The 122,375-nt window shown below is 44.3% G+C and overlaps 30 protein-coding genes across 30 annotated transcripts; 19 read left to right on the forward strand and 11 right to left on the reverse strand.

Moving 5' to 3' along the window:
• Positions 1-3,148: 3,148 nt before the first annotated feature.
• HO173_012084 (uncharacterized protein) lies at positions 3,149-3,875 on the reverse strand (the record flags this gene model as incomplete). The annotated part of the gene is made up of 2 exons (XM_037313957.1): positions 3,149-3,408; positions 3,473-3,875. The coding sequence occupies 2 exons, from the start codon at positions 3,873-3,875 to the stop codon at positions 3,149-3,151; spliced, it is 663 nt and encodes a 220-aa protein (XP_037159135.1).
• Positions 3,876-4,369: 494 nt separating this feature from the next.
• Positions 4,370-5,268, forward strand: HO173_012085 (uncharacterized protein; the record flags this gene model as incomplete). Its single annotated transcript, XM_037313958.1, has 3 exons — positions 4,370-4,589; positions 4,641-4,870; positions 4,927-5,268. 3 exons carry the CDS (start codon positions 4,370-4,372, stop codon positions 5,266-5,268), a joined length of 792 nt encoding a protein of 263 aa, XP_037159136.1.
• Positions 5,269-8,899: 3,631 nt separating this feature from the next.
• Positions 8,900-9,506, forward strand: HO173_012086 (uncharacterized protein; the record flags this gene model as incomplete). The annotated part of the gene is made up of 3 exons (XM_037313959.1): positions 8,900-8,927; positions 8,986-9,015; positions 9,085-9,506. The coding sequence occupies 3 exons, from the start codon at positions 8,900-8,902 to the stop codon at positions 9,504-9,506; spliced, it is 480 nt and encodes a 159-aa protein (XP_037159137.1).
• Positions 9,507-10,688: 1,182 nt separating this feature from the next.
• Positions 10,689-13,262, forward strand: HO173_012087 (uncharacterized protein; the record flags this gene model as incomplete). The annotated part of the gene is made up of 9 exons (XM_037313960.1): positions 10,689-10,773; positions 10,823-11,383; positions 11,439-11,474; positions 11,530-11,549; positions 11,610-11,777; positions 11,838-11,990; positions 12,044-12,275; positions 12,339-12,509; positions 12,571-13,262. 9 exons carry the CDS (start codon positions 10,689-10,691, stop codon positions 13,260-13,262), a joined length of 2,118 nt encoding a protein of 705 aa, XP_037159138.1.
• Positions 13,263-17,640: 4,378 nt separating this feature from the next.
• HO173_012088 (uncharacterized protein) lies at positions 17,641-19,366 on the reverse strand (the record flags this gene model as incomplete). The annotated part of the gene is made up of 2 exons (XM_037313961.1): positions 17,641-18,402; positions 18,464-19,366. The coding sequence occupies 2 exons, from the start codon at positions 19,364-19,366 to the stop codon at positions 17,641-17,643; spliced, it is 1,665 nt and encodes a 554-aa protein (XP_037159139.1).
• An 808-nt stretch (positions 19,367-20,174) lies between these two features.
• On the forward strand, positions 20,175-21,456 carry HO173_012089 (uncharacterized protein; the record flags this gene model as incomplete). The annotated part of the gene is made up of 2 exons (XM_037313962.1): positions 20,175-20,616; positions 20,666-21,456. The coding sequence occupies 2 exons, from the start codon at positions 20,175-20,177 to the stop codon at positions 21,454-21,456; spliced, it is 1,233 nt and encodes a 410-aa protein (XP_037159140.1).
• A 1,281-nt stretch (positions 21,457-22,737) lies between these two features.
• Positions 22,738-23,551, forward strand: HO173_012090 (uncharacterized protein; the record flags this gene model as incomplete). Its single annotated transcript, XM_037313963.1, has 2 exons — positions 22,738-23,271; positions 23,345-23,551. 2 exons carry the CDS (start codon positions 22,738-22,740, stop codon positions 23,549-23,551), a joined length of 741 nt encoding a protein of 246 aa, XP_037159141.1.
• A 1,539-nt stretch (positions 23,552-25,090) lies between these two features.
• On the reverse strand, positions 25,091-28,289 carry HO173_012091 (uncharacterized protein; the record flags this gene model as incomplete). The annotated part of the gene is made up of 15 exons (XM_037313964.1): positions 25,091-25,212; positions 25,289-25,554; positions 25,614-25,754; positions 25,818-25,980; positions 26,034-26,043; positions 26,096-26,369; positions 26,433-26,521; positions 26,575-26,658; positions 26,713-26,766; positions 26,831-26,916; positions 26,974-27,229; positions 27,309-27,481; positions 27,531-27,675; positions 27,729-27,993; positions 28,048-28,289. The coding sequence occupies 15 exons, from the start codon at positions 28,287-28,289 to the stop codon at positions 25,091-25,093; spliced, it is 2,370 nt and encodes a 789-aa protein (XP_037159142.1).
• Positions 28,290-47,674: 19,385 nt separating this feature from the next.
• On the forward strand, positions 47,675-48,217 carry HO173_012092 (uncharacterized protein; the record flags this gene model as incomplete). The annotated part of the gene is made up of 1 exon (XM_037313965.1): positions 47,675-48,217. One exon carries the CDS (start codon positions 47,675-47,677, stop codon positions 48,215-48,217), a length of 543 nt encoding a protein of 180 aa, XP_037159143.1.
• Positions 48,218-49,090: 873 nt separating this feature from the next.
• Positions 49,091-50,056, forward strand: HO173_012093 (uncharacterized protein; the record flags this gene model as incomplete). The annotated part of the gene is made up of 3 exons (XM_037313966.1): positions 49,091-49,301; positions 49,377-49,586; positions 49,662-50,056. 3 exons carry the CDS (start codon positions 49,091-49,093, stop codon positions 50,054-50,056), a joined length of 816 nt encoding a protein of 271 aa, XP_037159144.1.
• A 308-nt stretch (positions 50,057-50,364) lies between these two features.
• HO173_012094 (uncharacterized protein) lies at positions 50,365-52,418 on the reverse strand (the record flags this gene model as incomplete). Its single annotated transcript, XM_037313967.1, has 3 exons — positions 50,365-51,332; positions 51,383-51,543; positions 51,598-52,418. The coding sequence occupies 3 exons, from the start codon at positions 52,416-52,418 to the stop codon at positions 50,365-50,367; spliced, it is 1,950 nt and encodes a 649-aa protein (XP_037159145.1).
• Positions 52,419-52,931: 513 nt separating this feature from the next.
• On the forward strand, positions 52,932-56,286 carry HO173_012095 (uncharacterized protein; the record flags this gene model as incomplete). Its single annotated transcript, XM_037313968.1, has 12 exons — positions 52,932-53,111; positions 53,168-53,238; positions 53,297-53,410; positions 53,529-53,611; positions 53,674-54,051; positions 54,105-54,128; positions 54,182-54,498; positions 54,556-54,996; positions 55,050-55,080; positions 55,632-55,853; positions 56,119-56,198; positions 56,257-56,286. The coding sequence occupies 12 exons, from the start codon at positions 52,932-52,934 to the stop codon at positions 56,284-56,286; spliced, it is 1,971 nt and encodes a 656-aa protein (XP_037159146.1).
• Positions 56,287-60,039: 3,753 nt separating this feature from the next.
• On the forward strand, positions 60,040-61,310 carry HO173_012096 (uncharacterized protein; the record flags this gene model as incomplete). Its single annotated transcript, XM_037313969.1, has 6 exons — positions 60,040-60,337; positions 60,405-60,480; positions 60,534-60,579; positions 60,637-60,978; positions 61,080-61,222; positions 61,286-61,310. The coding sequence occupies 6 exons, from the start codon at positions 60,040-60,042 to the stop codon at positions 61,308-61,310; spliced, it is 930 nt and encodes a 309-aa protein (XP_037159147.1).
• Positions 61,311-64,494: 3,184 nt separating this feature from the next.
• Positions 64,495-65,514, reverse strand: HO173_012097 (uncharacterized protein; the record flags this gene model as incomplete). Its single annotated transcript, XM_037313970.1, has 3 exons — positions 64,495-64,973; positions 65,034-65,297; positions 65,469-65,514. The coding sequence occupies 3 exons, from the start codon at positions 65,512-65,514 to the stop codon at positions 64,495-64,497; spliced, it is 789 nt and encodes a 262-aa protein (XP_037159148.1).
• A 1,724-nt stretch (positions 65,515-67,238) lies between these two features.
• On the reverse strand, positions 67,239-68,383 carry HO173_012098 (uncharacterized protein; the record flags this gene model as incomplete). The annotated part of the gene is made up of 2 exons (XM_037313971.1): positions 67,239-68,216; positions 68,312-68,383. 2 exons carry the CDS (start codon positions 68,381-68,383, stop codon positions 67,239-67,241), a joined length of 1,050 nt encoding a protein of 349 aa, XP_037159149.1.
• Positions 68,384-74,646: 6,263 nt separating this feature from the next.
• On the forward strand, positions 74,647-75,922 carry HO173_012099 (uncharacterized protein; the record flags this gene model as incomplete). The annotated part of the gene is made up of 3 exons (XM_037313972.1): positions 74,647-74,855; positions 74,919-75,144; positions 75,221-75,922. The coding sequence occupies 3 exons, from the start codon at positions 74,647-74,649 to the stop codon at positions 75,920-75,922; spliced, it is 1,137 nt and encodes a 378-aa protein (XP_037159150.1).
• A 1,472-nt stretch (positions 75,923-77,394) lies between these two features.
• On the forward strand, positions 77,395-77,802 carry HO173_012100 (uncharacterized protein; the record flags this gene model as incomplete). The annotated part of the gene is made up of 1 exon (XM_037313973.1): positions 77,395-77,802. The coding sequence occupies one exon, from the start codon at positions 77,395-77,397 to the stop codon at positions 77,800-77,802; it is 408 nt and encodes a 135-aa protein (XP_037159151.1).
• Positions 77,803-78,714: 912 nt separating this feature from the next.
• Positions 78,715-78,963, forward strand: HO173_012101 (uncharacterized protein; the record flags this gene model as incomplete). The annotated part of the gene is made up of 1 exon (XM_037313974.1): positions 78,715-78,963. One exon carries the CDS (start codon positions 78,715-78,717, stop codon positions 78,961-78,963), a length of 249 nt encoding a protein of 82 aa, XP_037159152.1.
• Positions 78,964-79,205: 242 nt separating this feature from the next.
• Positions 79,206-79,654, reverse strand: HO173_012102 (uncharacterized protein; the record flags this gene model as incomplete). The annotated part of the gene is made up of 2 exons (XM_037313975.1): positions 79,206-79,430; positions 79,634-79,654. 2 exons carry the CDS (start codon positions 79,652-79,654, stop codon positions 79,206-79,208), a joined length of 246 nt encoding a protein of 81 aa, XP_037159153.1.
• A 6,213-nt stretch (positions 79,655-85,867) lies between these two features.
• Positions 85,868-86,505, forward strand: HO173_012103 (uncharacterized protein; the record flags this gene model as incomplete). The annotated part of the gene is made up of 3 exons (XM_037313976.1): positions 85,868-86,051; positions 86,114-86,245; positions 86,309-86,505. 3 exons carry the CDS (start codon positions 85,868-85,870, stop codon positions 86,503-86,505), a joined length of 513 nt encoding a protein of 170 aa, XP_037159154.1.
• A 47-nt stretch (positions 86,506-86,552) lies between these two features.
• Positions 86,553-91,573, reverse strand: HO173_012104 (uncharacterized protein; the record flags this gene model as incomplete). The annotated part of the gene is made up of 3 exons (XM_037313977.1): positions 86,553-86,732; positions 87,556-89,735; positions 91,435-91,573. The coding sequence occupies 3 exons, from the start codon at positions 91,571-91,573 to the stop codon at positions 86,553-86,555; spliced, it is 2,499 nt and encodes an 832-aa protein (XP_037159155.1).
• Positions 91,574-91,662: 89 nt separating this feature from the next.
• On the forward strand, positions 91,663-92,751 carry HO173_012105 (uncharacterized protein; the record flags this gene model as incomplete). The annotated part of the gene is made up of 1 exon (XM_037313978.1): positions 91,663-92,751. One exon carries the CDS (start codon positions 91,663-91,665, stop codon positions 92,749-92,751), a length of 1,089 nt encoding a protein of 362 aa, XP_037159156.1.
• Positions 92,752-97,549: 4,798 nt separating this feature from the next.
• On the forward strand, positions 97,550-99,165 carry HO173_012106 (uncharacterized protein; the record flags this gene model as incomplete). Its single annotated transcript, XM_037313979.1, has 8 exons — positions 97,550-97,702; positions 97,760-97,789; positions 97,845-97,881; positions 97,936-98,062; positions 98,151-98,406; positions 98,474-98,553; positions 98,621-98,688; positions 98,744-99,165. The coding sequence occupies 8 exons, from the start codon at positions 97,550-97,552 to the stop codon at positions 99,163-99,165; spliced, it is 1,173 nt and encodes a 390-aa protein (XP_037159157.1).
• A 4,980-nt stretch (positions 99,166-104,145) lies between these two features.
• Positions 104,146-105,824, reverse strand: HO173_012107 (uncharacterized protein; the record flags this gene model as incomplete). Its single annotated transcript, XM_037313980.1, has 6 exons — positions 104,146-104,527; positions 104,598-104,693; positions 104,800-105,060; positions 105,224-105,345; positions 105,439-105,563; positions 105,623-105,824. The coding sequence occupies 6 exons, from the start codon at positions 105,822-105,824 to the stop codon at positions 104,146-104,148; spliced, it is 1,188 nt and encodes a 395-aa protein (XP_037159158.1).
• Positions 105,825-107,251: 1,427 nt separating this feature from the next.
• HO173_012108 (uncharacterized protein) lies at positions 107,252-107,912 on the reverse strand (the record flags this gene model as incomplete). The annotated part of the gene is made up of 2 exons (XM_037313981.1): positions 107,252-107,504; positions 107,626-107,912. 2 exons carry the CDS (start codon positions 107,910-107,912, stop codon positions 107,252-107,254), a joined length of 540 nt encoding a protein of 179 aa, XP_037159159.1.
• A 1,384-nt stretch (positions 107,913-109,296) lies between these two features.
• HO173_012109 (uncharacterized protein) lies at positions 109,297-110,248 on the forward strand (the record flags this gene model as incomplete). The annotated part of the gene is made up of 5 exons (XM_037313982.1): positions 109,297-109,407; positions 109,458-109,687; positions 109,741-109,856; positions 109,923-110,113; positions 110,171-110,248. The coding sequence occupies 5 exons, from the start codon at positions 109,297-109,299 to the stop codon at positions 110,246-110,248; spliced, it is 726 nt and encodes a 241-aa protein (XP_037159160.1).
• A 608-nt stretch (positions 110,249-110,856) lies between these two features.
• Positions 110,857-113,220, reverse strand: HO173_012110 (uncharacterized protein; the record flags this gene model as incomplete). Its single annotated transcript, XM_037313983.1, has 2 exons — positions 110,857-111,126; positions 111,871-113,220. The coding sequence occupies 2 exons, from the start codon at positions 113,218-113,220 to the stop codon at positions 110,857-110,859; spliced, it is 1,620 nt and encodes a 539-aa protein (XP_037159161.1).
• Positions 113,221-116,357: 3,137 nt separating this feature from the next.
• Positions 116,358-117,209, forward strand: HO173_012111 (uncharacterized protein; the record flags this gene model as incomplete). Its single annotated transcript, XM_037313984.1, has 1 exon — positions 116,358-117,209. One exon carries the CDS (start codon positions 116,358-116,360, stop codon positions 117,207-117,209), a length of 852 nt encoding a protein of 283 aa, XP_037159162.1.
• A 1,968-nt stretch (positions 117,210-119,177) lies between these two features.
• On the forward strand, positions 119,178-120,856 carry HO173_012112 (uncharacterized protein; the record flags this gene model as incomplete). Its single annotated transcript, XM_037313985.1, has 4 exons — positions 119,178-119,318; positions 119,390-119,892; positions 120,002-120,252; positions 120,639-120,856. 4 exons carry the CDS (start codon positions 119,178-119,180, stop codon positions 120,854-120,856), a joined length of 1,113 nt encoding a protein of 370 aa, XP_037159163.1.
• Positions 120,857-121,308: 452 nt separating this feature from the next.
• HO173_012113 (uncharacterized protein) lies at positions 121,309-122,217 on the forward strand (the record flags this gene model as incomplete). Its single annotated transcript, XM_037313986.1, has 1 exon — positions 121,309-122,217. One exon carries the CDS (start codon positions 121,309-121,311, stop codon positions 122,215-122,217), a length of 909 nt encoding a protein of 302 aa, XP_037159164.1.
• Positions 122,218-122,375: the final 158 nt, after the last annotated feature.

The following is a 122,375-nucleotide window of genomic DNA, read 5'->3' on the forward strand; positions in this document are numbered from 1 at the left end:
AATAGCATACGCTCTCTTCGTTTAGAGATATTATCTTTAAACGAAGAAAGCGTAAAAGAAGACAATATTTATATATTCTAAGGGTTCTATACTTAACTCGATAGATATTATATATATATAGAATAAGAGTTAGATATCTATTAACTATTTAAATAAATTAGTTAAGTTCTAGAGTACTCGAAATTTTCGAAATATAACTTACGAGATATATACTTAATAGTTAATTCATATTCTTTACGCTATTTTATTTTATATTCTATTTATCTTAGTAGTAGTAGATTATATACTCTTTAGCGACTCTAGATTACTAACGAGGTTCTCTTTCGCTAGTTTAATTACCTAAGAATTCGATTTATTATTAAAACGATATTATATAATAAAATTATATAATACTATTAAGGCGTATTAATTAATTACTTAAAAGAGTATATTAAGCTTCGAAGAGGTCTTAAGAGACTTAAATCTTCGCTTTAAAATATTAAATATTCTTTTAATAACGTTACGTAACTGTAAGTATCGTAGATTAAATAATTCTCTATAATTTTTAGACTTTATCCTAGCCTACTTCTATTCTTTTAAATAATATCGAATATTTATATAAGAAGTTAATAGTTAATTATAATTAATATATCTAGTATTAATAAGATAGTATTTTTCTACTAGTACTAAAAACTTATAATTATTAAAAGTATCTTTTAATATAGATATATTATAGGAAGATTTCTTTTACTTAGATAATACGTAGTAAAATAATATATTAAATCTATATATAGCTAAGACGTTCTAACTTAGAGTACTCTTTCTATTTCGTTAAGATATATACTTAGTAACTAATATGTAAATAGCGATATAAGTATTATTTAATACTTCTAAATAGTTATTAAAATAAGACGTAAATTTTAGACTAAAGAAGATCTTTTCTAAAATAGAGTATAAAGTCGTTAATAGTTAAATAAATTTCTAATATAATATATATATAGTCTTTATAACTTCGTAATAGTATCGACTAATAATCTCGTCTAAGTGCTAAAAGCGATTATATAGATACTTATTACTAAGATTATAGTCTACTATTCTAATAAAAATAATTAATTTCTTCGTAATTCTAATAAGACGAGTAGAAGCTAGATTAGTATAATTAAATAGTTAACTTTAAAGCTTTTCTAGAATATACGATAATATATGAAAAACGTTTTAAATATTTAATATATAATTATAATAAAGAAGCTCTTAAATATATATATAACTACTTAAGATAGAAGTACGACGTGTTATTTTATTATAGTAATAGAAATAGTATTAAGTAATAGTAAAAATAGTAGCAATAATAACTTTCTCGACTTACTGGCTATTATTCTTTATTATAGTAATATATATAACTCTATTATAGCCCTAGATTTAGCGATATAGATCTCGCTTAACGTATATTTATTAGCTAATTAGCTCTAAATCTTATTTATTAGTAAATATAATAAATTCTATATATTTAACTCTTGGTAATAGAAAATTATTAATTTATAAGTATAGAATATGAGAATATAGTAACTAAACGATAGTACGTGTTTTCATAACCTAGAATGTTAGAAATGTGGGGTGAAAATATAATTGAATTTGGTTGTCAAAGGGGCCCTAAGGGCTCCTTTAGCAATTAAAATCTATATTTTAATTTTCGTTAGTTAAATACTAGCTTTACGATCTAAATATATATATTAAAATATTATATAACCTTAACGTTAAGATTAAAATCTATTTCAGCCTTAAGGGCAAAAAAGCACATTTGTTTATAAATCGACTTCGATCTTAGTTTTTAGTTTTTAAAAATGTACGCTAAATTAAAGCGATATCTACGTGAATTATTAAAGAAAATAACTAATATTGAAATTAAAAGCGATTTAAATTTTACGTAATTAATATAGAAGTATAAATACGTTATTCTCTTTAATATGCACTTTTAGATTTATATTAAAAATTATTATAATGTTATTCGGAAATAGTACGAGCTGTCCGGGGCTTAAGGGGGGCATTTTCGTTACGAACCTTGAATTCTTGGCACGTATAATACCTGTGCTCGAAAAGAAAGTTGGTATTTTGACCTGAAATTCTTGAAAATGTGGGCTTGAATTTGGTTGCCAAAGGGGCCCTAAGCGCATTGTCCAGGCCACTCCTCCGGCCGGGCGTTAATTTATCCGACGTCTTGGCGCAAAGGTCTACTGTAGGCGTCCAGGAATGCTGATGCCCCCCTCCGTATACAATGTGTTGGACCACCCTCTTGGGTACCAGATGGGCTGGTGGTTTGGCGATTCCTCAATCCTAAACAAATCCTCGCGAGTGCACTGTTCGAGTCTTTAAGAGTTGCAACGACTCTAGTATTGAAGGCTGCCATGATGCAATATGAGTGACCATCCAGTCCTTCGAATACAAAGGTGGCCTCTTGGATTTCAGCCTCTTGCTACAGATCCTCGAACGCCAGGACATATTAGTTGTATTCCCGACCATAAATTCGTACCACGAATCGCACTCTTTACAAATAATCCCGACCCAAATATAGGCATTTCGAGTACGATCACCGGAGCGTCGACGGCGCCGCTGAGTCCTCTTGCTCTACCTTCACCCTCTCTCTCAAACGCGAAGCGTGGGTTGCTTGCATCCCGCTCTGCCTACAATCGCCTCTAGTCTTCTCCCACCCACGTTCGTCGACTTCACGAGACGCTATGGAGGATGCTAAGGACACATAGTGCCTGGTGGATACAATACTACAACGGCAGGCTGCTTGGGAGAGGCGAGGAAAGCGTGGGAAGAAGGAAAGACAATACATGGTGCAGTGGACTCAAATGTGGCTATTCGTCCTAGAAGCTGGACGGGCTGAGAACATGTGGAGGATCGTCAACCTATTACAGAGAAAGCCAGGTGTATTTGGACCTTAAGACGAAGTCCAAGTACACTGGCCTGCTTTATTGGTCTCAGAGGCAGCTCTAAGATAAGCTGGAAGTTGGAAGACCCGGTGTTTCCACCCTCAAAGGAACGAATACAGAAGACTGCGAAAAATAGTCAAATGTTTCACTAGAGGGCCGGCGATAGGGTTTGCAATGGCTATTCCAGCAAATACCGATCACGGGCTAGGCTTCACTGCCATAGTCTTACTAGATTTCTATCGGTCTTGGGCATCTCTGACCATGGTGACAACATACATTCCCTCAAACCCTGGGAACTTCTGTTCATCGATGTAGTCATACGTGTCCACTATCCGAAAACCTTGCTTCGAATACAGCCCATACTGTGTAGCATCTTTGCTAGCTTCGACCATGGCCCTGGATCCCTTTTCATCAATGATTCGCGCGGCCCACTTCACTAAGAGCGTTGCTGCACCCTGTCTCTGGCGAGCAGGATCGGTTCCTAAAGCCTGCAGATCTGTTCATAGTGAGAACCGTTCTCTTTCTTTTAGATGTCACTATTGAGTTGGTCTGTCACTCACAGCAGTAAGAGCCCGGAACTTGCAAAGCTTCAAAACATCTCCGACGATCATTCTTCGTATTCAAAGTCCACTCCACCGCTGATCTCATCCCTTCGTCGACTTGTGGACAATGGATATCGCTATCCTTCGCGCCAGCAAACGGATTCCCGTCGCAAACCCGCATTGTGGCGAACGCGCAAATTTCTCCCGTTTCGTCGTCAACCACTTTGGCTGCCACAACATTAGACTCTTTCCATCCAAGAACGTCTATGAATCGTGCGACATTCTCAGAGCGACCAGGATTATCGAGGCCCCCTGGGGAACAGGCTTTTAGAGCTGGTTGGTTGGAAAAAGCCTTGTACTGAATTGCGAAAAGCGAATCAAAGTCCTCATCTGCAATATCTTCGCTGACAATGAACGGCATGTTCGGACGTCTTTTGCACTAGGTTTTTGAGGAATTAATGAGAACAAAGGAACTCGTGATGGGTCGAAGTTCGGACAATTAGTGAGGGACGAGATAAGCTAATGTTCATAAGTATCTCTACTTACCTGGGCTGGATAAAGACTCTGATTGGCTCAAAAGAGACTTTACGTAATTGCGCAAGTGACCCATTCGTATCCCGTCTGTTCAATTTGCCTGCAGCTCGGACGTCAGACTCTCCACTATCCTGCCTTATATGCAAAGTCAGGGATCACAGCTTCACCCACGCAATCTGTGGTCATAGGCCTGCATACGTTGAACTCAAAAAGGTGGTGGCACTCAGCTTCTCAGAGGTAAAAGCTGCCTCTTCCGATGCAAATTCATCATGATATTATGTTGCAGGCACTCGTTTTTCTATGACACCGTGATATCGTTTTATGGCTTAGTTGCACTCTTCTGTTCCTTTTCTCGATTGGGAGCATCCTCACTGTCACGGCATGTCGTCGAAAGGATACAGACTCATACAAGAGAAAAACGCCATTGACGAGGTCTTTACGCATCATCATGATAAAGATCTTGGCTTTAGCAAGAGACGTCAACTTGTCAGCGGCATCGTGTCTATTACTCTCGCCATGTCACTAGCTGCGAACGCTTTTTTCATCATCTCGCACTTCTTACATAGGCCTCATGAGATTTCTTCGAACAGGACTGCTTTCGGTAGAGTTACTCTTGAGCTAAGCATTGTACAGGTCATTAACTGTTAAGCAGCCAGCCTTGAGCGCAATAAGCAAATTGCATGGACTGATGATAGCGGTTTTGCCAGCCATAACAGAACCATATGGGACCAAGCTTGGGGGACTTTGAATCCTGACACAGGCTTCGTGGCCATCAGTGATGATTTCGCCCTGCGTACTGGACTCCATGAGTCGCAGCGTTGGCCCTGGGATTCATCGAAGGGGCTGTATCTCCTGCAAGGCTATCACAATCTACACTGCCTCGTAAGCTACCTCACTCTGCTACGTGGTAACAACAGCCTTCGTTAAGCTCAGTGCAGACCATACTGCGGACGTCGCTCACGGAGATGCATGATGAAAAGCCGCAAAGCCTACACTTCACGCATATAAATCACTGTCTCGATGGTCTCCGGCAAGAGATCATATGTAATGCAGATGACACGCCAAGATACTCGGGCTTAGATCAGAAGATGGGCACTGGCAACGGACAATACCGAATGTGCAAAGACTGGAAGAAATTGGAGGAGTGGGCAAACAGTCATTCTGCTTGCTACAAATATAAGCATGGGGTGGAGACCATTGAAGGAGGGATCCCACTTGACAGATTCAAGCACTGCCCCGATGGGAGCAAGCCATGGATAGAGTCATCGAACAAGGATTGAATGGGCGAAAAGCGAGGTCTTCTACATGTATCTACATATGTTCAGGGCATGTTCTATATCGTCGCAATGCACTCTTGCTGTCAATAAGTGCAAAAATGCATTTGCGAGAGGCCTCTGAGAAATACCGCGCGAAACACGATGGATTTGTCATGATAGATTTGAGCAAATTCATTCTTCGTCCACCGGCATACCCAACCACTGATTATCCACAACCCTCCACCCACACCTTCCGTCCCTCCCCCAACAACAACGTCTATACCGGTCCGCCGAGCTTGTCATTTCTTTTCCACATGAGAAGATCGTTTGCGTTATAGGTCAGATTACATACTTAACGAAGCACATCGATGTCCTCTGGATAGGCACTGTCCCCGTTCATTACTACGGGGAAACTCGGACCGACATCTGTTTCTGACTCGCATGAGAAATCGGTAACAAGGGTTTCGTGCAAAAGGAGGCACCTACCTGGCATCGGTAGTGCCAAAGCCCATCCGGAAAGCATAAATGACACGAACAAAGCTGCCCACTTCATATTGAGTGGGATTGGACGGCCGTTGTGGTGGGAAGTTTTTTGAACTATGTTGAACAATATTCGCCGTTGGTTAAAACGAGATCGACTTGACACTAGGCTGGCTGACAGGACTTTTCTCAGAAAAAGTTCTCAGGAAAAGAATAGGAAAACGAATATCTTTAACCGTCCTTTGAGACGAGGATCCTCGACTCAAACGCATTGATACGTCAGCCTGCTTGATGCAAGTGAACCCTTGTTCGCCCTTCAAATCCGTCATAAGACAAAGGGTCGTCGGTACGAGGTACTCCTGTGGCCATCAAATGATGCGTTGTGATGATGTCCGGGAACATCCCATACGAGGAAATAGCTAATCGTATGGGAACACGCTACACTTAGTATGGGCCACCCCAACGCTAAGGCCACCCCAATACCAATTTTCTTAATTATTCTATCTACCCACCTATATATATATTTATTTAAGGCTACTATAGTCTATTTTTAACCTTTTTAATTACTTTAATCTTGATTAACTTTCTAACCCTTTATACAGTAGCCTTAAATCACTTAATATTCTTATTTCTAAATATATTATATACTCGAGACTCTTTAGTATTTACCTACTTTAAAGCCCTTAAAGTCCTTTTTAATTTTTATTTCCTTACGTATAATAATCTAAGACCGGGCCTAATAAGAATAATAATACCTCTCTTCTAAACCATCGTATTGATTTTACTTTTTAAGTTATTCGGGCTATTATAGCTTATTAAATAATATCTAATTCTCGCTTAACGAGTAGATCTAAAAAAAATTGCAACTTTTATAAATATCGGACGATAATAAGATATTCTCGATCTATCGAGCCGTTATATATATTAATAAAGAATTTATTTTTTAGGATTTATGGGCGCGTAAGAGTAGCTATCTTTAAGGGGAATCTTATTATAGCGATATAGAAGCTGATCGTAGGCACGTTAAATTAAGTAATTAATCGAGTGACTTTAGGCTTTATTCCGGGGGTAATAGAGACTAAGGCCTATTAAATACGTTCTTGAATAACGATATATAAGTTAGGCATCGTTGTGGTTGTGGTAGATAGGTGGGGGATGGATGGGTCAAGAAATTGAGAAAATTGGTGTTGGGGTGGCCTTAGCGTTGGGGTGGCCCATACTAAGTGTAGCGTGTTCCCATACGATTACGGGGATGAACACCCGGTCCCGACAAAGCGGCTGAAGTTGCGGGATCTAATTACCATGCGCAGATACGGCACGGTACGTTATTAGTGATGTTACAACATACAGTGCTAAAGTATGTTGTAGCTGGACATGAATGAGTAAAGTGCACTTTGCGTTACCTCCATTGGTCATATCACACCTGCTTATCTTTTCAGGCACTTTCGTGGTGCATGTTGAAGCTGCTGTGTTTTGAACTAATGCTGCACAAAGCGGATCCGACTACTTCGATAGTTAATGATATGCAAGGGTCATTTCTTATTGTGCTTCAAGGCATTTCTGCAGCAACGGATCCGACCGCTTCTATTGTTAGGCTTGTGAAAGACTCTCTTCGACGCAGGTTAAATTCGGTATCGATTTGGGGGCGGTGGATCATCTATTGAGTTCCTTGTCGAACCACTGCAAGACATGGGACTACATTCTCGAGGCAAGATCTACATGACAATTGCGCTCTTCGAAAATGTGTGTCGCGGGCTTCCAGGCTTACGGCCCTCTTGGATCTATCACCAATCACCCACCCCGGACTGCATCATCCTGCATTCAGCCCCTCTCCACCCACCATTTCTGAAGAGGTTCGGACCCACTTCCGTGACCCCCACCTAAAGCAGCCAGGTTAGCGATGCAACCTCCAAGTCTGCATTCGCAATCATCGTTGACTGGCGCTACAGATTTTGAAAGATTTCGCCAATGTTCTGCACCCCCCACTACCGATGGCCAACCAATCTCATCTCCGTCTAAGGTCCAAAGACTTATTTTACCCCCGGGTGTCAATATTGTTTCTATTCGCATTTCACATTTTATTCAGATCGTGCTGCTTCGATTACTAGAACACACTAAACACACTTGGAATCAAGACTGCCCTCACTATGTCGAGAAACCCGTCAACCTCTCCCTCTGGTCTCGTCACAATGAGTTGTATCCTCCCCGCTCTTTCAATCGCTGCAGTCGGCTTGCGCTTTTGGTTGCGTGGCAGACAGGACTCACAGACGAAATTCGACGACTGGTTGATGCTGCCAGCCCTGGTGAGCCCACATTCATCTAGACTCCAGTACCAAGATCAAGCTAGTGACCTTCAGCAGGAAGCTGACCTTCTCGCTTGCTGCAGATTTTGTTCATTGGCATGTGCATATGCACTATTCTAGGTATGAGTGGCCAATCAAGATCCTCCAGCATACGCTCACCTTGGCGCGTGTTGGTGTCCACAAACGGGCCTGGGGGTATCCAAACCTAGATCCAAAAAATGGTGTTGAGGCCTACAACATCTGCCAGATATATGAGGGTCAGGTAAATTACAGCAAAACACTCTATTTTAGTTAACACCAAGTCTAATGCGCTCAACTTCAGCTATTGGAAGCGTTCCAATTCATACAGATTCTTGCCCTAGGATGCATTAAGCTCGGGGCACTATTCTTCTATCGCCGCATTTTCTCCACTGGGGTTGCCTCAGCTACCTTTAACATTACGCTTTACCTATGCACCGCGATCACAATCTTGTGGACGATCGCGATGATTGTGATGAACGCGGTCCAATGCGGGTCCCACATTTCTGCACTTTGGACCACTAATGTAGAAGATTACTTGGAGTATTGCATCTACGTCTTTCCTTTTCTGAACGGCTTTGCAATATCAAACTTTTTGCTGGATCTGTTGATCCTCATGTTGCCAATACCCAAGGTTCCAGTGGACTTAGTTTGGGCGGAGATCGATCTCGCTTACACGATGTAGATTTGGTCGTTGCACGCAAAAAAAGCCAGGAAGATAGGCGTGACTGGAGTTTTTGGATTAGCAATAATGTCAGTAGCATGCCCAATATGCCTTTAGCTTATGTCGCATAGCAGGTCAAAGAGGTCAAAGACTTACTTTCACCAGTGGCCTAGCAGCTAGCGCAGTCCGAATGGCCACGTACATCCATCTTACAGAAGGTAAACCTATTCTGCACATTAATTACTCATCGAAGTCATGAGCTGACCCGAATATCAGACGGACCAAGTGCCACCGCGGATGCACACCGTAAGTTTTCAGAGCCCAAAAGCTCAAATCCATAAGTCAATCGTGGCTCGCCCTGATTGCTTGAAACAGTCGAAGACACAGAAACCGTCTTCTGGTCTAATCTAGAAGGTGGCTTGAGTCTCCTCGCTGTCAACCTCCCATCCCTGTGGGCCATCATCGGCAAAATGTCGTCCCCGGCGTCGCAACTGGTAGCCAGCATCCGCAGTGCTCTTTCATTACGCTCGTTCGGCAGCGGTTCACATCACTCCTCGAACTCGAGAACCCGCAAAGCTACTCGTGGAGCTATTGGTGGCGGAGGTGTTGTTGATGGCGCCAATAAACATTCGGATGAATCGCAGGTCCGGATTCATGAGACGATTGAGGGACAAAGTACTGAATGGCATCGTCTGAGGCAAATTGACAGTCAAGAGACTGATGTGAATGCCCCTCGAGTCAGCAATGGCACGGACTACGATGCGGAAAGGGCCGATAACCACAGCAGTATGGTATGAACAACTTTGTCGTTGGAAGACGTTGGGCTTTCCACTGTTCGAATAAAGGCGAGAATGTACTTTATTGATTGTTAGAAACTACACGACCATAGAAAAAGCGTTCGGAGGATCTGGGGAGAGGAAGCTAGGGAGGAAGCGTAACAGAGGAGAAAGGCTGTTAAACTTACGATGACATGTAGGGGAGCTAATCCGCGATGACTATCGAACAAGGCACTGACGGCAGGTTCCAGACGTGGTCCAACCTCTGGCCCGTACCATGGGAAAGCCTCAGAAGGAGATCCTGGTGCCATTTATTTGACTGAGATCTAATGATTGAACGATGCTGTTGAAAGGTGGGGGCCTCTTGAGATGGCGTCTGGCATGGTTGCGTATGTGGAAAGACGATCAATACCCAGGGAGGTATTGCGCTGTTTTACGTTCATAAAAGTCTGGGATTTGCCTCTGTCGTCTCAGAGAGGATACTAGGTAGTTTTATACATCATGGAAATCATACTTTGAAGTGGCAGCCCAACATATGAACCTAGAGAAATCTACCGACAATTTGTGATACGCAATGCTATGCAGACGTTATTGACCAGACGCGTGAGGAAGCAAAGGTAGAAGGTCCATGATACCAGATCGAGTTGCGGTACATTCCTGAGCGCATTATCTACACCTTTTAGGCGAGGTGTTATCCGACATCTTAGCGCAGTTAGGGTTAGGGTCTGACATCGACTTTACCAGGAGCCCTAGCCCTAGCCCTACCTTTCCTCTAACTAGCTCACTGCATTTTCGCTGCCAAGGCCCGTTGCTTGCAGCACAGCAGTGAGCATTTGACGTGTCACCATCCTCAGTGGGGAAAGGCCACATGCGCTACATCAATCAATACGAAGGCATCTTCAATGTTATGAGATCCTGATAACGCAAACCTGCTTTTGAGATCGACAACGAGTCGCCTCGAGCGACCATGGGTGACGACGCTACAATGGCCGCCAATCTCACCCGTTCCTTGATGAACAGTGACCTCGAAAGCATGTCAGCTAGAATGTGATGGAGAGAAGGCTGGGCAAATAATTGCCGCCGGTGGGCGATCGTGGATCACATCGCGTTGCCTACGAGCTGGTACGAAAATCTGTGCGAGTGTATCCACGCTGCATCCTGACGGGCATCCTATACTGACGCGCACCTCATCTTACCTAGGGTATGGCTCAATCGGACCGAGACCCTGCTGAAGACACCATGTTGGAAGAGGAAGCTACAACTTTCGTGGGAGGTCTTTTGGATGCAGGTCTGATCTCCTTCGGATCAATATTCGACTCACGCTCATCCAGCCTCAGACTGTACCAGTTACAGCGACGATGCCGGAACCCCAACAGCTCCTCCAATCCCTCGTGACAGGCCTTGGCAAGCAAACATATTCTACACGGCGGCGAAGTCCATCTCGAGACGACTAGTCTCTGGGAGGGAAAGAACATTCGACCGTCTCTTCCCATCGTCGTTCGGGTACACGCCCATCGAGATGGACGACCGCAGCTTAGGACCAGCAGGGGGTCATTCCAATACGTTCCAAATAAATGAAAGGTCCACGTACGACATGGCTGGTAGTAGTAGAGCTCCAGGCGCCGAGATTGAGACTACGAACGCAAAGTCGGCCACCATCATAGAGGCAGACGAGCCTGGTCAACTATCTGCGAGCGACATCGTATCTGTCGACGGCGACGAACCTACTGAGGAAGAGCTAGCGACCCTGAGAAAAGTCGCAGATCGTTTGCCGTGGTCCGCTTTCATCGTGGCTCTAGTCGAGTTATGTGAACGATTCACCTACTACGGTCTCTCCGGCCCATTCCAAAACTACATTCAGTATAACCCTCACGATACACCTGTTCGTGGAGCTATTGGTACAGCTCTCTAGTCGTTCACCGTACAAGGGGATTCAGCAGCTAAATCTGACAGGCTTGGGCCAAACCGGGGCGACAGGGTTGACAAATTGTAAGAGCTGCATGGCCGATGCTGTAGGGGACGTGGCTAAAGGAGCGTTTCTCAGTCTTTCAGTTTTGGTGCTATGTACGGTCTCAACCGAACCCTCTCAGACTGCAAGTACGGTTGATACTGACCGTCTTACAGGGGACACCAATTCTTGGTGCCATCGTTTCCGATCAGTACCTCGGCAAATACAAGACAATTCTGTACTCTGCCTTCATCTATCTGGCTGGCATCTTCATACTGTTCTGCACCTCCCTACCCTCGGCAATCGAGCATGGCGCAGCTTTGGGTGGCTTAATTGCAGCAATGGTAAAAGTCCTCGCACGGTGGCTCTCCGTGACGAACGCTGATGTTAGATGCCACTGGTAGGCAGTTATTGGGTTAGGTACTGGCGGCATTAAGTCGAACGTTAGTCCTTTGGTCGCAGAACAGTACCGCCAAACCAAGATGACTATTCGGGTCTTGAAGAGTGGTGAGAGGGTAATCGTCGATCCTGCAATCACCATTCAGCGTATTTACATGGTGGGTCCTCTACGCGATTTCCAACCTTACCATATGCTAAAGCCAAAGTCAAGATCTTCTATCTGTGCGTCAACCTGGGCTGTCTGTCTCCTCTTGCCACCACAGAAATGGAACAATCGACAGGATTTTGGACGGCGTATCTTCTCTGTCTATGCTTCTTTGTTCTTGGAATTGCCATTTTGATCGCAGGGGAGAGATACTACGTAGTCCATCCTCCCAAGGGTTCAATAATTATAGATGCGTTCAGGGCGATGTGGATTGGCTTGAGAAACGGGGGCAACATGGGTAAGTCGTCCGCTGCTGCCGCGTCAGCATCCCTATTCTTGTTCGATGCTAATAATGTTGCAGACGCCGCGAAGCCCTCCTACCAAGATGAGCGCGGACGCAAGTACAAAACGTCATGGGACGATGTATACATAGTTGAGCTCCAACGTGGGCTCGCTGCATGTCGCGTCTTCCTTTTTTACCCAATATACTGGGTCGCCTACTCGCAAATGTTGAACAATTTTATCTCACAAGGTGAGTACTGCCAGCATCAGTCCATCGATGAAGCAAAGGCCCTCGTTAACATTGATTACAGCTGGTACCATGCAACTCCATGGCATTCCCAATGACTTCATGCAGAATATCGACCCTCTTACTATCATCTTTCTTATTCCCATCTTCGATCGCCTTCTCTACCCCGGCCTTCGCAAGATTGGTATACCGTTCCGACCGATCACTCGCATTACATGGGGCTTCGTCTTCGGTGCACTCGCCATGGCATACGCAGCCATTGTGCAGCATTTGATCTACTCATCCCCACCATGCTACAACGCCCCTCTTGCGTGCGACACTTCCCACTTGCCCAATGAGGTCCATATAGCGGTGCAAACGCCAGCGTACTTCTTCATGGCCGTATCGGAAATCTTGGCGAGCGTCACTGGACTAGAGTACGCTTTCACGAAAGCGCCGCCATCCATGAAGTCGTTCGTCATGTCCATCTTCCTCCTGCAGTCCGCGTTCGGATCTGCACTTGGAATGGCACTGGCACCGATCGCGAAGGATCCAAGGTTGGTGTGGATGTATACTGGCCTTTGCATCGCTACTCTCATCGCCGCTCGGCTCTTCTGGGTGTGTTTCAAGCATCTGAACGCCACCGAGGAATCGATGAACATGCTGGAGAACAAGGGTGAAAAGGCCGTTGGTGTCGGCCACGTTGACGCTACAGGAGCTCTGGATCGCAGTGTCAAGGGCAGGAATAGGGCTGCTATCAGTGAGGGCGAAGTTTGAGATCCCGTATTAACGTAGTAATCTTATAGTGAAGGATTTCTACAGGAGAGAAAGACGGGAACCTTGAGGAAAAGGTTCATTTGATAATCTATAGTGGCGTCTGCCTCTGCGGCGAACTAGCACACTTCCCCAATCAGTGGGTAGTAGTCACAGAAGTAGGGAATGAGGCTTGAGGGATGAACGGCGTTTAGAATACGCTTGCTGCGAGAGGACAATTTACCGGCCAGGTTCATCAGAGCTCAATCAAATATCCACAGAGACCGGAAGTCAGCCACTTCCATCTATGTAATTTAAGAAGAAGACTTGAGAATCAAACCTGATCAATCGCGCATCCGGACTTTTGCCTGCCTCTCCGGCAACATACACAGTACTTAGGTTTAGCGCGGGACGTTGCCTGCAACTTAGGAAGACGGACTCTGGGATAGCTTGATACAGTTTGTAACAGCGTAGATTGGATGCTAAGTAAAGCGGATAGCACAAGCTTTGACGAGCAAGCACGCCTCGTGTCTCTAGGGGCCCCACAACCATCGCGTTATCGCTGTCGTAATTACTCACAGCCGGCTACGAGGCCCTGGAACGCAGGTAGCCGTCTGGCAGTCCGTCGCGGAGAGTATGTTGGTCGATGTATTTGAGCTTCTAATGATATCGAGTGACGATTATAGGACTCGTCCGCGCGCTGCTGCTGTGGAAGATTATCGCGTCCGGGAATAGAGATGCGGAGGTCGTCGTATTCGCGAGGGAACTTATGTCAGCGTGTCTATTATGAATTGCAAATTAAATAAGAATGCTTGGCAAAGCTGATTCAGCTCCGCCTCCGACTTTTGTTAGCGTATTCATAGAAAATTATTGGAAAGCTTGCTTTCTTAATACTCGAGACTTAAAATCCTAAATGGCTTCTACGCTAAGATGCTAGTAACTAATTAGATCCTCGAATTTCACGATTTCTAGTCTAAAACACACCTTATTTCTTCATCTTCGCTCTAAACACGGGTACGTCCAAAGAGGAAGCACCATAAGGCTGAACCTCGAACATCAACTTTATCAATTTATTCTATTTAATTCCTTCAACGTTACGTAATAAATGATAATAAAGTAAGTTTATAGAGTTATAGAGTTAACTATACGCTTTCAAATAATATAGCGAAGACGAAATTTGATAAAGTATTCGTAAAGATATACTAAAAACTAAGATTTTTATTCAAATTATCGAGCTTGCGAGAAGAGCCCCTCCGGCAGGAGCCCTCGGAGAGCCCTCGGAGAGCCCCCGGAGGGTTAGGGGGTTTCAGGGGTCTCCCCTGAGTATATCAACTATCTCTCTCGATTCTCAGGGCTAGACCCCTTAAAATCCCTTAAACCCTTCGGAGCTCTTTAAGGGCTCTCCGAGGGCTTCTATCGGAGGGGCTGTCAAAGCAAGCTCGAAATCAATCAAATATGACTAAAATAATCAAATTTCGAGCTTGCTTTGACAGCCCCTCCGATAGAAGCCCTCGGAGAGCCTTAAAGAGCCCCCGAAGGGTCCGAGGGGTTTTAGGGGGTCTCCTGAGAATTAAACAGTCAAAACCAGTACTCGGCAAGCTTTTCACTACTGGGAAGCCCGCGCCCCAGCACATATTAGAGAACGTACTTGCCACTCTTGCAATAGCCACTGTCGTCTACTACCTCAGTTGGACATTCGTGATACCGAAGCTAGTGGGTATACACGCTTTTCCTGGTGTTTTACCTCTAACTTAGGCGTGTAATAGCTATATCGCCAGCCCTTACTTCGGACGCGATGCCACCATTTAGAAAGGATCCGTAATGCTCCTATCGGTGACCCTGCTCGATATCATAGTGATATAAGACGAGGTAATACTGTCAGTATTCTACCTGCATACACCACTACTGGCTATTTGCCCTATACCGGAATCAAGTAAGGCTATTATAGCAAGGGAGACATCCTTAACTGACTGATCAATCGATTACTACCCCTTTACAACGAGTATCCTAGAGAGCGCAGTATCATTGTTCTGGACAACGTTAATATTCACGTCGATCCTCGTATTATTAAGGCTATACAGGCCAAAGACTGTCTTATCAAGCACCTCCTCCGTATTCGCCTGACTACAATCCCATCGAATTGATATTCAGCGTCCTTAAGGCGTGGATGCGGCGTATTTTAAGGCCTTTCGACACGTCTTTCAGAACGATTTTGAAGGATTTCTGAAGCATGCAATCGATGTTAGTGGCTGTGATAGATTTGCGATAGAGCATTTCAAGTAGAGCACTGCAGGCTACATATTGGACGGCGAAATTAAGGCATTTGAACGAGATTTAAAGCATTTGACTATGGAGATAACAGAGTAGTTACAATGAAATACTACGTAATATTAATCAAAATCCTTCACCTTCTCTATGATCTTCTCCCTAACCTAATCGTTCCAGAGCATAAGTATGCTGGTAAGTTGGAGTGGGCTGGTACAAGAGTAGCAAGTACGTTCTCTACAATTTTCTATGAATGGCGCTAACAAAAAGTCGGAGGCGGAGCTGAATCAGCTTTGCAAGCATTCTTATTTAATTTGCAATTCATAATAGTTCCTTCTATGCATGCGTCCTTCCTACATCCTTCCATGCAATTCCATCATTATTCTTTCATATAGTTAGCATAGATAGCAGTGCTTTATTCTCCATCAGCTACATAATAGCTGATGGCCCCATCACTGAATCACATACATTCTACATCATCACCGTTATGCCTCGCTAAGAGGTTATAAGCCTAGGTTAATATCGATGATAGACTGATATCGCATCAAATCTTACTATCATCCCCTTTATTAGGCCTAACGAACCATAAACTTATAAGAACATTCCATTCATTTCGAATAGAAGGAAGGATTAAGACAATAGATTTAAGTCATTCGTTGGGAGGATTTTTTAACAGAATATTAGCCATGTTAGAGCCAGTCGAAGCCGTGCCTATGCCCTGCCTTATCCGTGCCCGTCCGACGCCATACATCCCAATGAAGTTAATCGCTCGATATACCCAAGGCCGTTGGGGATTTTTCAATAGATGTTGAGCCGTGTCGAGCCAGTACCGAAGCCAGTGCCGGATATCCGTCTATATTCGTGCCCGTACCGACGCCAGTATATCCCAACGAGTCAATCGCTCATATCCCTCGCACCGCCATCAGCCCTACATAATAGCCCCATACTTCAAATAACTACTACCTATCCCAAAGAACGATTCTACAAAAATAAGTCGAGGATACCTGGACGGTCTACGTTCGAAGATTCTAAACGGATATTATTGGACTGGGGGGTTGGGGAGTGTGACATCGGCATCTCGGGTACTCAGAATATTAGGCGATTCAGGACCCTATGCACTAGAATAATATATGATTTTGGCTTGGAATGTTTTAGATATCCTACGGGAATATCGCTTCTATTCCTCTTGTTCTCCTTCCTCATCCTTCCTCATTCATCATTTTCTTTCTATGTTGATGATAGCGTGCTTTATTCTCCTCTACTATAGCTGATAACCCCCTAATCCACATGTTCTCTCTCCTTGTGAGAACTTATCGGTTAGGAACTTCGAAGACTGGATTGACGTCTTGGAGCTTCGAATTGGGAAAGAAGGGTTGTGGTCGCGGCCAGTGGTGGGAAGGGAAGAGGGGGGAGATTGTGGACTCTCGGTGGACTCGAGACTAAAGGTTGGCTGCGGGGCTTATGCAGCAGACGGAGCGAGGGGGGCGGTCCATAGCTCTGGGTTTAGTCGTGGTCTGTGATTAAGATATCAATCATGGCTCTTTGCAGAAACGTCGTGAACAGGGAAGCGTGAGGTAGTAGCGAAAGGCGGTATCCTCAGCTGATAAATCAAGACAGCTCCGCCCCCAATAGGTAGGATGCCCGAAGAGTACAGTAATCATGAAAGTGGATATAGGCGCTCATAATGATTCGGAGCTCGGAGTCCAAAGCACGAGAGGAAGCGTGTCTTGAATGATCTATACACATGCCCACTTCGGTTCAACTCTCGGAGCTGACCGAGGAAGCTTAGCGAGATCCCAGGGCCACTCGAACTGATTCTGACGACGAGCCAATGTGGAGTGGTCCGTTGGGTAGAATCTTCAACACATTTACGTCTATGGTCTCGGTGCATGCCCACCCGCGTGCAATACTCCCGTGCATTCTAATCAGCTACTGTCTCTCGGCCTCCCATAAAAATGTCCGCCAATACTAAGAACTGAGGCAATGTTCGTGAAAGAGAGGCGATTGAGGGAGTCAAGCAACATTTCAGAAGCAAGACAGAGGGTAAAAAGGCTAGTTCTGTCTCGTAAGTGACGCTGTGTTTGACCAGATGACTGGCCCCTTTCTCCTCCTCTCAGCCCAAGCTCCCAGATCGCCGTCAACTCTCGCCGATTTTACGCTTGGTACCCTGAGTACTCTGCCTTGGAACTATGGTCGCTTCTCCCAGTCTTGCTGCAATGTTTCCGGCGTCCCTCAGTGCCAAAGACACGGAAAGCCGGTCAGTAGGATCCCACATAGTCATCCCTTGGAGAAGCGTGAAATATTTCAAATGCTCCCCGAGCGTGATGACCCTTTGCTCAAAACGGTCATGGAACCTTTTTAGCCTGGCCTCCAAGACAAAGTCGGTAATCTCTGTCCCCGGCAACTTTCGACCTCTTGTCCACATATCATCATAATCATTCCAATTGACATGTTGCCCTCTCAAGGCGCGGAAGGCGCTCATACCCAAGGCCCATACGTCTACTGAGCTTCCATATCTTTTCTGCTCGACCGTAGACCCCATCTTCAGATTTATGATCTCGGGCGCGAGATAGGCGTATGTTCCTTGATTGTGGTCATCTGATGTTCTCTCTGTCGTGGCTGCGTCCAAGTCCAAGATGATTCCCCTGGGAGGGCTGAAGGAAAGAACACCGAGGTTACTAGGTTTGATATCCCGATGCATTATCCCTTTGGTTTCGTGTAGATATACCAGACCTCGCAAGTAGTCGCAGAGTAATGCAATTTGAGCAGAGAGGTTGATTTTATTGGAAATGACCACATCTTCAAGGCTAGCCAGAGCCAAAGGGCTGTACACGCAATATATAGCTGGGAATGCTGGCTCGAGGTTGCTGGTTGAATGAATGAGTTCCAGGATATTTGTCTTTCTTAATGTTAGAGCATCGTCGCTTCAGCCGCTTCTCTCCCTACCCGGGAAGACTTACATGTTTACCAGTAAGGTTCATAATCTTCTGATGTTGACTGAGCTGCTTTCCATTCGGCCGTTTGAATCTTTTTATTGCAACAGCCGAGCCATCTTGTGCCCAACCCGCGGTCACTTCACCAAATGTTCCTCCGGCAAAGGCTCCAGGTAAGAAGGTATACCCGTCAAAGGTCAGATGAGAACCCGTCGATGGTGCTGAGAGTATTGGGTGAGCCTTCCACTGATCACCGTGATGATATTTCATGAATCCAGAGAGGCTTTCCTCAAATTTGCCATTTGCAATGGCGTCTCCACGATGAAAGAGGTACATGCATCGCCCGAATTCAACCAGATGCCCGTCTTCGAGAACCTTGGAAGAAGCACTCATCCTTTGATCAATGTGCTTGAATCCTGTTGACCCACTGACCTCCATACTGTGAAGAGCTTCCACCGTGGTCTGACATGACTCCTTGTGAATGTAAAGTCGTGCATGATTTCCCAGGATCTTATTGCTGTACCATTTCGAATCGGGTGGCCCAATCACAACATCTACCTCTGGTTTTCCACGCCCGGTGCCGATGAACCATCCCTTGGCTAGGTTTTTCGGATGTACCGAAGTGCTGAACTTGAAAGCTCCAACAAATTGTACTTGATCTGGCTCTTCTTGATCGGCTTGATCGTCTGAACCAGAAACGCTTACAGATCTGAGAGTCTCTTTGCCGTCCAAATGGATGAACTGGCGCTCATGTAGGTGGGTGTCTGGATTGTGAATCATGTTGTCCACAACAAGGTGAAACGCATTACGCGCAAATTCATTCATAGGCCTCAGCCAACCAAAGACATTGTCCGTGTTAGAATTTTGCGTCCATGAGGCCGGTATAACGGGCACTGTGTCCACTTCAAATGAACTGGCCGGGTCGGCCATGGTACAGCTACTCGGTGACTGGTGTCACCAAAGTCATACAAACGATAATGTATCACTCGAGGCGCGAAGAGGATTTTATCGTAGAGTGGACTAGATGAATATCTGGAGTGAAAAGGGAGTGAAATGGGATCAAAATGGGATTGAATGAGGTGTGTTCAGCAGGAACAGAACACAAGCTATGGAGGGATGATGGTGCTACAGACAGGTAATTTATGTAGGGATGCCAAGCCACGCTAGGCGTGATATCATGCGGCCGAATGTGTTAAGCCCAGCAAATGAAGCTCAAGTGCCCGTGTAGCCAAATATATATGTACAGAAGGCAGAGCATCATGTAGTCTGAACTTCGGAGCACTACTGCTGCAAATCATATGTGATATGGGTGATGAGAGGAGGCGTAGACGGTACTCCGTAGATTGATAAGAATTGATTAGGCGACAAGCAGAAGGCTGGGAAGAAGCCTATTGTTGTTGAGAAGTGAAGCATAGTATGAGGTTTGAAATGATGATGCGGGTCCCACGATAGTGGAAGGCATACTACTGTCTTTGGCTACAAGTATGAGTTCTTAGAGTTGAAGAGGAAAACAATAGTAGAAGGAATATTGTAGATAGAGAAGACTCTGACGCGAAGCCTCCCGCGGGGTAGAAGTATTCTGAATCACGCCAAGTCACGTGAAGATCTCCGCTACCCGCCCTTGGCATCAATCTACTCTCTTCGCTCTTTCAACTCTTGGAACCCTGCACTCCTTCTCCTTTCTTCTCGGCGCAATCCACAGAGTCACATTAATCGACTGAATAGCCTTTCTTGCAAAATGCCACCTCCGAACGACCACGATGCCTCAAGGAGCGAAGATGCAAAGCCGTCACAGACGGACGAGCCAATGTTTCCCGAAGACCTATTTGCTGACTGGCCAGAAGGCTTCCATCCCCCCACACCTTCAACACCATTGCCACAACGGAGCTTCGAGGAGAAGCTTGAGCAATACCCCGATGATGACTTCTATCGCGGTCTCCGAGAAAGCATGGTCCAAGTGCGCGCCGAGAGCCAGAGAAAGGTGGAAGCTCTAGGTTTTTCCTCTTGGAAGGAGAAGGAGAGCCATGATCTGGAGGAGAGACGCAAATGGTTGAAAGAATATGTCATGGAACATGGGCATTCCCCTCCGCCTCCCGTCATAACAGAGGATCAAAGGATTGCGGCGGAGCTGCAGTACCAGAGGAGCGTGAAGCCCAAGCCCGTACCCTGTGACTGCGAGGGTTGGTGACATTTTACTCACCACTCCTTCACTGGCTGACAACTGCATAGAGCACCTCCACCCCTGCTTTTGCCCACAGAAGCTTCTCAACTACAAATCCCAGGGCGATGATCCCTCTGACTTCCACTTCCTTCAATCCCTACATCCTCCTGAATTGAACGTCCGCATCCAAGAGAGTGACACTTCAAATCGTATCCCTGATAGGTGGCTGGAACATGTTTGGGGTATTCCATCTCAGGATAGGATTCTGCGCTTGCCGCAATGGGTCAAAAGAGACGAAACCGTTCAACGCATGATCGATAAAGAAGAGGTGGACGAGACAATATATCCTTGCGACTACGACCAAAATAAGAACCATCCACCCCCCCTCAGGACCGTATCGTTGACTCCAGACTTTAGTGCGGAGGAGAATGCTGAAGCTTCGCGGGATTTCAAGCGTCATGGCGAGCCGAACCGTCACAAAAACCGGGAGGAAAGCGCTGCGGGGCGCAACCCAAAGCTGGAACCACCAAGAATTACTACAAAAGTCGACAATGTCCATGCTAGTCTCCTGATAGAACCGACCACCGACCTTCCTGAAACCCGAAGCCAATTAGCTGCTGAACCTACCACCCAACGATCGAGACGTGGCCGCAGCAGAAATGCCTCGGCCCTGGGAGTGAACAAGACCAAACGTGCCTCACGGGCACAAGCATGTGGTATCAAGAAGCGACCTGCAAGCATGAAAGAAGCGGCTGGGAAAGCTACCTTATCTGGCAGAATGCGAACCCGCGCCCAGGGTGTCCTGAGTTTTCTGGCACTGGATTCCAGTGGTCGTGCAACCACCATTTCTGGAGATTGAGATAGAGGTAATCGGGTTAAGAAGCTGCACTCTCCGGATCTTGGGAGACCACAGCGACCGGCGCAGCCTTCCCGGCTGGCGCAATGCAAGACCTCCATATCCCAGTGAGACATTACCTTCTGAAATCCGCCTAGTTGTCAGTTGGCAGCCTTGCACTGCGGAGGAGTATGGACATAGGCGAAGGCCACTGCCAGTTCTCTTGATCTTGTGCTCGGTACGACTGCAACCTTGTATTGCGTTGCCCTGAAGAAGCCATGTCACTACATAACTGCGAGAGAATGTTGGGCTTCTGGCCCAAAGATCAAGCATTGTAGCCATGCCACAGGGTGAAATCCGAATTGTCCTTATCATGCCATCACCAACGTGAGCTCAACCATTATGAAATTGTTGTTGAGAGTGCGCCCCTCTCCAACACCTTTGCTTCGGTTCAACAGTAGGCTTGTCGACAACTTAGTTGAGATTTGATTGCTGCTCCTTACTTTGAGAGGAGCTACTAAGGCTCGATGTATTCCAGGCTAGGCTATACCTTCGTATCGCGGTACCGAGGAGATTTGCCAAACAAAATCCGGTCCCAAGCGAGTCAGCAACTCGTGTTGACCTGTTTCGAAGCTCTTCGAAGGCAACAACTCTGGGGTCGCTAACATCATGAATGAGAGGTCTCGACGTTTGGACATGGCAAATCATCATCTTTTAGAGGTAGGCCACGTTGCCGTTGCTGATACTTTGACTATTTCGGGTCTATATAGGACATTGTTCAAGATTCATGAGGCCATGAGGGGTTTGTTACTGATCGTTTCCCGTCAAGCATTGCAGCAATAACACTTCTTTGTCACTCGCCAATTCCTCCTCATAACACTTGTGCACTTGTCTTTTCGGTCTGTGCGTCTTCATTCTAGGAAGGTTCACTGGAGTCCTATCAGCAGAGTGACTTGTGATTTCAAATTGTGCTGTCCGCTAACGACGAGACCGAAGCAATGTGAAGTGTAAATTAATCTTCCAGAGATTGTGTTACCATCAGTGTTCACAAGCGATCAGTCCAGTCGACGGAATGACTTGCCACTCTCGCGACCCAGGCCTTTAGCGCCACCGAAACGATGTGATGCCTGAATTGTGGGGAAGAGTTGTAGAGAGCGTCAAATCCTGATTGCTCCTTTCTTTTATAAAGAAATCCCCATCCTTACTCGGGGTTTATCCCCAAAGTTCACCGCTTTCAAATTCCATGCATCCTCTTCAAGCTCAAAATATTTCTACCTCTCAGTCACGCCAAAGACGTAACTTAAGATGTCTTCCAGTGCTCGAGAGCGGCTATATCACGCGTCTTTACTAAGCACTAATGCACAACGAGGGACACCATATCCATGCAGCCAGAGAGATATCAATGCCACCGAGCAATTTTCTCATCACAATGAACGTCCATTCGTGAGTGCTAGCCGGGCAAGCCGAGAGATCATCGAGCACAACGATCAAAGAAGATCGCCTTCAGCCTGCGAGCAAGACGCCATCAGATGCCTCGCACGTGCTTTGGACGAGGCTGAGTCAGGCCCTTGGGGTCCGGATCTGATCATCAAATGCTTCTGTGATCTCGACACCGTCTTCTTCGGGGGCGTACTCCGAGGGAACGTTCGCGTTGGTTGGGGAAGTGCCCACGAATTGGCAATGTTAGAGGAAGCCCTTCGCGACAACTACGGCATCACAATCCACACGCAGCCTGGGCGCGCAGATATCTTTCTCAATGCCAGAGGTATCTTCTCAAATCCAAATGCTGCTGTCAGTCTCTTCAGGGCTATATTCTCTACAATGCTACATGAGATGTGTGTACGTACCATAATTCTGTATTTCGGAAATATGTCTATCTGTTATAACGAGTGTGTGGTCTGACAAGTAATAGCACGCCTTTGAATTCGTACGAGTCAGACCCGATGAACATGAACGTGACGGGCACGGTCCACAATTTGGAAGCAGAATCCATGCTGTAGACAGAAGAGCGAACGAACTACTTGGCCTCGAAGCAGTTGAAGCGTGGGAATTCTATCGCCGCTGCCATACTGGGGGTCGTGCTGTGGATAGGGAAGGTCGTCGTGGATTCCGCGTATAGAGCGGTGCTAGGAGAGGTAGATCTCCTGATCTAAATGTGGGAGGGATGACGAGCATGCGTTGTATTTCAACTTTGGACAATTCATTCATGCGAAAGAATGGTTAGCCAGCTAGCAGGATAGTGAACGTCAATCTCTAATATTAAGAACAGATGCCTACACTTTGTTTTTCAGACCAACACTCCGCATGACTACAAATGGTCTTACGCCTCAACCATCCCGATATCTGTCATCTGCTTTTTCTCTGCATCTAGACCCTCGCATCTTAGTTAGCAACCTGCACACGATTAAGCGGAAAGACGAAATTCCACTTTAGTGAGAGCCGTGGCGTCATCGATTCTCCTACCGTTCGTGCAAGGTCGAGAAGTTGGCGGTTGTCACTTTGAGGAACCGCCAAAAGACCCCAATGGATACATCGAACGGAAAATGCCCGGGGATTGCGGGACGATGATGCATAGAAAAAGGTCTTTTGTAAAACCATTAATTACTCTCGTACGCCTATCAGGTTAGGCATTACCATCGGCCGTTATGATAACGCAACAACCGGCGATCGAATCACTATGTGTAATAGGTAGTACCACTGCATCTCTCGACATCCCTGGCGTCAACGCGCTGCGCTATCGATGCCACGGCCAGCACAACGGTAGCCCCAACCTTCTCGGCTGTCACCTTGTGTCGGTATCGATAGCCCGAGCCCACGACGATATGGGAAAGCGGTGAATGATGCGATATGTTTCCAGGCTCGCGCCACAACATTTAGCAATTTCTTTCAAATGGCTTAGCTGTCAGAGGAAACCCTATCTCCCGAGTTCCCTGTATGCCTACTATCTAACCCTTACCTTGGAAAGCAGGCATCACAGCATCCAACAATCCCTCGGCACACCCGCCACCACTGCTCACATAAGCCTGGAAGAGATCTAGGATATGGCCGGCAACATTGCCGCCGAATGTCTTGAGACTGGGCCGCCGTCCAACAATGGTATTGCATGGGACATGGCTATTTACCAGAAATGGTTCATGTTTGAGAAAGAACGAGGCCTTGACGATATGAATACTCGCCATTCGCACCCCTGCGCAAAAGATCGATTCCCCTGCTCTGTGTCTCATATTATACAGCACACCCATTTCAGGGTTCGCAAGATATAGCGCAAACATCTGGATACGATGCAACAGCGAAAAAAGCTTGACCAAGTTAATGACACAGTTCTGTAGCGCAGCATCAATCTGTTTGACCTTGAACCGTTGAATGCTCAAGATCACAATGGGTCTGGATTGCAGAAATGGCCCAACGGGTACCATTGAATTGCTGGTAACGACAAGCTTTCGCGTCTATGCTGACTAGCTACTTATCCCTGTGTTGAGAAGCTTATAAACGAAACTGTTCTTTAAAGGAGAATCTTGATGAAAGGTGAAAAATGATCTCAGCAACACCAGCGTCCTTGAAATTACCAAAACATAGTCGAAATCATAATTCAATCGGGTATCCATCTCACCAATGCCTTTTAGGGATCTCAGATCTCCAGTAGCCATGCCGTCGGTGGTTACGTCGGTAGACCATATATTTCACCTTGGTTCAGGTTGTCTGCCAGCCTATCGGAAATATAGTCTCGGAAATGTTGAAAGCCGTACGTTGTGTTTTTGGATGGCAGAATACCGGATTGGTCTATTGCGTGTGGTCAATTCAATTCTGAGGAGTCCCCACTCTCGAGAGAGATCAACGTTGCAAAGAATGCACTTACCACCTAAACAATTGATCGGATGGATATAGCAATAGTCTAACTCATCCCACGTAAGCGGAGTCTTGTCGCCATCGTTACCATTTTCCGGCAAGGCGTTGAAACACTCTGGCATGGAATCGAGCTCATTGAGCACGCAGACCGGTAGGTTGTAAACGCCTTCCGAGTTTGATCTAATGTTAGCAACAGCGAAGAGTTGATCTCTGAAGTTTTCGACGGAGTCAAGAGCGTCAGGGGAGAAGCCATAATTTTGATTGACCAGGGTGTAGCTGGCAGGTAGGGTGTAAGTAAGCTTGTCAAATGTGGGTCTGCCTGGGCACGATCTTACTTGTACCCATAGTCCAACCAGCCAGCAACGCTAGACTGGATGACATCTTCAGGGTTGTATGTGAAGTTGCCGTCGGTGAATGTCTGCGTGAAGGCGGTTTTGAAGTTGTAAGTCGTGAAATCTAAGATAGCGTCCTGCACCCTATAGTCGTCGCTAAGCGTCAGAATCCGAGTCAGGGGAAGATACAATGAGTTAGGCACTGACCCCTCCATGACTGTCATTCCAGGACCGATGCCGTCTACGGTATTGCAAGTAGCATAGACACTGTTGTTGAACTTCGAATTCCCAACCCATTGTTCGCAATCCGACTTCTCGAAGGAGAAATTGCCTCTGGATCCATAGCCAGGGACGTCATTGACCATGGAGCCTAGCCTTATCAGTCATCGGGTGTCTCCGTTTCAAGGCCATGTTCTAGCTCACCGTACGGAATCTACAGGGGTCAGTTCCTGAGTATTCATTTCGGTGTAGTATATTGCACTTACGTAGACAATGTAGTAATCGTTCTGGTCAAATAGCTGATTGATCAAACGAGCACAAGCATACGACTCTAACCACGCGGTTACGTTATCGCTAGGTATAACCGATGTTTGGTCCACGGTAGGCGTTTCCGGCAGGTAGAAGCCTCCTTGCAAGACTGTCGAGATATTGACAGGCGCTGTATCGTTCGCATTGAGAAAGTAGGAGTCATGAAGATTGCTTAGCCCGCTCTTCATTGCACTCATATAATTTCGCCAGTCGATCTGGGTGTTGGTGGCTCTAGATTTCGCGAGTAGTGCTTAGCTTTACGATAAACTTATCCAGATGGAGGACTCTGCCTACCCTTCCCACTCTAACACAGCTGTGTTTGGGATGCCAAGGTTCTTAACATTGGCAATCCCATTTAGTGAGGCGCCAATGGCATAGATAGCCTACCGTTCGTTTAGTTAAGCTGCGCACCCAGAAGGCCACATAATCCGCATACATTTGCAGCTGTGGCTATAGCGACACCTCCCCAGAACGGTTGTATGAAGAGCAAAACAACACACATTAGAGTAAAGACCGTCCCCTGGCAGTATGAGAACCAGTTGAAGAGTACGGGAGCTCATGGTAGAACACTTACAATCACAGGCAGTAGGGTCTGCCAGCTCGCCAAAGCAGGGTCTGTATAAAATTTCTGGAAAATGGTCAAAATCTCCACGGTTGCTTCGACCGGAAGCGGCACGCATGAGAGAACTCACAAGGTAGATGTCCGTAATGACGTCGTCAAACCCGTTCTGGGCTTGATCCAAAACACCCCAGCCGTAATTCAAGAAGTGACTTAACCCTGTGGATACGACGTAAGCCTGAAGGCGCTCTGCTCCACAGACCTAGAGATAGCTACCTTCCCAGTCGGCCAGTACCATATATCCTTGCCTGAAACCATCTTTTGAGGAGAGTGTTGTATTGACGCCGACACATGTTGGATAGGTGCATGAGCCCACGTCCAAAGAACCGTCTCCATTCAGTTGCGTATCTCCAATCGTGCAGTGATATTCATCAATAGGGCCAACGTAGTCGTAGACTAGTTCTTCGAACAGCGTCATTTCGCTGCCCTCCAAAGTGTAATTTGAGACGTAAGATTCCCACCATTCGTCTGTCTAACAACATACAGATGAGCTTGGAAACAAGGCAGCGGTGAGGAACGACGAATGTGCGAAAGAACAAAATCAGACTTACTCTGAATGCGCCCCACTGGGAGCCGTCCAATTCGTTATTATTCGACTGACAAGGTAGTGGCAATGGTACGTCACAAGTTAATATTGTCGAAAGAGTAAGCGCAAATTCGTGGGCGTAGGCTTCCGCCGCGTTTGCGGGCGTACCACTGGCGAGCCCTGTGACAGACTGACCACCTGAACACATTAGTTATAGGAGTAACGGGTGAGCCGTGGGAATATATACCTCCGTCCGACGGGACGCTCAAGGTATAGCTTCCATTTGCATTGCGCGTGAACGGCGACTGCGAAAATTCACCGTATCCAAGAGACGATAGATTCATGCCTACGTCTGCAGAAAATAGCCAGGTGTTGCTACCCTCCCAGTCGGCCTTGATAAAGGGTCAGCGGTCTCCTTTTTACTTGAGATTATAGTACAACTTACCTCTACTACAAACTCGCCTGTAGGCATAAGGTTCGTTGTGGACACTGGAAATACAGTAGCAGTGCATGTAGAAGGTTCCAGGTCCGCCGTGGCGAAAGTCCAAGGAAAAGCATCTGGTGGCGAAAGGATGAATGGGTTACTTGTAGTGTAGGCACAGAGAGATCCAGTATTTGAAAGTGTCGAGTAATATTGGCCGTTGTCGCAGCTGCATACGGTAGGGTCTGGTTTGGCATGTGCTGAGGGAACAAGCGAAGCAGTGTTTGCACTGGAAAGTCAGCATAAAGAACGATCTATTCAACCCGGGAGCATGGATACTTACTCTGCTGTGCAGATCAAAGTGGAGACCGAGAGTGTCATTGTTGAGACAGAGCTGGTAAAAGACTGTGAAGTCTGCTCAGGGCTTGCAGCACAATCTGAAGGGCTCCAATTAATTTGGCCATCTGGTCTTGGTGGACCCCAATAGTATTGGCCTTGCGGATCTTCGCAAAGGACATTTTGAGGTACTGCTGCACTAAAACTCACAAAGATGGTGAAGAGAATAGCGGCGATCGAAGCTACCATGCTTGCTTCGGTGAATTGGCGGTCAGGCAAACGACGAGGAGAGAGAGAAGGATGCTACTAGAAACAGAGAGAACTGGGCGTTGGGCGCATATAATAATCAACTCGAAATCTGCAATACTTCTCGGGAAAGACACTGCAGGATCTGAGGGTCCTATTGTTGTTTCTTTTCCAGGGACGCAAGACCTCTAATCACATTTGACTGCATTCGAGGCCATGAACACCAAACAAGCTAACTTGTTGAGTGGAGCAAATATAGAGCACAAGCAGAATACGAGCCGGACCTGCGATAGCAATTAAGCATAATCGTACCGAAGCAATGCCCTGCTGGCAAGCCGATTACCCTCAAATCCGACAACCCGCGCAATGTCAGGGTGAGCTTGAACACTGAGAACGTGCCAGAGAAGTTGGTACACCAACACACAACAAAATTACCCCACGCTTGCAAGCCATGGAGCATGAATGACGCCAGAACCGGCGTCTATGGGTTGGGTTGGATTGAGTCGCGTTCGGCCCGTGAAAGGAAGATCATAATCAATGATACTTTTATTCCTATCAAGAGCTTGGATAGCTGCCACTTTTTATGATTGACGAGGCAATGTTCGAGGAGGACTGTCGAGGGATACTTCAACCCGTCCAGTGGTGACTATGGTCTCGACCGATTTCATTTCAGGATCCGTTCTGGGAGCGGCAGTTGGCAGTCTTCACGGCTTGTGGTGAAGGACTGGGCGGACCGGCAAAAAGTCATCCGTAACTGAAATCATGTCCAGTGCCAACGGCGGTCAAAGAGTCGATGTATGGAAGGTCGGTGAAAGACTCGTTTTCGCCATAGCACTAGATGAGCCTTGGTCCTGGGCCTGGTTAGTACAAAACTCAAGCATGGCGGCGATAACCAACAGTTTAAGCCTTGTGACATCGTGGCACGAGATTGCGTCATTCTGTCGCATTTGAAAAGAGCGGTAACGAGAGGGATGAGGCAGACCCAGTGGCAGAATTCGAAGATACAACGAAGCCTCCTCGGAATGGATGAAATGTTGGTCTTCGCCGCACACGGGAAACGGCGCTACCTGGGTACGATTAGCATAATCTTACCTCGGCCAGATCCTTCAGATTTGATCGAAACAATTGTCCAATTCAACGTCACCGGCACCCTTCAAGTCGTTATCTTTGTCCCTCTTATCAATAAGGACCTAGTTGTCTCACAGCTCCACCATAAGCAGTCATTCAACTGGCATGTCGCTTTTGGTTTGCAGACCAGTGCACGGCGCAGCAAGGATGCCAACAATGAGGGAGAAACCCGAGGGTGAGCGAGGTGAGGAGACTGAAAGCACGGTCATGGTCAACCAGCGCGTATGCCGTCATGCCCTCCGGCACATCGCAGGAAAGCTACAAGGGCCAGGACTTCTGACGGTGCCATATCCATCCTATAGACTTGATTACAAAGTCTCAGTAGAGGTGATGTTCTTATGACACCGATAAAGATGGTGTTTTGATCGCGTTTGGATTGCAGATTCCATTTACTGCACCCCTCGACCGCTTCGTGCGCTTTTCTCGCGGCGAAGTATTTCTACGGCAACCTATTTGGACCAGGGGGCCTGGTGATTTTGTGAGAATATCAGGTGTGTGTTGTGTAGAACAGTTGGATTCATTTCTCCAGACTTCTCCGAGGCCAGGTCTTACATACAGTACAAAATTAGATGGCTGAGAAACACGGTGGCCCCTTCCCAGGAAGCGTGGGGACCAAATTTCGACATATTTGTTTAATCCAGAGCCTCACCACAGTTTATCTATTACTCTATCATATCCTTCGAGACTATGTCTAGCCAAAAGGCTACGTAAAGCTTAACGCTATCTCAATATAAGATTACAAGTTTAGGCCCATAAATTAAATTCATAAAAAGTAATTAATTTTTAAATCTAATTTCGAGACTGAATTCGACTCTCGAAGAGTAAAAATATTTTAATTTAAGATTTACTTAGAACTATAAGATCGAATTTTATAAATTTTAAATTATTAAAAAGTATAAAATAAGTTCTATAATTAATTAAAATTATAATAGAAAAAAGAGAAGTTATATTAATAATAAGTTTATAAGAATTTAATTAACTTTAAATTAATTTAGATTTAATTAATAAGAAGTTAATTATAATATCTATTATAGTTTTTTTATATTAATTATTATTATTTTTATTTTCATAGTTTATAGAATTTTTAGAATTTTTATTATTGTTACGATTTTACGATTATTAGAATTTTAAGATTTTTTATCGAGACTCGAGAGAGAATAATAGATTCGAATCGAGAATAATATAGAATAGTTTCGAATTTTATTAAAATTATTATTAATCGACTATTTAAGTTTATATTAAAAAGTATTCTAAATAGCGTAAATAAGTTTTTAATAAACGATATTTAAATATCTTATCTTTAAATACTTATAAGACTAAATTTAATAATTCTTTTTTTCTTTTAAAAGTATAAGATAATAAGATATTAGAAACTTAATAATATATGTAATAACTCTATATTATAGTATAAAGAGAATACTATCTATATAGAATTATTATAAGTATAGACTTTATAGTAAGATAGAAAGATTAAAAGGCCTTAGTACGCTAAGTCTAATTAAGCTATAATATAAATAAGTAAGATTATAAGATTATTAGAATCGTAATATTACCTCTCTCTTTAATTTAAAGCTTCGGCGACGACTACTATATAGTAAACGTTAATCTTATAAAAAATATATCTAGGCGTATACGAAGTAATATTCTTAAATATATTAACTTAGTATTTTATTACGATATTAGAGTCTTTTTATAAGTCGATATAGCTACTATAGATTAGTAGCGCTAATAGAGAAAATTATTCTAAAGGTCTTTTAAATAATAAATAAGAGTTAATAGCCTCGGGGTAATAATAATGAAAATCTATTATTAAATTCAAATATTTTATTATATCCGTAAATAATTACTAGAATAAGTTTTCTTCGATCTCGAAGTCTTTATATCTAATTTTATATATAAGATATTCTCTCTTATTAGTTAAGAAATTATTCTTTTATTTATCTAGCTTAAATTAAACTATTTCTTTAATATTATAGATTTCTTCTTCTTCGTTAATATCGATAGATAGTGGTAAAGACTTAATCTATTCTAATAGTAAGTTATTATTATCGAGATATAATAGCTATAAATAGAAGATAAAATAAATATTATTTATAGAAGTCGGGAGTTCTAACTCGTAAGCGAAATTATTTAAAGCTTTAATAATTTTAAACGATTCGAAATTCTTATAATCTAGTAATTTACTAAGATATATGATTTTAATATTTCTTCTATTAAGTATAACTATATCTTCGACTCTAAATTTTAATATTAAGAGTCGATAATAATTAGTTTACTTCTTTTATAAAGCTCGTAATTATTTAAGTTAACTTCTTAGATAATTCTTTATAATATCGATCTTCTCGATAAACTTATTAGCTAGTTTAATATCTCTCTTCGCTCTTTAATTAGTAAATTAATCTTAAAAAATTAGAGGTTTTATTTTTAAGTAAGAAATATATTCTTTAGTAAGAAGAAATAGTAATATATTCGATAAGATATTCTTATCGAAGTTAGCTTTAAACTCTACTATTAATAATAGATTTATCTAATTATCTTAATTATAATTAATATAAGCTTTAAAATATTATTTTAGAATAACGTTAACGTTCTTTATTTATTTATTAATTTTTAAATAAAACGTAATAAAGAGTTTAAATTTAATCTTAATTCTTTCATATAGTCTTCTTTAGAAATATATTATAAATTGAATATCTCGGTCGAAGATAATAGTAAATAAGTATTCTTTCTCTCGCCATATAAATTCGATGAAGGCTTAAACTATTACCTTCACTTTCAGAGAGTTTAAGAGAATAAATTTTTTCTTCTTATTAAGTCTATTTATAACTACTATAATATATTAATAAAGATATCTATATCTAAGATAAATAGATAGTAATATAATAAAGTTAATAGAAATATCTTATTAGTATTATTCGAGAATAGAAAGGGATTTAAATAGATCTTACTTATTCTCTCTATAAGTCTTAGATCTTTTATAAATATAATAGCTCTTAATATAGCGGGTAATGAAATTCATTATTCTTAACTAGTAGTAAAGTCTACTTACTCTATTATAAATTAATAATCTATTAGCGTAATCTTTAAATAAAGAGTTATAAATATCTCTAATAATTTTAATTCGTAATTCGAGAACGTTCGATATATATAGTCTATTATTAATATATAATAATCTATTATAAAGATAATAATTATCTAATTTTAGCTTAAAGTTATTCTTAATTATTTTAAGTAATAGCTTTCTCTATCTAGATATCTTTAATTAAATAATTTCTTAAGTAATATCGTCGTAATTATAAGTATTTCTTATTTAATATAATAACTTAGAAGTATTAATAGCAGAGACTTCTCTCGATTCTTCTAAGAACTCCTCTTAAGAAGTCTCTATCGAGGCCCTTAATAATAATTCTTTATTAGACTCCTTACTATTAATATTATCTTATTTACTAAGTTTATATAGCATTATAACTAGAGAGATAATACTTTCTCTTATATTATCTAATAATATAATAGCTAGATATATAATATTCTTAACACCTTCGTTAAGATTATTATCTTTAAGAATTATACGATATCGATAATAAATATAATCGTCATTCTTATTTTTAAATAGATCTTCTACTCGTTAAGTAAGACTATTAGATTTAATACTTTGTTTTCCTAAGCGATAGATAATGTGAAAGTTAAATTCGAAGAGAAACTTCGCTTATCTTATTTAGCGGGAGTTAAGTTATTTAGATAATATAAAATATTATAAGTTTTTATAATCTAAAATAACTTTAATAGAGTTCTCGATAAAAATATTAATTAGTTTAAAATATTATTCCTCGAAGGCCTATACTATAATTATAAATTTCTTATTATAAATATCGTAATTATACTCTATAGAAGATATCTTCTTAAAGAGAAATATTATAAATCTAAGTACTTCGTCTTTATCTTCTTATAATAAAATAATAATAATTATAAAATTAGACGCGTTCGTTTCTAGCTAAGTCTTTTTATTTAAATTAAAATAAGTAAATATAGAAGTAATAGTAAAAGCTTTCTTAAGTATTTTGAAAGTAAGTTATTTAGAATATTCTTAAGCCTATAAGTAAATAAAGTCTTTCTTCTATTAAATACGAGTAATGTTCGTTAAAGATATAGCGATTTTAGAGTATCTCGTAATAAACTTTCGATAGAAATTAGCGAATTCTAGAAATACTTATATATCTTTAATATATCTAGATTTTTTTCATTAAGTAATAGCCTTAATTTTCTTTATATTTATTTCTACTTCTTTCGTTATAATAATTAATTCTAAATATTTAACTCTAATAATATAAAAATCGTATTTATTAATATTAAGATAGAGATTAGCTTATCGAAATTTCTTTAATATCTTTTTTATATACTAAATATACTTATCTTTAATATTATTATAGATAAGAATATCGTCTAGATAGATAATATAGAATATATCTAGATATTCGCGTAAGGTATTATTAATAAATATCTAAAAAGTAATAGAGGTATTATATAACTCGAAAGATATTATTATATATTCGAATAGACTATATCAAGTAAGAAATATAATTTTTTTCTTATAACTCTTTTTTACTCTAATCTCGTTAAAAGCGGCTATAATATCGAATTTACTATATATCTTCGCCGCGTATAGTTTAGCGAGAGTCTTCTTAATTAATAGAAGAGCATTTTAATTAGAAATAATAAGTGCGTTTAAAGCTCTATAGTTTACGTATAATTTAAATCTCTTATTAAGTTTCTTTATAATTAGAATAAGTATTATATAGAGAGAAGTACTTAGTTTAATATAGTCTTTCTCTAATATCTTATTAATATATTTCTTTATAACTAATATCTAATCTCTAAAAAGCCTATAAGCTCTCTTTAATAGTAAAATAGCTTCTTTTTTAAGATATATTTCGTAATTAATAAAGCGATAAGAGAGAAGTTTATTAACTTTAATAAGATTTTAAATATCTAGCTATTCGTGATATATTATAAAAATTTATTTTTATAACTATTCTATAGTCGAAGGTTTCTTTCTTAACTTATAAAAGAATTTTTCGTAATCTTCTATTATAATAGCGGCGATATTAGTAGTAAACTTCGCTTTCTTATTAATAAAATTAGAAAGTTATTTAAAGTCTTAAAGCTATATAATAATAACTTAATTCTCTAATTTTTTAGCTATCTTAGTAAAGATATAAGCGAAAATCTCTATTATATTCTTTTTCTTAAATATAGTCTTTACTATATAATTTAAATTCTTTTTTAAAAATTTATTATTACTCTAGATAGTAATAGATTTACTATATAATAAATAGTTAAATATATAATAATCTAAATTAAGTATAATAATTCTAAATCTAAAGAATATATAAAGGTTATATTATTCTAGCTATAATATTTCTAGAATAATATTAAATTATTTTAGTAAGATAATTAAGTATTAAAGTTCTTCTATATAATCTTTTAAGGCGAGTTTCACTAAGGCTATATATATAATATTAAAAATAGAAGTTAATTTATTATCGATTAGTCGTAATCTATAGAATTATATTAGTATTACTTTAAATAACTTATTTACTTTAATAAAAGATATATTTATAAAGCTTAATATTAAAGCTTCGATATTTAAGAGATAATTAATCTTAATCTATTTTATTAATATAATAATTTTTTTATAAAAATCTAATTAGCGTTTATTTTATAAAGAGACTTTAATAATAATAATATACGCGGATAGAAAGACGAAAGTAAGTATTCTTTCTATTTCTAACTCTTTAATTCTTATATATAAGACTTCTAAATCTTTAGCGATAACTTAACTAGAGACGTTTAATTTTTCGATTCTTATAATAATTTAACGAGGATATTCTCTTTAACGTCGACGGCTTTTAGAATTATATTAACTTATTCTTTTATTAATAAGTCTATATTCTTATATAAGGTACTATTATCGCTAAAATAATATTTAATCTTTAAATACTTAAAATATCTATCTTCTTTTTAGATTCTATTTATTAATAATTTAGAATACTTATATTTTTATATATTGAAATTTTCGATAGTAATATTATTATTTCTTTTAGTAAAGAAAGTATTACGTTAATTATTCGAGAGGGAAGAGTTCTTATTAGTTTTATTGGTCTCTTTCTTATTTTTTAGATCTAATATATTATTAATAGCCCGAAGATCTATATCTAATACTCGTAGAAAAATAATTAATTCTCGAAAAGTGCTAAAAGGCTATCTTGAAATTCGATATCTTACTCGTATATTCGAGAAGTAAGCTATCTCGCTTAGTAGTGGCGGGAGAACCCTCTAAGAGCTTTAACTGAGTGCCAAGACCCTAAATATTAGCGTCGTAGCTCACTTCTCGAATATACGAGTAGATATATAAAGATTAATCGTTTTAAATTAGATATTTTATAAATATTAGTAAATCTTAAGAAAGTAATAGCTATAGAGAATTATACGTAGAAGTTCTTAAACGATTTCTTTTTATCTATTACTTCTATATTAAATTTAAAATTAAATATCTTAATATTCGATTTAGTAATCTTATTATATATTCTAAATATATTATCTAATTTATTAATTATTTCTTAGACGATTTAATATAAGTCTAAGGTATCTTCGTTTACTCTTATTTTAATAACGTTATACGTAGTAAACTTATAATAGTCTTATATATAATCGATTTTCTTAAGTTTAGTAAGAAAGATTATAATACTTTATCTAAACTTCGCTTTAAGATATTAATATTAGTTATTTCACTTAATTCGATTATTAATATCGTAGAAATTCGAAACGTTAGAGTATTATTTATTTAATTCTATATCCTCTATACGATCCGTAATAGAGGTATAATATAAATTTCGATAAATACTATTAATAAGAATATTCGGCTAATGAGATATAGATATAATCTTTATATCTTTCTTATCGAAGTTTTTTAAATTAGCTAATATATGAGATTGTTATTTCTTTAGCTATTACTCTTTACGCTTTAAATCTTACTTAAATTTCTTATTTTCTTTAATAAGTTCTATAATATTAATACGATACTTATTACGTAAATCTTAAAGTTTATTATTAATTTCTCGCTTATAGAATAATTAATTATTATTATTACTTAACTAGATAGTAATTATTAATATCTTCATCTTAATATAAGCGATATTCTAGTCGAGTTCTTTATTTTATTATTAAAGTATCTTAATATTACGACTAGTAATTCGAAAGCTCTTTATTAAAATCTTTAATCTATTATATTAAATATTAGAAATATTAATAGCGCTTTTTATAAAATTCTACGAATTAATAATAAATATAAAGATTATAATAGACTCTTCTTTAATAATATTCGTAAGTTATATTTCGATATAACTTAAATTAGATTTAATAATATATCTTCTAGAGATAGAACGCTTTCTCTTACGTCGTATAAATAATATAGAAGTATTTAAGACCTTTTTATCGAAGTTCTTAAGTTTTTTTAGACGATAACGTATCTATAACTTATCTATAATAATTTAACTTTATATATTATCTAGATTTAAGATTAATAAATTTATAGTTAATATTAAGCTAGTAAGAATATAAAGAGAGTTTATTTCTTTTAGTATATTAAAGATATTTTTTTTTTTTAGATTTTTATTTAATCTAGTTAAATTAGCCTTTATATAAGTAAAAGACTTTCTTTTAAATAATTTTTTAAGTAATAAACTTCTTTAGTTATAGTTACTAACTTCTTAATAATATATTCTCTTTTTAACTATATCTTTAATATAACTAATAAATAGATCGCTATCGCTCTAGAAGAAAGATAGATAGTATTATATTAGAAACTTAATAATATATATAGTAACTCTATATTATAGTATAAAGAGAATACTATCTATATAGAATTATTATAAGTATAAACTTTATAGTAAGATAGAAAGATCGAAAGGTCTTAATACGCTAAGTCTAATTAGATTATAATATAAGTAAGTAAGATTATAAGATTATTAAAATCGTAATATAAGATCTCTTTTAATAAAACTACGTAGTAGCTATATAATTACGAGGTCTAGAAGCGTAGTTATAAGAATAGATAGATTAGTTACTAGATAAACTAATAACTAAAGAAAGAAGAAGGAAAAGAGAATTTATAAGTTTTTAAGACTTTATTAAGTATATTAAATACTCGCTTTAATTACGTAATTTATAATCTAGTAAGCGACGTAAGCGAGATCTATTAATAGACGCTAAGTACTTTTATTCTTATAAAAAGCTTAAATTATACTTTATAATTAAAAATTTAATTAAAAAAATTTAATAGAAAAAAGAAAAGTTATATTAATAAGAAGTTTATAAAAAAATAATTAGCTTTAAATTAATTTAGATTTAATTAATAAGAAGCTAATTATAATATCTACTATAGTTTATTTATATTACTTATTATTATTATTATTTTTATAATTTATAGAATTTTTATTAGTTTTATAATTTTTACGATTTTACGATTTTACGATTTTTTAAAGAGAGAGATTTATAAATTCGAATCGAGAACGAAGCGAAATAGTTTCGAAATTTATTAAAATTATTATTACTCGACTATCTAAGCTTATATTAAAGAGTATTCTTAAAAGAGTATATAAGTTTTTAATAAGCGATATTAAAACTCTTTATCTTAAAATATTTATAAGACTAAATTTAATAAATCTTTTCTTTATCTAAAAGCCTATATTACATTCTATCATTTAAAAAAAAATCTAAAATTTTAATAGAAAATAAAAAAGTTATTTTAAAATTAAATAATATATATCTATTTTTTAATTAGAGCTATCGAGCGAACTTTAATAAGCGAACTTTAATAAGCGAACTTTAATAAGCGAACTTTAATAAGCGAACTTTAATAAGCGAACTTTAATAAGCGATATTTAAGGTCCTTATCCTTTAATAATTATAAGATTAAATTTTAGAATTTTTACGTTATTAAAAAGCGTAATCTTCGCTCTATAATTAAAGAAAAAAATCTCGAAATTTTAATAGAAAATAGTAAAGTTATTAAAGGATTAAAAGTAGAGTAAGAGATTTTAATAATTACGAACGCTAATTTATTTACCCGCGATAACTTAGTCGATTTAATTAAAAAGCGTAGATCTAATAAAATTTTAATTAGCTATATATATATAGATTTAAGATTTTATAGCTTAGCTCTATCTTATTCTTTTATATATATACGAGAATATTAAATCTCGTCGTATTCGATAATCGTCTAGATCGAGGTAATAAATTAGTTAAGAATTCTCCGTATATTAATAACGCGTTTTTTTTCTATTCTTCTTAATAACTCTACTACACCACGTTTACTATAGTTGAAATTATTATTCTATCTACTTCTAATAAGATTAAAATAGCTTAAGTCTTAAAGCGTTAGAAAAGAGAAATTTAAGATAAGATAAGAAAGAAAAAGCTTAAGAAATATAATAAGCTTTTCGAAGATATATCTAAACTATTAGAGTATTAATTAATAAAAATTCTATTATAAGATCGTTAACTATCTTTCAAAAGATCTAAAAATTACTTTATATTTAATATTTTCTCTTATATAAACTATTACTATATAAGAAATACTTTATAATAATATTAATTTATATATTTCTTAATAAAGTACTCTTAGTTTTATTTAAAAACCTCTTAAGGTCTTAAAGCTAAAAATCTTTATTACTATTACTATCTATATAAGAATCTATTACTTTTCTACTATTTATAATTATTAGAGAAATAATAATATTACTTTAATAGCTTTAATTATTATTAAATAAATAACTTAAAATCGCTATATTCTTCTTCGTAGATATATATATTATTTAAATTCTAATATAGAAAATAGATTTATTATTAGAAAGAGTAGATATAAGAAGTTTATATAGTATATAAAGCTTCTTTTATTCGCCGATAAGATATAAAGTAATTAAAAGAAATTATATATCTTAATTTTTTATTATATAATCGATAAATATATAGTTAAGAAGATAAGATATATTTATTATTCTACTATAACTTTAGATAAGTTAATTAAAAAGAAATATAAGCTTTTCGTAATTAGTAATAAAGATTATTTCTATAATTATATATAATATTTATTAATATAAGATCTTAAAAGTAAATTAAAAGTTAAAGATCTCGAAGAAATATTAATTATAATATTTAAATTAGCTATTAATATATTATTCTCTAACTCTATTCTCTTTATATATAACTATTTTATTAAATTAAAGCTTATTAAAAAGTTAAAGATATTAAAAATTATTATATATAAGACTATAAAGTTAAATTAAATAAATCTTTCGAAATTACTTATAGAGATAAAATAGATTTTTATTAAGAATATTTCGTATAAAGTTCTTATTATAGTAATTTAGAATAATATTCTTATAATAGCTTAATATAATTAATAATCTTATTTTAGCTCTTATTACTATCTACTATATTAAAGAGATTAATAATATTATTATTAAAAAGAGAAAGTATTTTAATAGAATAAATATTAATAATTTTATTATTTTTAATTTTATCTATTTTTAAAAAGAATAGAAATGATATCTAGTAAAAGAATTTCGATATTTCGAGAATATTCTTCTATTATAACTTGTATATAAGAGAGATTAATCGATTTAATATATTAATAGCTATATATACTTCTTAGCGAGCTTATAATTAAATTTAGATACCTCTATTTACTTAGTATCTTAATAAAAATCTCTTTAATACTTTTAAACTTTATAAATCTATAAAAAAGAAGTATTAAGAGTATTAGAGTTTTTTAAAATAAGTAATAATAGATTTAATAAATAATAGAGTATCTAGTCGAAAGATTTTATCTTTATTTATAATTATTATTATTTTTAAATTATTACGAGATAATTATAACTAATAAGATATAAAAGATAGTAGAATATATATATAGTATCGTGTAGATATTAAGAATAGAGGTTTTAATAGAGAAATAAGTAAGAATAAAAGAAGTTCTTCTAGGATTAGAGGTAGCTATACTATATATAACGTCTTTCTATATTATAAAGGGAATTAGATAGAATAATTTTATAATAGAGAAATTATTATTACGAGCGTATTCTTAATATATTACTTAGCCCTTAGCTCTATAACTAGCGAGCCTTAGCGAAGATATCTTCTACTATATTATATCTTCTTTTTATTTATATAGTTCGATAGTCTTATTATTCTCGTTCTATCTTATCTATATTAATATCGTATTTATATTAATTCTAATAATTATAATAAAGTCTAAAGAGTAGATATAATACTTTTTTAATATATTATAATAGAGTAGTAAAGTATTATAGTATACGAGTAAAGATATATAAATTAAATTTATAATTTTTTTTTTAGTTAGGGCTATCGAGTAAATAGGTAAGCGATCTTTAATAAGCGAACTTTGATGAGCGAGCTGTCCGACGAACTTTGGTGAGCGATATTTAGACTCCTTGCTTATTAATAACTATAGGACCAAATTTCAAAATTCTTAAAAATTTGGAAAGCGCAAACGACGCTCTATAATTTGAAAAAAAATCTCAAAATTTCAATAGAAAATAAAAAGGTTATTCTATTCGTGAATAACGTACATCTATTTTTAATAAGGGAGATACGGGAGAGGGAGATTTTAATAGTTACGAATACTAATTTATTTATTCACGATAACTTAATTAATCTAATTAAAGAGCGTAGTAATTCTAAATTTATAATTAAGTATATATATATATTTAAGATTTTTAAGCTTAGCTCTATCTTATTCTATTATATATATTAATTATAATAGAAAAAATTAGATTTATTATAGTTAGACGATTATCGAATACTCTAGTATTTAATTTAAATAAGAGTATATAACGAGATCTAATACTCTCGTAATATATTAATTTCGCGAGAGTAAGACTAGAGCTAGAGCTATATTAATACTTATACTACTATTTTAAATAGTCTATATTCTTAATGTATATTATTAAATATATTTATTATAATTATTAATAGCTATAGCTACTTTATCTACTATTAATTATAATATAAAATATTTATTATAGAGATATAAAAAAATAATCGTTAATTAACTCTCTAATTTAATTTAATTATTATAATTTTCTTATCTTTTAATCTCTAATATTAAATATTAATTTATTAATAAAGTTAATATCGCTATTTTAAATTATAAATCGAGTATTATAATATATATTATAAAGATTTTTTTCTATATAACTCTCTTTTTATTTAGATTATTATATAAGATATATATTATATACTTTCTTATATTAGTTCTTATTAATATATTTTCTACTAGAGTATCTTCTTTCTAATCTTTTAATAAAGAGACTTTAAAAATTACTTTATATTATACTTTATAATACTCGCTATTCGATAATATTCGATTTAAAATCTTATATATTTAAGACTTTAATAATTTATTCTTTTATAATAGTAAAATTAAAATATTAAAAATAAATTTATAGAATAAAGAATAAGATTTCTAAAGCTTTAAGAATCTTTTAAATCGAAGTTATATTATTAACGTTATATTAATATATATAAAAGAATAAAATAAAATTAAGCTAAAAAATCTTAAATTTATATATATAATAAGTAAAGATTTATAAATTAAATTTATAAATTATTATTATTATTTTAATTAGAACTATCGAGTAAATTTAATAAGCGATCTTTAATAAGCGATCTTTGATAAGCGATCTTTAATAAGCGATCTTTAATAAGCGATCTTTAATAAGCGATCTTTAATAAGCGATATTTGAGTACCTCGTCCTTTAATAATAATTAGATTAAATTTTAAAATTCTTTTATTAAAAAGCGTAAGTTACGGGCTATAATTTAAAAAAAAAATCTAAAAATTTTAATAGAAGAAAGTAAAGTTATTAAAGAGTTAAAAGTAAGATAAGAGATTTTATTATTTTAATAATTACGAACGCTAATTTATTTACTCGCGATAACTTAGTCGATTTAATTAAAAAGCGTAGCGAATCTAAATTAATAATTATAATTAACTATATATATAAATTTAAGATTTTATAGCTTAGCTCTATCTTATTCTTTTATATATATTAATTAATTATAAATTTAAAATTACTATACTCTTTAATTAGATTAATTAAATTATCGTAAATAAATAAATAACTATATTATTATAAAGTAAAAGTTAACGAAAGAAGAAAGTCGAAGAGTATTTATATAGTTATTTTAAGGTATTAAATATCTCGTATATTTCTCTTCTCTCTATCTAAGTAATTAGCGTTCGTAACTATTAAAAAAATAGATATATATTATTAATATATAAAATAACTTTTTTATTTTCTATTAAAATCTAAAGATTTTTTTTAAATTATAAAATGAAATATAGGCTTTTAGATAGAAAAAGAATTCTTAAATTTAATCTTATAATTATTAAAGCGTAAGGAATTCAAATATCGCTTACTAAAGTTCGCTTATTAAAGATCGCTTATCTATTTACTCGATAGCTCTAATTAAAAAAAAAATTATAAATTTAATTTATAAATCTTTACTCGTTATAGTATAATAAAATCTATTTAAATTCTATAAGTTCTATATCGCGTAATAAGATAAGAATAAATTTAAGATAAATTTACGGAGGATATCTTTTAAAACTTACTCTCGATCTTATAAGATCTAAGAGCTTCTTCGATAATTATATATTTTTAAAATATGCTAATATTTTTTTAACTTAGCGTATTATATATATACGATTATATTCGATAATTATATTTTTACTTATTAGATTATATTATATATTAAAAATATATAAATTATAAATTAACTTATAATTTAATATTTAATATATATTAGATATATAGAAATAATAAATATTTATAACTATAATAGCGATATTTTTTATTTTTATAATTAATAGTTATATTTTATAACTATAATAGCTATATTTTAATTATAAATAACTCTCTATTTAAAGAGATAGCTATAAGTATTATTCTTACTATTATTTAATATTATTCTTCTTATTATAATAAGTAAATATAAAGAACGTCTATTCTATCTAGCTATATCTATATTAAAGAAATTCTTAATAGCTATTCTATAGTTATATAAAGCGCTTTTCGTATATCTTTCTATATACTTAATAAGCTTTAGAACTAGCTATTCGATTATATTAAGTTAATTTTATCTTATACTATTAATATTATAGAGAAACTCGCTATATTTATATACTCTATTAATTATAATCTTAGTAATAAGAGAATATATAATCGCTTTTAATACTTAGAGAATACGATATCTCGCTATTTTTATAAGATTTCTAATATTTTTAGAGTTCTCTATAAATAGATAATATAATTATTTAAAATATTATATCTTACTTTATTAAAAATCCTCTTAAGCCCTAAATTTATATTCTATTTCGATAATTATCTAGATGTACTTAATAATATATATATCGATATATATATATTAATAGAAGAGTATATACTATAGTAAAATAGAAAGAGAAAACTTAGTTAGAATATACTTACTATATATAAATTTAATATATTATTTTACTATATACTATCGAGATAAAAAGGCTCTATTTATAATATTAGAGTACTTTAAAACGCTATATTTTATAAAGAATTTACGATATCTAACGATAAATACTATCTCGCCGACGCTAGATATTTAAATTACGATTTTCTATTAATTAATATATATAATAGAATAAGATAGAGCTAAGTTTAAAAATCTTAAATTTATATATATAGCTAATTATTAATTTAAGTTCTTTACGCTTTTTAATTAAATCGACTAAGTTATCGCGAATAAATAAATTAGTATTTATAACTATTAAAATCTCGCTCTTTCGCGTCTCTCTTATTAAAAAAATAGATATATATTATTAATATATAGAATAATTTTTTAATTTTCTATTAAATTTTTTTTTTTTTTTAAATTATAGAATAAAATATAAGCTTTTAGATAAAAAAGAAATTTTAAAATTTAGTCTTATAATTATTAAAGCGTAAGGAATTTAAATATCGCTTATTAAAGTTCGCTCGACAGCTCTAATTAAAAAATAGATATATATTATTTAATTTTAGAATAACTTTTTTATTTTCTATTAAAATTTTAAAATTTTTCTTTTAAATTATAGAACGTAATATAGGCTTTCAAATAAAAAAGAATTATTAAATTTAGTCTTATAGATATTTAAAAGTAAGAAATTCAAATATCGCTCATTAAAGATCGCTTACTAAAGATCGCTTATTAAATTTACTCGATAGCTCTAATTAAAAAAAACGATTATGAATTTAATTTATAGACCTTTACTCGTATTATATATAAGAATACGATATTATTTAAAGAAGTAGCTAAAGGCTAGTTTAAAGCTCGAGATTATAAAGAAACTATTTAATTTACGTTATTTATAGCTTCGGAATGTTATTGAAAGAATATTCGATATACTTAAGAGACGATTTCTATTTATTAATTTCTTAGTAAAATTTAATATTCTAACTTAGATATAGATATAATTCGATCTTATAGCGCTATATAACTTTATTATTCTATATCGTCTTATAAATAATAAAAATATATATATTATTAAGATTCTTAATAGTAATAATATAAGAGATTAAGAGTCTTTAAAGAATAGCTTCTTATTAGATACGAAAATAAATAAAAAGTAAAATAAAATTACGACGATAATATAGAGAAATTATTAAGATATCTTGCTTAATAAGTAAAATACTTCGATAAGTAAGAGTTATTTATATAGATAGTTTACCTACGAAGCGTTATAGCTATCTAAGCTTCTTCGCTATTTTTAATATATTCTTATATTTATCTATTTATCTATTTTATTTACTTATCTTTATAATTAGTTACTTCGAATATTCTTACTTAATATAATATATATATATACTTTCTTTTTATTTAAAAAGATATCTATAGTCTAATAAATAAAGTTATTATTCTTTATATCTATTATAATAAGTAGTAATATTATAGTATTTTCGACTATAGTCTATAATATCTCTTTTATTCGCTATATCTCCTTATTTTCACGCTATATAATCTTCTTTTTACGCTATAAAGTAGATCTATTTATTTATTTATTTATTTATTTATTTATTTATTTATTTATTTATTTATTTATTTATTTATTTATTTATTTATTTATTTATTTATTTATTTATTTATTTATTTATTTATTTATTTATTTATTTATTTATTTATTTATTTATTTATTTATTTATTTATTTATTTATTTATTTATTTATTTATTTATTTATTGATTTATTTATTTATTTACTAACTTCTTTAATAGCGTTATCTATATACTATCTATTAGTCTTCTTTTATCTCTTATTAAAAGTTTTAATCGCAATTTCGAAGCGTATATATCTCTTCTTCTCTATAATTACTATCTTATTATTCGATATATATTCTTTTTAATCGCTAACTTATAAAGTTTTAAAAGATAGAATAGTATTTAAAGATAGAATATCTAGAAGATTAAAATCGAGGATAATTATAGTAATAGAGAAATAAATAATCTAAGCGTAACTATTTATAACTATTCTATCGAGAAATAATTCGTTAAATTCGATAGTAAATAAAAGAGATATATCTTATAACTAACTTATAAGTTTATTTTTCTAAAAAGAGTTATTTAAATTATAATAGTCTATTATATTCATATATATCTATTTACTCTTATTATTAATTATTATCTACTATTAATAATTACGTTATCTTATTAAACTCTTATCTACTTAATTAATAGCGTAGAAATCGCTATAGATTTTATTTTTTCTTATAGAATTATATCTTCTAATATTAAGACTTAATTATTTAATACTTAATTAAAATTATAGCTTAAATAATAGCTAAAATAGTCGTCTATACTTCCAATTTAAAGCTTATATTCTATCTCTTAAAGAGATAATATTATTATACTATTTTAAAGTATATTACTAACTTTATAGTATAGAATTATTTAAACTCTTTTAAAGATATAATAAGAGTAAACTCTATTAAAGAAGATAAAGTAATAATAAGAATAATAGAAGTATTAATAATAGTTAAAGCATATATAGTAATAGTAGATATATTAGTTATAAGACTATTAAATAATAGATAAAAAGATAATTATCTAACTAAAAAGACTTTTTTCGATTATTCTATATTTAATTCTTACTTAGCGAGATTATAGAGTTATCGAATAAAATCGTACTTATATTTTATATATTTTAAGTTTATATTTTATTTACCAAGAGGTGGGGTAATATATGTTGGCATATTTTGAAAATATGTGGTTACCGAAGGGGCCCTAAGACTGTGCATTACTTTGTTGCGGGCATTACCAAATATATACGAGTATGTCCACACAAAGCCTTACGTCTATTTAACCAATCATCAAGCCATCTGGCCACTGGCTCTGTGGAAGCAGTTACGTCAATCAGTTCTATGGCAGATCTATTCACATTTGACATATGTGGACAGTATCGACGAAAGCGCCTCTCATCCTTGCCAATGGTAGACTTTAAGGGATCTAAGGTTCAAGGCGTTGAGCTCGCACCGAGAATCATGGCCTACTCTTACCCGGAGGCTCCGGAACAAACCTATACTTTACCTGTCGCTACTGACGGTCCTGCGTATTCCGCCATCATCTTCGCTTGGCATATTCATGCTGTGAGTTTTGACCTTAAAGGGCTTCTTTGGCCCAAGTGGCGGTTCTTAGCGGCTGATCCGAACCATGGTTTCAGCATGCAGCATAAACACCTCGAACGCCAAGTCACTCTTTCATGTCCTCGAGCACCGCTGGCACCTGTAGGTTCCCACAATCGAAGTCAAGACGAAGAACATCTACCACTTGTTAAGTTCTCAGAAGCCAAGGCTTCAAGGTGTCAAAGTGTCCGTCGCCAGTAATGGTGATGGGCTGCCAGAATCGTGGTTTTGACAGCGCTTCCTGTTCTCTATAGTAGACTCCGGAGATTGTTTATCCCGAAGGCTCAAGGTCTCCATCAAACTCAATATACGCAAATGTCATGACGCTGTTCCAGTCCTTCCTTCCTAAAAGGTCTCTGATCCCGCCAAACACTTGTCAAAGGTCTCGGCTCTTGAATCCAGCAGTCCGGCAGTTCATTCGCTTTCAGAGGTTCAGTCATAGCACATTTTCTCGGTAGGTAACCTGCAGCTCTATCCCAGCATAACCCCTCAAGATGCAGCTCACCTCCATCGCTCTCTTCCTTTCTGCCGCCGTCTCAGTATCAGCACTTCCAGCCACTCTCCAAGCACGCCAAGCAGCAGCAGGAGCCCACAGTCCCACCGGTCCCATAAGCGCCAAGGTTGCTTGCGACCGCTCCAACAAAAGCATCAGCCACCAAATCGCCGAGATGTCCAAGCTCAAGGCGAGCAACATCAGCGTTCCCGCATACCTAGCCGGCTATTTCGCAGCCATCGACGACGAACGACAAGAGCTCGGGTGCCCAGGCACCATCTCGCTTGGCAAACGTGAATTCACGCCCAACAAAGAGCCGTGCGATGTGAACAATGGACTAAACGAGCGGATGACGGCGGTGGTCAACAGGTCTGAGGCAGACCAGATTGCCGTGGCGCCGTTTGTCGCTGGATTCTTGTCCGCGGTGCTAGATGTGCATAAGGGGTTGGGGTGTCCTCCATTCAGTGGACCGGCATCAGAGGCGGCTGCGGCTAGGATTGCTGGTGCTTCTAACTCCACGGTTTCAGATTCGAAATTGTCTTAGTCGGCTGCTGTTGGGAAGAGCTCGGGGTGGTGGAGGTAATTGCGTAGATATGATTCGAACTTGATCGGAGGGGCAGATTTAACGGAAACGTTGTTTCATACAAGTCTTCTAATTCATGGACAAGAAAAGCAGCACGTCCGCAGTGCTTTGAGAACTTCGGTTCCATGGCTTTTATAGATAAACATAATCGGACAATCTAAGAATGAATGAGCAAGTTCTTCCAATCTTGGCTTTTGTGGAATTGAACCCATCGTGGACAGCATTGTACGACAAAGATGAGTGACATTGTGCGATATCATGCATTCGTCACGGTCAAGGAACGTCAGCTCATTCATAGGGCTATTGCGTTGTCTTGTACAGTATCACGAGTGGAATCAAAAACCTGTGCGCATAGTCAAGGAGACGATTGTCGTCCCATCTGGGTTATTCACTGTATCAGCACATTAAACCTCTCAATACGACTGACAGAAGAAGATTCCAACCCTCTTATGCAAGACTTCCTGCACACAGAGGGTGGTACTCGACCACAAAAGAAGAGGCTTCGAGCTGCCGTCGTCAATGAGCACGACGTTCTTCCAGACCTTGCTTATGGCGCGCGAATCGATTGTCGTCACGTGGCGGCAAGGCACACGACCATCGGAACCCTTTTCGTCGCGAAGATTCACCCTCTACAAGCGCCCAATGACAACGACCATTCATTCTTAATTAGCACCTCATCTACCCCGAGTTGTACAGCCGTGCCGCGTCTCGCCTAAGTCCAATGTTCGATTTGCCGGCAAACATGCAAACAAAGGAAGGCAGACTCAATAATCATCACATCTCGAGACACGACTGCCACGCAAACTTCTTCCAAGCCAGCGAAGCAGCCACGCGATGAATCTTTCCGCAGCACCCTCGCCTCTGCTAACGCCGACGCCGCCAGACTTCTATCATTGTTCCCAATTCTATGCTCAGAAGGATGTACCTGACTACGATGACTGCGAGGTCGCCGTCGGCCTGCTGCCGTCCGGAAACGCGCAGATTCCCTGGTATCTCGACCCTCAAAGAGGGGACCCCGAAATGCTATCGTACACCGCAACGCACGGTCAGTGAAGCCTGTCCGAGTAGTGAAGCCAACACGTAACGCGACCATCGCCCTAATCTTGGGATAAAATCACAGGAACGTGCGAACTACAGATGCAGGTCGCGGGCCAGGGCGCCGACGGCAGCCGGCAAAATTGGCTTTCGGGGAACTTCATGCGACAGATGGCACGCCTGGCCATGGACAAATGCATCCTAGCGCACATCACGGGAGGATATGTGACAAGGGGCTTCGCGAAGCAGCTCAACTATGTCACCTCGCCCGAGACCAAGTATGAGGACGTATTTCGTGAGTAGGGGTTAGAAGCTCCTCCGCCATTTTCTTGATGGATGTGGATCGAATCGCTCATGGTCACCGAAATAGCTCCAAGTACGGCCTTCCTCACGATGATGATACGTGACTCCGGTTCCGACGACGATCGATACAGTCCCGGGGATCGGGACCCGTATACAGGACAACGCCTTGTGGACGCGCTCGAAGCGGCGGTTTACATGGCGGCGGCGGGGAGCCCGGCGAGGGAGAATTTGCAACGGAATCTCGACCACTGGTATGAGACGGTGCGGAGGATGGACGGCACCAGAGACTGGTGGCAAGATGTTCCCCGAAGTAGTGGTAACCCCACTGGGGTTGGTTTGACGATTTCGAATGTGAACTCGACGTTCGCATGTGGGAACGGGGCCGAAGGGATCACACTGCCACCCAAGGCATGCTTACAGATTGCAAATACAGGAGTATCAATCGAAGGAAGCGAGACTTGAAGCGAAGTAGCCAAGCACAAAGGATTGTAAAATTAGGGAAGCTTCTTGTACAAAAATGAAATCGTGTCTGTCACTGGTGAAGCCTCACTACCTACTTTAAGACTTTGCGAAAGTAATTCATGTGGCGAGGTAACCTCTTAAGACTCTAACAAGTCCTGAGGTTTCATCTATGACAGACATCAAAGGCCTCCTGCAAAATTCGCACGGCATTTGTCACTAGATCTTGTAGACTTTCGAACGCTTCGACTTCCTTATCGTCCGCTTGATGTCAATGTTCCATACTTTCCAAGGCCTCGCCTTTTAGCCGCCTACTTCTCGATGACACCCCTCAACACATCCTGAAATCCTGGAACAAGTAGCCGCACCGTGTTGCTCGCATCCGGCGGCGCAGCGTCTGAATCACTCACTTTCTCAAGATTAGCTGCGTCGCCCTTACTCTTTCCGTCGATATCGACCGTCGTAGCATCTCTCACACTCTCGCTTTTGCCGGACCTTACGGGCCCACTGGGATTTGCGGGCGTGATTGGCGTTTCGTCCATTAGCGTCTGCCACCTTGAAAGATACATGCCAGGGCCGCGTTGGATATCGGACTCTCCTTCCGCGAGGTGGTGAATGACTGTTTTCATACTCTGAGTAGAGCTGTGGGTGAGGGTGAAGAGGTACTCTGCATGGCTGTTGATCTCTTCGAGAACTTGGGCTCTCTCTGCTTCGGAGAGATTGGAAAAAAGTGACTCGAGATGTGGTGTGAAGTCACCAGCTGCTGCGGTGCGTGTTCCCTCATCATCGATGGCACGCTCCGTCTCCTGCCTGTACTGTCTTGCGGCGTGCATCGCGTAGTCGTAGTACCGTTGAGCCAGGTCCTTGTTGTTCTTGAGGACCTGGTGAATGAATCTATGAGAGCTGCCTTGGTGCTTTTGTAGCAAGCGGCAGAAATCCTCCACTGACGGAGGCTGAGCCACTCCGCCCTTGCTTTTCACGGTGGACACGCTGATAAGATCATTCAAGAAGTTTTCGAGGTCAGAGATACCGCCGCTTAGATCGTAGGCTTGATGAAGGCCGCGTATGATGGGATCGTATGCCGGGATTACAGTCCGAATTGAAGATGTCAATAGATCTGGCGAATGATGACAGAGGCCATCAACGAGTTCCTCCCTATCTCGGATGGCTAATTGAATGGCAAGGTACTCTAAGGCGAGTTTGTGCTGGTACTCGGATGGATTTGCAGCATTCGACGAGCTAGTAAATATGGCATTTACAATTGACTCCGGCTGACTCTCTGGACGTAGTGTAAGCATCAGAGTCTAGAAAGGACTAGGGACTGTGTACCGCTTTCCGATCTGTCCTTGCGCTGTTCCTCGTTCGACTTTGAGCCATAGGCTTTGAGCAGTGCTAGATGCTCCTTTTTGGGCGCATCTTTGTCCTTCTCAATGGCACTTGCTCGCTTCTTCAATTCGCTACTGTCCGAGCTCAAGACTGTCGAGATAATCCTAAAGGCTTTTTAAACAAAAGAGGTGTGCCATGGTTGAGAAGCTTCAACGTACTGTTGCATCAAGTTCATGCCAGAATCAGAAGGCTGGCCCCCAAACCATGAAGTGACAGTGCTCAAGTTCATTTTTGCAAGGATCAACTTTACCATGCCGTTCAGCATAGATGCCGCGTTACCAAGCTTCAAGGTTTGTCGAATCATGAAGTATGGTGCAAGGTTGTGAGCCTTGGTCAGCAGCGGAAGTATGGATTGGCCTCGTGGTGAGATGACGATGATGTAGTGGAGGAAGGAGCCCAGAATGGTGAAAGCGTACTCATGAGCAGCCTGCACCAGAGGCTCATGGTCTGACAGTTTATCTGTCTCGGCAGCCTTGGCAAACAATCTGTCCAACATGTCCCCATAGATAATCTGCTGCAGAAACTCATCCCAGGCGGCGACTACGTCATCCGGATCTGAGGTGTCATATTTGCGCTCCTTGTTTCCAGCATGTCTTGGATATCCACCCAAGCAGCCTCTAGAGACGTATTCTACAATCGACGCGGTTGCCGTCGACAAAGTCTTTCGGATGCCGATGGAGCCCTTGTCGTAGCTTTCGCTGAGATTACCTTGGGCCAAGGCAACAACGAGGTCCTTGACATTGGTCCAAAAATCGGGCGCAACATCTCGAAGGCCGGGAAGCACGTAGACGAATTTATGGAGAAGGATCTGAAGTAGTGGTGACGCGCTGCTATCTGGCTTCTTGGGCTCTCCTGGAACCTCGAAATCTGACACGGTCTTGGGATCCTTCAAGGCTTGAATCTCTGCGTAAGTCTCGTGATGGGTGAGAATATCGAACAAAGCATGTGCTTGTCTGGGAGAAAGCTGTTGGGTTCCCATGGTCTTGTCACGAAAAATCCATGCCAACTGTATCGAGTCAGAGGTGGTAGATTTCCTTGTATGTGGCGTTAGCGTTCGGACATGACACCCTAGCGCATCTTAGATTTAGGAAATCTTACTGAGCATCTCACATACCGTAAAGTAGGGTTAGGGCTATAGTCCGTGCGTGCATGGAGGCGTCGCCAAAAATGCTGCTTCTTCTTTCATCCTTCGTTCAATCCACCGCCATCGCAAGTACAGTAACAATGCTTTGCCCAGACACTTGTTGAAGGCGGCTCGTATTTCTCTGGCAGTTCTCAGCCATAGTATGCATGGGGCGGCCACCCCACCAATAGCTGGAGGGTCACCCCGCCATGCACCAGCATGCACCTAGTGAGTCTAGGGAATAGATCAATGCACGAGTCTCGTATCTTTTCTTTTTCATCTTGCCTCTTGCAGGTGCTACCTTGGGTGGTCGAGTCTTGACAGTTTTACTGTTTTTTTCTCTCTAGATTTCCTGCGTTCGATAGCGTGATGGCCTTTGAAAAGGATGCGCCCTCCCACGGGAAGAATAACTTTGAAGCGCCAACGCAAGAAACGAGCCCGGAGACTGGACCATCGTCGCGCCTGGTCGAGGCCTTCGAGTATGGTGTCGGCGATACTACCAACGATATGTCAGACATGAGACGCTTGGGCAAGAAGCAGGAATTCAGAGTACGACAACACTCATCCCATCCCTACTTACGTCTGACTGGGCTGCGTTGAACCAGAGAAACTTCAGCTTTCTTGCAACCTTGGGCTTCATATCTATATATATGGCTACTTGGGAGTTTGTCTTGGTGTATGTGATCAAAGACTGCGCCTTTCGATTCGGTATCTGCATGGCTCACGTTGAACAGATCATTGAGCGTAGGACTTCTTAATGGTGGTTTCGGTGGCCTCTTCTGGGTCTTCATTGGCACTGTCGTCTGTTATTCATCTGTTGTTGCATCTCTGGCCGAAATGGAGTCCATGTAAGTACTCATCAAGACAGTCATATCACTAGCCACATACTTTGTGACGTAGCGTAGAATCCTGCCATGCTTTTCTGATGCTTCAGCCGTGATCTGGTCATGCTGACGGGACAATAAGGGCTCCTACGAGTGGCGGTCAATACCACTGGGTCAGTGAATTCGCGCCTCCCGAGTACCAGAAAGTTGCCAGTTACGCAGCAGGTCCGTTTCCCTCGATTTATTGCTTGCGCGTCACAACTACACGGGAGCTAAGCACTGGGTAGGCTGGATGTCGACATTGGGCTGGCTCGCAAGTGTTGCCAGTAGCGTCTTCGTCGTCGCTACTCTTATCGAAGTCCTGATTGATGTGACTAATCCCAGCTTCGCCTTCCCTAACTGGCAGTACACTCTCATCATGCTAGCCATCCTAGTCCTAACAATCTTCCTTAATACTTGGGGCGCAAGAGTGCTGCCGATGCTTGAGACTATATCCCTGTTCGGTCATATTGGAGGCTTCATCATAACTTTGATACCACTTTGGGTGCTTGCGCCGAAGAATTCGGCGCATGCAGTGTTCGCAGAAGTCGTCAACAATGGAGGCTGGAGCAATACCGGGACTTCATGCTTGGTCGCACAGGTGACAGTTCTCTACTGCAATCTAGGTGGGCTCTAGCTCGTGTGAGAGACAGGTCCAGAGTACTAATGCTACACTCAGGTTCCGACTGTGCCGTGCATATCTGTAAGTGATGCTCCTACATTTTGCCACATTAGAGACGCCGATATAAACCATAGCTGAGGAAGTCGAAGATGCATCCCTCGTCGTACCGCGATGTATGTGGTGGAGCTACATCCTCAACGTACTCATGGGCATCGTTATCCTCATCACAATGCTTTTCTGCATTGGTGATCTCAATGACGCGATTAACTCCCCTGCGCCATACCTAAGCCTCTTCAACAACACAGGCTCGATTGGAGTATCCATGACCCTCACAGTCATACTGTTTTTGCTCGTATTCTCCGGTAATGTCACTGCGCTAGCTACCACCTCGAGGGAGGCTTGGGCTTTCTCGCGCGATCAGGGGTTTCCTTTTTCCAAATGGATCTCCCGCGTGAGTTCGCTGCGGGGAGTCCAGCGGATGGAGTGTTGGACTGACAATAGTCTATAGATGAACTACAAGCGTAACGTCCCGGACAACGCCGTCTACCTCACCTCCGTTGGCTCTGGCGTCATCTGCCTCATAAACCTCGGATCCACTACCGCCTTCAATATCGTCGTATCCCTAACCCTCCTCGCCTTGCTCTCAACCTACATGATCTCCATCGGCTGCGTCCTGCTCAAGCGTATCCGGAAACAAGAACTGCCTCCAGCAAGGTGGAGCCTTGGCAAATGGGGCCTGCCCATCAACGCTTTTGCATTCGCTTATTCTGGATTCGTGATCATATTTAGCTGCTTCCCGAATTCGGTGCCTGTGACGACGAGCACGGCTAACTGGGCGCCATTGGTGTGGGTTGGGGTGATTGGGGTTGCGGCAGTGGTCTACTTAGCTCACGGCAAGAAGCTGTATACGCCTCCTGTTGCTTTTGTGGAAGGGAGAAAGCAGGCTGGGGTTGGTTTGCAAACAATTTGAACGTCATTGATACTGGAGTCTGGATTGACAAGGAACAACATATCGCATCACGCCAGAGCGCTGGTAAGTTATATGCTATTGCATAAAGACAACCCCTTCCCAAAATTCTTGTGCTTTAGAGTGATCGTTTAATCTCGTTTCCTATATCTGATGTTACGAGGAAGAACCATACCCCACACAATGAGCGCGATTGGGAGTCCGCTGACCCGAAAGGACTCAAATCAACGGAAGATCTCAGACTCCAAGCCTGTTTGCGCCTTACCGGTCTACTCTCTCTTGTACCAATCCGGATAAACCTCTCATCCCAGCAACCCAACCTACCATCTACCCCATAGCAACCAACAACCCCTCGCCCCTCACAAAGAACCCAGTCGCCTCCCCCCCGCGATCATCCCCTCTTCCACCCCCAAACCCTCGACGCGTACAGAAGTAATCCCATCTATCCCCCCACAAACCATCCGTCCTCCGCACCCAACTCCGCCGTCGTCCAAGCCTCTCTTCACTACATCTCAGAGTCCTGCCAATGTCTTCGCTTGTGGAAGTCCCGGAGCGAAAGCGCTACCCTACCAGCCACCCAAACCTGCGATAGTCACGGGAATGCTGAAGGTCTTCAGCTCTGAGCTTCCACGGCGGTCTTACTTACGACGATCATCTTGGCGGTCAGGCGGAGAGTTACAAGAGCGACACTTCTCCCTGCTATGGACCTTGTCGAGAGACCTATGCATTTGCAGGGATGGATATCGGTACCGGAATCGTACGTCAGTGGCTGGTAAGATACGTGGCGAGCGGGTGGCAGATAGCTGAAAGGGGGCAAAGACAACGGGGAGCGGGCTCCAGTAGACCATGAATCAAAATTGCTCCACAAACGCCGAATGACGAAGACCTAGTGACGTTGTATCGGGCTGGGCCGCCGAAGACGAAGAGAGCAAATGCCCCCCCCCAATAGCGCATAACTCTTCGCAAAATATTCCCAGCGTTGCCGCCACTTCGTCCAACGCGCAGCTCAGAAAACACCGCCAACATCGAACGAGATATTCATGCCCGCCCGCGTAGCTGATCACAACGAATCGCTGGTCAAGATGCTGCTAATGCAAATATTAGCATCAGGGATCTCGAGCCACAACTATCGTCCTATCTTCGGAGTGTATGTCGATCCCGTCCCGTCGCCCGGAGAGGATGCCGTGGGTCAAGTCGTTGCTATTACGTTTTGGCACAGCATCTGCGCTGACGATGATGTAGGTTGTGGTGAGTAAGAGGCCCGATAGTTAGTGGAATAGATCGATCTCTCTTTCGATGATATACACACTATGTACTACTTATCAACCAAACAATAATTGAACCGAAAATCGATGTCGGAAAAGCGCTATACTCATCAGGGTCCATTCGGTTCCCACCTTTAGCCCTAGCGGTTCACAACTTCGTATCTGGAGTAAACCCGTCCCACAGGCAGGTAACAATCCTGCGTGAAACTCCCCTGCGGCTAGGGTCCAACGACAGTCCCCAGCCGGAAACAAAAACAAGACCCCTCGGGGACGCTGAGTGGGTTGGCAACAATTTGCTTGCTGGCTAAGCCCGAAGGACCTTGCGTTGTTGAAAGCCCGCGCCGAGGGTGTCCTCAATTGCGTGGAGGGCTCCGCCAGGAGGTTGATCAATTTCAAGAAGAGGGAGAACGAAACAAAACGAGCGCCATTGAATGAAAATGGGAGCGCAAAGAAATATAGTACATGAAGACGAGGGGCCGGTGAGGACACGACCATATATGGAACGCACACAGATCTGTTCCGAAAACATCGAACTTTTCATTGAAAACCGATTCGTGGGTTGCGGCATGACATGCATGTCGTCCAGCCTTGGTTCTCCGCAAATCGATCAAGAGCAACGCGGCCTCATGTTAGCAGCATGCGCGAAGCGAGCTTGAACCTGAAACCGAGGAGGCCAAGTTAGACATATGTACATCGGAAGGCTGCAGTAATTGCAGCATGACCGGTGCCTTTTTGCATCCTTGACCTACGGCAGACCCCACGAGAGGAGGCACACACACTAGGCTGCGGACTATCCTTTACTAGAGGCGGCCAATCGAGGAGCTGCGATGATTCCAGGCAGCTCGCTCCAGGTCTGTTCCCTTTGTGCCTGACTGAAGGTGGGACATACAGTGGGGTGGGACGCCTTGCATCAGAGACGGCGAGGCGCATATCAAGCGCACTTGGATTTGCGTTCGAGTGGGATCCGATTGGACACACATCTTGCGGTGCAACCATTATCTCCGCTCTTGATGGAACGGTATGGGACCGACACGCTGGCTTCCTGCATTGCAGCTTGTAAGCCGGGGAAGGATGTGGCATCGGGACTGCGCCCCCTTTTTCTTTCACTTGGAGTCTCGGCAACCAATGGAACGGATCGAGGGTTGTCGACCGAGGGCTGTGTCTTCTCATCCTATGCATTGTGAATTATCGTCGTTGCGGCATATGAGACCGCAGCAGGGGTGCCGTCAATAACGGGGCTGATATCTCTGCGATAGTCCCTAGTCAGCACTCAAAATCAATTCCCAGAGTAAGTCTAGTGCCCTTTCGCATGGCTGCGGTATCTCCTGGGAGGGCTTTAAGAGGCGTGAAATATTGCAAAAACGTTTCATCCCACGCGGACGAGGATTGATGAGCTCGCCAGATGGCGCAGGCGGCCTCCAGGCAGGGTCTCCTCGGTGCCGTTGCGCTTTCTCGAAGCATGACGCTTTTCGAACCTGGTCCACAGACTACACCGACGAGATCAGAGACGAAAATTCTCAGAATGGCTACACCCAGTGATACTACACCCAGTGACATTCAGTGATAGCTTGATCATATCCATGATAATGGATCAAGCGCTATCGTGATCTCGCACGAAGGTTGTTCTGCCAGTAGTTTTCATAGCAGTCATATTGCGATTCGTATCAAGACGCATTTGCAAGGCTTCGATCAAAGCCGATGACTATATGATCATTCTGGCGGTGGTAAACCGTTTTCTTCGAACTGAATACGGTTATCTATTTTCGAGCACGGAGTGTCGACTGATTTATACTTCTATTTGTCGGCGATCTTGGAAACGGCCGGCGGTCTGCACTGTAAGCTCATCTGGTATCGGCAGGGAACACCGCGCGGACTACTGACGAGACTCTCCAAATCTAGACGTCGTTGCTAGGGCTGCAAAGCACGTCATCATTCTCGAAGAAAGTCGCTATTTTTTCTCGCACCTGCCATACCATAGCTAAGAGGTTGCTCTTTATCAATCGTCTGTATCGTCAGCATATATCGCGTCCCAAAAGTGTGGGATCCTGCGCTTTCTGATCCAGGATGTACGTCTCTCCTGAGTCGAAGCATCCCATTTCCCGTACTGATACCCATATAGGGACTGATACAAACACATGTGTCTTGTCCGACATAGAGGTCTGTGTCGCAACATTATGCGGGTGTTTACCGACTTTGAGGGCTCTGCGCACTTCACAAACGGCGCGATTGTGCAGGATCTGATCGTGTGAATCTGGCGTACTGGTCATCTGTAAATGTAGAAGAGACCAATCGGGTCAAGTTTCAAGTAGTGGATGATAAGGGCCTTTACCCTTCAAAGTGTTCCTCGAGTAGCTTCGCGGAAGTCACACGGTTAAGCAAGCCACAGACGAATAGATTGGACCCAATTCGGCTGAACTCCTACATAACTTGTAGCCTACGTAGACCGTCACACCCATAGAATCTGGGACACATTCTTTGACCCAGCTCCTGCGAAGTACGCTAAGAAATGGAAATTGAATTGCGCAAGTTGCTTTGGGAATACTGTTGGGACATGGGACCATCAATGGTACCACGCACTCACCTCGCCATTCCGCAAGCAACGAACTGAATGCATGACACGATGATCTTCGAGCCGGCGTCGATCTTCATATCATCGGTCATTCTTTGAAGCTTGCCACTCGTGGCATTTTTGGAGGTAGCAAATTCGTTTGGTATGACACTCTGTAGATATCCACTGTTTGGAAGCGATTGATGCGTCCATGTTTCTCGCAAAAACTAACAATTCTGACGATCTGTCTGCTATCAAAGAGGTGCAGTTGGCGTGACGGTGCGGAGACCTTAGGCGCAAGAAGGAGAAAGACAAGCGCGACGCGTTGGCGGCAGACTGGTTTTTTTTGGGCACGCAAGTGAGATGAAATTCCTGTGGTAAGCTCCTCTACTCGTAGACCTCCAAGCTTTCGAATCTCGACAGTCAAAAAGACATTTGGTGTGTACATTTTTCGGGGCCCAACAGGTACCGCTTGGAAAGTTGTGCTGTACCGCCTCAATATACGTACCGCCTCAGTATAGTTCCAACACTTGGTGAAGGATCATACATGCGCCCGCCTCATGGAGCTCTTGTTTGAGGCGCATTTGTTTCAAAATCGGTCCATCTCCAGCCTGGATGCTTTCCAGATGAATGAGGCTGTTGACAATCTTGGTGATTCTCATATTCTCGGTGGGGTAGAGAAGTGACGCGTACAAGGATTTGTGTGGCCGAGAGTCTGAGCGGTGGCCTTGAAGTACCTGCAGCGGCTTAATACATTTCGGGAGAATCGCATGACCGAAAGTCTTAAGAAAGCGGTGGACAGTGGACTCAATTGGTGGCCGGTGAGTCGGTAGATCGCTAAGCGAAATTGCGATGATGTACCCGGCGGCCTAAAACAGCGGCCTAAAACAAAAATGGTTTCCTGTCTCCAGGGGTTATTGGATGCCGGAAAACATGTTCGGGAACTCCAGGTCCAATGAATTTTGGCGCCCAGACTCTAACCCCCGGTCACACAACGGCTGTGCCTGCATCAACCTGTCACTGTCTGTCAGCATGTCGCGTCGTGTAGTACAAAGCCTTCCCATTCCCCGGTCTGCATCATGCTGTCTTCTTTTCCCTAGCAAACTGTTGATCCAGTTCGCATTTGGTTGATCCAAACGCCTCCGTACGCCTTCGGTTAAAATACAAACATTCTCTACCGGATATAAATATATCCACAGTCATTCATTAAATATGTTGTTTACATCACAGTCAATCTTTTTTGCCATTTCCGCGCTGTTTTCCACCCTCCAGGCGCAACCACATGGCCATATCCACCACCATGGCACCTCCAAACGCGCAACTGGCGTCGTGAGCGGTCGTGGAGTTGTCTACGCGGATGGGAACTCTGGCATGGCTGCGTTGGGTGGCAAGGTCTCTTGGTCCACCGACTGGACTCCCTGGGAAGACAACCCGACCAATGCCGATTTGGGCAATTTTGCGCCTCAGGCCTGGGGTCTCAACAACGCCGATGGAGACCCACAGAAGCAGTGTAAATTTCCATGTCATTCTGCGATTGAATAAGTGGTGCCGGTGTTAACGAACCTCTCCCTGGACAGTTCTCACAGCTTTTCTGGACGCAAGCTCTACATTCCCTGAAGGCGCGACTGTCCTCGGATTCAACGAGCCAGAACAGTAAGACGGGGATTCTCCTTCAATCACGCACATATCCCCTGACATCACAATAGGGTCACACAGTCCTGGATGACACCTCAAACGGCCGTCGACAACTGGGTACATATCTCCCACCTCATCCCCCACAATCCCACAGAATTGACACGCTCATCCTAGGGCGGCATCAATGACCTGAAGGCCCAAGGCCACAAAATCTGCACCCCCTGCCCCAGCAACGGCAACAATAACGGCACAAGCGGCACCGGCACGGTCACCTTGCAGTACCAATCGGGCATCGACCAAGGCACCGCCTGGATGTCCGAGTTCCTCGCTGCGGCCAAGGGTCAATACACCTTCGACTGCATCTGCGGGCACTGGTATGGTGGCCAAGACAATGATTTGGCGGCTGATCAGAGCATGATCGCAAGTCAAATGGGAGAGATGGCTGCGCTGGCCAGCGAATACGGTATCGAGGAGATTGTCATCGCAGAGATGCAGCGCGTGAACGGGGACCAGGAGGTTCGTTTCTCCTTCATCCTAGCTACCTTCCCTTCCGTGACCGGTCAACTATTGCCACTGTCCACGTGCGACATGGGTGCTGATGACCGGGATGGTTTTAGTGCGAGTTCGTAGCCTGGTTCCAGGACACATTCTTGACCGACCCTCAGTACGCCGAGAGCGGAAACAAAATCTCCGCCTACTCCTACAACTACGACAAGTTCACCCTGACCAGCGGGGACAGCTTGACGACCGTGGGCTCCGCGTAAGTCTTTCTCCATCCGAGGTCGCTGGCATGAAAGTACATTTGCTGATTCCACCACTCTAGATATATCGGAGAGGGCTCCTGTTGAAGGTACTACGGGCCACGCGCAGTAAAGACACGTCGTACTTTCTTTAAACATGACGTGAAGTATCATCATTGCATCAAGGCGCATGTGTAGAGGTCAACCAGTAAACATTCATTTTCAGGCGTCAAGCACTGTTCACGGCGTAGACCCTGACATCCTAGCGTTAGCAATTAGACAAACAACATTAACGGCCGTGGAAAAATGAAATGAACAACTTTGTACATCTAAAAGTCCTCTCGGCATCGCAATCATCGATCGACACCTCAGTCTTCTCCCAGCATCACTCCAGTGAAGCACATGCCGAAGTGAGCCGATAGAAATATTCTACCCCATATCGGATAGGCTAATCTAATTCCATCTCTCCCCTTTCGCGACACTTCAAACAACCGTCCAGCATCCTCTCACCACCCAGAAAGCAGAGTCACCATAGCAGCGCAATCAAATCTCTAGGCCACTAAGCGTCGTAGACAAAGATACCGATAGTTCACCTACGCTCCTGCTCTGCAATCCGTAAACGAAGGCTAGGAGGGATTCAAGGCTCACGTCTCCTTTCCGACATAGTCCGGACAACCGACCATCCATACCTGAAATAACCTTGACACCATTCCTAAATCCTTGCAAGATGGTTCATGATCCGTTTCGGCTCGGCTCGGCATAGTCTTGAAACTTACTGATGGTTGGGGGGGGCGAGAACAAGAAGGATTCGCCGCGCCCTATCTTTAATTTCTCCGTCCGCACAAAGCGGAATCGAAGAGGATCCACCCGCTGGTGCAAAAGCGGTATTTACACAGCTCGTACTCGTGCAGAGGTATCTCCTGCTATGGACATATGTGAATGAAACAAGCGGCTAGATACCATGAGACGCGTTACCTAACCCCCAGTCTCACTGTTGCGAGGATTCGTCTCGAAAAAAGGCTTTCGGGCATTGATTGAAAAGTGCGATATTCGTGCAAGATGCTAATGCGGAGACTTTGCTTTTTATGTCTTGATAATTGAGTTACAGCGTCGTAATGTGTGTGCGGATAAAAATAAGAGTGGGCTACTGAAGCATAAGTCGAGGCTATTCTACCAGGGGCGCTGAAAGTAAGTTGTCATTTCTACGATCCTAGATATCCTAGCGGTGTACGGACCATATAGTGTCCAAAATCCATCTTGAAGAAACGATCTAATTCATCATCCAGAACTGCCGTGTAAACTCATCACTTGGTTTGCAACCTTTCCAACGCGCCCAAGAACATGGTCAATCCGTTCCCATTCCCCCGATTGCCCTATTCAATCCGATTACACCGTTTTCACACAACGCGCCCACTCACTACTCCCAAAGATATATCTTCCCCTCCCTGCCCTCAAGTAGTCTCACTCTACTCGAAGCCACACCTTCCTCGTAAGCCGCAAACCCACCAGCATCATCAGCCAAGCCACCCACCTTCTTCAACCGAACGTGGCGAAGCCCACACCATCCTTTGAAATCCCGTTGAAAGCCGGAAACCCGTACACTCCGGCTCGATCTCCAGAAGCGATGACCACAGCGGGACTGTGGCATCACGCAGATACTGATAAGGTAGTCACCGAGATCGACCGCAACCCTGTGAGCTGCTTCTCGGCCGCGAGATACGACAACGCCTCGTTCCGACGTGTCGTGCTCGGTGTGGGATACCCCTTCCCACGCACTTCCAGCTGAATTTTATTGCAGATAGCGGCCATGGGCGCATGAGGATGCCGCGTATGATCTTATCTGCGAAGGACACGGGGCGATGTGAGGGAGAGCGCGCGTAGTGGTTTCGAGGAGAGGAAGTTTTGCTTCGTGATGGGTTTGCCGGCAGGTGAGAGATAGACCGAATTTGTCCTTGGGAGATTGGTGCGGATGTCGGAGGGGGGAGTGGACCAGCGAGAAACTTGTCGGTTCACATTTATCAAGAGGGAGGAAGGCCTTCCTGCAGCTACTGCGGATGGCCTTTGAGCCTGTACTTCCGATGTGGGAGCATGGCACGGCTGCGTCGTGAATACTCGTGCTCTGCACCGCGCAGTCCCACCTAAGAGCTGCTCTTCGTCAACAAGAAGAAATTCATGGCTGTGAAATGCATGTTCAAGATCAGATCTCCGATCTCTTTTCGAAGCTGGAGAAATGGTGACAGTGAATTACTTGGGTTACTGTATCACTCCATGGTCAGTCAAAAGAATTGTTGTAAGGGATTCCCAGATGGCAGTACACACATTGCTTCGGTGACAGGGTTGACGTGGGCTTTGTCTTTTATTTGATTTAGTGTCGACCTCGTTTCCGCTGCGTAGCTTCATCTTGTTACGAAATGGGCAACAATGACTGCTGATGCGATGTGAATAGTTGCGCTAGAGAAAAGCCTAGCTAATTGCTTTAAGTAATACTGATGTATGCATGTGATGTTTGCTGCTGTTCCATGGAACACAAGAGAGGATGTTCCAGCGTGAGAATGCCGGGATATTGGTGGGAATCCCAACAAATTATTCTCGCTTTTCAGTATCATTACTCATTCAAAGCTCCAGGCCAGCAAACTCATGCCGAGTCCAGACTACCGCCAGCCTATAATTGGCGCTGTCTTCGAGCGTTAGACCAGTTTCGAGTTAAGAAGCTCCAGCCCAAGCTCCTTGGCCTCGCTTCATATTTACGACCAGAAGCCCTGGCTCGGGCCAGAAAAGGATATCCCTATATTGAGCACTCGTTCCATTTCATATTCCAAGGGTTTATTGAGCGTCTGTGTGCTAAGAAAGATCTGAAGCAGACTTCGAACAATGGCCAGGGCCAACAGGCGAACCAGCAAGATAACAGAGGAATCAAATGCCTAGCAATTACCACTTACCGTGCATGTCTCGCTCTCAGATATCAACAAGTGTTGCTGATAAGAACGGGTTTCCCTCCTATGCTGAGAGAGTATTTTCAGACAATAGGAAACATCTGAGTTGAAGGATAATTAAGCCTTCCGGGCGCAACAGCACCTGGGAATAGAAAGTAAAGAAGAAGCAAGACTGTACGATTTCGGAACTGGAACGTGTGCATTTCCACGTTGAGCAGCAAGGCTTCTGTCTCAAGTCGCGTACCATGTTATCGAAGGATGGATTGTGGGGTGGGCCGGAAGAGGTTGCGCATAGCGGACTTATTCGATTTATTCCTAAACACGCAAAAGACAAAGAGGAAGGAAACGAGCAAACTCTTCTACGCCGGAAGTGTAGTCCCAACAAAAACAACCAAAACAGCGGCATAAGCGGCAGTCGCCGTCAGGATGTCTTTCGGCTCGGCTCTATCCATCGACCAAGCCAGAATTAGGCCAACTGCGAGCACGAACAGTGAAGTTGTAAGCAGCGTAGTCAGCAACGTACGGTGAAGTGTCATGATGAGCATCGGCACCACAACCGCCACGCCACCAAACAGTGCCATCCTTACCCTGTTCAACAACTCTTCGATCAAACGCTGCTTTGTATCTTCTCTATAATTACGACCACCCTCACCCATGTAGTCCGAAACGTGAAGCCGTGGCTTCTGGGGCAATTCCTTGACGAGGTTTGCGTCCACCATAATTGCGAGATCGCTGGGATCGTAGGCGTTTAGATAGAGCAGGTCTTGTAGGGATTTGGCGACTTTCGGATCCTTGCTAGGCATTTCGAGCATGTATTTGAGGTCACGCAGTGCAGTGACTAACCCCATACGTCAATCGGAGGGGGCAAGTAATGAGGAGCAGACGCATCACCTCGTACCATAGTCTTTAAGCGTCTCCTGTACGCGATCCATTTTTGCCTCTGTCGTGGTCTTCGAACTCATGATATCTTCCGCCAGTATAGCTAACTTCCGCTTAAGATGTATGATCGTCATATGCTGCAAGGTTCGGATGCGGACTGTAGGCACACCGCGAAATCCGTCCTCGGTAAACAAGGGACAAATTTTCTCTTCTTTCATTACGTCGTTGAAGGCTGCGTTATAGAGCATACGAAAGAAGTCTTCAGTGCCTTGGAAGGATCGCCCTACATGGATGTCAATACCATTTGCCCAGGCGTAGCATGTGACATAGGGCAGTGACTAGGAATGCTCGATAACGCAAGCTAGTGGTGTAGAGTTGAGCTAGCAAAATCGTTCTTGACTCGTCCCAGAAAGAATAGTCGAAAAGGTGATAAAGGGGGAAATGGGATACACACTTCTGCCGTGATCCGTGCCATTCTCCACATCATTGTCCAATGGCATCTTCAAAGGAATGCAAGAATACTGGCGCGTATCTCGTCAAGTGGACTGGAATGTTCTATCGCAAGAGTAGTGGAATATCTGAAATATGTTCTACAAATGTATTCTCCAAGGATTGCTATTGGTAACGTTTTACATCAGGTCAATATGGCTTTATGAGTCGTAGAGAGGGAAAATATTAAGGCTGCGAAAGTCGAGGAGGTTAAAAGATTTGATAGGGCTGAGTTTATAGCTGAGGATAATAGGACCCTACTTCTTGGCTCGCTGCAGGACGGATTCATCGCCACAGCTTGACTGGGGGCTAGTGAGGGAGAGGCACAGCACACTTATGCCAGGATTGCCGAGATTGAAGAGCCTTGAATAGGCCGTGTCCCTCCTGTTTTTTGCTCTTCATTCTTGTTCCTCTCGTCGCAAGAAGAGGTTTTTACACTTTTTCTTTCCTGACATCAGACGAAAGGAATTTTCATTTGGAAAACACATTATTCTTCTCCTTAAACCATTGCTATTCAGCCACTACCAATGGCCCCCAAGCGTCCTCGCAAGCCTACCGCAAAGGCCATAGCTGCACGTCAGGCTGCTCGCCAAATATTGTTTTTTTAAGCTTACTTCGCTTAAAGAATTAGTTATATAGTTATTAATTAATAGAATAATTATTATAATTAAAAATTTATATATATAAGATTATCGAGAGTAATCTATTCTTAGATTTCTTAGATTTATTTATTATTCTAAATATTATTAGTAAAATAATCTAATAATAGTATTAGAATTAATATAAATATTACTTATTAATATAAATATATTAAAAAAGATAATTAGATATAGAATAATTATATAAAAAGAAGATATTAAATAATATATAGATATCTCTATTAATATACGCTAACTCTCGATCCCCACCGCCATAACAATCCATATCGTATGTCAGAATCTCGGCGCCGCGATCTTCTTGACACTAGCGCAGACCGTCTTCAGCAACAGCCCGCACTCGGCGATCACGAAAGACGCGCAGGGCGTCAGCACCAACGCTCTGCTCGCGGGCGGGGCGCGTATGATCAGGACGTTGGTGTCGGTGCCGCAGTTGCCTGGGATGTTGCGGGCGTTCTGCAAGGCTGTGGACTCGGTGATGTATATAGTGCGCGCGGGGGTTGGGGCGGAGGGATATTAGGAAAAAGAAGTAGTTGGGTGTAAATTAGTGAAGGCAGGGTTGTTGGCGGCATAGCGCTTTCGAAATTGTTCAAGATATGTAGAGACGATAATAATGACCTTATATTTCGACACGATTGGCTTCGGGGTTTCGGCAAGGGGACCTCTCGGCTTGAATAAGGACTTCGTGGTAGCTTGAGTAACACCGTCCAGTGTACCGCAAGTCTCAGTCCACCATCTTCTAAGTGACAGTCGTGTCAGAAAATAGTGATAGGACGTCACATAATACGGGGTATTGGCATTGCTTTGCACACATACATTCGTTCCGCAGCTGCATATAGAATCTTCAACATCAAACCTCGACAAGTCCTCTTTTAACTTTGAAAGTTAGACTTATATTCGTGATTGTACAAGGTGTCTGTTACGCGACGGACACTAGCATTTTGGTTCTATTTATTTATGACTTCAAGGATAGGCCTTGGAGCATTTCGATCGTGATACCCAGATTTAACGTATATAGTATGGTCCTGTCCCATTCATTGGTTCTTCAAGAAGGATCCTTTTGCAGAATCTCTCCCATCTTAAGACCCCGAGGTGGCCTTAGCAAACACCTTGGCCGCGTAACCTTGCTCCACCATTCCCTTGGCGACAGCAGTCCGCTCATCGAAGTCTTCTTTAGGCAGTCCAAGCTTCGCATTGTCAAGACCGCGGGTGCTCTCATAATCGCCCCCACCGTTGGGGAAAAAAGCCCTGACGAACGAGGCCATCGCCGCGCCCATGCGCGTAGACATGGGGTCCTGTGCGCTCTTCATCGCCTCTATGCCCTTCTGATAGCGCTCCTTGCTGTGCTCCTTTTCGATCGTCCAGTCCGAGTCCTTATCACCAGAGACGCGCTTCCAGCTCTCGAAAATGTCCCTCTGACTGACCAAGAAGCTGGAGATGACGAGCGGCTTGTTGCGCCATGTGTTCACCGTCAGGCTCTTGTCATTCGCATCCTCGGGCAGCTCCTTTAAGCTCAATAGAGCGGCAACGGCGCGCGCGCACTGCTCCCACGTGGTGAGATTGATCTTGGTCGTGCCATCGTCGTACAAAGTGAGCTTCTTGTTGGCAAAGTCAAACCCGAACCAGATGGGGCCCATGGCAAGACTGTACTCGTACCACAAGCTGCAGATCACGGAGGTCCAGGAGCAGCCGGCGCCCTCGATCTCGGGGAGCATGCTCTTGAAGTCGGTGCTCAGCAGAGTTTCCTTGATTAGAGCTTCGTTGGAGTAGTCCAGGCCGAAGAGGTTGGGCATGATGTGCGGGACTCCGGCTTTGGCGGCCGCCTGAACGATCTGGGAATGGACGTCTGGCGGAGCCATGGCGGCGAGGGTGATGACGAGGAATTGCTGACCTTTTAGGGCGGCGACAAGGGTCGACTCGTCGCTATAGTCAACGGGGATCGCCTTGACGCCGGACGGGACTTCGTTCTTGCTGCCGTGACGCGTCAGGGCGGTGACGTTGTGCTTGCCGCTCTTGACGAGGGCTTGGGCAATGTGCTCGCCCATTTGGCCGCTCGCCTGTGTGTCAATTTAGTAGGCATGTGTGTGTGGTGGATGTGAGTGATTAGGGGATATGGAGAGAGTGTCGCGCAAAGAATGGCAGCTAAACTTACCCCGACGATAGCAACCCGCTCAATGCGGTTAGTAAAGCCGGCAGGCATATCTCTGGCGTACTTTGAAGCCATATGTCAAGCAAAGTTGCAAGTCTCTAACGCCGTAGCGGTGTCCTTCAAGGAGGAAGTCGAGTAGCGTCTTAGGCCGCGACAAGGCTCCTCCGTAATGACTGAAAATGAAGTGACGCTCACGTGCAAGTACTGCGGAGGCGGACACACGATGTGCTCGTGGTAGCTACGGCAACCCAGAATAACCTCTTGATGACAACTTTCCCAATCACCATGTGAAAAGTGGATGGTTTGTAAAAAGAAATGTTAAAAAAAGGGAAAAAAAAAATGCTATATTATTGAGCTATAGAAAGTAGATACATACGTATTCAAAGCACTTAGTAAGGCTAGTACCTCTTTAATTAGCTTTAGGGGACGCCTATACCCCTATAACTATATCGAATAAGGCTAGCTAGCCTTAATAAGACTATAATAGCTACAATTTTAAGAAGCACGCATTTATACTAAAGTTATCGATAAATACTATACTAAAAATAATAGATGAAGGCTAGAAACTATTAATAGACGAAGTAGCTACTTGCTCTTAGGGCGGCGATAGTATTTATAGAAAGGGCGAATAATAAATTTAAAATTTAAATAGTCTTAAACGAAGTATATAAACTAGTTATTAATTTAAGTAATCGAGATAGTAATATAGAGGAAAAGATTATATATATTAAGTATTAGATAGCTAGTCTAGAAAGTAATATATCGACGACTAACTACGTTAGCGTATTAGATCGATTCTCAATATTCTTCTTTATTATCGAAGAAATCTTTATTATATTATTAGTAATATCGAAATAAGATTAAGTATTATATAATAAGCTAAACGAGATTATTATAAAGCTATAAGACGAGATAGTAAGTAAAGTATTAAAGGGGAAGATATCGAGCGAGATAACTACGATAATTAATAAATATATAAAGAGTATAAATATTATAAGAAAATCTATTAGAACGGCTAGAAGGCTAGCGAGTAGCGATATATATATTATAGCTATAAATAAGAAGAAGGCGAATAGACTAAGAAAAAGTAAGGATTAAACTCTAAAGATAAGTGGTAGCGCGAGAGTAATTACTAAAATATATAGTCTTTTACTCTATAAAGTAAGAATTAATATATTCGATATTAAAGATATAGCTATAGTAATTAAAAGGATTTAGAATAAGAATATTAATACGCTAAGCCTCGATATAGTATAGCTAAACTAGTTCGGCGCGAATAAAGAGAGTTATAATAAGAGTTTATTAATTATCGAATTAATATTTCTAGAGAAAGAAAATAAAGTACTAGAAGAAGGCCTAGTTATCGATTCGAAACTATATGATTATTACGTCTATAATAAGTAGTATAGATCGAAGTAATACTTCGTATACTAGAAATACGATTATCTATCGACTATATATCCTAAAAAGAATTACTTAGTATACGGGAAATACTTAGAAGAGTATTATTATAAAGAATATATAGCCGATACTCGTAAATACCCAGTTTACGAGGGATTATATAAGGCTTAAAATAAGATATATTTAGTAAAGAAGAGGGAGATAGCGAGAATAAGAATAGCGAGATAATAAACTCCTTTACGATTTATAATAACGAAGGAGACATTAGCTAACTATTAAATAAGCGATTAATTAAATAACTACTTTTAGAATACGTTTAATCGTAGGCGAAATAAGGAATTTTTTCTAAGGCTAATATTTACGCGCGATAGGCTAGTAGATAGAGATAGAATAGTTAATAAGAGAGGAATTAGAGGGCTAAACCTCGAAAGAATTATTATATCGAATCTTTAGCTAAGTAAAAGAAGATATACTTTTATATTATTAATAAGGGCCTTACTTAAAAATAGATCGCTCTTTAAAGTAGTAAACGAAGCTAAATAATATAAGAATGATATAATAATAGAGGAAATTAATAATTTCGAAAATGATAGATAGCCTTTAAGTTAAAAGAGTAGTAATAAGAGAATTACGATCCCTCGTTAATGGGAATAAAAAGAGATATATTCGATTTATCGACGATTAAGAAAAGGAGAATACTTAGAAAGAAAATATAAACTCTATAAACTAGGCGGAGCGAGTAAGTAATATTAATAATAATATCGAGAAATAATAGTATATCTTAGTTAGCTATTAATACTATAATATAATATAAGAAAATTTAGAATAATTATAATAGAACTCTTCGATAATAAAAAGATCTATAATATCGATATAGTAGTAATTTAGAAGCTCTAGAGAAATATTAATATAAATATATCGTATTATTCTCTAAAGGATAGATTTAATTTAATCTACTTCTATTATAATAATATACGAGTATACTTCTATATTAATAAGAGAATATTATTAAAGTAATAATATTTATTATATTACTTATCGAACCTCTATACTCTTAATATTAAATTCGAAAATAATAGAATTATACGTATATATAATATTTATAACCTCGACGACTAATAAATAGATGAACTTAACGAATTATATAAGACGCTTATAAAGTTTAAGAATAATAAATAGATTATATTAGGCGACTTTAATCTTTATTATACGATATAAGGGGGATTAAATACTTATATCGATAAGAGAGTAGAAGAATTAATATTTATAGCGAAAGAATTTATTATAAAATAAGTATTGCTAGTAGAAATAATAATATATAAAGAAAACTATTAAATAATAATAGATCTACTATTCGCTACTTTAGTATTAATAATAAATATTATTAACTATAATATCGAAAATAATTTCGAAAGCGAATCTAATTATCTTTTAATTCTTATAAAGCTTAAGCTAGCCGTTATAATGAAGTTAGTATTAATAATACGCCGAAACTTTAATAAATTAAATGCCGAGGTTCTAAGAGAGATACTCGCTAGAGCTATAATATCGAAAGAGTATCTAGTTAATTCCTCGAGGAATAATAAAAATCTTATTAACGATAATATCGATTATTAAATAATAACTATTATTAACTCTATTTAAGCGGCTATAGAGGAGTTTACTTCGATTATTAGATTATTACTATAATTTAAATCGAGATTTATATTAGAATATAAGAAAGTATAAAGACGTTATAAATCGCTAAAAAGAAGCTAAAGAATAACGCTCTTAAAGAAAGTATAAGATAAGTATAAAGTCGCTAAGAACTTTAAAAATAATCTAATTAAGAGAACTATTAGAAAGGCGTTTAGAGAGTTTATAATAGAGGCGTATAAGTCGCTATAAATAATATAGAAAAAGATTAAGTAGACTAGAAAATAACTTATAATATAGACGTATCTCCCTTCGCTATTTAATAAAGATAAATAAAAATATAACGAACTAGGTCTAAAGGTAGATCTTCTTATAAGAACGTTCTTTTTATTATCGATATAGATAAAGTTAAATAATATTAACGTCGATATAACGTATTTATAAGTCTATCTAATAGATATAATTATCGTAAATAAGATAAGAAAGGCTATAACGTAAATATCGTTAAAGAGAGTATCGAGGGGAGACGCGATCTCTAATCTAATTCTTAAGAAGATTCTAAAGTCGTTACTTTCTTATCTATATAGAATATTTAATATATATATAACGAACGGTTACTATCTAGAGCACTTTAGAATATCGATAATAATTATTCTTTCGAAGCCGAGTAAGAATTACTTGATTTCTAAAGGATATCGACTAATAGCTCTACTTAACACTATAGAAAAGATAATAAAGTTTATTCTTACTAGGAGAATAGCGTATCTTACGAAGATATATAAACTTCTATCGACTATATATATAGGAGGCCGTAGATTACGATTATATAAATACGGTATTTACTATCTTCTAGAAAGAATATATTAAATCTAAAACTCTAATAAAGTAACTACGATATTACTACTAGACGTTTTAGATATATATAATAAAGTCTCTTATCCTCGACTACTCTATAATCTTCGAAAGCGAAAAATCGATATAAGAGTAGTTAACTAAATAGAATCGTTCTTATTTAATAGAATAATAGTATTAAAAATAAGCGAATACTCTATATTAAAGACTTTTATAGCAATCGAAATTCCTTAAGAATTACCGCTATCGCCTATACTTTATCTCTTCTATAACTTAAATCTTATCGATAAATATAATAATCGCGTCGACTTAGAAATAATAGTTATCGACTTTATAGACGATATAAGTCTTCTAATAGTAGAAGACTTTATCGAGAAAAATTATAACGCTTTTTATAAAATCTACGACGAAGTTTATATAAAGTAGGCGTTACAATATAAATCGAAGTTTAATTCTAATAAATATTAACTACTATATCTTAGTAGAAAATAGAGATTTAGCTTAAATTATTCTCTATAACTTAATAAGAGATAATATATTAAGGCGAGACGCTTTATTCGCTATCTAGAAGTCGAAATTAATTTTAAACTTCTATAAAGTTATTATAATAAGAAGATTCGATCTAAAACTACTAAAAGTATCGATATACTAGCGAGAATTATCGAATTAATATAGAGTAATAATTATAAGAGTATAAGATAGCTCTATTAGGCGGTAATTATCTTATAAATAATATATTACTACTTAGTATAATATTAGCTCGAAGATACTATCGACTATAATAAAACTTATCTCTTATCGCTATAAAGAATTTAATCTTAGATAGAGAGAAAGATAACTAAAGTATTTAAGGTTATATTTATTTTAGTACTCGATATAAAAGCGTATTTTCTATTAGTTAAATAATAGCTAGATAAGATTATCTCGAAAGCTATCTTATAAATCGCTATTAGTTTAATATATAGCGAGATTATTAAGTTATAATTCGAGCGATAGAAGTTTAAAAGAAAACTTAAGAAGAATAGGAAACTAAGTTTATTAAAGCGATATATTAATAGATTCGAAGAACGATACGGCGATATTAATAAGATTAAGAAACTACGCTCTTTCAGCGCCGCCCTCGATTAAGAGCCTTTTAAAATAATAATTTATAAGATTAAGAAAGCCGCTAAAGAACTAGCTAAAAGATCGATTAATAAGGGATATATAATAATATATATGAGACGATAGCGGGATTAATAAAAAGGTGAGAGCTTTAGCTATATTATTAAATATTAATTCTACTTTTAATATCTATTTAAGCTTAAGCGACTAATATACGATATATTCGACGAAGTTATATAATATTCTTTAAGCTCTAACTATAATAGTTATATACTAAATAAGGTTATAACTTAGTAAAATTATAGTAAATACGAATAATTAAATATCGATTTAGGCTATCGAAGACTTAAGTAAGTATTTAAGATAGATCTATATGATATAGATAGTATAGATTATTAATTCGCTAAGATATCTCGGGGTAGTAATAGAATTATACTAGATTTCGACATATATCGATATCGATAATAATAAATAGGCGAGATAGAAAGGCGAAGAGAGGTTATTAGCTAGCGAGAGCGAGTAATTTATAATAAAAGAGTAAAGGTAAATACTAACGAAATAGCTTAATTATTAATTATATAGATAAGAATAATATCGACAATTAAGATAGCTATTAGAGACTACGCGATAAAATAATAAACTATCAAATAGGCTAACGAGAAGCGAGGCGGTATTCTTAGAAGGATTTAATTAACATCGTTAAAATAAATATAACTTCTATATTCGAGAGTTAAGCGCGCTAAGATATCGCTAATAACGTAAATAAAGATCGAGAAAATAGATCTTAAGGCCTTTCTTTATAATCGATAAGTATCGAATATAGAGAATAAAGAATACGAGTATAAAGCGAAGTAGACGACTCGATATATTCTTTACAAATATAGGCTATTTAGTAAGAAGCGAGGAATATAATAAGTCGAAGAAAGAAGAAAGATGAAAGAGAAGATTATTACTTATAAAGATATATTAATAAAACCACGCTACGCCTCTATAGCGGCGGACTTTATAAGGAGTATTAAGCTTATTAAGTAATATTAAGCCCTTAATAAGAACTAATAATAAGGATTTACTAGAGTAAGCGGTTAAAAAGAAGGATACGATTAAGACGGGAGGGCCTCAGCGATATAGGGTATACCCCTTCCCAAGGATCAAGTACAACAAGACGCAGAACCATGACGGTGACTTATATAGCCTCATTTATTTAAGATTATATGATTGGCCGAAAGGATTAGATAGATTATGTAACTCGCATAGTCGGCTACTAGGGCAAGACTTCAGGGTAGTATAATGTAATCAATCAATCAATCAATCAATCAATCACCCCCCAATCATATATACAAATCACAATGACTGCTCCTCCACCTGCCCCACCTAAGAGCTTGCTAGCTCGCCATCGAGTACTAGCCCCTACAGCTGCCGTACACGTCAGCCCGATATGTCTAGGTGCCATGAACTTTGGCAACGCCTGGAAGAACATACTGGGCGAATGCAACAAGGAGACTGCTTTCGAAATGCTCGATTACTTCTATGAGCAGGGCGGCAACTTCATTGATACGTGAGTATCCCTCAATGCATGTCTTAGTCTCTACACCGAGAGCAGCGTTGATGATTCGTGTAGGGCAAATGGCTATCAAGCCGAAGAATCAGAGACATGGCTGGGCGAGTGGATGGCCAAGACTGGACGGAGAGACGAGATAGTCCTCGCGACCAAGTACTCCTCCGGATACAAGAATACCTCCGCGCCCGGGTTGATGCAGTCCAACTTTGGCGGCAACTCGGCCAAGAGTCTACACGTCTCCGTGGAAGCCAGTCTGAAGAAGCTGCAGACCTCCTACATCGACTTGGTACCCCCCCACACCCTCTCGTCCCCGCTTCTTACTCTTGTGGAGGATCATCGCTGAGCTTTGTCTTCTCCCCCAGCTCTACGTACACTACTGGGACATGCACACCTGCATCCCCGAAGTAATGCAGTCCCTCAATCACCTTGTCTCCTGTCGCAAAGTCCTCTACCTCGGCATATCCGACACTCCCGCCTGGGTTGTCGCAAAATGCAATGCCTACGCCCGTCAGTACGGCCTGCGCCAATTCAGCGTATACCAAGGGAAATGGTCCGCCGCCGAACGCGATTTTGAGCGGGATATCATACCTATGTGCATGGACGAAGGGATGTCACTGGCGCCGTGGGGCGCGCTAGGGGGTGGGTATTTCAAGCCGAAGGAGCAGATTGGGAAAGATGGGGGGAGGAATTTGCCACATGTGAAAGCGCAAAATGCTGAGCAGGTGTCTGATGCGCTGGATAAGATTGCCAAGAGAAAAGGGACACTGGTTACGAGTGTGGCGTTGGCTTATGTGATGCATAAGGCGCCGTATGTGTTCCCGATTTGTGGTGGGAGAAAGGTGGACCATCTCAAAGGCAACATTGAAGCACTGGGACTGCAGCTCAGTGAGGACGATATGCAAGAGATTGAGCAAGCATATCCCTTCGACGTTGGGTTTCCACACAACATGCTGGCTGGCGGACCAAATGCTGCGAAAGGGCCGCAAGACAACGTGATTTCGAAGAGGCTGGGCCACATAGACTACGTAAAAGCTCCGCAGCCAATACCACCGCAAGAGCTATAGGTGGGTGCAATAGTACAAGTGGCCGTGTTGGGACGAGGTATCGTATACCATAAGGAACCTATGGATCGTATCCGAGTGAGGTGTACTAGTACTTACTATGCTGATACCTACGGACTGCCTTCCCCTTCCGCTCGCATAGCTTCGACTGTTTCATTCTTCCAGTATTATGCAGTGGACTCTACTCCCAGCTCCTCAACGTCAGCTATACAGCCATGGTCACTGACACCGCAAGAGCGGACAACGTTCCCCAAAACATTCCCAGCTACAATGAACCACATCCCCCCAACGCTCTCGCCATGCTCCCAACCTGAATGGTCCCCTGTTTCCAATTATCTCAACGACCACATCTCTCGCAAAACGATTGCCTGCGTCCCCTCCAAAAATCCCCACCAACTTGTCCGCCATGGAACTGAGCGCCAGGCTGTCTCAAGCCCTCGGCATCAAGATCCGCCGCCTTTTTCTCCACACGAACAAATGCAATGGCGATACCCGGCCGTGTACAATGCAAGCAGGTCACCTGTGCGGGTCGCCGAGTGTGGGCCCGGCACCGACGGGCGAATGCATCTTGCTATTGGGGCCAGACGGTAGCGAGCGTATTCGTGCGTTATGTGGCAAGGCGTAGGTTGCGATTGTACGGCCTCGTCGCAATGAATACGGCTTGAAGCAGGTAACACACGATCTCATTGACTCATTTCCATCTCACTCGAAATATCTCAATGTTTGCACGTCAGCAATCTTCCGTGGGTCCGCCGAGCTGTATAGTACGTCGCAAGCGAATCTGTCTCCGGAAACTGCTGGCGAATGAGTTGTAATCGCGTACGTATCCACTGTCCGTGATATATGAACCTCACTTTTCTGCTACAGTCGCCCAAATTTCCAGCATCACTCCTCTATATATGAACTCAGACTGTGTACAGATGCCAGAACATGAACCTCAGAACCCTGGATGGACCAAGGAATGAGAAGCCCTCCGTCTCGTCAAAAGAGAACATTCTTCTGATCAAGCATTCTGTACTTCTTTGTTCACAACATCAAGCTACTGTTCTCCAGAGCTTCCACCTAATCAAGCGTTCTATAAGGGTCTGAGTCCTGCCGCCACTTCGCTCAGACTTGATAGCCCACCTAAAGGCTTTGGTAATAGTCTGGTTCTTCGGAATCGACTTAGTGGTTTGGTTATGCTTTGTGAAGTCTGTCCTTCGCTGGGAGATTTTGGCTCCCCGGGCGTTTCCGAAGAGGGTGGGTGCCGTGGGGGGGCTTTGATGCAGACTGTACTCTGCCGTTTTCATCTACTTCAGCTCCTCCTCCTTCCCGATCTCATTTAGACCCACCTTCTAGTCGTATAGATCAGAATATGGTCTCTCAATAACTTCTCTTCCGGAGAAGAATCGTCATTATATAACAATATAAGAGGTAAGTTTTATCAAAAGGTAGTCTGTGCCGAAGCCAACAAGATAGATTCCTGACAGAGCATTATGACCCAGACATCGTGCTCAGACCCGGCCAGTCTCGGGTTTCAAGCTTCCACCTACAACTACAACAAGATCTTCGAATCTCAGCCGCCAGACGAAGATCTCCTCCTTCCAGATTTCATGCGTAATGATAGATCGACGTGGTCAGGATCGGTTCAGAGCATGGACTACTACAGCCCATACCAGGCTACACCGCTGGCCACAAACCTTGGGGCAACTCATCAAGTACCGCGATGGGCTAAAGACACTATCAGTGGCTACAATACCGTCGAGGGGGCCAAGAGCCACCCAAAGCGTGGAAATAGAAAGCTGCGTGATGCCGGAATTAACACTGAAGGCATCAACAGAGGCGATCCTCAAAGTCAGCCACGCATGAAGAACCAGAAGCCCCTCGCACGGAAGCAGCTATAGCCCCCTCACCCTGCGACCTGGCCTCGGCAATTCATCGAGCAAAGCAAAGACCACTGCCGCCGGAAAGGGATTAAAGTGTCCAAACTGGGACAAAAGAAAGCAATGCTGGAGGACAGACCAAGCTGGTCTCTCTAGCTCTGAGATGCGGGATGACACCAAGTTTTACCAACAGTATAAAGTTCAACGGCAAGATCTTCCAACAGCAATGCTAGATATGCCAATCCGTCAAGGGCAGTACCGTCAGCAGGTCGGTCTTGGCATTGGGATGGCCCGAGGCCAGATGGGGTCAAAAGTACAGCGAGACCTGTCCCTCCAAGTCTCAAAAGAGCACACAGAATAGATGAATTGATTTCACATTGATGATTGAAGAACCCGAAATTGCTTGTGCCAAACCGCACGTACCTTAGTGTTTCTCAGGCCTGAGTAGGTAGAAAGCAACCGGGAAGCAAATCCCTCAGCACACCATCGCCGGCAGCCCTAGCGACCCCTCTCAAAAGCCCACTTCCACCTCGAGTCCACGCTGCACACCCCAACATCCCCCAAGAACACCATCCTTCACAGAGCACTTGGTGGCGCAAAAGCGGACCACATGAGCACTCTCAATTATCATCCGTGGCGGCAACGTCTCCAACGATTCCGTCTGTCAGCCCCGGTGAGAACTGCGTGTTTATCTGGTCTGGCTTACAGCACACCGGGGAGAAGGAGAGTCTGGCAGGGACGAGGCTTCGCGTATGCCGAACATATCCGGTGTTTCGGTCCCAATGAGGTCAGTGCATATATTGAGCACATGCTGGTTTTAGGACGCAGCTGTCTGGCAATCTTTGTCAATGAGCAATTCTGTCGCTGACAAACGCGTAACTATTTCCTGGTTCCCGCGATAAAGCAGCAGCCCTGGAAGAACTCCCATATCCAATGAAATTCTCTCGGGCACCTCGCGGGAAGTTCCTTAGGAGGATTGCTGATCCCCAGCTGTATCGGTTGCTTTCCAGAGCGCTCAAAGAGGAGGAATCTCCCAGCCCGTGCCTTATCACCTCGCTTCTCTGGGTCCATAGCTCTCAAAGCAGTGTCTCTGTCATCTCCGGGGGCGGTAATAGCCAGCAGATTGACCTTATGTTGGGCAGCATTGCGAGAGCTCCTGGCGGTCATGAGCCGATGCGGTAAAAGGCATGTGTGTCGCGCTCGCGTCCGCTACTCGTGACGCATGAGGCTTTGCATTGTTCAGAAATCACATCAACTTGGTGGGTGATGCGGACCAAGCGATTTTTACTCGTCAGCGTGGCCGCGTAAGCCGCGTTTTTTGTTGGAGTGGCCAAACAACCCTCCAGGAAAGCCTTCAAGGTCTTGAGAGAATCACAACGCGGGCAGGGATTCGACTCCTGCTGGCGCTCCTCTGTTTCCTCTATTCATACCACAGTGTCGTGACAAGCGATGGAGCGAGGAAGGACTGCGTCGGAGAAAGGGCCAGGATCAACTCGCGTGATTTCATAGAACACGCGCGACGTGCTGTTCAGCGCGACGATCTGAGAGATATGATCAAAGGCTTTGTAAGTTTCGAGAATGAGATCGGTTGGCAGGTCCCGAAGTGGACTCGACAGTTCCGGCCTCTGACCCCTGCGGAAGGGTGAATCCTATGCAGATCATGGAGTCACCGTCGCTATTTTTAGGTAAAAGCCGAGAAAAAACAAATTGCAGGGATGAGAGATAGACTTCGGCATTTCGCCTAAATAACAAAGCGATTCTGGGGAGCAAAGGGAGCTATCTGATCCCAGAAGATGGCATGTGACCCCGACCTGCTACCGGAGAGGAGTTGTTTACTCCGAAATGTACGTACATCGGGAGATGCCAGGGACATTGCTGAAAAACTCTCCGTGAGGTTTAGTAGACCAACATCAGTATACGCAAATTTGGTGAATATGGTTCGCTTGCAAGGACAAAATTACATTTGTGGGACATGCCGAAGCTGTAGAAGGAGAATGATAGAAACACCCTAAGGTAGTGTCCAAACCGGGCGGCGTTGAGTCTGTTTTGACTCAACAACTTGAGTTTTAGCACAAAGGAAAGATCCACCCCATCCAACACTCACCAAGCTTAGCCCCTGCTTCGAGCTTACTCTTATCACCACCACATCTCCTCATGCGCGCCTGTCAGATTAGCTATCACCGTGTCACTCGGCATAGAAGGTTCTACCAAGCACATAGGCAAGAAGCCTCGAATCACCCGGTACGCCTACCAGCTAAAAATACGCCCATGCCCCCATCGCTGACCGGGTCTCCTACTCTTTGTGATTCCTTAGACACCACCACTGTCCAGGTCATAGTCGGAGAAAGCTAGAAGGCCTTCAACATGCACAGAAGGATTCTCTGTAATGTCGCCCTGAACTTTCGCACCGTTGTAGGGGGAATTTCCTCGAAGGTGTAGAGCAGATGCTTGAGCTGCCCAAGGAAGACGAGACCCTGTTTCGACACTTTTAGCTGTGAGTATACACGAAGTGTTGCTGGAGGATTATGAAAGCTTCGACGGCATCGATTGGGTACAAAACAGGCTCCTCCGCGATGTTTGCCCAGAGTTCAGTACGGCATTTGGCAACGCACTTGGATACTGAATCCCTGCCAGCCACCACGCGTACTTTCAAATACCAAAGTGGGTTCAATCTTCGATCTGAACTTTCCTTTTCTGACAGCCGGATCCAGTGGGGTGTGATGGGCCTTTCTTTTGAGCTGAATAAACATTTGCCACAGACAATGACTAGAGGCTAACCATTGCACCGACGTAGCTAAGAGCTTGCTGTGACTAATATACCTCGAGGTATCCTGATGCGTGGAGAATCAAAGACTGGCAGAGAGACCATTTTCGATTTCAAGCCTCGCTGCCCTGAGAGCCGAAGACATCGTGCCCTATTACGATGGGATGATGGTCCGACTGTTCTGCTGCCGTTACTGGTACTGCCGATTGGTCAATTGGAAGGTCATACACCTTCTCGGACAAACTTGTTTTAGAAATTCAGGATTACGCTTAGTGCATCCGTGGAACCTCAATTGGGAATCCTTCGCAACCCCACTGTGCGGATTACCTGAATGATTGAGTACCCAAACCGTTGAAGGGCGCTCGTCTCCCGTCATCTGACATGTTGCAGCGCGGAAGTAGCTGCTCGTCCGCGAATTAACCTGTTAAGCGCGCTGAGCAAGATCACAGCCGTTGTCCCTCTTTTGCCTCTTCTTTTTCCGGGCTTTGGTACGGAGTATGTCATACTGCATACAAATTCCCGCACACTGCATATATATTCCCGCACTAGCTAGAAACATCCCAGCTTGTGACCACCTCGGGAAGCTCGCTTTGGCCTTCTTGTTAGGAGTTCATATCATCCATAATCTCGATCTGTTTGCCTGCATACTGCATGATGCTTATCAAACAAGCGCCGCGGATCGGAACTGAGAAACTTCCTTTGTACAGCAGCTCTATGCGCTGCAACCTGACCTGCACCTCTTGGCCTCTCGAAAGCCTCCGATTTGTCTCATCTTGCGTCTCATTGAAGATTGAATCTCGAGCTTCAATTAGGCATCCATCTTTACGTTTCGGAGGTACAAACGTCTGCAGGTATTACACTCCCGCAGTAAGATAAGCCTACTGCAATGCATCGGAAGTCCTCCCCCGGCCCTCAGACCTTCAAGGGGCCATGGCGTGCAGCGAAAGCATAGGATCTCTCAACACCATTATTTCAAATGCCTCAACCGAGGGTAGCCTTTGGCCAATCAAAAAAATCGTCTGAAATGTGTGCCCAGTTGGTCGCTTTCGCGGACCAAATTTGTAAGACTCCTGCAGAAAAGTTGGCAACCAATCGGCATGCGAAAGAGGGGGAAATGCACGAATGATCTGCATGCCTCAAGAGAGAGAAGATACTTGTGAAATCCTTAATTCCCCACGCAAACGGCCAGCCTCACCCCACGCGTATATACAGCTAGTGACGTTTAGGTTAGAGACATTAGCCTCTCATCTGAGTGGTGGAAAGCGAGGGTACTCCTCGGACAAGGATATGACTCGTCATGAGGACCGTGTCTCTCATGCGGATACCCGTTTCAACCTCAACCCCCTCGACCCTGTCGCTTGCTCCGAAAGAACATATTCCAAGATGTACGAGCCCGAATACGGGCTTCTTAGGTCGCGGCCATGTGCAGAATCCTGAGACTCCAGTATGAGTGCGGCCACGACTCACCACAGGGTATAGCTCCTTGCGCTGGAAGAAATTACGGCGGCTGCAAGGGCCAGAGATATCAGGATGAGAGGCGACCGGAACATTGTCCCAGATGCGGTGAGTGGGTGCTCCAGCCGATGTGCTGCGTTTGAGGGACCAACGCGCTGGACTGACGTTCTTCCAGTTGCGGATATCGCTGCAAGAAGGGCCGCAGAGATAACAGCAAGCGCACGCGTCCTCATAACCCCACCCGATTCTCCCTGAGAAGAAAAGTCATGAAAAGAGGGGGAACACGCCGCTTCAACAGCCTCAGCGTACATTTGGGAGTCATGGTACATGCCAGCCGTGGAAAGGGTTGTAGGCTATACCAGTGCTGGGTCGGGCTCGGAACGAACCGGTGCTTAATCTATGAACGTTTTCATTCCATCGAGATGACAGCCAGCGCACCGAATTTCTTCAACAGAGACAGAGGATACCCGCATAGATTTTTGCCTGGCACAGTCTTTTGCACCTGGCAGCACCTGGGTGCGGTAAAGAGCAAGCCTGGATCAAACACCGCAAGACATTGCTCAAGTAGGCGGCATATAGTGGGCTGGTTTACATTAGCATACATCCGCCGCCTGAGCTCGCAAGACGTCCTAAATACATTTTATCGACCTTCAAACCTTCTCATTAAAAGATTGGGTACTCTATGCCCAGAGCGCCAAGACCCACGAAATGTGGTCCCAGTGTAGAACAAATTTGCTTCGAAATCTGCTCCTTGGTGTCCGAGTAGACTGATCTGTCCAGGAGGCAGCAGCACGACATGATTTCACCTGGAGCTTCACATGTTTGTATGTCGAGCAGTGAGCTGGATGAGACATTCAATGGCCAGCCATACGCGTTTCCTCCGAGATCATCACTCAAATATATGCTTCCAGACAGTCTAGCAGCAGTCATATTCGGACAAAAAAAAGCGGCATGACTCGTACTGTTGTACCTATCTTCACTTTCACCTTTATGCTAGTGTTGTCCGGCCAATGAAGTGATTACTCATCGGAAATCTTCCGATATTTGCCACCAAATACTTCACTTATCACCCAACACCAGCATCGGCCTGTATGGCAATGCATCTCGCTGAGCTATTTCACCGAGATCTCCTTGCCAAGACCGAGTGCGTGTCTGGGTTCCAAGTCTTAAGCCGAGCTTGCCGCAGCAGAGTCAACAATCTCGAGGGAAACACCGCTGTGGCCAAAACGATGGCTTCCCCAAGTCGCGTGAAGAAGGCAAGTACTACGACTCAGGAAGTAAGAGCTCTTAAGGCTGCGAGCCGAAGATGATGGCGCCTCACTCTGAAGCAGACAAGAGATTGCGCTCTCCTAGAAGACAGCCTCCTACAACCCCACTAAGCTCACGAATGAGCGAGCGCAAGCCATTCACGAAGAGCTAGTCCAAGAGACTTCATGATCTCAGGGCCGATACACTCAGGCATGCAGCCCGTACGACCAGGTATACAAATGGCAGTGATGCTTCCGCCGCCTGTCTACAACAGATCCGATCCGACTAATGCCGCATCACCATCAGGCAGATCATCTACGAGTGCTGCGAGTACTTGCTCGAATGGCTTGTCCATCCCTCGATCGGCTAGTCTTGTCAACACCTAGCGGAATCGCAAATTGCGGAAAGATCCACAGTGTCCAAGGCTCTTGGTGGCAGGACAGTAGAGGAAGCTGGAGGCGTACTGGGCAGATGTGAAGAATTGAGCTCTATCAGCTAAGGGATAGGAGTGATACCTATTTCGCTCAAGTACGGCTACTCTACAATGGCATTTTGGTGTGACGCTGAGATATCAAGGTCCTGCGACATATCTACATGGACACGACTGGCATCAGGCTCATGTATACGCTTCAGGTTGCATCGAAACATAATTACAGGCACATGAGCGCAAGTTGGCGCAGGAGCGTTGCAAACCTACAAGGACGCAGAGGAGTGCGAGAACTGGAGATTCTCGGGAGCGGCCCGGAAAGACAAGGTCAATGATCAACTCTTGGTTTTGGTGGGTGACCAAAATACATGGGCGTGATGTGATGCACGAACATGTAAAGTTCCGCATGCGTTTACAGGATTTTACTGATCACTCTCAGCACAACCGCCTGCATCCAACCCACGTCGTTAGCCATGCCCCACGCGAGCGGCATGAAGATGGAAGAGAAGATGTTGGACTTTGCGATTTATATACAGCCAGACCCCAGGAATGAGATCGGAATACGAACAATGCTCTGCTCAGACAATAAAGATGCTCAATATGTGAAGCGGACGATGTTTGGGCGACTACGCATGCGTCTTATCCTAATCAACGTTGAGACGAAGACGCCCTTCAGTGGGAGGCGGGACCGCGGATGTTTAGTTAGGTACTTGTATTGCAGCTGGGCTTTATCAGCTGCGACGGATGCTGGCGATGAACAAGCCTAAAGATGTGCAAACACCAATGCTACCCTCGCTGTCGGTATATCGTCACGACGTGCATCTTACAGCGTTTCAAATGAAAGGGACGACAATAGTTTGTACGATAAATCGAGATTGGGTGGATCTGATACCCTACTGGGAAGGTTTGAGATGAGCTCTAAAGGTTTTAGCAGACGGGGTAAATACGGAATTTCGGTTGTGGTCATTCGACAGAAATGTCAAGTCAGGCTGGCGAGAAGTGGCGAAAATCCCTGATTATACTAGTGAAGAGACGGTTGTTGCGATCGGCCCCACAGGATGGCGAAATACTATAATGGGACTACATCTGACGGGCATGGTCTCCTACCACCATAGCCAAACAACGGTTGTGGAAGTTGGCAGGCAGAGAGCTGACCGTCGCTGCTAGGCCCGACTCATGGCGAAATACCTCGACCGGGATACATCAGCCTTACTGCTTCCAGACCGAGGCCCTGGAAACGTTCCATGGTTGTATTGCACATGGCGGGTAGCCGGTCGCTGCAGGGGATCGACCTCAGTATTAATCATCTCGACGTTGGAGCAGAAGGTTGTCAACGAACTGCTTCTAACGAGATCTTGCGAGACAGACAAAGATTAAATACTGGAATGGTCGAAGTGAGTAATCCATTGAAGCAAGAGCGACGCAAGGGAAAATTCTATCGCTCCGAAGGGAAACGAGAGTGAAAAAAAAGGAGACCTAAGGCATATGAGGGCCTTTACCCTGCTGCAGAATGAAGATTGTTACTCGCATTATGCTTTCCTTTACTTTTGGGGTGGGGGGGTAGATCTCCCGATATGTGTTTCGACGTTTCGTGCAGGACCGTGCCGCCGCCAGGCTTCTAGGGGCACTGCCGACAAAATGTCATTACTCAACAATCAACCTCATCACATTCTTTATATAAGCAGCTGTGCGCAATGCACTGAAACAAAGGATGCACCTTTCGATGACCGGTGTGCCTCAACTCGATAAGATTTCAACAGTCGTCATAAGCTGACTGTTAGAGGGAGACGTTTGAATCAGAATGGCCCCCAATCCATGGACCTACGTGCTTTGCCTCCGGTGTTTGAGAAACACTGTGTCGCTCAGATCCTCCTTTTCTCTCACACCTTTCTTCTTGGCAGCCCCAAGATACATTGCGATTCCCGCGCGCCCGCGCGCTCCCACCGAAACTCTTACTTGTGTCTCTTGGACGTCATGTTTCAGATGCTGCCTTCGAACATATTCGGTCCTACCTGGCCTCGCGATTCATGGTGGGAAGACGTGATGATGACGCGTATTGAGAACGGATATATAACAAGGGCTTACCGTCACCGCCTTTCTCCGGTGCCTTCTCACTTTCGTCCTCGCCGGTTCCTGAACTCTTTTGCTGCCCTCTGATCCTTCCTATGTCTCTTTTCAAACCTATACGCAGTATGTTCGTTATACTAGCTTTGGCCTATGTCCTCATAGCCTTGCCATCGACTCTAGCATCATGTGGCCCCATCGACGATGTGACCCTTACCTTTTACGGCTGGCCAGACAATTCGCCTCCTGGATCGGACAATGCATTTGACTGCGGACGTGGTAAAAATGCGGATGGGAACCCTATGGCTGGAGGTACGAAAGCTTGCCAAATCTTCCTAGTGCTCTTATATATCTAATGACATTCCTAATAACAGGTAGCGGAACCTACGATGATCCTATCTCCTTCGCAACTGCCACCAATAATAAAAACCTGCCAGAATGCGCCGTCGTCTACGTCCCTCTCTTGCACAAGTACTTCCGCAATGAAGACGACTGCGCTCAGTGCCGTACGTGATGGCCAGATTTACAACTTAAATCAGGGTTTCTGACGAACACTTACAATCGTCTAGTAACCGATTGGGACTCGAAGGGGGAATACCACATTGACCTATGGACTGGATCAAACACTGCTGGTGGTGGTCAGGACCAGATCAATTGCGAAGACAATTTGCCTGGAGGGTCGCAGACGATTATCCTTGATCCACCGAATAGTCTTCCTGTGGACAGTATGGACCCCACTGCGCCCGCAATCCAGTTTGTACACTAATCATACGCCATAGCCACACCATTATACGACCAACCATCGAACCAATGTCACACGACGACATACTCTATCTCTGACTCTTCAAGCCTCTGCGCCGGCGGCAGTAAAGGCGGATCCCCAGCACCTGTATCATCTGCTTCCTCAAAAGCACCAAACACATTTCCGTCTTCCACCCTCGCAACTGTGTCAAGTGCCGCATCATCATCAGCTTCGGCGTCGACGTCGTGTACCTGGAAAGGTCACTGCCTCGGTGATCCATGTCATACTTTCAATGACTGCTTTGGCTCGGATGTATGTACTCATGGTGTCTGTGCGCCTTGCGTTGGTGGGTCGTGTTGAGAGTTCAGTGCAGCTTTTTGACTGTCGAACGCGTTAGTATCTGGCGACGGAATCTGGTTTGATTTTCAGAGTTGCGTGGCGCAAAGGCCGTTGGCCTCAGTAATGTTGTATCGTGTGTTAACTGAGTAAAGCTCTACCATTCTACGATCTAGATTTATAGGGTATGCCATTTCTCATTTCAACAATGAGATGCTAGATTGCCGTAGCGTACCCTTTTCAATCCGCCGTTCTCCTGGCTGTACGAGCCGCAGAATCTCGGAATAACATGACTGCTGGAGCGGAAAAGGAGAGATGGAGAGACTCTTGAGCCAGCAAGCCCCGAGACACAAAGCCAAGGGACACAAATCTCCGGGACAGAGAGGACCAAGATACAGAGCTCTGAGACACAAGCAGAAGACTACGAAGCGGAGGACCGCGATACAGAAGAGTGTAAAGAAAATGGAAATGGAAACGGCAGGATCGAGGCTCGGAGCGGACGAAACTATTTGCGAGGAGCCAGAACAGCCACCCCTATACTTCGTTCTGTTCTTTTTGCGAGTCATAGCCACAACATTCTACAGACGGGAAATCAAAGATGAAGAGAGCAGGGCATACGACGAGTATCATATCATCCTTCCGTCACCTATCCATCCCTACATGAATTTTTCCATTCAAACTGCCAGAACCCAGACTAATCTACCTCCTGATTAGCCAAGTCTTGCAAAGACAACATACCTTGCAGTCGCCTTCCCTACACGACCGACAATTCCTGCATTGCTCACTCCCCGCCGGGTCCTCGAATTGCTGCCAACCCCCATCATCCTGGTATTGAATCTCGGTTGTCGAATCCGTTGTCACCCATAACCGAGCCCCCGCCTCTTCGACCGTCTCTTCAACAGTCTCTTCAACAGGATTTTCCTCTTCCTGTTGCAGGTCAGCACCCACAGGCTCAGTCTCAGGAGGAACATCATCATCCGCTATCCCCTCTCTGTCTGTGACCTCCGACGAGTCCTCCTTCCTCAACTTCAGAGCCGGATGCATCGAGTCAGCAAAGACGAACGCTTCGACGGCTGATTGATGCAGCGCGCAGAGCTCTTCGCTGTCTCGTCGGGGCCTTTGACCTTTGCGAGAGCCACTGGATATCATTTGACATGTCGAGCTCTCGCCATTGTGGTGGTCCACGTCCCACCATCGGCCCTGCTTCAACAATGTGCCATTAGCTCGAACTCGTTTGCGGGCGTAGAATATCTGCTTCGCGTAAGGGTCGAATCCGCTAGACGACCACTCATTGACTCGGACAATGGCATCACGTCTGACGGAGTCGTCGTTGGCAGAGTCCTTTTCGAGACGAGGAAGTACGCCCAAGAGCGATCGCTCAGTCAGGAAAGCCTCCGCGTACGCTTCGATGAGAACTGCCTGCTCTTGATCGTCACAGAGTTTCATTAAGAGAATGCCGTTCCAGGCGTCCGCTCGCAAGCTCCATTCATCGAGTTCGTCACGGTGGGCCGTACTGTTGCGTAAATCTCGCGCCCCGTCGAGAACCTGGTTCCGGAGATCATGTTGAGAGAAAAGCCGTCCGTCCACGTCCGTCAGAGCGAGATTCTCACCACCTCGACCGAAAGCCGGCCGGAAGGGAGGACTCGTCCAAGCCCAGAACCAGTCCCGCAGATCGGCGTCTTCTGGTACGCACCAACCTTTCCCTTTCAGGAATTCCGGATTCTCTCGTTTGGCGTACCGGAAGATACCTTCTTCCATTAAGCTTTCAACGCGCAGGGATATCTGTAGATAAGTCGTGCAGGGTTTGTGAGCAGTAAGGACGAATTTCTGAACCACTGACCTCGAATATTCATCCACCGAAGGATCTTCGCGTACCACTCTGAAAACCAGATTCATCTCATCAGCCCTCTGGTGATTCTTCAGTATGCGCGGTATCTTCATGACCTCAGTCAAAGTCCACAGATATAGAGTCCGGTCGCGATGATTGGTGATATGTCTGAGTGTGTCAGCTTTTTCAAAAACATACGGGATCAAGGATCTGGACATATCAGCCGGTACATCGTACGCATCGCACGGCAAAAGCTTGCCCGCATACTTAAAAAACTCAACCCAGTATTCAGGCTCAATCCGATCTGGCAGATGCCAAGGTTTTTCAATCAGTTCCGACTCGGCGTACTTCTCGCTTTTCTTGTTAAGATACGACTCGGAGTATTGATGGGGATTCTTCTTGAAGAGATCCTGCTTCCACTTGAGCGATTCCAAGTCATTTTTGAATTCTGCCTCGGCCTTACCGTAGAAAGATTGCTCCACTTGAGAAAGGAACCAGATGCAGAGGTGATGCTGTGTCGTCGACGAGAGATCCAATGGCGGGGGTGGAGGGGGAGGCGAGTACCAGCCGGTGTACTTTTCGGGTGAGGGAGTTTGAAGAATCCACACATCATCTGTTAAAGTCTTCTGGCTATCAATGCTATCGGCCTTGCCTACCTCGATTGTCAAAATTGGGAGCGATCTGGATCTCCTCGCATCCTCGAAGTCACGGCATTCGCATTGAGCATCTTCGAGATGGTCAACTTCTTGCGGCGTGAGCCCCGTCATTGGCGTCGTTGCGGGGGTTAGTGATTCTGCCATACTAGTATTGTCAATGTCGAACTGTCTCTCCTTGCCGTCTTCTGCGGGCATATCCCCCAGAACTGATGGCATTCGTGGTGGGTAGGCGGAAATTGCCAAGACATCTTCCACTCCAGGTTGCCTTTGGCTGGGTTCCTCTGCGGAAATGTCTCCCAAACTCGATGGCGTTGCTGGTCGGCTGGTGGTTGCGGACTTGACATTCTCCACTTCATGTTGCGATTGATTGCAATCTTTTGGGGATGTATTGCCCATACTCGATGTCGCTCCCGATTGCATGATTCCCACTGAAGCTAAGCTGTTAGCCGTAGGTCCTGCCTACCAGGGAGACCTTGTCGGCGATGCTCGAATGTTCAGGCCGAAGAGACAGGGTGTGTTGATACAGAATACCGGACCAGCGTTTCTTGAATGTATTCAAAGACGCCTAGGACTCCAATATCGATCTTGATAGCTTAGACTTTTTGTCCTCAGTAGCTGTGGCAATGGCCTTTGTCCGAACAGTCGCCTTTTTCTGGAGATAGTTCTTTATTGGGTTTTTTTTCATAATTGAAATTGCGTTGTTCGTGGGCGCTAGGGTTGAAACCTTCTTTCATCCTAACATTGTGCAATGTCTGATTCCCTTTGAGGTAAGCGTACAAAAGTCTATGACTTTGGGTCTAGACAACGCCCATCGTACTGCATCAAGGGTCTCAAGTGCTTGGTCTTGACAGGTTGTAAGAGACTGTGGCAAAAATCATGCATAGAGGCAATCTCAACTTTCTAGATTTCAATCGGCAGTCTCCCAGGAAAAGTGACAATTGTAACCAAACGAACCGCCAACTGTCGTCTTTATTAGTGAGGGGACACTACTTGTTCAGCTCCAAACAGTCTTTTTTCTGCGTTGCGTGAAAAAACCAGTCAACTTTTTCTGGCTGAGGCCCACAGAAAGGTGCCAAAATGGGGAAAAAAGACGAAAAAGACCAACATGCTTGACCGTAGGGGTCTGAATTCTTCAGCTCCTATCCCAATGGATGTGAGGATGAAGTCTGCGACGATCAAGTTGTGAGGGAGATGACTCCAATCTTGTCGTCGACTTCTTCATCAAGTTTGGTAATAAAACCGACACGTGATTTGCTTCCCTCGAAGCACAAGATTTGAAACATAGCGCAAGAATTATCTCATTCGCAAATGCAAGTTCACATTTTGGGAGAAGAAGTCCAGTACTAGTAATCCGCAGTCTATCGTCGCGTGCAAACTCCTTCCACCTTCAACTCCAGCGAGGCGATTCCTGCAATGTCCTGTTACAAGCCGGCAACCAAGCTCGAACGTTGCAAATCACCTTATCGCCCATTTTCAGGTCCAACTTTCTAAACGCGCCTTGGTCCCTCTTGCCCAAGGTGTGATGATACATTGCGGTATGCCAGAAACCGACAGGGTGCGCAAAGAGAAGTTTGCTCGATCTATAAAGGTCATCTCAATTGAGACTTCGTAGAAAAGGGAATATGCAGGCCAGATACAGCACCATTCACTCAGAGGCCTCAGGCGGTAGAAACCGGGCTCTGAATCCTTAGTCAGTTGTAGCGGTATTGTAATGTGCAATGCCGATGAGTTCGGCCGGTACTTCTCTTGAGGGTTCACGAGCAAAGATCTCGGCACCTTGATCGTGATGACCGCCCGTCTACAATATTATGACTAGCATAAGCTCAACATTTTTTCTACAGCATCGTGATACACAACCTTGTCCGGGGATTCCATAGGGCTTGACGTTGGCACGGTAATTTGCTGAGATATTCGTGACGTTTTTGATGCCTGCTGGAGTGGCGAGCCCGTAAGATGGAATGGAGAGGAAGGGGAAGCGAGGCTGGCGAATTTGCAAATCACAGGTGACGTTGGACACATTGGAGGATGGCGTGGTCTGCGAATTGGTAAAGAGCAAGTCCTTGTGAAGGACGATTGAGGCGTCAATGACGAGGCTGGATAGACAAAACTAGGAATCAGACGAAATGACGCCACATTCGGCGAGCTCTTGGTCGGCCAGCTGGAGTGGATCGGTTGCTGGCATGGCGACTTTCGTGTCAAAGTTTTGGTGTTGAGCTTGGCAGTCGCGTTTCGGCGCGACATCGTATTTGCCAAGGTTTTGTAATTTACCCATTAGCGGCAATACAGTATCAATTCGCGGCATTCGGTTCCCCTCCTAAATCTTATAAGCTATGCCGTTGTCGTCACTCCATGTTCCTCAGCATGGACGACCCCATCGTTGCGCAGCAGCTGAACGAGCTCACATATGAACGACAGGACATATACGATCTCTTCATGAACCTCAAGACGCTCGAGCAGAACTGCCCTCTCGCGCAGCCTAGCATTGAGGGCTCGAACACAGCAAGTCTCTACCCTCTGGGTCAGCTTGACGTCCTGCCTCTGGAGATCATACAGAATATTCTACAGTTGCTCGATCTACAAACCTTAGCCCTTAGCCAATCTGTGAATCAACGCTCAAAGCTTCTCGTCGACAGCCTTCCCCAGCATAGAGAAATCGTCACCCACGCCCCCAACGCCTTGCGAGCGATGCTCAGCACCGGGTTGGCGCCCCATTTTACCATTAATCATCTATACAGAGCATTGCGTGCCCCAGAATGTATCGAGTGCGGCTTATTCGGTGCCTACCTATACCTCCTGGAGTGCCGCCGGTATTGCTGGCTATGTCTCGCCGAAGCCTCCGATGCCCTCCCCGTTTCTACGGAATTTGCGATACACTCTTTCGGCCTCCCCCGCAGCGCTATACGGCAGCTCCCATGCATGAAAAGGCTCCCAGGACGATACAACCTAGATGGCTTTCATGGATATACACACAAACGGCGGGTCGCTCTGGTCAATCCAAAGGCAGCGAAAGAGGCAGGAATGAAATTACACGGAACCCAGGAGGCAATGGAAGCCTACGCAAACCCGTATGCAGTACGAAGGTTCCCAAGAGCTATGGACCGCGACCGTAAGGAGGGCAATCGAAATGCCACTTGGCTGCAAGGGGTGAGGCATATGCTGAACCCAAGTCGCGTTCGTGGTCCTCCCTGGTCTCATCATGGCCATTATGAGCCTCAGCGATTCATGGCTACCATCCCTTTCCCTACCTTGGACCTATCGGATGGGGCCATTGAGTGGGGACTCTCGTGTAAAGGGTGCCGTGACGGACCGCCGAACGATGACGTATCGAGAGATTGGGAGGCAATGTATACTAAGCGTGGATACCTTGCCCACTTTGACCAGTGCGAATGGTCCAAACACTTGTCGGCGTCTTTGAAGACGGATAGCTCAACAATGTCAGAAAGGCGCTGAATGCTAGGGAATGTGGCGCGGCAGTCTGCGTAGCACTCCCACGCAGCAACGCCTCTAGCCGGGGCTTCCGCTAGCAATTGAGCACAGCGGACGATTGCAGAAATACCAGAACGAAAGGACGTTGCTTTGCCTTCCACTGAGTGATTGCCACGTATGTGTCGATATGCTACGCCAATTTGAGATTGCCAACAAAGAGCTCTCAGGGTTAAAGATCACGACGAGCCACGTTGTGCTTATTCACCGAAGTTCCCATCATTTCTTTCTATCGCTTCCCTTGTCATGCATGAGACAATGTCCTCGTTTGCTCGCTTCTACCCAGCAATTATGCTTTCAACTCTTCTGCCCCTCCACTTTTGATACAAAGCTAAAAGTTACCGTTTAGTTCGTGAGTCCAAATTTTCCTTAGATTCAAGATGCCACCCAACGACGATCAACGACATGCCGCCGAAATCTGTGCGCTGGCAATCATACTCACCGGGCGCTTTTCAACCTGACGATTTCTTCAGCGACGGATATCCCAATGAGACGGTATGTATTGAGCCAAGGAATTGTGGAACCGAGACCTGCTACATGCGCACGTCGATAGGTCAAGCGTGGCTCGGGCGTCACACCGATTTCGCATTCAATCGCGAGACGTGAGATGAGTTTAAGCCGAATTCATAAAAAAGGAGAAAGAGATGGCTTTTCTGACGCAAAAATTTAATTGGGCGAAATCCTGCTCTGTCGAGAGGCGTTGAGAATATTGCTATGATCGAACCGACACGGGACGTGGGACGGTTGAATGCTTGTAATGGAGTAGAGAACGCTTCCTACCGGCGAAAGTGGTCAGAGAGAACGTTCAACCATTGCCGTCGCGCATGGCGCTATGAAATGTTACTGTTCGATGATGATCGGTAGGGAATGACAGCAATACCTAGGATGATGTGACCGCAGACGAGAAGGGATCCACTTTCCATCAAGTTTCACCGTTGCTCATACCTCACGTTTGCGCTCTCGCATGTATCTTCTCCTCGTCCAGAATCGATCGCTTCTCCGATAAGGCGTTCGAATCTTACCTACGCACACTTTAATCCTCGAACATGGAAGAAATAAGTCTTCGTAAACTCTTCTACCCCTTCTCCCGCAAAGCTCCGCCGCTTTTCTATACCTATCCAACTCTACGCTACGCTACGCTACTCGCCTCTACTCTCACGCCTTCCCCCCCCCCCCCATCAAAACCCCATCCAATCCATCAATCACAACAGCCCATGCCCCCATCCCAATAACCCCCACTCCCCTCCCCCAACTCCCTCAGCAGCAACCCCAACGCCCCCATAACCAAACCTTCGATCCCCCCAAAAATTCAGCCCTCCCCCCCAAAATCCAGCCATCCCCGCAACAACCCAAACCCGCACAACGGCGCCAGACCAAAAATCCCACAGCGCCTTCACCACTCCCACCCTTTGCAACATCCCACTCGCTTCCCTCCCATCAATAATAGCCTTGTTTGTTAGCTTTTTCCCCAACAAGTCTCACCAGCTGCCTCCGGATGGACCCGTTGCGGACGAGTCTGTAAACAGGGATTCCGTTCCGATCGATATCGATCATGGCCAGGGATCATGGCGGGTGCGGGGATTTTTTCGTGAGGGGGGATCAGGTGCGGTGGGGTGGGTGGAGGGCAGGGAGGGGAGGGGAGGGGAGGGGAGGGGAGGGGCTTTTTTCTGATGTGATATGATATGGTTTGATTTGATTTGGAGTTGGATATCTTGGTGATTTTTAAAAATAGTGTTGATTATGTGAGATGGCTTGATGGCTTGATAGGTAGATAGAGAGTATTGGTTCTCGATGACGGAATGCCGTTCGGGATTCTCTCTTTTCGAAAGGGTGGGGTGGTCTCCCCCCCAGCCCCTCTTATCATGAACGGGGCGATTCTTGCACCGGGCACTGAGTACTAGTACCACGGCGATGGATGATGGATGGTGTTGTGTCGGGACTACCTACTCATACGGGGATCCAAGACTGGCAAAGATTAACGGGGGATGGTGCGAGCTGGCACGCCCTAATAGGCCGAAAGCCAGCTCAACTCATAAGAGAAAGAGGGAGAGAGGTATTAGATGTCCAAACCGAATTTCCTAACAGTCCAAAATCTTCAGAAGTTCGAACGTCGGATCGAAAACTCGAGCCTATATCAGCAGACGATAAGCTCTGGGATTCTGAAAGATCTAGACACATAGAGGAACGGTACCGGTCGAAGGAAACGACGCCGAATCGATCCCGAAACGGCGGAGATATCGGATCGCAAGTTCAGGGTGTTTTGGAGATGGAGACGACGACGACTGCGCGAACAGGGTCCGTCGTTTATATCAAGGACGATCAGCTAAAGAGTACTAATGGATTGGAAGGGACACTGCTCGATATGGATCGCGCGGACGGTGCATGTGTGGTTTGGAGGCAAGGAGCCTGGGGAGAAGAGGTACTTTGAGATATGCGGTACGGGTGGAAGCAGTACGGGTCAAGACTGAGAATCGGCACGAATGGAAGACTCATGGCAGGAGCAAATCCAGGTAACGGTTGGCTTTGGAAGGACGCGGCGTCAGCGAAAGGTCTTCAGTAGCCTGCAGCGCCATTGTTGTCTGGCTTTCAACATCACACGCGCGCGATCGTCTAATTCCATTCGACCTTCAAGACTTCGATGAAGTCGAGGCAAAACGATAGGTACACAGCGTTCGAATGGGGCAAGAGGGGCCGAAGTGTCCAGTCGCAGGTCGACAGGTATCGGGACGTTTCCGGGGGAAAAGATCTAGAGTATATTGTAGGATATGTGGCAGTCAGTAGGAAGATGAATCCTATTCTATAGCCGCAGTCTTTCCAAAAGCCTCAACCCGAGCCACTTCGATCTGTGAGATCTTCCGGTAGACGGCATGATCGATAAGCAAGATCGCGGCAACTGCTGACGACTCAGGACATGGCGCAGCCTGCTGTCGCGGTAGATCCGGTCTCTCAAGACGATGAGGGTTCCGTTCTGGGTTCCTATGCCAGCTTCATGCCATTTCAGGAGGCACGCAATCCGAAGAAGATGAGCTTGTGCCACTTGGGGCACGACAGACGGAAATGAAATGATGCAGAGACCCGCGTGTTTTCGAGTGCGCGCACAGGCAGCCTTTCAATCCCAAAGCGAACGTTGCATGAAAGCCAGATCCAATCGAGTGGCGCTTTCGGAGACACCTTCGTGGGGGAGCCTCGAAGAGCACCAATCGCGAATTTTTGTTGCGACGTTTGATGCAGCATCGGCGAAACCGTTGCGAATACTGTAGTCTATATGCAGCTCTTTCCAGGACTGGGCGGACGCCATTTGTGCCAAGCTCGATTGAGTAGGTGGATTAGGAGGCGCGTATTCGTCACACCATCGGCTTCGCAGACACCAACACTACCGGGGCCTGCAATCTCGGAGGCTCCTGGTTAGGTAGGTATGCGATTTAGATGAAAGGGCATCACAACATCCAATGCCACCTTGAAAGTACGCGTAGCGCTGTTGCACCGTTGGATGACTTCAGATATCAACGAGTGGCCAGTTGCGTCCAAAAAGTCCCAGGCACAATGCACCAATAATAATAATGTACGATGCAACGGCAGATGCTGATCCGAGCTTTCAAGCTTTTTCCCTTTCTCGGCGGGTCACGTAATAATGGAACCAGCAAGGATTGTACTAGTACTCATCATTATCATTGGCTTTGGCAGCATCATCTGACAGGCCCAGGATGAGCGGGTCGGAAGATCCTGCCTTCCGGAGAACTGCTTTGCGCCAATCATCCCGCATCGGCGGGCCAACCTTATGGTGCGGAATATGTGCCGCATCAGCATGACGGATGACGATAATTGGCTCGGCCGAGAGGAGGGGTGGTGGCTAATGCAGGTCGGAGGGATGAAACACGGACTTATCTGCATGAAGGTGTGAAGCAGATTATGTTGTACAGATGCTGATCATGCATACTTTATATTTATGCAAGGCGATGTGTCAACATGCAAGTCAGAAAGGAGATGTCGCCTCCGAGGCTACTGTACTGTACTTCAAGTCTTCGGCCTCATTGCCACAAAGCTTGGACCTTTTGGCCTTTTCTTTTGGGTTCGGTTATAGTGTATCAGGAGGTACCACCGTACCTTACAGTAGGTAAGAGTGTTAGCAAGTTAGCATATGGAGGCGTGTAAAAGTATGGAGTACTCGTAAAATAGAGTACCGTATATCCAGCACCCTACCGCCACTGAGCACGTGAGAATCCCTGCTCCATTAAAAGCTTCAAATCTTAAATCCCCACACTAATTCACAATCCTGAGTAACTATTCCTGCCAAGAAGCAAGATGCGGTACTTGTCTCGAACTTGACTGTAGCTACTCTGACATGAATTGCTTCATGTTGCCTGCGTAGTAATCCATGTATTATGATTATACAGATTACTTCTTACCACACTCTCTTCTTTAGGCGATTCCCCGGTGGAGGTGGCTGACAAGCATGATCCACGCACGGCACGGTTGACTTTAAAATAACAAGCCAAAGCGATTGCGGCGTTGGTGCCACCTCCAAAGCTCTAACTCACTTTATCCATCACACTCCGATCCTCCCATCCGACTCGCTGATGGCCTTCTACATCAACCATTCCTTCTCTCCTCTTCCCTTCTTCTCCTTCTCCTTCTTCTTTTCTCTCTTTTGCGAAAGAAGATGGGACTGCGTGGTACTGTCGCCTTCTCTGGTCGTCAACTGTGCTGTTGGGTAGAGTTGGGCTGACCTGCGCTCGCTTGCGCTGCCATTCTCTAAATACTAAAGATGTCGCTGCTGCCAGTTACTCTACCACCTAGCGAGCTGATACGGTCTCGGAGTGCCGAGGTCATCGGAGCATCAGTGCCGTTGTTATTCCTACCCACCGCGGCTGTCGCCTTGAGACTGCTGTCCAGATGGATCTCACGAGCCGGCTTCTGGGTAAGATGTCTGACAGGCGCCGACCATGGGAGAGGGACTGACTGACTGGCTAAACAGTGGGATGACCTGACCATCGTACTGGCCTGCGTATGTTACACTCGAGACTCCATTGCAAAAGGAGTCTATGTTTACAGAACCGCAGATTCTCTGCTGGGGTCCCAACATCGTCGACCTCGTCTGTCAGTCGCATCCGGGATTTGGAGACCGTGGGGCATGGCTAACAGGAATCCCAGCTCTACATTATGGTTTCGGACGACATATTGAAGTCCTCGGCCTGGGAGGCTCACTCCGCTGGTTCAAAATCCTCTACAGTTTCGAATTCCTCTACACGCTTGCCATGGCATCGGTCAAATACTCCATGTATGCGCCGTTTCATCTATCCCCACTACTACTGAGCAAATGCATACACATTCAAGAATCAACGGATCTGACGAGTACAATACTGCAGCATCCTCTTCCAATACCGCATCTTCCCCATCGTCCAATTCCGCCGCATCCTCTCCTGGTGCAACTACTTCGTCGTGTGCCTCACCATCAGCTGCGTCATCGTTTCAGTCTTCCAATGCGTACCCATTCACGCTTTTTGGGACACCATGGCTGGCACACTCGCTGCCGAATCGGGTGGAAGGTGTATTGACGTGGAGCTATACTTCCTCATAGCCGGGTCCCTCAATGCCGCCACCGACTTTGTGCTTTTGGCTTTGGTGAGCGAGAGATGCGATGGATGCAATGCCTAAGGGCAAGAGACTGATGAACTGACAATGAATGTAGCCGATACCCATTCTCTGGCGTCTCAGAACTAGCCAGACGCAGAAACTCATCTTGACCGGAATCTTCACCGTGGGCCTCGCGTAAAGCTCCCCACACTTCTCTTCTTGATTCCCATGTCAAATTTCTTCCCGCTAACGACCCAACCAGGGTCTGCGCCGTCAGCGTAACCCGCCTCATCATCCTCCACCAGTACGGCAAACGTGAAGATATCACATGCACGTCCAACCCCGCCCCGATGAAATCTACACAAACACTGACACGTGCACCCAGGGTACTACGTCCCCATCGCCATCTGGACCGCCGCCGAACCCTCCATAGCCGTCGTATCCGCGTGCCTGCCCTCCCTGCGCCCCCTCTTCGTCCGCGTCGTCTGGGGCGGGGCCCACCGCCCCAAACCCCCCACCTACCCCTCCACCTCGCGCTACGGCTCCAACTCGCTGCGCAAATCCCCCTACGGCGACGGCTCCTTCAACCGCTTGCAAGAATCCGATCGATCCGGGAACCATGGCTCACCGTGGACGAACCACAACGTGAACGTCTACGGCGGAAGGCGATCGGGGGATGCGGAGAGCGACGAGTTTGAACTGAGGAACCAGGCGCATCTCGAGACGCCGATGAACAGGATCAGGGCGAAGACGACGGTCGTGCTGACGATTAGCGAACGGGTGGACTTTCAGGATGATCTGTTTTGATGGGCGTTTGTCTTGGTGTGATAGCCCCTAGGTGTTTGGGTTAAAACCATGTAGTGAATAAGAAAAGGGATGATTGCACGATGGCTGGGTCGGTTTGAAGGATATCAGGTGGCTTGCAATGTAGGATTTTAGAATTCACATATTCGAGATGATACCCGTAAATCCTTCTTCTTCTCATCCCGTCCCGCGACAACAGCAAAGCCAGTCTGCCACAGCGGTGGGAATCACACCTCCATGGAAAAAAAACGAAATCGAAATCGAACACAGACATCATCACACACCTCCAGCCTCATCAACGCCCCCTTCCCTTCCCTCCCCTTCCCTCCCCACCTCCCCAACCCCATCCCATCCCATCAGCCACCAAGCCCGCCGTCCCAAACGCCATTTCCAACCCGAGATGCGGTTCAGGTGACGCCGATGTGCTTGAGGCTGATGTGTAGCTTGGATGTTGTATATCTTGTGGTTGAGATGTGATGTGAGATGTGAAGTGAAGTATAGTATAGTATAGTAAAGCAGGTAGGGTGAGTGTGGGGGTGGGTGGGGGGGGTAAGGAGGGGATAGCGTGTAGCTTGGGGTGAGGTAAGGGAGGGCATAGTAGGGGTGGGGTGAGTGTGAGGTAGGGGATAGTAGGGGGTGGGGTGAGGTAAGCGAGGGGATACAGTAGGGGGCGGGATGAGGTGAGGTAGGGTAGAGTAGGGTAAGGTTGACGAGCTAGGTAGATACTAGGAATGGCACGACAATAACGCCACGAGACGAATTCCGAACCGCGTCGTGGATTGTTGATACTGATTCCGTTGTTGCAGTTCGAGGCGGCGGGATTTGATGCAAGTAAGGTAAGATACTCGGACGGAGAAGGGGGATTTGTTGAAGCGCCGGTTGGCATGGGAAGGGTGGGGATGGGGATGAGGATGAGATGAGATGAGATGAGATGAGATGATGTGGACCCCACTATTTGAGGGAGCGATGAGGGATGCAGGGAGATATGGTAGCGATGTGCAAACGGTACTGTAAATTAACGCATTGAGTACCCTACCTTAAGATGTCACGGCTGGAGTCCGCACAGCTTGCCAGGCTTGACGTTTAATGGTTTCCTGAAATAGACTAATTGCTATTTTTCGGATCGGGTTTGAGTCTCGTGTTGATGGTGGAATGGGAGGGATAAGGGGTTGGAAGGAGGGGGTTGAAGGGTAGGTGGGTAGGTTTTCAACAGCTTGATTGTGTTTTACGTGTTTTTGTTCTTTGAAAGGGGTAAGAATTGCACCTAAAGCTACAACGAAAAAGAACATTCTCCATCCAACCCAACCCTTTTTCGATAGTCTCTGCCATTGAAATCTCCAAACGGATGTTGACCGCGCAATGCCTTAATTCCTTTCGAAGCCAAATCGTCGCCAGAAACCCCTACAGCATCAAAACCAAACGCCGGTGCTAAATAAAGACCAGACGACAGCAGCGATAATGCCTCTCACCAAGAATACTCAAGCTCATCACGGCTTCTAATTGAAGCATATTGACTAAAGTAGTTTTCCAAATACGAGGGCGTGCGGCCGCCAATTACTATGGCACGAATACGGGTCCGGCCCCCATCGTCGTCTGCACAGCCTCATCCGGCAAACCCTATACCCACCTACAGATCCCTCCCCAGCCCTCCCCTCCCCATCACCACACGCACCCCAACCCCAAAACCCCCCCGCATCACCCCACCATGCCCTAACCCTCCCCTCACCCCCCCCCTCACCCCCCTCCGCACAGCCCTCTACCTCCTCACGACCCCCGTCCCCGTCGCAACCCTGATCCTGCTCGCTGCCCCCGCCCCCGACGACCTCATCCCGCTCTTCCCCATCTACGCGCTGCTGGCGTCCGCGCTGACGGCGCCGCTGCGCTGTTTCTGCTGGGTGCTGTCGTTTTGGGTCAGGGTGCGGTGGGTGAGGGGGGAGGAAGACGCGGCGGGAGAAGGAGGAAAAAGAAGGAGAAGGAGGGAGAAGAAGGAGAGGGGAGGATAAGGCTTGGTGACGAGGAAGGGGGAGTGAGGGGGAATGGGCGGGGGTGGGGAAGAAGGTGCTGCGGTCGTGGAATGCGTGGGTGGGTGCGGCGCTGGTGGCGAGTTTGGGGGTCTTGATCTGGCGGTGGGTGGAGGATGCGAGGGGGAGGGTGTTGAGGGGTGAGGCGGGGTGCGCGGCTGTTTTGTTGGCTGCGGATTGGTGAGTTTTTCTTTTTCTTTTTTTTTTTGGTTTTGTTTGTTTGTGGTTTTTCCATTCTACAGGCTTATGTACTAGTACGTACTCCTCTGAACGCTAATTCGTGGGGTGGTGTGCTGCACGCATGGTTAGCGGTGCCGGGGCTCGGCGATATGGAGGTTATGGTGCTGCGCAACCGGTTCAAGGGTGAAGATGGGTTGGTGGATGAAGGGGAGGGAGGGGAGGGTGACGGGGGAGAAAGTCCGGGTGGAGGAGAGAAAGATTTAGGAGAGATTGATGAGAAGGGGGAGATGAGGAATGAAAGTGTAGTGGAAATCGTCGTACAGTACAGTACACTAGCTTTTCTCTCGTTTTCGTATCGACCTGTTCAAGGCACATATATCTGTACATGACGTTATCGGTAACTACTAGACAGCTGTGGTTTAGACCAAACAAAGGCATTAAAGTGATATGATATTAGTTTACCATGAAGCCTCTAAGCAAATTCAAAATGTGAAAGATCTTGTGCCCAAGCGACATTACATAAAACCAGAATTCTTATTACATATGCCGCTCTAAAATACAAGCGTCTATAGAAAATCTCACAAAACCCGATGAAAGGAGACCAAGCCGGCTATATCTACCAACAAACCCATCACCTCCGAACACCCGTGCTACACATCAACATCCACCAGTCCCCAATCAAATCATCTTAACTCTCATCTCCCTTGTCGAGATACAGACGATAAGAACAGAAATAGCATTTAGAGATGAGAAAAGTCACAGTAACAAACCAAGATAGTAGATAATCCGGGTTCTGCATACATGGAGATTTTAATAGTTCCTGAACTGCGAGGGAATCTTGCAATGTAAACATACATCTTTACTAACCCTAGTTTAGTAACGAGTGGGTTTACTCAATTACACTCGTAGTTTATAAATGGCATGAATTATGCGAGTATTACTTACATTACATCAAAGGATAGCGGTTTCAGGATTCGAGATTCGAGCGGTTGTCAAGTGTCAACGATATCACGTACTAGTACCAAGCGAGGTACGAAATTTAGGCGAGCTGAGTGGTCGCGCGGTATCTCACCACCAATGTTCTTTCTCACCATCTGTCTCAGTCTTCTGGTTTCTGCTTCGCGGCTGATAGACACGACAAACCTATTGCATATTTCTACTCACAACCGTGACCGACAAGTCTAACGCATGATCGAAAAAGGTTTCAATTGTTCTATACCGATACTCAAACAAGTCTCGGAAAGGAATAACATAACAACTAAATAGGTCAAGGAAGGCAAAAGACGTTTGAGAACCCGCCGGCTAGGTGGAGTTGAGTGGCAACGACCCGATGCCATATATTCGGACTGTGTATCTAAGCACCCACGCACTGCGACTCGTCCCCTCCACTGCTTCAGTTTCACGATTTTCTTCTTCGGCTATTCGACATCCCTTACTCGAACTCCTCGCGCAGAGTTTGATAACGTGAGCTCGAGGGATATTGATCTTGAACATTGTTGAGTGAGATATCTTCTGCGCGAAAACCAACGCAATGGGTCTGAAATCTGGGTTTCGGATACACCCATCCTCTTCTATAATAGAACCCCCCGAGCGCGCTCTACGCCTGTATGCATTGAGCATTATGAGGAAACCTTAGACACGTTTCAACGCTATTCTTTGTCTTTTTCTGAGATTACAAGCTTTTGACTGATGCAGCGTTCCTGGGAGACCCTCATCACTGCTGCGACTCTTGATCTAGCTAAAATGTCCGACAAAGACTCTGCTGCAGTCTAACACAAAAAAGAGCAAATCTTCAAGACTTCCTGAGATAACACCGTGCATCCGGAGCTCTGTAACGAGATCCAGAGCATTCCAACCCTTGTCGGCTCTGCGATAGACAATAGCGAACAATTTTTCCAGGATCGGACGACTTGGAGGAACCATGTTGCCGGGAGCAGCGAGCTGACTGAAAGGTCTGCATCACGGATCGGATCCCGGGAAGTGTTTTACAAAACTCTGCACACATTGTCAGACCATTTCGCGGGATGATCAGAGGACCAAGAAACCTTTTGGCAGTCCCAAAAGACATCAAAATCGCAAAACCTCTGACAACGCCAACGAATCCATTCCCGAACCTCCGCAGACAACAGTGCGCTTCTGACTCCCGATCATATCTCGACCAACTCAAATTCTTTTACTCGATGCATTGAACAAGCCCACACACAGCCCATCCATCAAAGAATCAGTTCGCAGGACTCGTAAGGCAGAGAGTCACGCAAAGAATTACTCAAGTCAAAAACTGCTTCATCCATGCGCAGTCTTGGAATGTCGTCAACGAAGATCTAAGCGAGAATGCTCAAGCGCCATAACACGAAAGCGACACGCCCACGCTCAGCAAGAACATGCATGGCAGAGGCGAAGAGTGCGGTTATCGTCTCCAATTACTCCGCATTTGCTTCGGTATTGTCTTGGTAATGGAGACAGCGGCGATGCAAAAATAGTCCAGTTTCGCTGACGCAGATCGTTGTGCTGATACAATGTCTCATGCTACCGTTGTAGCGGCCGAAGATAGAGGACGGATGCGATGAATCGATCACCTTGGTGGTAGAGCACGAGATGGCTTCGTAACAGGCCGGTGGATAATTCTAGGATTTGGGGGGAGAGAGGGTGTTAAACCTCGATGTTGAACCACAGATGATACTCTCTGCATATTCGCCTTCATCTCCCCTGTGCGAAAGTTAACTTATACCCTATCAGTCCCACCCAGAAGAAAATACAATACGCACTCCAGACACCGTCGCACTCATCCTCCTCTATTCTCGACCCCCACAGTCGTCGTAGCCACGTTCTCCATGAACTCCTCCAGCCCTTCTCGCTTAGTCCGCGTCCCCTTCTGGCCCTCCAAGTCCGTCAGTTCCTCATACCCAGCATCCCCATGCCCGCTGTTGGCACTATAGAGCAAAGATGGGTCGTCGAGCCCCATCCCCGCCCCGCCCCGACCGCGATCAGGGTTCGGGCTCCTCTTAAACCAAAGGACACTTCTCTCCGACGACCGTTTGCTTTCTCGTTGGCTCAAAGGTTCGAACCAGGTTGATGTAGAGGGGGCGGCGCCGTGGAGGTGACGAAAGAAGGCTGGAAGGCTGGGCATGGAGGAGACTATGAGGCCAACCATGTGTTCGACGATGCTGTAGGGGGCGGTCTCGTCAGCATGGGTGGGGAGGAGAAGTTTTCAGAGAGGGTAGTGGAATTGCGTACTTCAACTCGGTTAAGATCATGACAATGATAGTCTGATTCGGTTTCTTGGCTTCGGGGATTTGGTAGCCTAAGCGGGCGACGCTGGCTAGGACACCTCTACAGTATCGTATCACACGTTAGCGCTCCTCTTACAATATCCGACCCATGCCCTGCTCGCTTGTCGCTCGGTAGATCTGAGGTGACAAGGAAATGGCGAGCTTACAGCGACCCTACAGCAAAAACCGCGCTCAACCTAAGTTTCTTCTCCTTGGCCATATGCAGTCCCCAGATCGCGGCGATCGGAATAACCAGAATCATAAGATCGCTCACAACGTTGATGACGCTAGCGCAGATAAGTACGGCGTATTCATCAAGGCATTGGTCTCCCCTTGCAACCTTGTCGGCCTTGCCAACGCATTCGGTCGCAACGGTTAGGACGAGGGCGAGCGCGTAGAGAAGGTTCCAGTAAAAGACGAACCAGATGCTAGAGTAGGGCTCGAAGTCAGCGTTGTATTCTCCATTTAGACTTGGCGTTCCGGAGCACTATGAGATTGTGTGGGATCAAAGGTGTCTGCTCTCGCGAACATGCAATTCTTGCGATATAAGTTTTGTATCAGCCCAAGAGAGGGGTTGAGAAGTGTACTGACCTCCACCAGATATGCGAGCGCCCCGTACCAGGGGGGAGGAATAAGCGTTGATAGAGGAGGACGATGGAAGCTTTGGTAAAGAACATCCCTATTCGGGCGATGATTTCGATGTCGTGGAAGAGCTACGCATGATGGGATGTCAGTCTATCCTCGCATGGGCGAGGAGTTGCTGTTTATTGTTCTATTGAGTCAATGTAGGGGGATAGAGTACTGACTTTAGTAAAATGCATATACTTTGACTTGGACACGTTCCACAGATCAGTACCACCGCCATAGCTGACTGCTTTGAAGAGGAGACCAGTGAGTGCGATTTCGAACATCCAACCCAGGACGCAGCACCCTGTCACAGCGCATCAGCCTAATTCTCGAATAATTCAACAGCATGGTGTGAACACGAACAATCATCCCACCACAGCTGGCGAGTGATGAACTTCCGGGTGTATATACGCAGTACGACGAAAGGAGTTGAGAGAACGATGACCAGAATGCAGATGATGATGGTCGAGTAGCCTGTCGAGGGTGGATCGATCAGGTTGGAATGAAGGCCTGGCGGGGCTTTCATGGCTGGGATTAGATACGGGTCGGAAGTGAGGGATGCCATGATGAGCTATGAGGACCAAAGGAATAGAAGATTAAGAGTTGAGAGTTGATGGGGCTGTTAGAGTAATGAAGACAACGATGATTACAGTGATAGAAGATAGCAATCCTCCTAGAGGAAAACATCGGCATATAATGATCGAGAATGCTAAGAGCAGCATCAAGAACGAAAGGCGAATGAGACTAAAGCTATAGCATCTAGGAGGTAGGTCAAGAGGAGCTTACGGGCGCCGACAGAAAGCAGTATGCATGTCAGCAATGGATACTTGTGCATGTACTTGCTACAGTCCCTGTTCACACACGAAGCATGGCTCACTTGACTTCAGTCCAAGGCGTTTGCGGCCGCCGGTCCGCAATGGGATGTCCCGATGAGTGGGTGTAATATCAGCGTTTGACTTCTGGAGGATGCTGGTTTGGTCATCGTGCATACTGAGATGATTCGTGATTGGGTGATGCGCGGAGTCAAAGTGTTAAAAGTCATGAGTGAGGTATTTAGCTGCATGTATTCTTCCGCGTGACCGACATGGCAGACGGACTGCCCTTCCCTGTCCAAGGCTATGTTTTCTGCTTAAAGAAATAGGATGGAATGCCTCGAATGCTCGTGCAGTACAACATATAGGCATGAATGGTAGAGGCACAATGGAGGGGCAACGAGGGGCTTGATTCATTGCATGGACCTATCTAAACGATCAGCAATGCGTCCATTGGTGAGTATTTCCGTGCCAAGGTGGATTTAGCCCCCGCACAGAGGAAAATGCCTCGCTCCTTACACATTCTTTCAGACAGTAAGATGGCGTCGAATATGGATGTGTACGAATGATATGTACGACCGAAGAGCTTAACAATTGAACGTCGTGAGGGGCAAGTGACGTATACAACCGAGAGTGCATCAAGGGGAATGTTTGACAGGCATGGAAGGAAATGCCTCACACCCTCAAGAATTCGATTCAGCGGACCATAGTCCGGTTTCTGCACAGCCGCCTCAAAATGGATGGGGCGGAGGGAGTTTACTGACTGCAAGTTGATATCTGCAAGGAGTAGCGCGCCACTCTAGTGACTCGAAAGCTCTAACGGCCCCTACCGGCCCCTGAATATTCGGTCACCCTTGTGCAGCATATTAGTCCAATCTAGGGTGGGAGTACAACTGGTTTGCGGCGCGCTTTACTCCGTTACGACTGCGATAGCTGCACCGTATACCTTTTTACCCCAGTAATTTACACGTGCTAAATCTCAAGGCACATGTACTAGTACTTGCGCGCTCACATAAGCTGCGCCATTGATGCATAGACGATTTCCTTTTGGACACGGACACCAAACGACATTCAGACGATCTATAGTAGCACTCAGTATCTCCCCTTATGCCTATATTCTATCGCTATTGGTTTGAAGATCCTCTTCTTTTTTGTCCTAAGCTATGCCACATGATGCCCATCACTGGTCCATCTCCCCCCTCGTACACGGTCCCGCATGGAGCACCGTATGCAGGGGGATCTCGTTATCCCTCGTAGGTATCTGTATACCCACCGTAACCTCCTTGCTCGGGTACACCGTTTTGTGGCCCAGCGTGCTGACATTTGTTGTGTCCGTTGCTAGGATCAATCCATTGCGGCCACCGGGGATAGTGGCTGTTCGAGTAGAGTTTGGAAGGGAGACGACGGCGAGGCCCGATGTGAAAGCTACGTATCTAATGTATCCGGAGCACTTTCATTAGCTTCTAGTTGTTTCGGACAACCGATGGGAATCGGAAGGGAAGAAGGCGGAAGAGGTGTAGGCATGGGAATGTAAGGAAGGAACGGATGGCATACTGCACGACAGGGGCATTATGGAAACCGCCATCGAACTGCGATGGTATCAAGGAATAGCTCGTCGCCCCTGTCTCGCCCAATTGGGCGATCACAGCCCCAGATGTACCTGCTTGGCTCGATTGCACAAAAGGTGCGCTAAGCTGCCAGCATTCGAGTGTTGATTTGTCGCTGGCAGCAGCGATAGTTGTGATGTTCAGGCGGGAGGGAGCCGGAGGCGTCTTGGGCAGGGTGGAAGCAGAGACGATGAAAGCGGAGAGATTTGCGAGGATTACGGCCGTGAGGCGCATTGTGAGGAGTATCCTAGGATGTAGAGCCCGTTGGTATGAATTGGCAGCTGCATGCACTGCGGAAGGGGGCGTGCAAGAAGATGACTGCAGGGTACGGAGGACAGTTTGAGCTTTCCAACTGGTCGAAAGATGATAAGCAATAGCTATGAGCTGAGGAGAGAAGAGGACAGGGTCTGGCTACTCTATGGTTCTGATTGCGCAGGTGCGCGATTTTAGCCACGTCAGCGGCGCTATCAGCTGCAGCCTTTCCTGCGGGACTCGGCGAATTCTCTATCCTGTTGCATGTACTCTTCTCATTGAGCTGCACATGTATCTTCCCATATGCGTTCAATTCTGTTTGGCTGTTGTCTTTCTGTAACAGGATAAATCCCAAGCGTATGCCATCGATGACTGCTTAGTAGGTTTCACATCTCAACCTCGACTCTTGAGATGACCGAATGAAATACTCGTACCTTTGTCTGATTCGATCATGCGTTGAAAGAATGCATTTGCTCGATGCTCTCCCTAGAAAAGAAAGAGACGCCTTCAGATCCTCTAATCTCCCTTGCTAGAAGAATTACCTTGTCGAAAATGCCATCTCTGAGAATGAGCGGTCCTTGAGTGGCAGATCCATCAACGCTTTGACTCTGAGAGTCCGTAAGATCTTACCTTACCCCGGTCACCTAGCCGCCAATAGCAGTAGCCTTGGATGGGTCGGCTCGTAGCCTCGTGGGCTCAAAATCCCGACATTACCAGGTAAATACAGTACAGAAGTCAAAGTCTGTAAGCAAAGACAGGGGAGTTACTTGCTTAATTTCGCTGCGAAACTCTTGGCGAGCGTCAAGATCAGCCTGTCTCCCCGTGTCCGAGCATTTGTACCTTATGGCCAAACAGTTGTACAAGTTTTGCACCAGCCTTACGCTCAGCCCTGTGGCAAGTTCGTAAAAAATACTGGAAAAGAGGTTAAAAGTTACAGCTAGCGCTAAATTCCGAATTCTACTCTGCCCGCGCTCTTCCGTCGTCCATCAATCACTGTATCCTCTTCTACCGCTAGTTCACACCGCAACGGTCAGCCTTCAATAGATAACGGACAGTAAAGGTTTTGAAGTTTTCATTGCAAGCTTCTCCAGGCTGCCAGTGCTGAATTTCCATTCGCTCCAAGTGGCTCCTACGAGACATGTTACTCAGCTGAGAATCCCTCAAGCCGTTAACCCCAGTCTTGGAGATCGACCTCCATGATGTAAGCTTGCATAAAGACTTTGCTACCGTCTTTCCCAGGTGCCAACGACAAATGCTGAGACATCTGCAAAAGACGTTGAGACAGCCGCACAATCCGCTGCTCTCAATAAGACCTAGGCCCTCCAGAACTCTACTTTTGGCCCTCAAAAAGCACCACACGACCATAATGAGCTCTTCAGAAGAGCCTACGGCAGACGAAGTGAAGGACCTGTTCGAAAAACTTGAGCAGAAGTTTCCCTCCAAGACGCTGGGTGCAGAAAGATGGTATCTCGTTGCGGTAAGAACTTTTTTCGGCCTGTCTCAAGCCTCGGCCTGATGCCATCATAGATTGCTGCGCTCACGGGAGGAGGCCAGCCCGAATTTGCGGGAAACCTATACGCATACTTGGTCGAAAGACCGCACTATGCTACTTCCGAAGCCCGACAAGCTCTTGTTCGTCGCTTAAGAGAAGCGCTTGTCAAAAGCGTGTCTATCATTGGAGTTTGCAGGCCCCTCGAGGCGATCTTTAACATCGATGCAGTGCAGAAACCTGAAGACAAAGATTACTCGTTCTCACGGTCTGCAATATTCTTGGGGCCGCAGGTGAATCCAACGCTGACGTTCGCTATAGAGAGAACTGGCAATCCGGACCTGAGAATCATGCACGAGGGGTCGCGTGGCTTGACAAAATTTACAAGCACAACAGAACCGGCACGATCAACTCTCTTGCCGCCCATAAAGATTTCGGTACAGCTTCCGTTACCTTTTCCCCTCCAAACCTGACAACCACTGCTGACCATCCTGCTTTCCAAGCCTGGATCTCCGCAAACATCACTTATGGGTTGTACCTTTCCGACCGCCAAATCCTCGACGACATTGACACAGAAATGGTAGTTCTCTCGGGTATCATGATCCAGAACCTGAAGCGGGAAACGGGGTGGCATCTGCGAGGAACGCGGCGTGTGGGCGTAAGCCATGAAGATGTTGAGGTAGTTCAGCAATGCGTATGTATTTGTCCACCCTTGCATCGAAACTATCCTCATTTACCAACGGCCTTGCAGATTGAGATGGTTGCCGCCTTTGCGAGGATTCGCCTGAATAAGATTCCTAGGGTCGCGGATATCGAGCATGAGGTCTGATGCCAGAATTGAAGAGTATACTTAGCCTAGCGCTAGGACGAGATTTCAATGAGAGTGCTACTGGCGAATAATTCTAACTAATGCTTTTATGCTTCTGAAGCACGTAGCAGCTGCAAACCTGACCTGAGTTATGTGATCATCTTGCAATCTCTGAGACACCCGCACATTAAAAACATAGCAATATCTGCTTGCATACAGGTCTTGAACTGTCGTCTCAAGTGATCGGGTTAACCTTTCCGACCAAAACAATCACAACTAATCCAGCGCTGGGTTATCATCGGAACCATTGACGTGGTCTCGCCGTTATTGAAGTACTCACCCTTGTTATTCTCGCATCTAACCCAAACACTCCCGAAGGCAAACCCACTCAACGCATAAGAATTTCCCAGCAACACAACATCTTTATCGTCAACGAAGTTTTGTCCCATCGTCTCAGCAACACCGCAAAACCCATACCACCCCCCCAAATCTCCCCCCTCCCTCCACAACCCCCAAACACCAACCTCACCAACCTCACCACACCAAACCTAACCCAACCCAACCCAAAAGAGAAAAAAAATGTCCACCGCACCCACCTCACCGCCACCCACCCCCGCCCCCCGCCTCCTTTACATCGCCCTCCACCACAACCCCACCGACAACACCTCAACCTCCTCCACCTCAACCGACGACATCCACTGGGCCTTCCTCGCCGCCCCCCCCCCCCCGCCACCAACACCACCCCCTCCCACCTCTACAACCACACCCCCACCCCTCCCACCACCCCCCTCCTCGCCCGCCTCCTGATCGCCGAAATCGCCTCCCCGACCCTCCTGGCCGCGCTGCTGTCCGAGCGGGCCCCCGCGGGCGCCACGAGCGCGGAGTGGATGCGCGGCGCGCTGGAACGGTTGGACGGGTGTCTGGGGGCGCGGATGGGCTGTTTTGAGAGCGTGGAGGCGGAGGGGAGGCAGTTCGGGCAAGGGGTTTTGAGGGGGGTGTATGGGGCGAGGGAGGGGGAGGCGGTGCCGACGAGGGTGTTGTTTGATTGGCGGGGAGGGGTGGGGGTGGGGGTGGGGGAGGAGGGAAGGGGAAGGAGGAGAAGGAGAAGAAGAAGGGTGCCGGTGGTGTGGAGGGGGGGGGGAAGGAGATGGGGATGGAGGAGGAGGGGGGGGGTGAGACGGATCAGGGGGTCCGGGCGAGGTTGGATGTTTTGTGTGAGGATGGGAATTTCGGGCCTGGGAGGGAGGGGGGGAGGGGGGAGGGGGTGGATGTGGATGTGTTTTGCGAGTTTACGAATGTTGGGGATGAGTCAGGACATGAACGTTAGATGAGGAGTGTGGTTGGTGGTGGTGGAGAAGGTGTGGGGGGAAGGGAAGAGTTGAAGTGTGATCCTGAAGCTTTTTCATCCCCGGAAAACCCACCAGCACGGAAGGTGGCTCGATGGATGAAGGGCGATGGACGTGGTGGGAAGCGAAAAGAGATCTGAGAGTCTGAATAATCCCCTCTCTGAAAAACAAGTGCATGAAACGTAGACGGAACGAGTTCGCGAGGTGACATGTTCCATGGCGTAGCCCATTTGCACAGCACCGAAATGTAACATCAAATAAGCGAACAATCGGCACCGCTCACAACTTAGCCCTAACCTCCAACCCCCTCCTCCCTCCCACCTCATCCCTCAACCAGCTCTGGTTCAGCTGCGCCTGCACATGCACATCCTCGACGTCCAACCTCTCACTCACCGCCATCGCCCTCGCCGGCAAGTTATGCAGCGCGTCCTCCACCAACCCCGCCACATCGGCCGCACATCCAAACGATAGGCTCCAGCCCGCCCCGCCCTGGCCGTAGGAATGCACAATGCGGCTCGGTTCCATCCTCTCGCGTCCGTGGACCATCACGCGTCGCCGGCGCAATTCGCGCTCGACGCGGACATTGCGCTCTCTGGCCGGACGCAGGCCCTGCGCGAGGGGGTAGTCGGGGTCCGTCCGCGCGAACTCGAGGCCGGGGAGGAACGCTTCGCAGCGGGCGCGCATGCGCTGGATTTCTGGGGAGTCCAGCGTCAGGTCCAAATTCCACTCGTGGGGTTGGGCGATGCCGCCGAGGAGGAGGATGTTGTCGTTCCGTGGCACGATGAAAACGATTTCGTTGTCGTGAGCGGCATCGGCAGTGATTGCGAGCGAGCTCTCCACTTTTGGGAAATCGGTGCCGTCGTTGATGATTCGAATGAGAGCCCCGCGAAGGGGAAAACAGGTCTTATCACCAGCCAATTCCTGGCCAGCGAGGCCGGTAGCATTGACGATGACATCGGCTCCGAAATGCGCTCGGAGTTCATCTTCTTGATCGTAAAGATCGCCGTGGATGGTTTCGGTGACGAATTTGGCGCCTTTGCTCTGCACGAGCACCATGAGCCACTCCATCGCACGGTCGGTGTCAATGATAGGAGCTAGGTGCTCGTAAGCATCTACAGCTCCATACCTGGGATCGATGCCCTGCCTCTGAATTAAACTAGGGGCACGATTAAAGCCGCGGATGCCACTACTCTCGATCTCGCGCATCTTTAGAAGCTGCTTGGAATCTTCCTCCAGCGGACATGGGAAGAAAAAGTTTGAGCCCTTCATCTGGACGCCGGATATAGCCGCGCGATTAGGGTCCGAGGCAATTTCATCCCAGATGTTGTAAGCGACCATACACCAACGCTTTGAGTTGCTCAGGGAGATTGCGTCAGTGTGCTGACCACAGACTGCTGGGGGGTATTCCCACAACGCGCCGGCGATTTGAGATGTTAGCCGTTGCTCGTCGGTGAAGGAAGCCCAGCGTGAGGCAAGGACCGTGACATGGTAACCTCGATCGAGGAGGACCCAGGCGGTGATGAGACCGGTGACACCTCCGCCTACTATCAGGACTGTTGGGGATGTTGCGGTAGGGGCTTGTTGTGGTAGAGGGTCCAGGGAGAGGTTCTCGCCTAAAATGAGAGGCTGGTCTAGGATTGAAGCCATTGAGGAGAGGAAACGAATGGATAGAGATGGTACTCAAATTGATCTTCGGGATCTTTGAAGGATCCAATTCCCCGACAGCTGAAAGTCGGAGATTATATATGCGACATTCTGCACACGGTCTGGGCACATCTGCTCCTACCCTGATCGCCATAGTATTGCTTGGTGTTGACGCGGTGTACGAATTTCTGGATTGGCGGTCCAGCTCATCTCCAACCCGCGTGGTTCACAAGCTTATTCGTTAGACTCAACACTGAACCCAGCCTTCCCTACTTGTTGGGATCTTATTTGCGCACAGGCGCTGGTACCCCGCTTCGGGAGCCAATCATGAATGAAGTTCCGTCCCAGATAAAGTACTTCACAGCTCGGTATCCCGACTGCAATAGATGTATTCGCTAATCTCAATGCTAGTGGAATCCAATATTCGTGTTGCATGAGAACTGTAGAGCGTATCCAAGGTGGTCAAAATTTTTAGGCCTGAAGAACAAGAGACCGGTAACCTAAAATCGAAGCTAAAATTTGCTGGACAGACAAGTACCAGAATCGTCTATAAGTCCACGAACCAAGTGATACCCATGTCGCCTAATTTTCCAGCAAACTGTTAGCAGGGTAATTGATCTGCTCATTGACTGGATAAGCTAGGACGGGCAGAGCTTGCGAAGATGTTCCTAGCGAACATCCATGTACTACTTTACTATACTAGTCTGACACGAGGAGAGTAAAGAGCCAAATCTACCAGAGCATTCCTACAAAAGTCGAGATGTGCCAATGAAGAGCAAAAGGTGACAGCGAAGGAAACCAAAAGAGCGGGATTATTGAATAACCAGCGAAAAGCTGCAGATACTGCTGGGTCTGAAGATACAGATGTACGAAGGGCGGACATTCAAATCGCATCTGGCCCAGGGATCGATCTCTGAGTCCCTGAAGTCGAATCTGCGAAGCGAAATGTCAAAGCTGAAAAGACGGTGTCAAAAAGAGAGGCACGGAAGTTCCTAGCACGGCCGTTTCGGACGTTGTGGACACATTGCGGGGAAGCGCTAACACTGAATGGTCTCTCTAGTGCCCTGTCAGCGCCAACTTAAAAAGTCCTTTCAGCCTCGTTTCATCACTAGATGTCTTATAAACTCCTAGAATCGTATTAAAAGTCCGAATCTATGCTTGAGTTGAACATGGTTTTTGTTCCTAGCAGCAGTGGTGCCAGACGCTTGAGCATAAGACTGACAGAACAATCTGCCTTCCGTCAAGTCTTGACCGTGTCTGACCGATGCTGATCTTTCCAGTCCAACATGCTAATGACTAGTTCCCATGCCCGTGCGCATGTCGCTTGTGGAAAGGCCGAAGACTTGGGAAGAAGAGGATATTTCCTAAGACTGCAGACGGTCAGGCCTCCTTGACTAGGTAGTTGCAATCTCTTCACCTATACCGAAAGTGGTTCGAAGAGTGTATCCAACGCAGAATCCCAATTCATGGACGGCTGAGACATAAGATGCCGAATTGAGAGAGGATCGACAGTACCTGCCTCGAACCTTCCAGGACCTTCCAGGGAGGAACGGCCTAGGATCGTCGGGGATCGTATGCAACAACGGTACGCGACCATCCGTCCATTCGTAGTTGTCATCTCTCTGCAGTTTTAAGCCTTACAGAGGATCCCCACTCCCATGAACAACGTTTAGTTGTACTTCCATGAAATGCATCCAGTAATACCTCCCCTCGCTCGATGCGCTGGAACCTTTCCTCGTACTCGGCATGTTCGCCCGGACACCCTCAAGGAATGCTGCAAGTTGTCGAGCCCCCCGAGCCTAGTGTCTTTGGGCTCAAACATGAACAGGTCCCAATTGGACGAGACGCAGCAAGCATCAGTAGTCAGGGCTGACGAAGATGCTGAAGCTCCGGCAGAAGCTTCCTTGTTTCGCCCGCTTAGCTTGTGGGTCCATTAATTCAGTCCACTTCCGGCATCCAGCATCCAAATAGTTATATCGCGCCTCTTAAACCCTGCCTTCCGCACCTTGCTGCGCATAAGCCTTTTCCACACTACTTGCACGTTTCTTGTTGATATAAGAAGGGTATATGGCTGCTTTTGAGAGAGGACGAAAGTGAGGCTCGAGGATTGTCGCAGACAGCAAGATTCGGGGCCATTTTTGGTGAGGACGCGTCATTGGAGCGGGGTTGTAGAGGAAACTTGTAGGGCCAGTGGAGGGCATGCGCGGCTGGCGTGAGGGTTCGACCCCCGCAAAGCCGTTGATGTGCTGCTGCTCATAGTCTGCAGATTATTCGACGTCCTCGTAAAGACTGGCCCATGCTCTTCATAGCTCAAAGCTCGACAGGTGCTCTTTGCAGCCAGGCGTGAGGGTAGAGTAGCTTATGACGGACAAAGGCAGCCCCCGGAGATGAGATTTCACGCATGGTTTCCAGGATCCCGCTTCGAAGTTGCAGTCAACAGGGTCGTAGAGAATAGCCTGATTGTTGAAGCTGTGAGGAATTGGCAAGACTGCCAAGCACAGGCAGCAGAGCTGGCCGACTCTAGCCGCCCTTAGCCGTCTTGGCGCCCAGGCTTCTCAGTTTGCGGGGCACCACCACATGAATTCATTCCATACATGTATCTGTAAACACCACTACTGTCATGATCATACTGTGTCCCTGTGAAGAAAGAGATCGCTCTTGCTCAGGGCGGATCAATGGAGCTAGTCTCGGACAGGAAAATTCTAGCGTCACACCAAGACTCCCTTGCAGGCGTCGCGAGCACCCCTACATTACTTCTCAAGCAATATGGATATGCATCGGTGTTCGTATGTCAAAGAATAGATTCGCGACGGTCTCTTAAAAAGACAGTTCCTTGTTTGTCCCTTCTGAAGGCTGGCTTGCTTGTTGCTTCGGGAGACGGCAGTGAACTCTTTACGTTACGAACCTGATTGAGCGAGCTGCATATGGAATCTTTTCTGAGACATGCGATAGTAGGTGCCAGCCTGTCGGGCTCAGCTCTGCGCGCTAATGACACAGATCTGAACCTCAAAGGATAAGGCCAAGTATCCAACTCTTTTTCTCCTGCTGTGACGCGCTGCTCCTGCCCTGCCGTCCCCCTCCTTTGATTAAGATATGTTGTCGTACGCATAAATGGTTAGTTGAGTACGCCCACAAGCACCATGCTTTCTCGTCCTGTGTCTCTGCGAATGACATCAAGGTCAATCTTCAGCCAACAGGTCCGCTCATATCAAGATCTCTTTTCACGATCTAAAATACCTCGTCAAACGTTACTACCCTCCTCGTCGTTCCGCTTCCAAATTTGCGGGATACCTCGAGCGCTTGAGTTCCATCGTTGCTATACGTACTCGGCGGCCACATTCAATGCCGCCACATCACGCTTCCCCGCCCACTGGGAGCTGTACAGAAGAAGTCAGCCTTCCAATGAACTCATACGATACATGCGCAGATGGGAAGATGAACTGCGCTTCGACGCGAAAGATGCTCTGCCACGATTGACACCACAACAACGCGACGTCATGATGGCAGCGTGCATCGGATTCCGACTCAAATACAACCCCAACAAAGAATGGCGCGCGGATCGTCTCAAGCAAGCTCTGACGGCTTGGAGGCAAGGCTTGCAAGCAGATAAGCAGAGTCGCCAACCTCGATGGAACGCAGCCCATATAAGGAAGACCGAGGAACACATAGCGAAGACTGAGAAAGCAATAGCGGCAGACGCAGCGGCTAGGAAAAAGAAGAGCGACGATGAAATGAAGGCGTTTTTCGGGGGGTTTTGGGGGAATGCTTTTGCTTTAGCTACTTTAGCATTCTTCTCCATCGGCCCACTTGCCAACTTCGTGTTGAGTTGGATCCTGACGCCTGGGGTCAAAAAGCGCGAGGGAGCTATACTGGCTCGGAAAGTAAGGTGTGCTGGAATTGCTGTCGCCGTTTCACCTTTGTCTGCGGTATATTCCGACGGGCTCTATGTAACACCTGCTGCTAGACTGGACCTGCAAGGCGGAACGTCGTAATAGTGTGCAAGACCTTGGGAAGGCGGGCACTTTCTCTTTACATGTCTTGGAACAGAGTACTGAGTATTGAGGTGGTATGGGTAGTCAAAATGATAGCTAATTTCGGCTCTCTCAAGTCGATGTGCCGTATGATAGTCGATCTGATTCTGAATACTGCTTTAGGGTAAAATTCCACCCTAGCAGTCTTAATACTAATTCCTAGATCATATTAAATCTGGACCGATGCCAAAATTACATCGATGAGGAGGATCATACCCTGTTCAACCTTCAACTTGTGGCCCTTTTCCAGGTCTCTCTTGGGTACGAAGCCCAAACTCGACGTACAAACATTGAAGCCCAACGCCTTCAACTGCCATTCTCTCTTCTCCTCATCTTATCATTCTTAGTCGACAACCTGCCTATCCGTTACGTTGCGAGACTCAACGCTTTTACCTGCGAAATGTCGCCTCTCTTCATGACCTTTGATCAATATTTCTGATATCGTACCCATGCCAGATATCTAAATGTTAGGTTCTGTGCGCGATCTGGGTGAAAGGGCAAGCTATCACTCACACTCAGTTACCGGCGCGAGGACGATGGATGTTGAATGGAGTCTCCAATGGCGGAAGGAAGGCGTTTGATATGACACGTACCAGGGCGGAAACAATTAGGGTTCAACGTGCTGCTAGCAACGAGCAAGGAGTGGATGATAGCACGCGTGGTTGCTTAAACTTGTAGAGAACAAGTAGAGGATGTTTGAATGATGGAAAGATGAGACTCGGTGTAGAGGTGGAACCTGTAGACAAGATAGGGGTATTCCCACCAAAGATGCTTCCCTCCAGAGCAATTGACTGCCTGTGAAGAGGGGCAGTGAGGCGACTCCGGTGCTGTGGGTTAGTAGGTAAAATTATGTAGGCCGCTGCAAGGCCTATTGCCTCATGAGCAAAGAGATGAGAGACTCTTGTAGAGCATTAAGAGATTATGTGTAAGATTAACCTAGCACGCTCGGCACGACAAGGAGAAGCAATACAACATATAAATCCCTGACTTCTGGAGAAGATAAGAAAGGATATGGAGTACTACTGCTTTGCAGAAGACAAGTATGTGAGATACCTCGTAGGAATCCTTTCTTCCAAACAGAATCCCAATGCTATTCCCAATATCATTAGCAGTCGATCATTGTGACCGTTCGCACAAAATCTTGACAGTCCGACCGCAACACGCACATCACATCCATTCTTTACAACATCTTCTATTTTCATCAAATCAAAGATCAAGAGGCGCACCAGAACGGAGACGACTAAACCCACTCAAAAACCTGATAAGGATAAAGACGTCCCTGATCGCTCGTTTCTACCGGATGCCAGTACGCTCGACGCGCTCGATGCCACTGTGAGGGATGACTCTACGGCCTTCACATCCGGATCTCTCTCTTCTCTGCCAGAATGCAGATGACGGTGATGATTCTCCGTATCTTGAGAGCAGCCTAAACGCCACCAGATCTGAATACCAAGAACCAACCAACCGAGCGGCCTTCTGTTCCAGATGCTGATGATGCCGAGTACTAGTACCACGAGAGCAACGCAAGTACGCAAGGACCTGGTTATCAAAAGGGGCGGACCAGTCTCGTCTTTCTGGTACGGGTGAGGTCGACGATTCTCGAAATGTTGAGAGTGACCAGACCGCCTCAGAACGCAGGGGAACCGTCACGTTCGTGATCGATTGTTTTTCCATGTGTGACGCGGATCAATCCTGACGTTTCTAAAACTGCCTCACACACCTCAACATCTCATCATCAAGTGACCGATCAATCATTCCCGCCAGACGCGACCGACTACGTTTACAACAATATCGCGAAGTTGAATAAACATGTACTTACCACACGCTGTTCAACAACTTAAAGAAGGTGCCCACCTGGACATAAGCGAACACAGCTAAGGTTATCCTCGTCGCCCGTGGTGCCACCGGCCTTGCGGAACTGCAAGCCGCATGGAGTGGACGCTCCGTGCGGACCTTTTGATTCTCCAGAGCTCTCAGGCGTCGGTAGCCGAGCTTGATTCTTCCCTACCAGACTCCGACGAAGCTGACAGCTCTGGTCGTCTCACCGGGAGTTCTGCTCGAAGTGAAAGCGTTTAATGCAGTAAGATCCCACCCGAGTTTGCACAAAGGGCGTTCTCTGATAGTAGTATGCATGGTAATAGACAACCTCTTTTCCGCCAGGACGATGGGCGCGTCCTAGCAATCTGCATCAAGTCTTCGATAGGACCGGAGCTCCATTGACTCCTTCGTGGACTGTCCTAGCAGATCGGCCCTCTGACACTACTACCTTGACTTCCTCCACTACTCCCGATGATGACCTCACGAACGATGCGCAGACACATTCATTGACTTCCAATGCTTCTATCCCACCACACTCCTCCGCTCCTATTCCGAGCAGAACAGCTCCCATCTCTGTCAACACATCGACTCCAGTCCTCGGCCCATCAGCCGCCCTTTACCCCAAGCCAAGTCCCAATTCCAGCCTAGGGATCATCGATACGGATGCTTGGATACACGAAATCTTTTCGTCAGCAGAGGGACGGCCCTACGATCGAGACTGGACAAGCAAACACAACGTCAGCGAAGACATTCTCATGGAGGTTCCGAGCAAGCACAAGATTAAACCTCCTCGTCAGACGCGGTGCCGTGGTGGTAAGGCGACAAGGTATGCGTGACCTACCCTTCGTCCGGAGAACCCGTCATCATAGACGAAGAAAAAAGCCTCCCACCAACACCTGTCGCAACGATAGTCTCTAACCCGATCGGGCCTTTAGGACCTACCGATTCCTACCGGCAGAACCTATGCGTGGGATTTGTGCCCACTCGAGCGGCGTCCCGCGGCATTCTCTGCTCAATGCGAGGTCCCAAAGACTTCATCAGCGGCAGGAACGAGGAGCACGCAGCACGATACGATCACGCAGTTCCAGTAGGATAGAAGGAAATGAGGCGTGTATCGAGTATTGGCCGGGATTTCGGGACTTCCTTCGACGTCAGACAAGCACACCAGGTGTGGGAAGACCAGAAAGTGAGACTGGTCGCACGCAACAGCCGGGCCGTCGTTTGAAGCATGTGGAAGGCTCGTGACTCAGATTGATGGAGGGGAGGGGAGGGGAGGAAGCAGTGATACATAACGTATCTCGTGCTTTGAAGATACGCCGCGACAGCTTGGGCTGTGGGTGAAGAATGCAAAAGCAATGACCTGTGAACTTCCTCTAGCCCATCGAAACCGTTCCCTCTAGGCCTCATAATATCCTCTGAACCTATCTCCGCCGTTACCGTTCCTGTTACCTCAAGGGTCTACCCCCATGATCGACCCCAACACGCCCCAGTGAAAAAGCTTCTTCTTCTTCGCCGCCTTCGCCCAGGCAAAGGACGTTTGCAAAGTTAGAGGAAGGTGAGCTGACAGTCCAGCCGAGATCAGATACTTGGCGACCGAGCTGGGCGAAGAGGCGCAGGGTCAGTGGAGGAATGCTTTCGGTGGGGGTGGTTGTGGGGATTTGGACGATCGAGGTGCTGGGAAGCTGAGGCCAGCTTTTTCTATCGGGCGCGGTATGCAACATCGATGTCTCGCGAAGAAGTTGCCGAGATGGAGAAGGTGTCATGGGGGGACAGAGATCATGGAGGCATGATGTTGACCTGAGGTTGGAAAGAGGTGGACGCTCATCTAGCCGGCGTGTATGACCTAGTAGAAAAGTTAGCAGATATTTAAGCCTTCATTGCCATGCTTCTGTGGCGAGGTAGTGAGCTTGAAGATCGGAGTCGCGTGTTGTAATTGAGTTCTGTAGATTATGGCTTGTCGTATTCTTATCCTTCTCTTTTCCACTCACTCAAGACTGCGCTAGGGAGAAACCGAGCCTTTGTCTTTTTCACGCCCCATCAGGTTCGAATATTCATTGGGTGAAACTTGGTCAAACTTACTCAACAGCATCAATGCTTATCTTGAGAGCACCGGCCGACATTTCGGCTGAGCAGAAATTGGCAACACAATTGATCCGGTGAAATCCCGAGTCATATTTTCTTGATCGAAAGACTGACACTTCCACATCAGATCTATTCCAGCCAATGTTCACTCAACTCAGACATGTCTACGAGCTCACTGCCAGCGATACCCACCGAACTCCTCGCCCAGATATTCAAGTCCACCGACAGCTTCGCAACAGCTACCGCACTGAGCAGCACGTCCCGCAGATTCCGTTCGATCTGGAAGACACACTCGCCTTCGATCTGCTATGCCGTCCTCGTCCGCACGATTCCGTGCTATGATCAAGCCTTCGACTATGTCAAAGCTCAGCCACCGGACGCCACTAGCTCCGAGCAGATCCGAGACACGGATCTGCTGGCCATCAACCTCACCAAGCAGTTCTGTGGAAATGCAGAGATTGCATGCCTGGCCTTGCGACACTACGAAACTCAGATGATCGCACGCCTTTCTGTTCAGACTCCAGGTCCCAGCAGCTTGACCGAAGCCCAGCGCAAATCATTCCTGCGAGCTTGGTACCGCATCCACACGCTCGCAAGCTTACCGACCGATCCACTACCCTACGACAAGTTGGCTTCGTTAAACCTCCTCGAGTTTGAGCAGATGATGGAAGCGTTGCGATGGCTGATGTACTATTGCCCCAACGAGCATCGAACCGAGCTACGCATCAGCTTCCAGCTTGGTGCCCTGGAGGGGGATCTCTGGTCCCGTCGACTGCCCAAGTCCCCGATCTCTGCCCAACACTGGAATGATCTGATCACACGCCTCGGCTCTCTGCGACAAGACCTGTACCAGTCCCCACTCAACCATCGATGTCCCAACTGTGGAGAACTCTTCTTCTGGCAGTTCAGGGTTCATGAATTTTGCTTGGAAGTCAAAGGGTCCGGGAAAGGGGTCAGTCTGGCGGACATGCTACCTCTGATCCGCGAGCGGAAAGCCCCCGACCAGCTGTATAAGCTCTCTTCATGGGGTCAGGTTGGCAAGACGCGAAGGATGTGGTTGTCGTGGTAGGCAATCCAGGTGGTGCAACGGTTTTCCTGCTAGCTTGCACGGATAAGAATGGATGAAGAGCGCAGGAGAGCCTTGACAGCCACGGAGGATCGCGGCGGTTCTCCCGGAATCTGCAAGGTAGCTGCGTGTAGACTAGCAAATTTCAACAATTGGCTTTC

The sequence above is a fragment of the Letharia columbiana genome (assembly GCF_014066305.1).
Source record: "Letharia columbiana isolate WasteWater2 chromosome Unknown Sc0000073_s0, whole genome shotgun sequence".
NCBI classification, from domain to species: domain Eukaryota; kingdom Fungi; phylum Ascomycota; class Lecanoromycetes; order Lecanorales; family Parmeliaceae; genus Letharia; species Letharia columbiana.